At 40.1% G+C, this 121896-nt stretch overlaps 1 protein-coding gene across 9 annotated transcripts; it reads left to right on the forward strand.

Annotated features, from left to right (window-relative positions):
• Nucleotides 1-39077: 39077 nt before the first annotated feature.
• Nucleotides 39078-121092, forward strand: scel (sciellin). Of its 9 annotated transcripts, none has more exons than XM_063048492.1 (28): nucleotides 39078-39251; nucleotides 58943-59059; nucleotides 59657-59750; nucleotides 61581-61652; nucleotides 66970-67032; nucleotides 69334-69405; nucleotides 71257-71313; nucleotides 73360-73458; nucleotides 79851-79916; nucleotides 85308-85343; nucleotides 86473-86511; nucleotides 89865-89900; nucleotides 90743-90790; nucleotides 91115-91174; nucleotides 92450-92533; nucleotides 95555-95620; nucleotides 99502-99579; nucleotides 101593-101679; nucleotides 102191-102274; nucleotides 104101-104178; nucleotides 105236-105316; nucleotides 107629-107712; nucleotides 109221-109298; nucleotides 110560-110634; nucleotides 112331-112402; nucleotides 115441-115549; nucleotides 116673-116775; nucleotides 120029-121092. In XM_063048492.1, exons 2-28 carry the CDS (start codon nucleotides 59002-59004, stop codon nucleotides 120043-120045), a joined length of 1896 nt encoding a protein of 631 aa, XP_062904562.1. In that variant the 5' UTR covers nucleotides 39078-39251; nucleotides 58943-59001; the 3' UTR covers nucleotides 120046-121092. The 9 variants fall into 9 exon arrangements, with proteins under 9 accessions (XP_062904562.1, XP_062904560.1, XP_062904558.1 ...); XM_063048490.1 differs by having other exon boundaries at nucleotides 58974-59059; nucleotides 69331-69405; XM_063048488.1 differs by having other exon boundaries at nucleotides 39079-39251; nucleotides 69331-69405.
• Nucleotides 121093-121896: the final 804 nt, after the last annotated feature.

Consider the following 121896-nt stretch of genomic DNA (forward strand, 5'->3'; position numbering starts at 1 on the left):
AGCTCCATCTATTTGCCTTTTCCCCATAACTCTTAATTCCCCTACTATGTAAAAATCTATGTAACTGTATCTTAAATATATTTAGTGAAGAAGCCTCAACTGCTTGCCTGGGCAGAGAGTTCCACAGATTCACCATTCTCTGGGAAAAACAGTTTCTCCTCATCTCCATCCTAAATCTTCTCCCCTGAATCTTGAGGCAATGTCCCCTTGTTCTAGTCTCACCTACCAATGGAAACAACTTTCCTACTTCTATCTTATCTATCCCTTTCAAAACTTTCTATGTTTCTTTAAGACCCCCTCTCATTCTTCTGAATTCCAGAGACTGTAGTCCCAGGCAACTCAATCTCTCCTCATAGGTTAACACCTTCGTCTCTGGAATCAACCTTGTGAACCTCCTCTGCACTGCCTCCAAAGCCAGTATATCCTTTCTCAAGTATGGAGACCAGAACTGCACACAGTACCCCAGGTGTGGTCTCACAGGTACCCTGTATAGTTGCAGCATGACCTCCCTGCTCTTGAATTCAACCCCTCTAGCAATGAAGGCCAACATTCCATTTGCCTTTTTAATAACCTGTTGTACCTGCAAGTCAACATTTTGCGATTCGTGCACAAGCACTCCCAAGTCTCCCTGCATGTACAGACATAAAGTTTTTGTTTAGCTGCCTTTGTTCCAAATGCTTTAATATATTTTACTCAACAACTGATCTGGAACCACATCACTCCTGTTGGGGAATGAGTTGCATTCACGTTTGTATTAGCTTAGTACAGTGGCATGGTAAGTAGAGCTTCTGCTTAGCAATGCCTGAGATCTGAGTTTAATCCTGACTTCAAGTCTTCAGAGAGTCAAAGAGCTTATCGTATGAAGAGTGATTGATTGCTCTGTGCCTTTACTCACTGGAATTCAGAAGAATGAGGTGGTTTCTGATTGAACCCTCTTGAATGGTGAAAGGCCTAGATAGGGTGGATATGGAGAGGACATTTCCTTTGGTGGGAGAGTCCAGGACCAGAGGACACAGCCATTTCGAATGGAGATTAGGAGGAATTTCTTTAGCTAGGGGGTGGTGAATCTGTCCAATTTGTTGCCATGGTTGGGTGTATTTAATGTGGAGGCTGCTGCAATCTTGATTAGTCAGAACATAGAAGAGTATGGGAAGAAGGCAAGAAAATGGGGTTGAAATGGGTTGAGCATGATAAAAGTGGAGAATTGATAGGCCGAAAGGCCTAGTTCTGCTCCTATGTCTGATGGTCTTATGGTCTTGTAGAGCAGGGGTCCCCAACCTTTTCTGCACCGCGGACCGGTTTAATATTGATAATATTCTTGCAGACTAGCCGACCGGAGGGGGCGGGTGTTAATCACGACCAGAAGAGAGGTGATAAGTCAACTATAAGTCACTTATAAGTGGCTAATACACTCAATCTTGTTTCTAAAAGAGTTGGACACCAACTAGACTGTACAAAATGGGGATTGTTGATAATAATTTATGCTGGAAATGTGAAAATGAGGTGGGCACATATTTTCACAATATTTGGGAGTGTTCCATGGTTCATCCATTTTGGTGTAAAGTTCTTGATCTGTTGGGGAATTGGTTGGGTTCCACACTGCCCTTGTGCCCACGTCTTTGTTTCTTGGGTCATAGGACAATGATACCTAATGTAAACAATGACAAATTTACTATTTTAAAGGTGGGTCTCATCACAGTTGCAAGAATTATATTGCAAAGCTGGAAAATACCCAGATGTCCCACTGCGAAGGAATGAACTGAGGAAATGATTAAGATTTCATCATATGAACACATGTTGGAAAGAATTAACAGTGAGGGAAAAGTGCAAGACGCGTGGGATTAATTTTGGTTGTATGTTAATTCAAACTTAAATTAGAACTTCTTTCTGTCTCTAAGTTTTATTTGTTTTCCTGTCATGGGATGACTGTGTAAATATGCTGTACTGTAGCTGCTCTGTGATATGCTGTGCTGCTTTGTAAAATAAGAATAAATAATAATAAAAATTTGAATTTAAAAGGGTTTATCTAACGAATTTAATATTAAACACACAGTGCATATTTTCCTCGCATGAATATAGTGATAAGTCAATTATAAGTCACTTATATAAGTCAATAGCATCATAACATTTTAAGTAATGTTTGGATATTAAACACACAGCGCATATTTTCCCCGTATGAACATATAAAATAATTGCAACACACCAATATGGCTGAATCAGTGGGAGCCCTGGGCTTGTTTTCCTGCAACAAGACAGTCCCATTGAGGGGTGTTGGGAGACAGCGATACTCAATGACCTCATGTGCATTCAAGTTCCAACAATGAACGTGACAGGGAATGAGGAAATGTGCAGCTGACTCATATTGTTTCATATCGCTAAACTATATTGCTTCCTCGCGGCCTGGTAGCACATGCTTTGTGGCCCGGTACCAGTCCGCGGCCCAGTGGTTGGGGACCAATGTTGTAGAGCTCAGAAAAAGGCCCTTCAGCCCAGTGTATTTATGGCAACCATTTGGCCCACCCACACTAATCTCAGTGGCCTACCTTAGGACCATATCTTTCTATGCCATGCTTATTCCACACAATGGAAAAGTGGAGATTGTTTGGGGGGTACTTGCATGGTGTGCTGGATAGGTTTTTCCATTGGAGGCAGGGATGACAGAGTGAAGGAACCATGGCTGACAAGGGATATGGAATATCTTGTCAGGAGGAAGAAAGAAGCTTACTTAATGTTTAGGAAGCAAGGATCACACAGGGATTTTGAGGGTTACAAGGTAGTGAAGAAGATGCTTAAGAGTGATCTTAGAGAGTGGGAAAGCAACATGAGATGGCCTTGGTGACTAGGGTAAAGAAAAACCCAACAGCATTCCACATGTATGTGAAGAACAGGAGGACAACTAGGGCAAGGGTAGGACCTATTAGGGATAGAAGATGTGCCTGGAGTCAGAGGCAGAGGAGTCCTTAATGAACATTTTGTTTCAGTATTCATCATTGAGAGGAACTTCGACAATTGTAGGGACAGCGAAAAACAGGCTGATATGTGAGAATATGTCAGTGTTAAGAAAGAGAATATGCTGGAACTTGTGAAAAACAATAGGATAGATAAATGCCTGGACTGCATGGGATATATCGCAGGTTACAATGGGAAACAAGGGAAGAGATTGCTGCACCTTTGGCAGTGATCTTTGTGCCTTCACTGACTTCAGGAGTAGAACCAGATGATTGGAGAATTGCAAATGTTATTCCTTTGTTCAAAAAAGGGTAGTGGGATAATTCTGGGAATCATAGACTGGAACTGTACTTGTGGGTATAACTTCAGTTATGGGCAAATTATTGGAGAAGATTTTTAGGGACAGGATTTATGAACATTTGGAGAAGCATAATTTGATTAGAGTTAGTCAGCATGGCTTTGTGAAAGGCAGATCATGCCACATTAGCCTGACAGAATTCTTGGATGATCTGAAAACAACAGTGGATGGATTTTAGTAAGCTTCCCCATGATAGACTCCTTCAGATTAAAGAACTGCCTGGATTATAGCCATTGATCAAGAGGACAGACGGAGACTTCTTCTCTGTATTAATACTAGGGGCATAATTTTAAGTTAATTCAGGGAAGTATAGGGGGTATCAGAGGAAAGATATACTGAGCTATGTGGATGAGGTGGTGGTAGAGGCAGATACATTAAGGACACTTAAGGAGCTCTTAGATAGGCATATGGATGATAGAAAAAATGGAGTGCTATGTATGAGGGAGGGGTTTATTGATATTGTAGTAGATTAAAAGGTTGATATAACGTTGTGGGCCAGAAGGCCTGTACTGTTCTGTTCTTGGTTCCATGTTATTTAAGTGTACCTATGTTATTTAAGTAGAAATTACTTCTGTTTCTATGATGTCTTCTGGTGGGGCATTCCATTATTGACCACTTTCAGTTCAAAAATCTTTCCCCTTAGACCCCCTTCAAAACTCCGTGCTCAAACTATGTCCTCTTGTCTTTGATACTCCTACCATGGAAAAAATTGTCTGTCAGGCCTACCTATGCTTCGAATAATCTTATTGAATTTAAGAGCAGGGCAGTTATGCTGCAACTATAGAAGGGACTGGTGAGGCCACACCTGGAGTGCAGTTCTGGTCTCCTTACTTGAGGAAGGATATACTGGCTTTGGAGGCAATGCAGAGGAGGCTCACCAGGTTGATTCTCGAGATGAAGGGATTAGACTATGAGGAGAGATTGAGTTGCCTAGAACTGTACTCGCTGGAATTCAGAAGAATGAGAAGAGATCTTATAGAAACAAATAAAATTATGAAAGAGGTAGATAAGATAGAAGAAGGAAAATTGTTTCCACTGGTAGGTGAGACAAGGACTAGGGGATATTGCCTCAAAATTCGGGTAAGTTAGTTTGGATGGAGATGAGGAGGAACTGCTTTTCCAGAGAGTAGTGAATCTGTGGAATTCTCTGCCCAATGTAGCAGTGGAGGCTACCTCAGTAAATATATTAAAGACAAGGCTGGATAGATTTTTGCATAGTTGGGGAATTAAGGGTTATTGCCACCTTGGCAATTCCCTCTCTCTTGTACCTTCCAGAGATGAGCTGGACTCAGAAACAACTTCTTTCTCACTGTTTTGAGATGTCTGAACCAATCACCTTTCACACACCCTTCTCAGTAGTACTGCTGTGTTTCTTTCTTTCTTTTTCAATCTTTTTATTAGTTTCATAATAAACATAACATGGTAATGGTACAAAGTTATTGGGAATACATTGTTATAATTAGCATAAGTAATTATAAAGCCAGTTGACACTTAAATGATAAAACCATTCACATAGGATACAGATGAAGACTGCTATGTTTCGAACCCTTTTTCTATCTCTTCCGTGATTGTCACTTTAATATTAGTTTGCGCTATTATACTTCGTACCATTCAGTTGTTTGTTCAATCTCTGCTTAGTTATTGCTGTATTTACTGTGACCATATACCTACTGTTTACTCTGTGAGTTTCACAAGGAATTTCCTTTATGATAATGAACTGACCTGATTATGAATCTGTCAGGACCCTAGCTATCTTCTCCCATGTTTCGCCCTGGGTTCTGGAACAGATCTCATCCTGGCCGTGAGGCTTCTCCACCCCTATGCATTCCAACACATCTAATACCTCCACCTTCAGTCTATGTGGCAGTTTCACATTTTGGGGCAGCAGAGTAATGCAGCTAGTGGAGCTGATAAAGACAAGGTTCAGTCCTGGCCTTGGATGGAGTCTGCATGCCGTATCGAATCAAAGTCAGATATTATCACTGACATACTCTATGTTGTGAAATGTTTTGTTTTGCAGCAGCAGAATTGTGCAATACATACCAAAATATGGTACAATGGGAATAACTTTAAAAAAATGTAATGCAAAAAGGGAGCAAAATAGTGAGGTAGTGTTCATGGGTTCATAATCTGTTCAGAAATTTGGTGGCAGAGGGGAAGAAGCTGTTCCTAAAATGTTGAGTTTGCATCTTTAGGCTCCGTGCTATTTCTCAATGACTATTGCCTGGTAGCATTCAGATCTACAGTGATGAAATGCTGTGAGAGGTTGGTCATGATTAGACTGAACTCCTGCCTCAGCAAGGACCTGGACTCATTGCAATTTGCCTATCGCCACAATAGGTCAACGGCTGATGCAATCTCAATGGCTCTCCACACGGCTTTAGACCTCCTGGACAACACAAACACCTATGTCAGGATGCTGTTCATTGACTATAGTTCAGCATTTAATACCATCATTCCCACAATCCTGATTGAGAAGTTGCAGAACCTGGGCCTTTGTACCTCCCTCTGCAATTGGATCCTCGACTTCCTAACTGGAAGACCACAATCTGTGCAAATTGTTGATAACATCTCCTCCTCACTGACAATCAACAATGGTGTACCTCAGGAGTGTGTGCTTGGCCCACTGCTCTACGCTCTATATACATGACTGTGTGACTAGGCATAGCTTAAATACCAACTATAAATTTGCTGACAATACAACCAATGTTGGTAGAATCTCGGGTGGTGACGAGAGGGTGTACAGGAGTGAGATGTGCCAAATAGAGGAGTAGTGTCACAGCAACAACCTGGCACTCAACATCAGTAAGATGAAAGAGCTGATTATGGACTTCCGGAAGGGCAAGATGAAGGAACACACACCAATCCTCATAGAGGGATCAGAAGTGGAGACAGTGAACAGTTTCAAGTTCTTGGGTGTCCAGATCTCTAAGGATCTAACCTGGTCCCAACATATTGATGCAGTTATAAATAAGGGAAGACAGCAGCTATACTTTATTAGGAGTTTGAAGAGATTTGATATGTCAATAAATACACTCAAAAACTTCTATAGATGTACCGTGGAGAGCATTCTGACAGGCTGCATCACTGTCTGGTATGGAGGGGCTACTGTACTGGACCAAAAGAAGCTGCAGAGGGTTGTAAGTTTAGTCAGCTCCATCTTGGGTACTAGCCTACAAAGTACACAGGACATCTTCAAGGAGCGGTGTCTCAGAAAGGCAACGTCCATTATTAAGGACCTCCAGCATCCAAGGCATGCCCTTTTCTCACTGTTACCACCAGGTAGGAGGTACAGAAGCCAGAAGGCACACACTCAGTGATTCAGGAACAGCTTCTTCCCCTCTGCCATCTGATTCTGAAATGGATATTGAACCCTTGGACACTACCTCACTTTTTTTTTTAATATACAGTATTATATTAAAATATACAGTATGATGTTAAAGATGATGGAGCTGCAGCTTTTAAAAATTCTGTGCATTGGCTCCTTACGGTGATGCAACCAATCAGAATGCTCTCCATGGTACATCTGTAGAAAATTTCTAGTGACTCCTTAAACTCCTTATAAAGTATAACATGATTGCATCAATATGTTGCGCACAGGATAGATCCTCTACATTGTTGCCACCTAGGAACTCGAAACTGCACATCCTTTCCACTGCAGACCCCTCGACGAAGACAGGTGCACATTCTCCTAATTTCTCCTTCATGAAGTCCACAATCAATTCTGCTCCTATATCTTATGGCCTTATGGTCATGTGGTCTAATTTCTTTCTATGACTGTATGAGTTTTCTCCAGGTGCTGCAGTTTTCTCCCCTTGTGGGACAGTACGCTATTTAGTCACTGTGAATTGCCACTAGAGGGTAGGTGAGTGGTGCTGGTATGGTTGGGGTGAGAGCTGAGAATGTGGAGAAAATCAAATAATTGGGTTAACATAGGATTAGTGTGAATTGATGGTTGATGGTCAACAAGGACTTGGAGGCGGTAGGGCCTGTTCCCATGGTCAATGTCTTTATAACTCTATATTTCAAATGAAAAGAAGAATATAAAAACTAGGTTTCTGTGACCATACTTGTTTAAGAGTGAATGGCACATTGCTTGGTTTATGTCTATTCTTCAAACATCATCGACAGAGAACCTGGTAATAGTAACCTTGCCTTAAACCACCAGCTAAGTTGAAATCCCATTGAGGTCAATAGAACCTAATGCAGAGTGATGGCCAAAGTGGCAGTAGATATAGTTGCAAGCAATTAGGATTGGCCTCAACACAGACTCCTCCCTTTTCTATTTAAGTCTCTTGATCAGAATGTCATTCTTTTCCTTCCTGTGAAAAAGTGCAGAGATTTTCTCTGAACTACCTCTGCTATCAATGCCTATATTGCTCTTTTATTGTTTCACCTGCCAGCCTTTGAGACCAATTCAATTTCTTTTCCACTGAATTAGTCCTTCCCCCTTCCCCTTGATAAATGTAAAGCAATTTTATCAAACGCGATTGTCACAAATGAGCGTGAAAGAGTAATTATTCCACATATTCCTATTTCATTATTCATAATTTTCATCTGTCATAATTGTTTTGACGGAATTCTGTTCAAAAACTTCTCAAAGCTTAAATTCAAAATACAAAATATTAGCTCTATGTAGAGCCAACTAAATGGGAGAAAATGTATTGTATGGTCCATTTAGAAACTGGGTGGTTGCTTTAGTACATGAAAGAATGTAGAACACCAAGTATTCCACAGGGACCAGTGCATCTATCCTATTTGTTAACAATGACTGACATAGTAGTCACACAAAATAAGGATAGTGATTACCATTTCTGGAATGTACAATGGCATTCTGGAACAAAAACAAAACACACTTGACTACAACAACACACTTATAATAAATTTAGGTATCTGATCATCTCTTTTGAACCAGAGTAAGAACAGGTTGATGATGAATGGCAATATTAATTGAAAACCATTGATCAAGTTCAGGGGATTAAAAGATTCCAGGTCACAGGTTGCACTGTTTCTGACTGATGTGCTCGTGTCTGCTCCTTTATTTACACTAAAACTAACCACCTTTGGCCTCCTGTTGTTTCAAAGAACATTTGAATGATCACATTCATCAAAATTAAACCCATTGCCGGATTCATACTGCTGCAACCGGGAAGGAGGTACGGGAGCCTTAGGCCTCACACCACTATGTTCAGGAACAGTTCTTATCCTTCAACCATCAGGCGAGAGGGAATAATGTCACTCATCCCAACATTGAACTAATTCCACAATCTAGGGACTCACTTTCAAGGACTCTACAACTTACATTCTCAATATTTAATATTTATTTATTCTGAATATTTTGATTTTTATTTCTTTTTTTGTATTTGTACAATTGTCTTTTGCGCAATCGCTGTTTGTCTTTGTGTGCAAATTTTACATTGATTCTAAAGTTCAAAGTAAATTTATTATCAAAATACATATATGTCTCAAAATAAAACATTTTCCTGTGGGCATACTCAGCAAATCTACAGAATGGTAACTATAACAGGATCAATGAAAGATCCACCAGAGTACAGACGACAACAAACTGTGCAACTGCATATATAAATAAGTAGCAATAAATAATGAGAATATGAGATAATGAGATAAAGAGTCCTTAAAGTGAGATCACTGGTTGTGGAACACTTCAATGATTCAATGATTTCTATTGTGTTTCTTTATATTTGCTGTGAATGTCTGTAAGAAAGTGAATCTCAGAGTAGTATATGACGACATGTACCTACTATGGTATTAAATTTACTTTTAACTTTGAACATTTGAAGTCCATTAATTAAGAATATACAAACTTCTTTATGACTGTTGCCGTGTCAGAGTTACATAGAACTTACAGCAGAGAAGAAAGCTACTTGTCTCGGCGATCTATGCTTGTAGATTGTATTGTATCATATAGCCCAATATGCATTTCCTGCTATTCCTTTCTACATCTTGTATGTAGATTACTTCCTCTGCTATTCAAAACTACTTTGTGTTTTGGATACACAAGAGACTGCATATGCTGGAATCTGAGCAAACTACTGGAGGAACCCTCCATCACTCCCTTAATACGTCCCATAATCAATTTCCATATTTATCAGACTTCACCACCAATGGCCTTTGTGTACCTGCTTATCAACCTCCAGTAACTGTCTCCACTTTCACCTGAAACATTGACTGTCCATTTCCTTCCACTGATGTTGCCAGGCCTGTTGCGTATCCTCCAGCAGCTTGTGTTTGCCTCCTCCTGCCTTCCCTCCCCTCTCAGGGCTACATCATTTTTTTACTCTTTTTCCTTGTTTTCTCTCATTTGTCACCCATCTGCCTATGCCTCCCAACATCTCCCGTTGCTCTCTCCCACCTGGTCCCACTAGCCCATCATTCTTCATCCCTCCTTGGTCCGCCTATCACCTACCGACCCCCATCTCACTCCTCCATCTCTCCTCTTTATTCTGTCTTTCATCTCTCCCCACTCTCAGTCTGGATGCAGGACCTTTACTCCACCGATGTGGCTTGATCTGCTGAGACCCTCAGGTAGTTTGTGCTTTATTTTGAGTATTAGTGGATTGTCCATTCCAAGCACTCCCTAGAATAAAACAAAAACTTCTCCTTAGCTCTTTACTGAACTGTCTATGTATTATTTTTGTACTCTCCGTAATACAATGTAAATCAATAATTTAAACATGTTGGTCACATCCTTGCTTGATGTGAATTCCTATTAGTGACCTTAAGAATGTCACATTTTAAAAGTTTGCCTTTCCTTTCTTTATTCCCCCTTTTATCTTCTCTTTGAATCTTTTCTTTCAACACTTTTGTTTCTCACTGCACTTGATTTGGCTCTGCTCTTCCCTTTCCAATTCCCAGGACCATTATTTCACTATTGTTATGATTCTTTCATTAAGAAGATGCATCTCTCTCCTTACTGTTCACCATTGTCATTGTTGCTCTTCTTCGTGCCCAACCTTCCACCAAATCCAGTGCCTCACCAAGCACCTCCGCACCACTGGGATTTCCCAGTGGCTAAACATTTTAATTCCGATTCCCATTTCCATTCTGATATGTCAGTCCACGACTTTCTCTTGTGCCTAGATGAGGCCACCCTCAGGGTGGAGGAGCAACACCTTATTTTCCATTCGGGTAGAAATTGATACTCATGATGACATGAGTATCAATTTCTCCCTCCGGTAAACAAATTCCATCCCTTCCCCACTCTTTCTCTATTCCCCACTCTGACCTTTTAACCCTTCTCACCTGCCTAATATGTCCCCTCTTCCTTCCCTTTCTCCTATCAGATTTCTCCTTCTTCTCCAGCCCTTTACCTTTCCCACCCACTTGGCTTCACCTATCACCTATGAGACGTGAATTAGCTGAGATAGACTGGCAAATGATACTTAAAGGGTTGACAGTGGATATGCAGTGGCAAGCATTTAAAGATTGCATGGATGAACTACAACAATTGTTCATCCCAGTCTGGCAAAAGAATAAACCAGGGAAGGTAGTGTACCCGTGGCTGACAAGGGAAATTAGGGATAGTATCAATTCCAAAGAAGAAACATACAAATTAGCCAGAAAAAGTGGCACACCTGAGGACTGGGAGAAATTCAGAGTCCAGCAGAGGAGGACAAAGGGCTTAATTAGGAAAGGGAAAAAAGAGAATGGGAATGAGAGAAAGCTGGCAGGGAACATAAAAACTGACTGTAAAAGCTTTTATAGATATGTGAAAAGAAAAAGATTGGTTAAGACAAATGTAGGTCCCTTACAGTCAGAAACAGGTGAATTGATCATGAGGAACAAGGACATGGCAGACCAATTGAATAACTACTTTGGTTCTGTCTTCACTAAGGAGGTCATAAATAATCTTCCAGAAATAAATAATCTTCACTAGATCAAGGGTCTAGTGAGATGGAGGAACTGAGGGAAATACATGTTAGTAGGGAAGTGGTGTTAGGTAAATTGAAGGGATTAAAGGCAGATAAATCCCCAGGGCCAGGTGGCCTGCATCCCAGAGTGCTTAAGGAAGTAGCCCAAGAAATAGTGGATGCATTAGTGATAAGTTTTCAAAACTCTTTAGATTCTGGATTAGTTCCTGAGGATTGGAGGGTGGCTAATGTAACCCCACTTTTTAAAAAAGGAGGGAGAGAGAAACTGGGGAATTATAGATCGGTTAGCCTAACATCGGTGGTGGGGAAAATGCTAGAGTCAGTTATCAAAGATGTGATAACAGCACATTTGGAAAGCAGTGAAATCATTGGACAAAGTCAGCATGGATTTGTGAAAGGAAAATCATGTCTGACAAATCTCATAGAATTTTTTGAGGATGTAACTAGTAGAGTGGAGAGGGGAGAACCAGTGGATGTGGTATATTTGGATTTTCAAAAGGCTTTTGACAAGGTCCCACACAGGAGATTAGTGTGCAAACTTAAAGCACACGGTATTAGGGGTATGGTATTGATGTGGATAGAGAATTGGTTAGCAGACAGGAAGCAAAGAGTGGGAATAAACGGGACCTTTTCAGAATGGCAGGCAGTGACTAGTGGGGTATCGCAAGGCTCAGTGCTGGGACCCTTAGTTGTTTACAATATATATTAATGATTTAGACGAGGGAATTAAATGCAGCATCTCCAAGTTTGCGGATGACACGAAGCTGGGCAGCAGTGTTAGCTGTGAGGAGGATTCTAAAAGGATGCAGGGTGACTTGGATAGGTTGGGTGAGTGGGCAAATTCATGGCAGATGCAATTTAATGTGGATAAATGTGAGGTTATCCACTTTGGTGGCAAGAACAGGAAAACAGATTATTATCTGAATGGTGGCCAATTAGGAAAAGGGGAGGTGCAATGAGACCTGGGTGTCATTATACACCAGTCATTGAAAGTGGGCATGCAGGTACAGCAGGCGGTGAAAAAGGTGAATGGTATGCTGGCATTCATAGCAAGAGGATTCGAGTACAGGAGCAGTGAGGTTCTACTGCAGTTATACAAGGCCTTGGTAAGACCACACCTGGAGTACTGTGTGCAGTTTTGGTCCCCTAATCTGAGAAAAGACATTCTTGCCATAGAGGGGGTACAAAGAAGGTTCACCAGATTGATTCCTGGGATGGCAGGACTTTCATATGATGAAAGACTGGATCGACTAGGCTTATACTCTCTGGAATTTAGAAGATTGAGGGGGGATCTGATTGAAACGTATAAAATTCTAAAGAGATTGGACAGGCTAGATGCAGGAAGATTGTTCCTGATGTTGGGGAAGTCCAGAACGAGGGGTCACAGTTTCAGGATAAAGGGGTAGCCTTTTAGGACCGAGATGAGGAAAAACTTCTTCACACAGAGAGTGGTGAATCTGTGGAATTCTCTGCCACAGGAAACAGTTGAGGCCAGTTCATTGGCTATATTTAAGAGGGAGTTAGATATGGCCCTTGTGGCTAAAGGGATCGGGGGTATGGAGAGAAGGCAGGGGGTATAGGGTTCTGAGTTGGATGATCAGCCATGATCGTAATGAATGGCGGTGCAGGCTCGAAGGGCCGAATGGCCTACTCCTGCACCTATTTTCTATGTTTCTATGTTTCTAGCTCGCGTCCTTCCCCTCCCCTCCCCACACCTTTTCATTCTGGCATCTTCCCCCTTCCTTCTCAGTCCTGAAGATGGGTCTCAGCCCAAAACATCAACTATCTATTAATTTCCATACATACTGCTGGACTTGCTGAGTTTCTCCTGCAGTTTGTGTGTGCTGCTTTGGGTTTCCAGTATTCGCAGACTTTCTCGTATTTCTAATGTGAAATGAGTTTGTTTGTATGAAGCTGCCTGTTTATGTTTGAGGGTGACAACATTATAAGCTGGAGCAAGAGAAAAGCAAAACTGCAGGAGGAACTCAATGAGTCTGGCAGCATCTATGGAAGGAAGTAGAGAGTGAATGTTTCTGACCTTGATCCGAGATGTTGATTGTCTAATTCTCTCGAGAGGTGCTACCTGACTTGCTGTGTCCCCTTAGCCGTTTGTTTTTCGTTTGCTCCAGAATGCAGCACCTGTAGTTTCTGTATCTTCTCTCCAAGCTTATAAGCTGTCCTCATGTAGCAGTATTATTCAGAAAAGCTTTGAGGATGGTTATTGTGAACAGTGAAGACTATCAAACTACTCTGAGAAAATAATGCTGCTCAGTTGGGTTACTTTAATGAATTTGGATACAACATATTTTGTGCAGTTGGGTTAAAGGGGAAGTTACTGAGCAGCAAACTTGTGTAGTTTGCAATAGATAATGCAAAAGTGCTAGAAGTGTAAATGACACACAATCTTCACCTTGATAAATATAAAACTCAGTCATATTCCAGAGGTTTCCCTGTAGGCTTTCTGTATGAATATATACCAAGGTGGTTATTTATCATGTCCAGCAATGACATGAAACCTGTGTGGTAGAGTTTTTAGACAGGAAAAGCCATTGCACAGGGCAGTTCTGCTCTCTCAACCTCAGAAGTCCATGTTCAGTGGTACAAACAAGCATCACAGACTGGGGCTTTCCTTGGTTGTACTGGATGTCCATGATGTCTTCTGTGCCCTGTCATGTCCTTTGCTCTCCACGGAGCATTGCAGGTCCAGCTTCCTGGCCTTTGGATCTCACTGTAGATCTCATCTGCCCGTCTGCTGGAGCAGACTATAAATAAACCAGATATGAGACATTCTCACAATGTTCTAAAGCAACATTATCTTAGATGGGCTGGTATTTGGGCTATTATGGCTGATTTCTATGTCAGGGTTAGGAATTTAGTCAAGATATAGTTTCTTGAACTTATCTATATGCTCTCTGCTAGTAAACATGTGCGCGTACGAATACATGGATAAAATGGACTCACTAACAATGAACTCTGCAACAGAATAAGCAGATTTAGAAGAATATTTGGATGAAGAGAAGGCAAAAAATTACCAGAAATTTCTTTTGTTCTGCTCATCTATAAAATATGCAGAGCATAAAAATGTGGCCAAGCCGCATTCTAGTGATAAATACTTAAATCTTCTAAAATGCACCTCCCTGAAATTGTTGGCCCATCTGTCCACATGATATTAAGAGTGGAATACTCAATTTAATTGATGTGTTCCATTTGTACTACAGTTGTGTTTCATTGTTAAAAACAATGAGTGTTTTTGCTGAAAACATTTTGACCATATAACTAAAAACATCGCGAACAGCAAAACAAAGAAACCTCAAAGCAAGTTAGAAGTCTTTGAAACCCCAGAAGCTATTTGCAATGGCAGATGTTGGCTAGTGCTTCACATTAAGGGTGAAGGGTTAAAGTTAAAAACTTTAAGGAGAACATGAGAGGAAACTTCCTCTCTCAAAGGGGCAAGAGAGTGTGGAATGAGCTGCCAGCACAAGTAGTGCATGCGAGGTCAATTTCAGAGTTTAAGAGATGTTTGAAAAGGTACATGAATGGTATAGGTATGGAGGGCTCAGTCCTGGTGCAGGTTGATGGGAGTAGGCAGTTTAAATGGTTCAGCATGGACAAGATGGGCCAAAGGGCCTGTTTCTGTGCTGAATGAAGTAACAATGGTCCCGTTGTAAGATATTGGGATCTCCCTTCTCACCTCCTTTATAGATACGTAAAATGGAAATCCTCTCATCCCATCCTTTATATGTTTTCCACTGGCTGAAGCAAAGACGATCTTTTTTTTAATTTATAAGTCATTATTTTGTGCCTTGAGTGAGGAATGAGGAAATGAAGTTAGGCATAAGGGGGCAATGAAGTCTCAGAACTGCAGAGTTGTAGTGCGTGATAACAGGTGCTTTGGACTAACACATCCCTGTTAACCAAGGTGCTTTCCAGAGCTAGTCCCATTTGCCTAAATTTGACCATTTTCCTTCTGAAACTTCTCTATTCATGAACATAATATAGAACATAGAACGTAGAGTAGTACAGCACAGTACAGGCCCTTCAGCCCACAATGTTGTGCTGACCCTCAAACCCTGCCTCCCATATAACCCCCCCCCACCTTAAATTCCTCCATATACCTGTCTAGTAGTCTCTTAAATTTCACTAGTGTATCTGCCTCCACCACTGACTCAGGCAGTGCATTCCAGGCACCAACCACTCTCTGAGCAAAAAATCTTCCTCTAATATCCCCCTTGAACTTCCCACCCCTTACCTTAAAGCCATGTCCTCTTGTATTGAGCAGTGGTGCCCTGGGGAAGAGGCGCTGGCTATCCACTCTATCTATTCCTCTTATTATCTTGTACACCTCTATCATGTCTCCTCTCATCCTCCTTCTCTCCAAAGAGTAAAGCCCTAGCTCCCTTAATCTCTGATCATAATGCATACTCTCTAAACCAGGCAGCATCCTGGTAAATCTCCTCTGTACCCTTTCCAATGCTTCCACATCCTACCTATAGTGAGGTGACCTGAACTGGACACAGTACTCCAAGTGTATCCTAACCAGAGTTTTATAGAGCTGCATCATTACCTTGCGACTCTTAAACTCTGTCCCTCGACTTATGAAAGCCAACATCCCATAAGCTTTCTTAACTACCCTATCCACCTGTGAGGCAACTCTCAGGGATGTGTGGACATGTACCCCCAGATCCCTTTGCTCCTCCACACTACCAAGTATCCTGCCATTTACTTTGTACTCTGCCTTGGAGTTTGTCCTTCCAGAGTGTACCACCTCACAGTTCTCTGGGTTGAACTCCATCTGCCACTTCTCAGCCCACTTCTGCATCCTATTAATCTCTCTCTACAATCTTTGACAGTCCTCTACACTACCTACAACACCACCAACCTTTGTGTCATCTGCAAACTTGCCAACCCACCCTTCTACCCCCACATCCAGGTCGTTAATAAAAATCACGAAAAGTAGGGGAACCTGTACAAACTTCTTTAAAATGTCATAATAGTACTCATGTCTTCTACTTCCTCTGGCAGCTTGTTTCATATTCCTACATTATCTTCTATGTGAAATCGTTATGCTTCAGCTTCCCTTTAAATCTTTCCTCTCTCATCTTGAACTTATTCCCTCTAGTTTTAGACTCCTCTTCCCTGGGAAACGCACTGTGACTATATACTCAATCTATGTCCCTCATAATTTTATAAACCACAAGGAGCGACCTGAGGTTTAGATGATTTAAGAACGGGGCCAGATTGAAAGGTCAGGGTGTCGGGACGAGAGGCAAGAAGCAGGCTAGTTCAGATCACTGCTCCACGAGGCTTACTTGTCCCTACACCGAAATGAGGCTGTGGCCTGCAACTAACAGGCTTCTGAATCGGCTGTGGACTCTTTCATTTCAAGTGAAGGCTTAAATAATTGTGGATAATAACTGTTCTGATTGTATTAGGGATTGGGGAAGAGAAGTAAGAGGGGAAAAGACTGAAGTAACATCATGTAAGACGTGGATAAAGTAATTTTAGAAACATCTTAAAAAGGAATCAAATCCTATGCTGTTAGTGTGGGGAAGTGAAGGTTTTCTTAACAGAAGGATCTAAATGTGATAGGAATAACAGATGCCTAATGAATACAGGAAATCTAAATGCTAATAAATATTAGCAAATCAGGCAGCATCTGTTGAAAGAGGAACTGTTACCATTTTCAACTTTAGCTGAACTTTGCTGGCAATGGAGAGCATTATCACTGGTTGCAACATTGTCTGGGATGGAGGCTCCAATGCACAGGATCACAATAGGCTGTTTGTGGCTGGTGTGTTGCAAAAATCATCACCAAAAGACTTGCAAGTAATTTAAATCAAGACTGAAGTATAATAAATCAAACTTGCATTTGTCTCCTGCTCCATAGCCACACAATCCCCATTGATATTATTGCGTTTATCATCCTACGATCATGTAGATTCCTGCATTGGAGTGAATGGGTGGCTTTGCCTTTCAAATATGTCAGTATATCGAATCTGATATCCTGAGAAATTCTGGACTTAATGTTGTTTGAAAGGCTAAACAGCAGTTCTGCTATGACCTACCAAATTTGACATTTGCCTTCCTCCAATTATCTTGTTGTATTCTCAGCCAACTCCATCATGGGAACAACTCTCCCTGCCATTGAGGACATCTTCAAGAGGCAGTGCATCATGACGACAGTATCCATCGTAAGGACCCTCACCATCCGGGACATGCCCGCATGCGTTACTACCATAGGGGAAGAAGTGCAGGAGCTTAATGACCCACACTTAATGATTTAAGTCAGATTTCCTGTCAGATTTCTGAATGGTCTATGAACTCATAAACTTCATTATTCCTTTATTTTACACTACTAATTTATTTTGTCATTGATAGTTTGTTTTGTTTGGTTTGTTCTGCTGTTCCAAAACAAATTTCACAACATACAGGCCAGTGATTCTGATTTTGAGCTTATCCTGCAATTTTCTAAAATTCTAATAAATCTGGGAAAGAATGGAAAATATCAGAGTCAGGGTAATTGATCAAATATGATGGCAGAGTATAGTATTAATGGTAAGACTCTTGGCTGTGTGGAGGATCAGAGGGATCTTGGGGTCCGAGTGCATAGGATGCTCAAAGCAGCTGCGCAGGTTGACTCTGTGGTTAAGAAGGCATACAGTGTATTGGCCTTTATCAATCATGGAATTGAATTTAAGAGCTGAAGGGTAATGTTGCAGCTATATAGGACCCTGTTCAGACCCACTTGGGGTACTGTGCTCATTTCTGGTCGCCTCACTACAGGAAGGATGTGGAAACCATAGAAAGGGTGCAGAGGAGATTTACAAGCATGTTGCCTGGATTGGGGAGTGAACTCGGCCTTTTCTCCTTGGAGCGACGGAGGATGAGAGGTGACCTGATCGAGGTGTGTAAAATGATGAGAAGCATTGATTGTGTGGATAGTCAGAGGCTTTTTCCCAGGGCTGAAATGGTTGCCACAAGAGGACACAGATTTAAGGTGCTGGGGAGTAGGTACAGAGGAGATGTCAGGGGTAAGTTTTTTACTCAGAGAGTGGTGAGTGCGTGGAATGGGCTGCCGGCAATGGTAGTGGAGGCGGATATGATAGGGTCTTTTAAGAGACTTTCGGTTAGGTACAAGGAGCTTAGGAAAATAGAGGGCTATGGGTAAGCCTAGTAATTTCTAAGGTAGGGACATGTTTGGCACAACTTTGTGGGCCGAAAGGCCTGTATTGTGCTGCTAGTTTTCTATATTTCTATATTTTGGCTGGCTAATGTTAGTAGTTCAGAGCAGAACTGTTGTTTAGCCTCTCAAATAACAATGAGTCCAGAATTCCTGAGGATGTCAAACTTGGGTGCACTGGATATACTGACAGATTCAAAAGGCAAAGCCGCACATTCACTCCATTGCAGGATTCTAGAAAGATAAACACAATGATATCAATGGGGCTTGTGTGGCTATGAAGAAGGTGGCAAATGTAAGCTTGAATTATTTCACTTCAGTCTTGTTTAAAATTATTTCTAACTCTTTTGGCGATGATCTTTGCATCCACACTGGCCATAGGATTAGGCCAGATGATTGGAAGAAGGCAAATGTTAATTGTTTGATCAAAAAAGGGCGTAGGGTAAACCCTGGGAATTATTAACCGATGCATCTTACTTCAGTGGTGGGCAAATTATTGGAGAGGGTTCTTAGAGAAAGAATTTATGAGTATTTGCAGAAGCATATTCTGATTGGGGGATAGTCAGCATGACTTTTTCAGGGGCAGGACATGCCTTATGAGCCTGACTGGATTCTTTGAGGATGTGACAAAGCACATTGATGGAGGTAGAACAGTGTACCAGAATCAGAATTAGGCTTTAATATCACGGGCATATGTCGTGAAATATGCTGTTTTGTTGTACATGTGGTGTATATGGATTTTAGTAAGGCATTTGCTAAGTTTCCCCATGGCAAGCTCATTCAGAAAGTTAGGAGGCATGGGATCCAGCAAAACATGGCTGGATTCAGAATTGGTCTGCCCTTACAACGCAGAGGGTGGTGGTAGCCAGAAAATAATTGGACACCAGGAGGTCGGTGTCCAGTGGTGTTCTGCAGGGATCTGTTCTGGGACCTCCGCTCTTTGTGATTTTTATAAATGACTTGGATGAGGAAATGGAAGGATGGGTTATTAAGTTTATAGATGACACAAAGGTTGATGGAGTTGTGGATAGTGTGCAGGGTTGTTGTAGGTTTCAGTGGGTCATTGACAGGACGCAGATCTGGGCTGAGAGTGTCAGATGAAGTTCAACCCCAAAAAGTGAGAAGTGATTCACTTTGGAAGGTCGAATTTGAAAGCAGAATACAGGGTTAATAGCAGGAATCTTGGCAGTGTGGTGGAACAGAGGAATCTTGGGATCAATGTCTATAGATCCCTCAAATCTGTCGCAAAATTTGATGGGGGATTAAGAAGGTGCATGGTGAGTTGGCCTTCATTTGTCAGGAGATTGAGTTCAAGGGTCATGAGGTAATGTTGCACCTCTATAAAACCCTAATTAGACCATGTTTGGAATATTGTGTTGCAGTTCTGATCGCCTCATAGGAAGGATGTGGAAGCTTTAAAAAGGTTACGAGGAGATTTACTAGGATATTGCCCGAACTAGAGGGCATGTCTTATGAAGATAGGATGAGCAAGCTTGGGCTTTTCTCTTTGGAGTGAAGGAGGTGACTTGATAGAGGTGTACAGGATGATAAGAGACATAGACTGAATGGATAGCCAGAGACTTATTCCCAAGGTAGAAATCGTTAATACAAGGGGACTTAATTGAAAGGTAATTGGAGGAAAGCATAGTGGGGATGTCAGAGGTAAATTCTTTACACAGAGGGTAGTGAGTACTTGGAACACCCTGCCAGGTGTTGTGGTAGAGGCAGATAGATTAGGGGCATTGAAGAAACTCTTAGGGCAACAGTAGGTGTCACTTCATTGGCCCTTCACTCATTTCTGGAACACCTGAACAGTGAAGATGCATACATCAATATGCTCTTCATTGACCGCGGCTCAGCATTCAGTACTATCATCCTCTCAAAACTAATCACTAAGCTCCAACACCTAGGCCTCGATACCTCCTTGCACAACTGGATCCCTGATTTCCTCACTTGCAGGCCCCAGTCAGAAAGGATTGGCAACAACATCTCCTTCACAGTCCCCATCAGCACAGGGGCACCACAAGGCTGTGTACTTAGTGCCCTGCTCTACCTGCTTTATACCTATGACTGTGAGGCAAAGTACAGCTCCAATGCTATATTTAATTTTGCTAAAGACACCACTGTTGTTAGCCAAATCAAAGATGGTGATGAATTGGCATATAGGAGGAAAATTGAAAATCTGGTTGAATAGTGCCACGACAACAACCTCCCACTCAACATCAGCGAAACCAAAGAGCTGATTATTGCAGTGTGAGCCGATGGTCCATCAGCCAGTCCTTATCAGGGGATCGGAGGTGGAGAGGTGGCCCTTTCCACCTCTGATCCTCAAATAATTTTAAAATCCTTGACATTATCATATGAGAGGAGCTGTCCTGCAGCCAGCACATAATTGCTATTACAAAGAAGGCAAAAACAGGGCCTCTTCTTTCTCAGAGGTTTGTGCAGCTTTGGCATGTTATCTAAGATGTTGACAAACTTCAATGGATGCGCAGTGGAGAGCATCCTGACTCACTGTATTGCAGCCTGCTATAGAAACACCGTTGCCCAAGAATTGAAATGCCCACAAAAAAGGGTAGCTACAGCTCAGTCCATCACAGTCAAGGCCCTCCCTACTATTCAGCCCATCTACAAGGAGCACTGCCACAAGAAAGCAGTAGCAACCATCAAGGACGCCCACCATCCAGGCCATGAATAACTTCACTCACCTCAACTCTGAACTGATTCCACCACCTACAGACTCACTTTCAAGAACTCTACAGCTCACGTTCTCAGTATTATCTATTTACTTTTGTTTCAGTATATAAAGTTTGTCTTTCTTTTGCACATTGGTTGATTGTCAGTCATTTTTGTGTGCAGTTTTTCATTGATTTTATTGTATTACTATGTTCAATTGTGAATGCCTGCAAGAAAATTAATCTTAAGATAGTATATGGTGACATATATGTTCTTTGATAATAAGCAGTTGATAGAAAAATAGAGGATTATGTCTGAAGGAGGAACTAGATTAATCTTGAAGAGTATGTTAAAAGTTCCGCAGAACATTATGAGCCAAAAAGTCTGTACTATGCTGTTATACTTTATGTTCTTAAGTAATTCTGGATTTTTTAAAAAAAGAAAATGTTAATATTTTAAAAGTGCTTCCATTAAAAGAGTAACTTATAAAGCCCTCACAACTTTTATACTGGCTGTGCATGCTGACTGGCTAAATAGAGGTCTCAATGGTATAGAATGGAGATGTGCAGGTCATATAAAAATAGTTTTCAGACAAAGGAAGTCACCTTAGAATAGTGGGGAGCAGTGGACTGGAAACGGACAAGAGAAACAATATCATGAAACACACTTCGATTCAGTTTGGGCTTTAAATTTAAACAACAGTATTTCAAAGAGAAGCTGGCTTAATACTGTGAAAGGGCACAGCATATAAAAGGCAACAGTTGATAAGTGAAAGAAGCTCTTGGAATTCTAGGCTTAATCACAGGAGGCTTACCTACAAAGTCGTGAGATAATGATCAACTCTAGTTAGAGTATTGAGTTAAAGTGCTCATCTAAAGGGCTCTATACAAAAAGAAGAGCTTTCATGATTCACCTGTAAGCTTTCCTGTCAGTGGAAATGCAAACACAAAGCAAGACGTGAAGATTTGGGTCATTTTCATTTGTGGAGCAATATGAAAGAATTGTTTGAAAAGAATGAAAAAGTGGTGTAAAATCAGATAATTTCCACTGCCTTAAGGAGTCAAAAATGGCGTACCCATAGCAACTTGTAATTGATATAGAACAAAGACTGGGATACATTTTTTTAGAGTTTGATCCCGCCATCTCCAGCGCGATCCCTCCACCAAGAACATCTTTCTCTCCCCCCGACTTTCTGTTTTCCGCAGGGATCACTCCCTACACGACTCCCTTGTCCATTCATCCCTCCCATCTGATCTCCTTCCTGCCATTTATCTCTGCAAATGAAACAAATGCTACACCTAACCCTATACCTCCTCCCTCACTACCATTCAGCGCCTTAAACAGTCCATCCAGGTGAGGTGACACTTCTTCTGTGAGTCTTTTGGGGTCATCTATTGTATCTGGTGCTCCTGGTGTGGCCTCCTGTATATTGGGTAGACCTGATGAAGTTTGGGAGACCACTTAACTGACCACTGATGCTTCATCCACCAGCAAAAGTGGGATTTCCCAGTGGCCACCCATTTTAATTCCGTTTCCCATTCCCATTTAGACATGTCAGTACATGGCCTCCTCCACTGTTGCAGTGAGGCCACACTCAGGATGGAGGAGCATCACCTTCTATTCCATCTGGGTAGCCTCCAACCAGATGGCATGAACATTGCTTTCTTAAACTTCTGGTAATGCCCCTCCCCTCCCCATTCCCCATTCTCATTTCCCCCTCTCACTTTATCCTCTCACCTGCCTATCAACTCCCTCTGTTGCTCCTCCTCTTTTTCTTTCTTCCATGGCCTTCTGTCCTCTCCTATCAGATTCCTCCTTCTCCAGCCCTATATCTCTGTCACCAATCAACTTCCCAGCTCTTTACTTCACCCCACCCAGTTTCTCCTAACACTTCGTGTTTTTTTCTCCCCTCCCCCGACCTTCTAACTCTGACTCCTCTTCTTTTTTTCCAGTCCTGCCGAAGGGTCTTGGCCTGAATTTTCAACTGTACTCTTTTCGTAGATGCTGTCTGGCCTGCTGAGTTCCTCCAGCATTTTGTTGATCGTAGGGTAATAACAGATCCTGCCCAATGCTAGTAATGAGAAGAGAGCGTGGACTGGATGGTGGGTGTCCTTCACCATGGGTGCACTTCCTTGTGGCAACGCTCCTTGTAAATGTGCTCAACGATGGGTAGGGCTTTGCCTATGATGGACTGGGCTGAATCCATCAATTATTATAGACTTCTCTCTTCCTGGGCATCGGTGTTTCTATATCAGGCCATGATGCAAAAATGGTTCTTTAAGGTTGTTATAGCTGGGCTGGTGGTAGTGGGGATAAGCTCCCTCTACTGATTAAACGCTTCCAATGGTGTGCGTCTCACATAGCCTCTGACAACCAAGTCCAGCACTGGGCCTTCACGTGACTTGACCACTATCTCTGGCGGAACTGTTTCTACTGACCTGAGATGGGTCAAAGACAAATTACTGATGCTTTAAAACCAGTCGCTTCAGGCAGATGGTGCTCGTCAGCTATAGTTGGCAGTTCACCTAGGAGAAGGAGGACTCTGATCTCATGCCTCCACTGCCTTGTGGCTATACCCACTCATGGGGAAGGCTTCAGGAGAAAAGCCCCAGAAAAAATCCAGAGTTGGAATCTAGTGCTGAGTTCAACACTGACTGGCAACTCCTGAGACACCGCAGGTGCCAATCCGTATCAGTCTCTGCTGTTCCATTGGATTCATCAGCTGTATGGAGAAGGGTTGCATATTATGTATACAGTTGGGCTGCAGCATCCAAGGTCGACCCTGATCAAGGAGAGGCCTCAAGATGCAACCAGTCAGAATACTCTTCATTGTGCATCTGTAGAAGTTAATCCAAGTTTTAGATGACTTGAAAATTTCTAAGAAAGTAGAGATGCCTTATTTGTGATGGCACCTACATGCTGCTCTCAGGATAGATCCTCTGATATGACCATTGCCTCCTCTGATTCCCTAATCAAGACTGGCTCATGGACCTCTGGCTTCTTCCTGTCATCAATAACCAGCTCTTTGGTTTTGCTGACATTGAATGAGAGATGTTATCATGGCACCATTCAACCAGATTTTCAATATCCCTCTCATATGCTGATTTGTTGCCTGCTTTGATTTGGCCAATAAAGGTGGTGTCATCAGCAAATTTAGCTCCAAAGGTAGTCATAGCCGAAGGGTGGTAGTGGGGATGAGCTCCCACTGCTAAATAAATGCTCTTCATGGTGCGTGTCTCAAACAGCCTCTGACATCCAAGTCCAACTCCTGGCCTTCATGTGTGGCATAGTTCTTATGCCCGGCGGAGCTGTTCTCACTGACAGGGGAAGGGGCAAAGGCGGGCCACTGGTGCCTTAAAACCAGTTGCTCCGGGCAGTTGGGGCTCGTTAACCACAGATGGTAGCTCATCTAGGAGAGGGAAACTCCGATTTCAAACCTCCACTGACTTGCGGCTATACCCGCTTACGGGAAAGGCTTTGGGAGTAAACCCCCCAAAAAATCCAAATTTGGAGTCCCGAAGGCGGCTGACTGCTGTACCCAGCACCGGCACGGCAACTCCTGTGATGCTGCTAGCACCAAACCATACCAACTTTCGTCGTTCCTTTGGAACTGTCATCAGCATGGAGAAGGGGGGTCCCACTGCATGGGCAACAGATCTCCATATCAACTCTGCTCTGGCTTGCGCACTGGAGAGACCACTCCAGCTTCGCTTCCGTGACACCAGATGCGCAGTACCCATGGTCGACCATAACCAACGAAGGCCACACCATCAGCAAATTTAAACATGGCATTGGAGTTGCCCTCAGCTACACAATGATAGATATAAAGTGATTATCCACTTGCCCAAACTTTGCTCCTTGCATCCCATTGTGAGATTATCTTCACTGTTATGAACTTAAATTGAATGGATGCCTTAAATTATACAGACCCCATTTCCAGAAAAGTTGGGATATTTTCCAAAATGCAATAAAAACAAAAATCTGTGATATGTTAATTCACGTGAACCTTTATTTAACTGACAAAAGACAAAGAAAAGATTTTCAATAGTTTTACTGACCAACTTAATTGTATTTTGTAAATATACACAAATTTAGAATTTGATGGCTGCAACACACTCAACAAAAGTTGGGACAGAGTTAAAATAAGATTGAAAAGTGCACAGAATATTCAAGTAACACCGGTTTGGAAGACTCCACATTAAGCAGGCTAATTAGTAGCAGGTGAGGTATCATGACTGGGTATAAAAGTAACGTCCATCAAAGGCTCAGTCTTTGCAAGCAAGGATGGGTCGTGGCTCACCCCTTTGTGCCAAAATTCGTGACAGAATTGTTAGTCAGTTCGAAAGGAACATTTCTCAATGCAAGATTGCGGAGAATTTAGGTCTTTCAACATCTACAGTACGTAATATTGTGAAAAGATTCAGAAATTCAGAGACATCTCAGTGTGTAAAGGGCAAGGTCGGAAACCACTGTTGAATGCGCGTGATCTTCGAGCACTCAGGCAGCACTGCCTAAGAAACCGTCATGCAACTGTGACAATTATAGCCACCTGGGCTCGGGAGTACTTCAGAAAACCATTGTCACTCAAAACAGTCCATCGCTGCATCCAGAAATGTAACTTGAAACTGTATTGCGCAAGGAGGAAGCCATACATCAACTCTATGCAGAAACGCCAGCGAGTTCTCTGAGCCCGAGCTCATCTCAGATGGACCGAAAGACTGTGGAACCATGTGCTGTGGTCAGATGAGTCCACATTTCAGTTAGTTTTCGGAAAAAATGGGCGTTGAGTTCTCCGTGCCAAAGATGAAAACAACCATCCAGATTGTTATCAGCGAAAGGTGCAAAAACCAGCATCTGTGATGGTATGGGGGTGCATCAGTGCCCACGGCATGGGTTAGTTGCATGTATGTTAAGGTACCATTGACTCTGAGGCGTATATTAGGAATTTAGAGAGACATATGTTACCTTCAAGGCGACGTCTCTTCCCGGGATGTTCACGCTTATTTCAGCAGGACAATGCCAGACTGCATTCTGCACGGGCTACAACAGCGTGGCTTTGTAGACACAGAGTGCGTGTGCTTGACTGGCCTGCTGCCAGTCCAGATCTATCTCCTAATGAAAATGTATGGCGCATCATGAGGAGGAGAATCAGACAATGGAGACCACAGACTGTTGAGCAGCTGAAGTCTTATATCAAGCAAGAATGGACAAAATTTCCAATTGCAAATCTACTACAATTAGTATCCTCATTTCCAAAACAATTAAAAAGTGTTATTAAAAGGAAAGGTGATGTAACACAATGGTAAACATGCCTCTGTCCCAACTTTTGTTGAGTGTGTTGCAGCCATCAAATTCTAAATATGTGTATATTTACAAAATACAATTAAGTTGGTCAGTAAAACTATTGAAAATCTTTTCTTTGTACATTTGTCAGTTAAATAAAGGTTCACGTGAATTAACATATCACAGATTTTTGTTTTATTGCATTTTGGAAAATATCCCAACTTTTCTGGAAATGAGGTTTGTAATTATTTTCTTACTTTCCTTTTACAGTGTCCTTCAGTCCTATTTGTTGCCTTCTAATTCCTTACTGTTGCATGGCAGCCAGTTCTACACACCTCCCTCTTCCCCATCATTGGAGGCATAAACTTTAGCTGCTCTTTGACCACCCCTTTGGAACTCCTTCCATAAACACCTCCTCTCTGATTCATGATATATCAAAAGACTATGCTTGTAATTATTTTCTTTCAGAAGTGTCTTCCTTTGTACTATGGCCTCTTTGGCATAGATGCTGTGTAAAATAATGATTATATTCTTCGTAGCTATGGTTGGGCAAGTCATTATTCACAAGTGACTGTTATTGACATGTGACACAGGAGTCAAGAACTTGGCAGTGGTGTTTTAACTTTACTATTGGCCAATAATTACAGTGAAAGCATTCTCACTTTTAACATGTTGATTACGGGCACAGTGGTTTGCTCTTCCATTGCTCTAAGTATTGGTTCAAGTCCTTTCCCAGGGAATGGGAAGCAAAAATTAGAGGAAATAGGTTTAAGATGAGAGGAGAAAGATTGATAAGGGAGTTGAAGGATAATTTCTTCACATAGAAGGTGGTGTGTTTTGGGGTATTTGGAATGAAGTGGTTGAGGCAGGTACAATAATATTTGAAAGACACTTGCATAGATACATAGCTAGAAAAAGTTCAGAGGGATATGGGCCCTGGTAAATGGCACTAGCTTAGATGGAGTTAGCATGGACAAGTGTGCTGGAGGGCCTACTTCCATGGCTTTTATACAGTTGCATTCGTTTACAACTAATAAAAGTTAAAGAACTCTACATATGTCTTGAAGATGCTTGCAGATTCCAAACTTCCAGAGCAATGCACATGGCTGTAACCAATGACCAATGCAGAGAAGAATCCTGGAACCTCCCCTCCTACTTTATAAGAACAAAATGGAATGGTTCAGTAACTTAATCATCCCCTATTTTATTTCAAATTTCATTTCTTGCTTGTATTTTTGGCTAGTCAGGAGGCGATTGTGTGATAAAGGCAAGAAGAATGAACCAATACAGTGACAAGGAGCAGAAGAGAAAAAGGAAATCTCGACAGAGAGGAGAGCAGATTAGAATTATTCTCTTGTAACTTAGAGTCATAGACTCAGAGATATAGCACAGAAACAGGCCCTTCAGCCCTCAGAGCCTGTACTAACCATCATCTATCCATTTACACTAACCCCATAGTAATCTATGTTCTATTCAGGTGGGGGGTTATATGGGAGGCAAGGTTTAAGGGTGGGCACAACATTGTGGGCCGAAGGGCCTGTACTGTGCTGTACTATTCTATGTTCTATGTTCTAATCCTAATGTTTATTCTCCCCGCATTCTCATCAAATCCTCCAATATTCTACTACTTACCTACACAGTAGGGGCTGTAGTTTCTTCCCATTTCCAAAAGACATGTAGGTTAACCAATGAACCTACATGTCTTTTGGAAATGGGAAGAAACTACAGTACCTGGAAGAAACCCATGCAGTCACAGGGTGAGCATGCCAACTCCACACAGAGGATAAAATTGAACCCATCACAAACCCTGTGAAGCAGCAGTTCTACTAGATACACCTGTTTTGGCTGCTTTGGAAAATGGATATTTTTCTATAATTGCAAAAAGACTCTGTTCTCTCTTGAAAATCCACAGTGGGTCATCATGTAACCAACTGAACAGGCCTGCTTGATACCATCACAGTAACATTATTTCGCAATAACATCAGAAAATACCAAAATACTCAGCAGGAATGGCAGCTTGCATGGAAAGAGAAAAGAGTTCATATTTCGGAGACTCTCCATCAGTCAGGGGGATCTCAGTGAAACCTATTGAATATTGAAGGCCTAGTTGGAGTGGACATGGGAAGAATGTTGACTCTTGTGGGGAAGTCCAGACTCAAAGGGCACAGCCTCAGACATTGCTTTAGAATAGAGATGGTAAAGAAATTCCTTAACCAGGAGTGGTGAATCTGTGGAATTCATTGCCACAGATGGTTGTAAGGGCCAAGTCATTGGGTATCTTTAAATTGGAGGTTAATAGGCTCTTAATATGTAAGGGTGTCAAAGGTTATGAGGAGAAAGTAGGAGAATGGGGTTGCTAGGGAAAATAAATCAACTATGATTAAATGGCAGAGCAAGCTCAATGTGCTGAAAGGCATAATGCTACTCTTATGCCTTATGGACTTATGATTCTAAAGTCTCATCTTTCTTTTTCTTGCCACAGTTACTGCCTAACAGCTGAGTGTATCCAGCATTTTATGTTTTTTATTTCAAATTTCCAGCATCTGCATTTTTTTTTGAGTTTCGGCATCCTTTAGAAGTGCAATGAAATTCCTTGAAGTCATGGTTTTCAATTTAGTGTTTCATCAAATTTACTTTCATGTGAGTCTTAGATATGATACAGCCGAAATGTATTCATTGTTAATATTTCATTCTGTTGTCTTCAATTTCATGGTGATCAGTATGATATGAGGGGACTTGGTGACATTTGATACAACACTATTTCATTATGCGGCAGTTTATTAATGACTCTAAGAGGTCATTATGTTAATGTCATTAATGAGAAGAAATTATAGGGATAATTTTTCAAACCTGCACCAGTGGCTGGGATCCTCAATTATCAAGAGTGCATTTGAAACAATGCTGTGTTTGTGACTGCTAAACCAATGATTAAATGGTCACAGCATGAATTGCCATGGTGTGCAATCAGTGGGAAACTCACTGAGAGATTAAATGGAAAAATTACTACCATTAGCTCTTCTTTAAATTACATGCATTACATTCTGAAAACAAAACAAAGTCTAGAAATTGTTATGCCTTGTTAAAGGCACACTGTATGGTCACTGTATAGAGACTGAAGCATAACACTTCCGCTGCTAATGAACATTACTTTAGGGGACTCTTCAAATAGAACATAGAACATAGAATAGTACAGCACATTACAGGCCCTTCGGCCCACAATGTTGTGCTGACCCTCAAACCCTGCCTCCCATATAACCCCCCCCACCTTAAATTCCTCCATATACCTGTCTAGTAGTCTCTTATGTTTCACTAGTGTAAGTTACCAATACTGCAGATAAACAGTAGGACTTACCTGAGCTCCCATCCAGCAATGATGAATGTGTTGGCTTGAAAATGGCCAACAATATTGCTTCCAGAACAGTGTGTTGTAATTTCCATGTCGAGGTTCCCAGAGGAGTGCCGAACAGGGAAGGATGTCATGTGGCCTTGCCCTATACGAGATATTCCCTTTTTCTACACAGTCCTTCCCTAACTCAACATTGAAAGTTCAAAGTTAATTTATTATCAAAGTACATGTATGTTGCAATATACAACCCTGAGATTCATTTTCTTGCAGAGATACTTCATAAATCTGTAGAATAAAAATGATAATAATAATAGAATCAATGAAAGATAGCACCAATTTAGATGTTCAACTAATGTGTAAAAAACAACAAACTATGCAAATACAAAATTAAATAAATAATAGTAATAAATAAGTAAGCAATAAATGTTGAGAATATGAGATGAAGAGTCCTTGAAAGTGACCAATAGGCTGTGGGAATATTTCAAAGATGGGGTATGTAAGGTTGAGTGAAGTTATCCCTTTGGTTCAAGAGCCTGATGGTTGAGAGGTAGTAACTGTTTCTGAACCTGGTGGTGTGAGTCCTGGGGCTCTGTACCTTCTTCCTGATTGCAGCAGAGAGAAGAGAGCACGGCCTGGGTTTTGGGGGGGTCACTGATGATGGATGCTGCTTTCCTGTGACAGTGTTTCATGTAGATGTGCTCAATGGTGGTGAGGGCTTTATCAATGATGGACAGCATCGTGTCCACTACTTTTTATAGGATTTTCCATTAAGGAACATAGGTGTTTCCACACCAGGCTGCAGTCAGTCAATATACTTTCCACTACACATCTACAGAAGCTTGTCAAAGTTTTAAATGTCATGCCAAATCTCTGCAAACTCCTAAGGAAGTAGAATTGCTGCCGTGCGTTCTTTCTAATTGCACTTATGTGCTGGGCTCAGGACAATTCCTCCAGAATAATAACTCGGAGGAATTTAATGTTGTTGACCCTTTCCACCTCTGATCCTCCGATGAAGACAGGCTCATGGACCTCTCCTTCTCCTGAAGTTAATAATCAACTTCTTGGTGTTGCTGACATTGAATAAGAGGCTGTTGCTATGGCACCACAGCCAAATTTTCAGTCTCTCTCCTATATTGCTGATTCATCACAACCTTTGATCCGGCCCATGACTGTGGTGTCATCAGCAAACTTGAATATGGCATTGCAGCTGTGTTTAGCCGCATAGTCGTACGGTAAATTTAAAGTGAGTGGAGCACGGGGCTAAGCACACAGCCTTGTGGTGCACCTGTGCAGAAGGAGATCGTGGAGAAGATGTTGTTGCCAATCTGAACTGACTGGGGTCGGCAAGTAAGGAAACTGAGGATCCAATTGCAAAATTACTGAGGTCAAGGTCTAGGAGAATATTGGTTAGCTTTGAGAGAATGATGGTATCAGATTCTGAGCTGTGGTCAATGAAGAGCATCCTGATGCATGCATCTTTGCTTTCCAGATGGTCCAGGCTTGAGAGAAGTGCCAATGAGATGGCATCTGCTGTGGCCCTGTTACTCCTGCAGGCAAACTGGAGCAGATCTAAGTCACTTCTCAGGCAGTAGTTGATATATTTCATCACCAACCTCCTAAAACACCTCATCACTGTGGATGTAAGTGCCACTGGACTATAGTCATTGAGGCAGGTCATTAAGTTCTTCTTGGGCACCGGTATAATTGATGCCTGCTTGAAGCGGCTGGGCATTTCAGACTGTCCATAAGACCATAAGACCATAAGACACAGGAGCAGAATTAGGCCATTCAGCCCATCGAGTCTGCTCCGCCATTCCATCATGGCTGATCCTGGACCCCACTCATCCCCATACACCTGCCTTCTCGCCATATCCTTTCCGCCTTAAATATACCCATGGACGGCCTCCACCACAGTCTGTGGCAGAACATTCTACAGATTCACTACTCTCTGACTAAAAATATTCCTCCTTACCTCTTTCTAAAGGGTTGCCCCTCAATTCTGAGGCTGTGCCCTTCAGGTCTGGATGCCCCCACCATAGGAAACATGCTCTCCACATCCATGCTATCTAGTCCTTTCAACATTCGGTAGGTTTCAATAAGATCCTACTGCATTGTTCTAAATTCTAGTGAGTACAGCCCAAAGCTGCCAAACACTCCTCATATGTTAACCCCTTCATTTCCACAATCATCCTCATGAACCTCCTCTCGACTCTCTCCAGTGACAACACATCTATTCTGAGATATGAGGCCCAAAACTGTTGACAATATTCCAATTGCAGCCTGACTAGTGTCTTATAAAGGCTCAGCATTATCTCCTTGCTTTTATATTCTATTCCCCTTGAAATAAATGCCACGCCACATTGCACTTGCCTTCTTTACCACAGACTCAACCTGTGAACTAACCTTCTGGGATTCTTGCACGAGGACTCCCAAGTCCCTTTGCACCTCTGATGTTTGGATCTCTTCACTTAGATAATAGTCCACACTATTGTTCATTTTAACAAAATGCATTTTCATCCATTTCCCAACACTGTATTCCATCTGCCACTTTTTTGCCCATTCTTCCAAAGTGCTGCAGCAAATGCATTGCTTTCTCAGCACTACCTACCCCTCCATCTATCTTCGTATCATCTGCAAACTTTGTCACAAAGCATTGACGAACAATGTGAAAAGCAGTGGTCCCAATACTGACCCCTGAGGAACACCACTAGTCACTAGTAGTCAACCTGAAAAAGCCCCCTTTATTCCCGCTCGCTGCCTCCTAGCTATCAGCCATTCCACTATCCATGCCGGTATCTCTCCTGTAATGCCAGAGGATTTTATCTTGTTAAGCAGTCTCATGTGTGGCACCTTATCAAATGCCTTCTGAAAATCCAGGTAAATGACATCGACTGCCTCTCCTTTGTCCACCCTGTTTGTTACTTCCTCAAAGAGCTCTAACAGATTTGTCAGGCAGGATTTCCCTTTACAGAAACCATGCTGACTTATTTTATCATTAGTCTCTAAGTACTGCGAAACCTCAAGCTTAGTAATAGACTCCAACATTTTCCCAACCAACGAGGTTAGGCTAATTGGCCTAAAATTTCCTTTCTTTTGCCTTCCTCCCTTCTTAAAGAGTGGAGTGACAGTCACAATCTTCCAGTCCTCGGAGACCATGCCAGAATCAAGTGATTGTTGAAAGATCATGATTGCATTCATTATCTCTTGAGCAACCTCTCTCTGGACTCTGAGATATAGTTCATCAGGCCCAGGTAACTTATCCACCTGAAATAAGTTTGAGTTTGCCTAACAGTTTTACCTGTGTAATAACAATGACGCTCACTTCTGTTCCCTGATACTCATGGACATCTGGCATACTATTATTGTCTTCCACAGTGAAGACAGATGCAAAGAACCCAGAAATTCATCTGCCATTTCTTTGTCTCCCATTACTACCTCACCAGCATCATTTTCCAGTGGCGCAGTATCAACTCTTACCTCCCCTTTATCTACTTAACTGAAAAAACTTTTGGTATCGTGCTTTATATTATTGGCTAGCCTGCCCTCATATTTCATCTTTTCCCTTCTTATAGGTTTTTAAATTGCCTTTTGTTGGATTTAAAAATCTTCCCAGTCATCCAACTTCCCACTCACTTCTGCTACCTTATATGCCCTTTCCTTGGCTTTTATGCAGTCCTTAACTTCCCTAGTCAGCAATGGTTGCCCACCCTGCCATTTGAGAACTTCTTCCTCTGTGCGATATATCTATCCTATGCATTGTGAACTATCCCCAGAAACTTCAGCCATCTCTGCTCTGCTGTCATCCTGACAGTACCCCCCTCCAATACACCTGGGCAAGCTCCTCTCTCATGCCTCTGTAATTCCCTTTTTTCCATTACGATACTGATGCATGTGACTTATGCCTCTCTCTCTTAAACTGCAGTACGAGTTCAATCATATTATGATCACTGCCTCCTAAGGATTCTTTTACATTTAGCTCCCTAATAAGATCTAGGCTATTATACAGCACCCAATCTAAGATAGCCCTTCCCCGAGTAGTCTCAAAAGATATTCATCAAGTACCCTCTCTTACAATCCGACACCAACCTGATTTTCCCAATCCCCTTGCATATTGAAGTTCCCCATTACAATTGTGTCATTGCCCTTATTACATGTCTTTTCCAGCTCCCTTTGCAATCTCGACCCCACATCTTGGCTACTATTTGGAGGCCTATATATGATTCCCATAATGTTTTCTTTTATTCTCGCAATGTCTTAACTCCACCCACAAAGATTCACCATTCTCTGACCCGATGTTTCCTCTCTCTAAAGATGTAATTCCATCTCTTATCAGAGCCACACCAATACCTATGCCTTCCTGCTTGTCCTTTCGTTATAAAGTATATCCTTTGATGTTAAGCTCCCAACTATGGCCTTCTTTCAGCCATGACTCAGTGATGCCCACAACGTCATACTGACCAATATCTAATTGCGCCACGAGTTTGTCCACCTTATTCCGAATGCTGAGTGCATTTAAATACAGCACCTCCAGTCCTGCATTCTTCGCCCTTTTGAATTTTGTCTCTGTGATACAATTTAACTCTTTGCTCTGTCTGCATTTGTACCCAATCATTGGCTTGTCCTTCCTTACATTCATGTTACCCCCATCAATTACTTGTAAACCTGCTGGCTGATCCTCAACTCTATCAAACTGGTTCCCATCCTCCTGCCATATTAGTTAAGCCACTCTCAATAGCCCCCTTTTCCTGTCGAAACGAGAAGTTAAAGATCTCAATGAGTACACCAGCCAGTTGATCAGTACAGGTCCTTAGTGCTTGACTAGGTACCCCAACTGGGCTGATTGATTTCCATGGGCCCTGATGAAGGATCTTGGCATGACACAGTGACTGTTTACTCTTTTCCACTGATGCTGCCTGGCCTGCTGAGTTGCTCCAGTACTTTGTTTATATCACCCTCCTGAAGGCTGCTCGCATGTTTGCCTTAGAGACTGAAATCATAGATATAACCATATAACCATATGACAATTACAGCACAGAAACAGGCCATCTGGGCCCTTCTAGTCTGTGCCGAACTCTTACTCTCACCTAGTCCCACTGACCTGCACTCAGCCCATAACTCTCCATTCCTTTCCTGTCCATATATCTAGCCAGATCATCAGGCTCTGTGGGAGTTTGTGATGGTTCCTCTCTATTTTGATGGTCAAAGTGAGCATTGAGTGCATTCAACTCACCTGAAAGCGAAGCCCTGCTGTCGCCTATGTTGCTTGATGTAACTTTATAAAAGATGATGATATTGAAGCCCTGCTTCAATTGTCAAGCATCCTTTGTTGATTCAAGTTTAGTTTGGAATTGCCACTTCGCCTGTGAGATGACTTTCCAGAGATCAATAGACAATAGAGAATAGACAATAGGTGCAGGAGTAGGCCATTTGGCCCTTCGAGCCAGCACTGCCATTCACTGTGATCATGGCTGATCAACCATAATCAGTATCCAGTTCCTGCCTTATCCCCATAACCTTTGATTCCGCTGTCTTTAAGAGCTCTATCCATCTCTTTCTTGAAAGCATCCAGAGACTTGGCCTCCACTGCCTTCTGGGGCAGAGCATTCCACATATCCACCACTCTTTGGGTGAAAAAGTTTTTCCTCAACTCTGTTCTAAATAGCCTACCCCTTATTCTTAAACTGTGGCCTCTGGTTCTGGACTCACCCTTCAGCGGGAACATGCTTCCTGCCTCTAGCGTGTTCATTCTTGGATCATTCTTGGACTTGTTGTAACTTTCTTGGTCACCAGACATGCATGCCTCTGACATGGCCCTCAGCAGGTTGCAGATCTCATGGTTCCTCCAGGGCTTCTGATAGGGGAAGACTCTGAATGATTTCTCTGATACCGAAAATTGACTTGTTTTTCTTTCTTCCCCAGCTCTGACAAATGGTCCTTGAGCTGAAATGTTAACTCTGCTTCCGCTTCCACAGATGCTTCCTGGCTTGCTGGCACTTTCTAGCATTTTCAGGTTTTGTTTCAGATTTGCAGCTTCTGCAACATTCTGATTTTCATCACTTGGTGTATGCCTGACACGGAAACCACGGCAGACAGAATTAATTTGGAAAAGTTCCTGTTGGACTTTGTGATGGGAAGTAAGAGGACCTGCAAATGGTAGACATTGAGTTTGCATCTGAAGATATCAATTGAAACTGAATTAAAACTGAGACAGGATCAAGTTTCAATGCACCCTATCCAACAAATGGGCACGTGGCCAAGTAGTTAAGGCGTTCGTCTAGTGATTTGAAGGTCGCTAGTTCGAGCCTCAGCTGTAGCAGCGTGTTTGTGTCCTTGAGCAAGGCACTTAACCACACATTGCTCTAGTGTCTGTACGAGGAGTAGCACCCCACACAGACTTCCAATCTGCACCTTGTAAGGCATGAAAATGCCCGACGCAGGCCTCTCATGGTCTGAATCATGTTCCCTCCTCCCCCTCCCCTCCCTCCCTCCCCCCCCATCCAACAGACCATCAATCTGATCATTTATACAAGAGTAAAGGATTATATCTCTTGTGCTTAGTGAAAGAGATTTTTCAGCTATCAGATCGATTTTGAAATTGAGCTTGGTGGATGAGAATTGAGGAATTAACAAACTGACAGAAGATACTGTGAAACTGAAGGCAGTTGCAGTTGAAGGACATGAAAGGATTTGTATGTCATGATGGAGATTTAAAATTTTAATCTTTGGAGGAAAATGAGCCAGTGTGAGGTGTGAGAACAGTATTGATGACCATTGTTATAGTCATACAACTTGGAAGCAGGTCCTCTTCCATGGCAACCATCAAACATCCATTTCCACTAATCCCATTTTATTCTCCCAACTTTCTCCTTGAGTCCATCCACATACTACCTCTCATCCAAATGCTTAGGACAATTTTACTGTAGCCGATTAACGTCCCTACCTGCACATCTTTGGGATGTGAGAGGAGATCAGAGCACCCAGAGGAAGCCCACACAGTCACTTGGAAAATATCCTCAGTGCTTTCCTGGATTTTCTTCTCTGTTTGGAGAGGTCACAACGCAGGGACTCCTATGACACAGTGACAATGTTACGTTTTTTTCACAGGTCTTTGACACCTTTCCGGAAGCATCCAGCATAGTGGTTAGCAAAATGCTTTACAGTAGTTGACCTGGGTTCAATTCCTGCCACTGACTGTTGTTACGTACCCCGTAAAGGGTTAAAGAACCGGCAGAAATGAAAAACGTCTGGGAGTCTGGTATTGATATTCACTAAAGCTCATTTATTAGTAACTATGCAATACAGTAATATAAAATCAGATAAATCAGCAGGATAGCAAAGTTCATGCATATATATGTGTGGAAATATAAAAACCCAGCTTCTTCAAGCTTAGGATACAGTTTTATGATGATGGGTAAATGAAATCAGTTCAGTTCGTGCTATTGAGTTGAGTAGTGATGGAGAGAGAGAAGTGTTGTGGTTGTCCGAGTAAGCTGATGCTGTCGATTCTTCCCGTTGTCCTCGGAAACTCCCAAGTTAGACAAACTTGACCAACTTAAGAGCGCCGTCTTCAAGTGACAGTCCACCAACCCAGGCAAAGGTTTTACATGCTGGTAGACTCCACAGGGTCCCTCTTTCACGCACTGATAATCACAGATCGATTCCTCTCAATTGATCCTCAGTCCCACGCTCGTGGGCACCTGAGAAAGATAGTAGTAACTTCACCACACCTTAGTGCATCTGTGTGTCCTGTGAAACAAGCAATTACGCTGGTTTAAATACTGTTGTGCTGAACACCAGCTGTCCATCAAGTAGCTCCTCCTTGCTCTCTCTGTAGGAACTCAAAAGCTGGCTGTGTCCTTGCAGAAATCCCAAACAAACTGTAAGCAGTCTTCGCCCCTCTCTCTCTCTGTAACAAGCTGTTTGTGCTGTACAGCTGCACACGCTCTCTCTCTCTTGTTTTAAAGGCACAGTCCATAAGGGACAATTCAGGATCCCATCACACTGTAAGGAGTTTGTATGTTCTCTCTGTGACTGTGTGGGTTTCCTTTCAGTGCTCTGGTTTCCTCCCACAGTCCAAAGACATCCTAGTTAGTTGGTTAATTGGTCATTGTAAATCGATTAGGCTAGGGTTAAATCAGGGGATTGCTGAGCAGAGTGGCTTGAAGGGCTGGAAAGGCCTTTTCCTTGCTGTGTCTCAATAAATAAATAAACCTCTTCTAACAGAACTTAGAGAGGAATAATGATTCTTGGGGTCCTGTGTCAGGCATGCAGATAATATGATCCATACAGCAAAGCATGTTCTCAGCCTCAGACAAGAATGAATGACTACTCTGCAGGATGCTTCCATTCAGAAAACAAAGGTACCAATTACCTGTCACTTTGATTCTTCCTGTCACTCCAATTCCAACCACTTTGTCACAATCTCCAAGACTACTCAATGGCCACTTTATGTACCTAATAAAGTGGCTACTGAATGTATTTTTGGAGCAATGAAATGCAATTGAAGCTCAAGTAAGAGCATCTTATCCTCTAAGTAGCCTTATTAATTGTTACATTGTTCAAATTTCACAGATAATTAGGCAGAAACGCAGGTTAAAATTACCACCAATGTGAAGTTACTGAGAAACACTTCAGTGATTATAAAATCACATTCGTATCATTAGATTCCACATCAGTAACACTGGACGTAGGTTTAGGATTACTAATGGATTAAATAAGAGGCAGTTTCATATAAGAGGTCTCTAGACCATGGAATATTGTATGAAGTGGGTAGAGAATGAGAGGCTATAACAGCACTCAAAAAGGACCTGGATGGGTATCTGGAAAAGCATATGGGCAAAGGGAGATCAACATTGATAACTCCATAACCTGGAGATGCCAAAGACAAAGGTAGAAGCAGACATGCTCTGGCCCTCTCCCTGCTGTGTTGGTCTCCATACATCCTCTGTCCTTGCTTCCTTTAATGACAGTGATATATATTTTTATTAAAATAAACTCTAAACAAAATCAATACTCTGCAAATAGATATGGAGTGTTTTGGTGCCTCTTAAGGGCATGCTCTTTTGGTCTCTGATATGTAATCGACCCTCCAGAGCTATTATTCAATGCATTCGAGAGCGAAGTGGTTTTCTCATGGAGAGGGTGATCCCCATACGCCTCACAGACAGATGTGTGGAATACTTGTGTTGCAAATATGCATGGGTGGTGGCATCTGCTCAGGTTGAATTACCCTGATATGGAAAGAATGTAGTTTAGTTGATCTGAGAGGGAGTGGTGGAATGTGGAAACTCTGGTATCAATCCAATTCTGCCTTTTAACTGCTTGTCACAAATAGCAAATTATTCTCCCTTTTCTCCACCCAGAGGGAGTGAGAGTGTGAGTCAGTCCCATTGGGGTGGAAACATATTGGCATAGGTCAAATAAGCTGGGAGTTAGTTCTTGCTGCATTAACTTCACCAATGCACATGTGAGGAGGTTGGAACACAAGAAGCAAAGCATACACACTATTTCACACTGTAGCCAGCAACAAAACTGCAAAGGAATTTCTTTCAGAACAATTTGAGATAGGTGAGTAACAGAGATTTCTCTTTTTTGCTTCTTTAAACCAATCTGACACACTGGCAGCTTTGATACGATTAGGTCAAAGCTCATCCCAGCATGCTAATTAAACCAGAATGTTGTACACACTGATCGTAATTGCATTCTATGTGGTTTGTGTTAGAAATAATACAGGAGTGGCAAATTTTGCCAATGATCTTGTTGAGTCTCACTTTTAATAGTAGTGCTTGTGAAATATGTATACTCTCTAAGCAATTATATACTGTATGAGTTTATATCTGCTTTATAGAATGTGTTTGGAAGTGAAGATATGTCTTTTCCCCCAATTATTAAATAATAGGTTCTCAGGAAGAGATGATTTTGGGAGGTAGGTTTTCAAAATGTAATGACATCTACTTGGTACCTGCCCTTATAATAACATTGGAGGAAGCCAATCGACCTATCGTGTCCCTCCCTTGATCCTGTTAGTCTCCTTGTTTCCTTGTACTTCTGTATTATATTCTACCTCACACATGTCTATCAATTCCCTTGAGGGTCTCTCTGCCTTTATTCACAATAAGGAGTAATTTACAGTAGCCAATTAACCTACAAATAAATCCCGAAACAACCTGCAAAGAAGATATGGTTTGTCTGAGTTTTAGGGTGTGAACGCCCTTCCTTTTGAAGGCGTATCTTTTCTAAATATATGGGCATACCTGGCAAGAGCAAAGTTTAAGAAACCTCAAGCATGCATCACAATCACAAGAATTTAACCATTTAAAATCACACAGATTGGTGCTGCCAAATCCTTGGGCCAAACCAAAAGGGAGAGAGCACCAATCCCAATAGAAACTTTACCTCCTGGGTCTTCCTGTCTAATTAAGGTTTTAGGTAATCCGAAACTCCGTATCAAGTTGGAGGCAATGTTCTTGTTTGTGTGGGTCATAGAGAAGGCAACACAGTAACACAAACTATGGTAAGATCTCATTTCTCAGTTGGCTGCCTGATGTGCCCAGGAAGAAGCAACGTGATGGTTCAAAGTTAATCAGCCAGCAGTCTCTGGCTACATTAATATGTATTTGCACATTATTTCCTAAGAATTCCTGAGTGCAGCTCAATCCCAAGACTTAGAGTTTTCTTATTTGAATATATGTTGAAGTAGACCCTTCAGCGGTGTGGGAGGCCTTATGTGACATGATGTTTTGGATGTCCACATTTAAAGGCATGAATTGGGTTTACTCATCAGCTGATTAGTAAGGTCCCCTTATTTGAGGTTGTGACAAGTAATCATTTCACTCCTGAGAATGACCCTCCTTTAAGAGGACAGAGTGACAGAGCATTTCCTTGTTATTATTTCCATTTCAGTCATACGTTCACTCAGAAACTTGTTCACATATGATGAAAGAGTAAATCATAGTTTAGAAAATAAAAGACCAGTTACTTTAAAAGTGATAAACACTGTTTTATTAAAAATTGTAGTGCCAATTAACCTCAGACGCCCCTTAACATTTTGAAATGTTGTTCTTGTAGTCAACTGATGAAGTTACACAGTACTCTCTTTTTATCGTCTTTGATGGAACTAAATTTGAAGTATATGTTAAACAAAACATGGACTTAAATTCTGCAGAAATACAGGCTTTGGACTTTAGAAGGGTGGAGTTATTTAATGCCACCATGTAATGACAAAATAAAATGAGCCACTAGGGGGCAGTGTGGTTGTGGAGTAAGTCCAATCTTGTTGCCAGTAAATCTATAGCAACAATATCAAAGTTTGTCAGAGATGGGGCACCATCATGCCAGACGTAGTGTCTGGCCCGGCACGAGTTACACACTATTCTGCAGTAAATACTCCAAATTGATTCTATATAAATTGGTATACAGAGAAGAATTAATTTCAGCCACTCATAGTAGTGTAGGCTTCAATGTGATTGTCAGGTCTTCTTGATTTTTATCCCAGATTACCAGTGGTAATATGTACAGCTCAGAAGCTCTCGGAGATACAGTAAGGTTGCCTAGATTGACAAATAGCAAGCAGGCCCTCATCCCAGCGGATCATGGGTTTGTGCCTCTGGTGGACTGTGTCCTCTCCAGGGCGCAGGCCTGGGTGGGAAGGTTTGTAGAACCAGCTGTTACCCATGCAATAGGTTCCCCCTCTCCACGTCACTGATGTAGTCCAAGGGAAGGGCAAGTGCTGATACAGCTTGGAACCAGTGTTTTTGTAAATTGGCATGATCTGGTACAATGGTAAAGTGATTTTTGATATCTCAGTGAGGTTCTGATCCCAATCGTATTTCCAAGTGGGTGTGAAGTAACACCAGGCAACTTCTCACCTTCCTGAGTGAACTCTGGTGATTACAAATACAATTGAAGGAGACCTATAAGGGTTCTTTCTTTTCCTCATGGACTAAAATATTGTACAGCCACTGATTATCACCTGTGAAAGATGTATCTTCAAACTGGAAAGACACAATAAATGAATTACGATTATAGGCCCAGGACATAAGTATAATTAAGCCACATTGATGGATGGAATGATGCTTCGTTCTTCATACTAGTGCATTGTGATATGAAATTGGCCATTTTTTTTCTGTTGGTAAGGCACTTGGAGTCCTGCTGAACGGTTGCAGCCAGAAACATCGACTGTACTTTTTTTCATAGATGCTGCCTGGCCTGCTGATTTCCTCCATTTGTAATTTGCACTAATTTGTAGCCTTACCTGGAGACAAAATAAAATTGGTGTTGATGTCAAAGTGGAAGACAGCAGCAAATTTTATTTTTTCATGTAGAACTGCTATGCATGTGTGAATAATACATGTACTGAGAGTCTAAAGTCGAAATTTTTTATTAATCTTACCCAGGCACCCCTTAAAGAGTAATTTAGTACTTCAAGATGTCCAAAGCTGTTTTCGGCCAATGGAATACATTTTGATTTCAAGTCATTATTGTAATGCAGTGAACTCGCCAACTAATTAATAGGCAAATTTTCAATCTTAGGTGATGGTTTTGATGGCAGTTTGCAATTGTTATTCAGAGTATGACAAAGGTGCACCACGTGTGCATTAGTGCCATTCCAAACTGAATGCAGCCCCACCCAAAACTTGTACAACCAGTTTAGAAATATTGAAAGCACACACCCATCCATGCACTCTCACGAAGTTCTTAGTTAGGATATAACTTTAAAGAAGCAATTTTTCTCCACCCAGGTAATTTAACTGCACAGTTACTCAGATCGACTGAATGTGTAAGTAGAGCCTCTGAATTTTGTTGTCATTGTCTGGAAACAAACTTAAATGAAATTTGAAGGAATTTAGGATAGGTGAGCATTGCAATGAGTCGAGTTTTGCTTGTAGGTGTCTGCATATTAGTGTTTGCTGTTGCATGTCACTTGAGAGAGTGACAGTCCTGTAGAGATCCATAACTGCTCTATTGACTACAGTTTATATTTAGTGCTCTTGTCTGCCTTCTATCCTCATTTTCAGTATCAAAGGAATGTTTTCTAGGTTTCTGATTCCACTTTGATGACTTATGAAAAATACTGGGCTGTATTCTTGTAAAATCTTACTTTTTTAAAAAAGTAAAGTTGTTCTTAAAGTGCAAGCCATAGTCCCATTTCTTTTCTCAGTTTTATTGTTAACTAGAGGAGACAATGCTGCCCTTAATCGCTCATATTCAACAAATGAGAAAGAATGAAATAATAAAATATTTCTTTCCTGCCTTTTGAGATGTCGATGTGAAACACCTCTCAAATTATGAATCAGTATCACTGCTGAAATTCCAACTGCTGCTTCAAACTAGGTCAAAAAATAGAAAAGACAATCCTGACTGGATTTTACCTTACAAATTACAAAATAAGCTTCGAGTGGATGGGAGGAAATGGATCTGGAGAAGGAACAGGCTTATCAAAGTTTCGTGTATGTAATTTGCTGAAGTCACTTCTGCTCCGGTGTTGTTCCCTGCTTGTGTTACTTGCAGAGTACACCTCTATAGTGAACTCTCAATTTTTTGGCTTATCTTGTTTCTGGAGAACTAAGACTGCAGCCTTGTTGAACACTTGAGACGTAACATTTAATTTAATAAATTGTAGACACGTTCAGCAAACTGATACCAAAAGGATTAAATAAGTTTCACAGAATGTTGTATAAGAATCGTGGCATTGTGGCAATCAGGTGGCTATTGAGTGACCGTGATAGACAAATGTTTAACAGCGCAATGTGGGGCGAGTTTTATAACCAAGTAGAATTGCTGTATGGAGTGGCCCAGAGTTGGGGATGCCATTCTGTGAGCTGACAAGGAAGTGATTCCAGTGGCCATGGTATCTTTAATGATCATGCCTCATTTCAGTTTTCAAGCTATTTTTTCCAACCAAAGCTGGTGGGAGTTTTGGTTGGGGTTGGCATTTGGTAATTGTGGTGATAGGACTGGTGTTGGATTTTTGGCATTTGGTTTGCGTACACTGTGGTGTAAATGTGTGTGTGTTTGTATAAGACGATGTGTAATACCCTGCTTGCTGTAGAAAGAGGAGATGTAAGTTGCAGCAAGAAAATTTCAAGGATTCCCTGGGGAAGTCCAAGGAACAATTGCTGCCAGTGGTTGAGCTAGTAACTTACGCTGGGGCAATGGGATGATTATGAGAGTAAACCTTACCCTAGGGCAGGGCTTCCCAACATTTTTTATGCCATAACCAATACCATTAAGCAAGGGTTCCATAGACCCCAGGTTGGGAGCCTCTGCTCTAGGAGATCACTCTTTCAATAACAGTTCTGTAGCTTACTTGACTTTGTGCTGTTGCAAGGCCTTTGGCAACTGCACCATCTGCTATCTACCCACCTTACCAACCACCAACTCCATTTCTCCTGTAATTCCTGCTCACTCTGGCTGATAGACATTGAAAAGGCTGAAGTTTCCATGGCTATTGTAACCAGTCAGGACTCCCACTGGCCTACCCAGGCAGGTTTGCCACTGGATGAGTCTCCCGATGTTTTCAACCCCTCCACAGCCCACACTCTCCCCTTATTCCACTCTTACCACATGCTTCAGTAGAAAGAGCATCACGGCAGCAAAGCCACCAAGTCACGAAGCCTGAAGTAGAGGTGGTGGCATCCTTCCTCAAGACAGCAGGGAGGGCAAAGCTGAAATCAGAGACAGAAGAAGCCGATGTCTCATTACTACCATCAGGGAGGAGGTACAGGAGCCTAAAGGTGCACACTCAATATTTTAGGAATAGCTTTTCCCCCTCCACCATCAGATTTCTGAATGGTCCATGAAGCCATGTACATTACTTAACTCTTCCTCTTTAGCAAAAACTAATTAATCAATTTATCCAGTTGCCTATTTACTTGTTTATTTATCATTATAACTTTTTATGTCTTGTACTGTCCTCCTGCCAAATAAAGACAAATTTCATGACATATGTCAGTGATAATGGACCTGATTATGATTCTGACGATTAAGCACCTGCAGCTCCACTCGTTCATCTTTAGGGATGGGTGCATTTAACCTGAAGTATGTGAGCTATGACTCATGCCCTGTTCCTTGGTGGAGACTTGGTGGGTAGACTCTCATTCCATTTCCATTATGATACTTGCTGCATGTTATCCTTTGCTGTGTTTTGTGCATTTCCTGTTGCTTAATAAGCCTCTACTGATAATGCAAATACCTAAAGTTTGCCTCCACCCACACTGGTTGTTACACCCAGTTGTGCTCGCAATGTCGCCAGTAAGAAACAGGAACCTAGTACGGTTGTCAGTAGTTTTTATGGCACAGGGTTCAGCACAACAAAAACTGGAGGAGCTTGGAGCTTCAAACCAGAATCAGAACCAGATCTACTATCACCGATATGTGCCATGAAATTTGTGCAGTACAAGACATAAAAATTATTGTAAGTTACAAAAATACATAATGCAAAAGATGAACATGAGAAGAATGAGAAGAATAATGTTCACGGACTGTTCAGAAATCTGATGGCATGGGGGAGAAAGCTGTTCCTGGAACACTGAGTGTAGATCTTCTGGCTTCTGCACCTCCTTTCTGATGGTAGTAATGAGAAGTGTCTCAGATGCTGAGATTGCTTAATGATGGATGCCATCTCCTTGAGGCACCGCCTCTTGAAGGTATCCTCGAGGGTGTGGAGGGTTGTGCTCGTGAGGGAGCCAGGTAGGTCAACAGCCCTCTGCAGCCTTTTGGGATTTTATGCTTTGGAGCCTCCATACTGACAGAGAAGCAACCGGCCAGAGTGGTTTCCACTGAATGGTCCTGACACACCACACTTCATGCATTGGGAGGGGAGAGGCTCAGATTTTGATGAGTCATGTTTGGAATGGGATCTGATCAGAGATACGAATGGTCAGGGTCTTGTTTGGGATGCAAGGAGTCAGAATGAGGAGACATGGCCAAAGACAGGAACCCGTTTGAAGACTGCGAGCAGAATTGGAGTGATGCTGGGTGATTGGAACCAGATTGAGGATTGAGGATCATGACTTGGGGAGCAGTGATCAGAGATAGTGAGCTTGAGAATGATGGATGGTGGAATCTTTCAGCTTGCTGAGTTTTCAACAGGATTCACAATGGGCCTGCTTTGCTGAGAAATCATTGACCTGAAATCTGTGAGTTTCTTTCTCACAGATGCTATCTGATGTGCTGAATATTTCCATTACTTCTAGTTAAAAAAAATTATACGTCCAGCTTCAGCAGATTTTTTTTTATTTTTAAAGGTGTTGTATATCTTGTACCAAGCCAGGAAAACTAATTAGACACTTCTTAGAGCAAGAGAACATAAGAAATAGGAGCATGAGTGGGCCATCTGGCCTGTCGAGCCTGTTCCATCATTCAATAGGACCATGGTTATTCAGACTTTTGTCATAATTAAATCACTAACATGCAGTGGATTTAATATTCTCTATGGTAATTCCCTCAAGGAGTCCATGAGAAGGGCTAGAGAGTAGGGTATCCAACTAAAAGATTAGAAATGTATGCTTATATTAAGCTATACCATTTCTCACAACTCTTTCAGAGCATCTCAAAACCGATTGCTGCCATTTCAAGTACAGTCACTTTCTCCGTAAACACAGCAGCTGTGTTAAGCACAAAGTCCCACAATTATCAACTTGATAATGACAAGGTGACCACACTAATATCAGAAGAAATTTATAATGATGTTGTAGATGAGGGATCATAGCTCTGTATTCATGATATTTGGTATCGATCTGCAATGCCAAATATCTAATGCCCGTGTAATCCTTCTATATAAATCATTGATTCACAGAAATAAACTTTTGGTTTATTGATTTATTTTCCTTCTCAAACCCATTCTCCAACCTTCTCCCTCTAACTTATGATGCCCTTACTAATCAAGAAACTATTAACCTCTACTTTAAAAATACCCAATGACTTAGCCTCCACAGCTGTCTTTAGCAATTAATTCCACAGATTTACCACCCTCTGGCTCAAGAAATGGCTCCTCATCTCTATTCTGAAGGACTGTCCTATTCTGAGGCTGTGCCCTTGGTCCTAGACTCTCCCACGTTTGGAACCATCCTTTCCGCATCTACTCTATTTAGGTCTTTGATTAGGCAGTCTCAAGATAATCATGGAGCACGGCCTACTCCATGGCAGGGATCTTCATTCAGGTAGATTTATTCACTTTTCAAATTAAGTCGAGTTTGTTGGCATTGTGAGGTACCTATACAATGTCAAACTTGCTTGCAGCAGCATTACAGGCCCATAGATTCAGACACAGACTATGTTATACATAAATTATACAAGACTGAAGAAAATAAATAGACTGGTAAAATACGACATTGATGCAAAAAAAAAAACCAGATTCAGAACACGTTTTCTCCTTTTCAACATTCTCTTTACCCCTTTAATCAAAATACGGACAGTTGGCATGCAAGGGAGCAAATGGCTCCATGGGACAATTTCTAGGAAGATCTTCCTGGCTTCACCTATTGCTACATAAGAACAAAGAAAAGAGAAATATTCAACTCTTCGTCCGCTGGCCAATAATATTGTGACTGATTCTCAGTATCAATACCACTCTCTTGCTCTAAACCCATATCCCTTGATTCCATTTAGAAAAAACAGTTAAATAAAGTCATATGTCCAAATGCAATAAGCTTACCTTTCTTTTTCCCAGTTGATACGGCATCAGAAAATGCCAATAATCTGTCCTATCAATCCTCAATATCGTGGAGTCATTGAGTAAAACAGCATGGAAATAGGCCCAATTTGGCCATACTGACCAAGATGACCATGATTAGCCTATATTCCATTTGTATTTGTCACTCATCAATAAATTTCTCAATGCATCATGTAAACTTTGTTTTGCACTGGTGTTAGTTTATTGTGATCCAGAAGGGGAAGTAGAGAGATGTTTATAAGAGTGGTTGTTATTACTAAATTGTTTTATTCAGATATCAACCATTTTGGTGAGGTCACTTCTGCTGAAGTGGACTTCTCATGGCTTATCCTATTAGTCTGATGGCTGAGATCAAATATTATTTGGTAGGTAAGTGAGCTGATGACTGTGTGGTGAATGTAACAAGGTGCTCTGGGCTTTTTATGGATAGAAAATAACATAAATTGTCCCCTTGAGGAGATTTAAGAAACTGCTAACTAACAAAGAGTCGAGCTAGAAGAGTCACCTATGCCACGTGAGCCTTAGCATGCATCATTCTTCATAACTTCCACCATCTTCAATGGGATTCGACTGTCAAACACATATTTACTCCCTTCCCCATCCTGCCCTACATTCAGCTTTCCGCAGGAATTGCTCCCTCCGTGATTCCCTTGTCCTTTTGTCCCTCCCCATTAATCTACCTCCTGGCACATATCCCTGCACCTGCCCACTCATCTTCTCCCTCACCTCACATTCAGGGCCCAAAACAGTCCTTCTAGGTGAGGCAGCACTTCATCTGCAGATCTGCTGGGGTCATCTATTGTGCCTGATGCTCCTGATGAGGCCTCTTCTACATTGGTGAGACCCGACATAAATTGGGGGACCGATCCATCTGCCAAAAGCAGAATTTCCTGATGCCAACCATTTTAATCCCCATCCCCTTTCCTGTCAGACCATGGCCTCCTCTTTTGCCATGATGAGGCCACTCTCAGAGGGAGAGGCAACACCTCATCTGTCAACGTAGTCTCCAACCTGATGGCACGAACATCAATTTCTCCTTTCAGTATTTTTATTCTCCCTCCTCCTTCCCTTTTCTTTTATTCCCACTCCGGCCTCTCACCTCTTCTCCTCACCTGGCTATCACCTCACGCGGTGTCTTTCCTGCTTTACTTTTTCCCATAGTCCGTTCTCCTCTCCTATCAGATTCTCCACCCTTTACTTTTCCCACCCACCTGGCTTCACAATTTCACCTACAGCATGTCCTCCTTTCTCCTACCTTCTTACTCTGGCATCTTCCCCTTTCCTTTCTAGTCATGAAGAAGGGTTGCGGTCCAAAACATCAACTGTTTACTCACCCATAGATGCTGCCTGACTTGCTGAGTTCCTCCAGCAATTTGCGGGTGTTGTTCTGGAAATCTAGCATCTGCAGAATCTCTTGTGCTTAAGATTTTTCAAATTTATTAATTATGCCATTGTTCTCTTTCCTTTCAGTTTTTTTTTGGCTGTTTCCCTCATTAATAATGATGTATTATTTCGTTAAATGGTAACTCTAAGATCTACAGCTTGTCCAAGTCCGAGCCAATAAATAGGGAGTGTATGTGTGTCACCGAGCTGATCGGTTGATTAGCTGTCAATTTTGCTGAGTAGTGAAATGTAATTGTGAAAGAGTTCATGTGTGAAGGAGTCAATTTATACGTAATCATTCCCACCCAGAAACTCCTTCTTCAAGCAACCAGCCATAGCAAAATAGAATCTAAATCACTGCACCAGCTGACGTAAACACCTTCAACCAATAACATAGGTCAGATCATTTTATTCTGTTTAAAAAGTTTAATAAAATACCGCCAGCAGAACAATTCAGGGTGAATTTAATCTTGAGTGGTCATGCAAAATGAGCAGTAATGGCTTGATAGTCTTCACACTCAAAAGTCGTCTTCGATTTCCTTGAAAACCTCAGGTGAATATGAAATGAGTTGCCCAATCACTGTAAGCTCTATTTAAATCCATGCCTCTTATTGTCATCAATGTGTCAAAGAATGAATTGGAGTTTGGGCGGGGAGTATGACTCAGAGTAAACAATCAAAGCAAAGTCAATTTGCTCAGTAAATTTTCAAGAGCTGAGAAATCCAAATTCTAGCAATAAAAGCAACCAGAATAAATGCATGGAGGAAGCTGGTGACAAATAATATGCATGCAATTAGAGTTGGGTACTTAATGCAGTGTAGTCTTAAGAAAAGTTCCCGATCAGCCTTATTCTGTAAAGTTAAACATACATTAAACCCAAATCTTATTTCTCTCCCACAAAGTGAAAACTTCCTTAACCACTATAACACTTAAGCATTCAATTTTACTGTCAACAATTTTTGATTAGCATATTGTTAAACATAGAAACAGAAAACCTACAGCACAATACAGGCCCTTGGGCCCACAGAGTTGTGCTGAACATGTCCCTACTTTAGAAATTACTAGACTTACCTATAGCACTCTATTTTACTAAGCTCCATGTACCCATCTAAAAGTCTCTTAAAGGACCCTATCATATCCGCCTCCACCACCGTTTCTGGCAGCCCATTCCACGCACTCACCACTCTCTGAGTAAAAAACATACCCCTGACATCTCCTCTGTACCTACTCCCCAGCACTTTAAACCTGTGTCCTCTTGTGGCAACTATTTCAGCCTTGGGAAAAAGCCTCTGACTACCCACATGATCGATGCCTCTCATGATCTTATACACCTGTCAGGTCACCTCTCATCCTCCGTTGCTCCAAGGAGGAAAGGCCGAGTTCACTCAACCTATTCTTATAAGGCATACTCCCCAATCCAGGCAACATCCTTGTAAATCTCCTCTGCACCCTTTCAATAGCTTCCACATCCTCCTGTAGTGAGGTGACCAGAATTGAGCACAGTGCTCAAAATCTTATTACTATGGAAAGGAGTTGCATCTTTGAAAAAGATGGGTAAATCTCCAAAGATAATGAGAAATAGGCATTAGTGGGTTGGCCACATGGTGTGCTACTTTTCCTGACTGATGGACAAATAATTGGACATCTAAAATTTTAAAATATTCAAAGCCAATTTCACTGGCAAGCTAACCCATTTTTATATTGTTTCCTCTGTTTTCAATAACACTATTTTGTACACAATATTGTACAGACCATGGCATGAAGCAAGTATGCACTATAATGAGAAACTGATCAGTTTTAGTGAGATGTAGTTAAATAATTACATAGAGCTATAAAGCCCGATAACAGGCCTTTCAGCTCATCTTGTCTGTGCTGACCCAGCTGTCTAACTGAGCTAGTTCTACATTTGGATCATATCCTTTCACCCTTTGAGAATCAGAATCAGAATCAGGTTTATTATCAGGGACATATGTCATTAAATGTGTTGTTTTGCGGCAGCAGTACAGTGCAAGACAAAAAAAAATTACCATAAGTTACAAAAATAAGCAGCATGGTGGTGTCATAGTTGTCGTTGTGCTTTACAGCACCAGTGATCATGATTTCTGCTGCTGTCCGTACAGTGTTTGCATGTTCTTCCTGTGACTGCATGGATTTCCTCCAGGTGCTCTGGTTTCCTCCCACATTCAAGAGACATACGGGTTAGGGTTAATGAATTGCGGGTATTCTTTGGTGCTGCCCCCTACACTATCCTTGGACTGTGTTGCTCGTTAATGCAAATGATGTATTGTACTGTATGCTTTAATGTTTTGAAGTACATGTGACAAATAAAGATGATTTTTAGTGATTAATAAACATTGAAAAGACAAAAATGAGGTAATTTTGGGGCTCACGGACCATTCGGAAATTTCTTTTTGATCACCTGGACAGAGTGTGACATAACATTTAGTATTGCTGCCCCAAAGCTCAATGATAAACCTCAAAAAAAACCCTGCAGATTTCGGAAATCTGAGACAAAAGCAGAAAGTGTTGGCCAGGCAGCATGGCAGAGAGTAACAGAATTGAAAAGTTGACTGGTTCTCTTTCCATTGATGTTGCTTGACCTGCTGAGTTGTTTTTTTTCCTGCAGTTTCTGCTTTTGCTTCATGACTCCAGAAACCTAGGTTTGATCCTGACTATGTGGAGTTTGCATATTTCCCTAGTCACTAATGGGAGTTTACCTGCTGCTGCTGCTGTGGTTTCCTCCCACATCTCTTAGATGTGTTGGCAGATTATTTGGCTGCTGTCAATTACCTGAGGTGGAGGTAGGTGGCATGAAAATGAGGGGGTGTTGATGAGCATATTTGTGAGAATAGGTACAGTGTAGATAAGAGGACAATTGGAACTGATGGAAGTGCTCCACTGGGTGCTGGTCATAAACTCGATGGGCTGAATGGCTTCTTTATAGTAGAACCATAGTAATCTGGCATTCAGTTACTCAATGCAGGATATGGCTCATTCATTAGTCCAGAATACGAGCCAGTGGTTCGGAGTGCAAGGGAATATGTAATCAGAGCAAGAGGTCCAATGTGCAGCCAATGCTGGGTTCTGATTTGTGTGCCAGAGGTGTGGCCATAACTACAGTTAAGATCTAGAACACCTGTCATCAAGAGGGAAGGTAGGTTTACAACCAAAGCTGTGGTCACAGAGTCATTGAAAAGTACAGCACAGAATCATGCCCTTTGGCCCATCTAGTCCATGCTGTCCATTTAAACTACCCACTCCCATCGACCTGCACCGGAACCAACCAGAACCATAGATCTCCACAGCCCTACCATCCACATACCTATCAAACTTCTCTTAAACGTTGAAATCAAGCGTGCATGCACCACTTAGGCTGGAAGCTTGTTCACCTTCTTACGACCCTCTGAGTGAAGAAGTTTCCCCTTGTGTTTCACTTAAACTTTTCACCTTTCACTCTTCTCACTATCAATACTCTGAAATTACCATTGACTAGAAACTGAAATGGAGTAGCCATGTACAGTACATATGGGCCTACTTAACCAATAACCTCTGGTTGTAGTCCTACCCAACCTCAGTGGAAAAAGCCTGTTTGCATTTACCCTATCTATACCCCTAACAATTTTGTATAATTCTATCAATCTCCCCTCAATCTTTCATATTCCAAGGAATAAAGTCCTAACCTATTCAATCTTTCTTTATAACTCAGATCCTCCAGACCCGTCAACATCATTGTAAATATTCTCTGGACTATTTCTCTGGAATGATTGTATCTTTCTTTGCCTCCTTTATGGGGTTCACTGTAAAACCTAATACACTACTGTGTAGAATATTAAAAAGAAAGTGAAATAAATATGTGTTATGAGAGGAGTTTACATCCACCAATGGTGCTAGAATAACAGGATTTTACTGTAGATAAGTTCTAAATAAAGTTCAAAATTTGATATGGAAACAACAGTTTTTAAAAATTAACTCTTAGGGTTTAGACATTGCTAGGAAGATTATTAATTGTAACCTATTTCTACTCACCTTGGAGTAGGTGTGATAATTTTGGTTTCAACTCTTGAGGTTCATGAGGTGAAATAATTCCCACAATCTTACAACTTGTTTGGTATAACTACATCATTCATAAGATCATAAGACAAAGGAGCAGAAGTAGGCCATTCGGCCCATCGAGTCTGCTCTGCCACTCCACCATGAGCTAAAATATTCTCCATCTAGTTCCAATTTCCGGCTTTTTCCCCATATCCCTTGATACCCTGACTAATTAGATACCTATCAATCTCCTCCTTAAACACCTTCAATGATCGGCCTCCACAGCTGTATGTGGCAATGAATTCCATAAGTCCATGATCCTCTGGCTAAAAAAATTTCTCCTCATCTCTGTTTTAAATGGGTACCCTCTAATTCTAAGACTGTGGCCTCTTGTCCTGGACTCACCCACCAAGGGAAACAGCCTTTCCATATCTACTCTGTCCAACCCTTTCAACATTCGAAATGTTTCTGTGAGATCCCCTCTCATTCTCCTATACTCTAATGAATACAGTCCAAGAACTGACAAACGCTCCTCATATGTTAGCCCCTGCATTCCAGGAATCATCCTCGTAAGTCTTCTCTGAACTCTCTCCAACATCAGTACATCCCTTCTAAGATAGGGGGCCCAAAACTGCACACAATATTCCAAATGAGGTCTTACCAGTACCCTGTAGAGCCTCATCAACACCTCCTTACTCTTTTACACTATTCCTCTTGAAATGAATGCCAACATAGCATTCGCTTTCCTTACCGCCGATCCAACCTGGTGGTTAACCTTTAGGGTATCCTGCACGAGGACCCCCAAGTCCCTTTTCACTTCTGATTTTTGAATTTTCTCCCCATCTAAATAATAATCTGCCCAATTATTTCTTTTTCCAAAATGTACAACTGTACATTTCTCAACATTGTATCTCATCTGCCATTTCTTTGCCTACTCTCCTAAACTGACCAAGTCTCTCTGCAACCTTTCCGTTTCTTCAACACTTACTGCTCCTCCACCTATCTTGGTGCCATCCGCAAACTTAGCCACAAAACCATTTAATCCATAATCTAAATCGTCGATATACATTGTAAAAAGAAGCGGCCCCAACACCGACCCCTGTGGAACACCACTAGTAACTGGCAACCAATCAGAATAGGATCCCTTTATTCCCACCCTTTGCTTTCTGCCTATCAGTCAATGCTCCATCTATTTCAATATCTTCCCTGTAATTCCATGGGCTCTCATCTTATTAAGCAGCCTCTTATGTGGCACCTTATCAAAGGCCTTTTGAAAATCCAAATACACAACATCCACAGCCTCTCCCTTGTCAATCTTATTTAAGATTACCTCAAAAAATTCCAATAGGTTGGTGAGGCAGGATCTTCCCTTCATAAAACCATGCTGGCTTGGGCCTATCTTGTCATGCACCTTGAGGTATTTCATAACCTCGTCCTTGAGGATCGACTCTAATATCTTTCCAACTACCGATGTCAGACATATAGGTCTGAAATTTTCTTTTTGCTGCTTCCCTCCTTTCTTAAACAGCAGAACTACATTTGCAACCTTCCAGTCCTCCGGAACCATGTCAGAGTCTATTGATTCCTGGAAGATCATTTCCAATGCCTCCACAATCTCCAAAGCCACCTCCTTGAGAACCCGTGGGTGCACCTCATCCGGTCCGGGAGACTTATTTATTCTTATTCTTCCCAAGCACTTTCTCTCTAGTAATCTTGACTGTACCTAATTCTGTTCCCTGAGACCTCTGGCTATCAGGTATGTTGCTAATGTCTTCCACTGTGAAGACTTATGCAAAATACTCATTTAGTTCCTCTGCCAACTCTTTGTTAGCCATTATAATTTCTTCAGCATCATTTTCAATCAGTCCTATATCTACCCGTGTCACTCTTTTACTCTTCATATATTTAAAAAAACTCTTAGTATCTTTTTTATGTTAATTGCCAACTTCCTTTCATAATTCATCTTTTCTTTCCTAATGACTTTCTTAGTCTCCTTCTGTAAGTTTTTACAAGTCGTCCAGTCCTCAGTTTTCCCACTTATTTTTGCTTCCTTGTACGCCATCTCTTTTGCTTTTATTTTAGCCTTAACCTCTCCCGTTAGTCACATTTGTGCCATTTTTCCATTCATGATTTTCTTTTCTTTTTGGAATATATTTTTCCTGCACTTTCCTTATTTCTTGTAGAAATTTCATCCAATTCTGCTCTACCGTCCCTATGTTAGCTTACTTTTCCAATTGTCTTGGGCCAGTTCCTCTCTCATACCACCGTAATTTCCTTTGTTACACTGAAATATTGATACACCTGATACCAGCTTCTCCTTTTCAAAATTGAAACTGAACTCAATCATATTATGATTGCTACTTCCAAGAGGTTCCATTACCTCCAGTTCCCTAATCGCCTCAGGTTCATTACACAGCACCCAATCCAAAACAGCCGGTCCCCTGGTGGGCTTCTGGACAAGCTGCTCCAAAAAGCCATCCCGTAGGCATTCTACAAACTCCCTCTCCTGAGATCCAGTACCTTCCTGACTTTTCCCATCCACTTTCATATTAAAATCCCCCATAATTATCTTGACATTTTCCTTCTGACACACTTTTTCTATTTTCAGCTGTAACTTGTAGTCCACATCCCGGCTGCTGTTTGGAGGCCTGTATATAATTGCTATTAGTGTCTTTTTACCCTTGCCATTTCTTAACTCGACCCATAAGGATTCTACCTCTTCTGATCCTATGTCTCTTCTTTCTAGTGATTTGATGTCGTTGCTTACCATCAGGGCCACGCCACCCCCTTTGCCCACCTTCCTATCTTTCCTATACACTTGGACATTCAGCTCCCAATCACATCCATCATTTAGCCATGACTCTGTAATGGCTGCAATGTCATACTTTTTAACCTGTAGCTATACAACAAGGTCATCCACTTTGTTTCTAATGCTGCGTGCATTTAAGTACAGTACATTTAGACCAGTATCTGTAACCGATTTTGCTATATTTCTATCGCACAGCAAAGTATCCTGTCTACTCACCTGCCTGTCCTTCTTACCATCTTTGCTGCACAGCATCTTCGACTTATTCCTATTTTCCTCTTCCTCGACCCTAACACCCTGGTTTCCTTCTCCCTGCCAACTTAGTTTAAACCATCCCTAACAGCTATATTAGTACCCTTTGAGTTCAGGTGTAACCCATCATTTTTGTATAAGTCATACCTCCCCCAAAATAGATCCCAATGATCCAAGAATTTTAAGCCCTGCCCCCTGCACCAGTTACTTAGCCACACATTAATCTGCTTAATTCTGCTATTTTTACCCTCATTAACATGTGGTTTAGGCAGTAATCCTGAGATTATTACTCTGGAAGTCTGGCTTTTCAATTTTCTTCCTAGCTCCCAGTAATCTTCCTTCAGGACCTCCTCTCTTTTTCTGTCCATGTCATTGGTACCAACATGTACCAAGACTTCTGGCTGCTCGTCCTCTCTCCTCAGAATACTCTGGACCTGATCTGAGACATTCCGTACCCTGGCACCAGCGAGGCAACACACCATCCGGGTATCCTAGTCCAGCTCGCAGAATCTCTTGTCTGTTCCCCAATCTCTTGTCTGTCTGATCAGTTCATTTCAGAGACACTTTGGTGTGGGTTTACAGTCATGTAGATTCTCAACTGAAAAACAATGACATGTTTCCATATGTGCACAATAAAGACGAACTCTTGCTTTCACAATCCACCTCATAATGACCTTTGAACTTTATTTGTCTATTTGCACTGAACCTTCCCTGTAACTGTACCTTTACATTCTGCATTGTTTTCTGTTTCTTTTCAGATTGCCTTGATGTGAGTCTGTATGAAATGATCTTTCTGGATGGCATGAAAAGCAAAAGTTTATCTCTGTGACAATACTAAATCAGTTACGAATAGAAAGGGTTTAGTAGCAACAAGATCTATAAAGAACTCCTGTTCCAAGTTTGATTTAACATAAACTAGATTTTGAAGTGCAGCACTGTTGCTAGTACAGCCTCAGCTTCAGAAAGGGTTTTGCAGAGTCAAAGACAGCATTGGCAGCTTTAGTGGTTTTGAACCCACCCCAAAAGTTTGCAAACTTACATTGGATGCCATTTTCACTAAGGTCTAGTTCTGACCACTATTCCTCTAGCCTGCCAATGGAGTAACTTTTCCTCTGATACTGAAGAACATCCTGGTCAAAATATTAAATCTACAAATATGTCCTCTAAACACTCACAGGTCAGGCAGCATCATTGGAAATGAATAAACAGTCGATATTTCAAGCCAAGACCCTTTATCAGGAACTCAGCCTGAAACATCGACTGTTTATTCATTTCCATTGATGCTGCCTGACCTGATGAGTTTCTCTAGCATTTTGTGTGTGTTGCTCTGGATTTCCAGCATCTGTAGAATCTCTTGTGTCCTCTAAACAGTTGTGCATGCCTACACATGCTGATCTTTGTTGTCTGCCTCTTGCCACCAATATTCTGAAACTCATCCTATAAGGTGGAGGGCACATTTGTGGTTTATTGCAAGGTAAAATTTTGGTATAGGTGAATCGAATGGATTCCTCCTTCTGGTAAAATAGGTGGAACATGCACTTTTGATTTCTGATGGCAAATTTTTGCTTTGGTTTCTTGGTCTGGTTAGTCAAAAACAGCTGGTTTCTTTGTTAAAGATAGTGAAGATCACATGGCATCCTATTTCCTGGGATATCACCCTTTTGGGTTGATTAGATTCAGATTCAAATTCACTCATCACATGTACGTTGAAACTTCCAGTGAAATGTGTTGTTTACATGTGTTGGGATCATGCTCAACTGAGGTTGAAAGTGCAGTTGGTCATTTTTTAGAAGGTAGGAAATGGACACCTCAGGAATGAAGCTGTACTGAGGGCCTGCAAACACAGAAAAATCAGTTAAAAAAAAAGAAAAGATGTGAAACAATGACAAGTAGAAAAAAGTCGTAAATTTACATTTGAAGTCAGAATTAGAATCAAGTTTACTTTCACTGACTTATATGGTGTGAAATCTGTTTTGCAGCAGCAGTACAGTGCAAAGACAAAAATTGCAATAAATTATGAAATAAATAAATTGTGCAAAATAATGGAATAATGAGGAAGCGTTCATGGGTTCATTGTCCGTTCAGAAATCTGATAGTGGAGAGGAAGATGCTATTCCTGAATCACTGAGCGTGGGTCTTGAGGCTCCTATACATCCTCCCCAATGTATGGGGCATGTCCAGATGGTGAGGGCCTTTAGTGATACATGCCGCTTTCTTGAAGCACCACCTCTTGTACAAGTCCATGATGGTAAAGAGGATTCAAATTAAATTTATTTTCAATGTATATATATGTTACCACATATACATTTAGATTCATTTTCATTTAGTCACTTACAGGGAAAAAATACAACAGAATTTTCTGATGAACTATTTATAAACAGACAAAGACTGACAAATAGCCAATGTACAAAAGAAAAAAAACTGTACCTAAAAATAATACTGAGAACATGAGCTGTAAAGAGTCTTTGAAAGTGAATCTGTAGGTTGTAGTCAGTTCAGAGTAGTGGTGAATGAAATGTCGCAACAAAAGTTGACCAACAACTTCTGAGATCATTTTGCCCTGTTGCAGATATACACGAGAAATTTTTGTTAAGACTTACATTCTTACTGTGTACTTTTAAAGTCATTTGGAAAGTCAACCAACAAACAGATTGAAGGTTTCTCTGGAACTCGGACATGGAATTGCAGTTTCATTGATCTAATGTTTGTAACACCACTTAACTTAAGTTTGATATGCAAGGTTTCCAGAAAAGTAACTTTTTCTCTGTGCTTTCATAATTTGTTGATGTCCTTTGTCACTTCCATTTCCTTTACTGCCATTGTCAAATTTCCTTCTCTGTCCCCCTTACAAGTCCTGCATGCACTAGACAATTTTTGGCACATTCACAGGTAGAAAGCAGAGACAAAACTCGTTTGGTTTTCCTAGTTTCACTACAAATTTCCCAAGTCTATGTCTATTGTATCCTTCTATGTTTTGCACCACTTCGTTGATACTTGTTATTATTGCTTATTTCATTTTACAGAAAACTGTTCCGAATTTCTTAAATAAACAAAGAAACAACGGGCTATGAACTGGAAATTTTCATTAAACTTTTCTCCATTTATTTATAGGTAATCCCTATTGTTGTATTTTTCTTTGAAGGATCAACAGCAAGAACAAATTATTCAACATGTCATTTTTTGATAAATTATCAAAGGCATTCACAGATGACAAATCCTCCAACTCAGGTTGGTAATTTTGATATTCCTTATCAGGTGTTATATATTTGAAAACTCTATTGCTTATGTAGTGTTCAATGTTCAACAGATAAGTGACTTAGAATCATTGGTAAGAGCCTGGACTATGAATGCAGGGACGTCTATTCAGATTATGCTGGAATAATTAGTAAATACAAAGTAATACAATAAATCTTGAACTTGAAAGAAAAGCTAGTGAGGGTAGCAATGTCCTTTGTAAAGGGAAATTAAAAATAATTGAGAATCAGAAAATGCTGGAAAAAATGTAAAAAGTCAGGTTAGTGAAAGACAATGTTTCAGCTTATAGAAGACAATCTGGTTTGTCGATATCATCCAGTAGAATGCAATCTGTCATCCTGGCCTGGTCAGGCTTGGAAAGCTATTTGGTTAAGGGATAATAAATGTCATGCCAGTCAAGCTACTTTTGAACATTGGAACAAATAATATTTGAGATCATTGTATTTATGCAAACATATTTATATACAGTTTAGTTATTTTCTTTGAGTAGTTACTTTCCAATGATAGAGCTTTATCATTCATATTTCCTTCACTATAACTATTTGATGAAGTATTAAACTTCACTTTTAGATGGAAGAGACCAGGTCATCCGTGAAACTAAGAAGAAAACTCGATTATTGAATGATGGTGATTGGATTAAAAATAACCAATCAGACAGTTCTGAGTAAGTATCAAACAACACCTTGTATAACAGCTTTTATTTTATCTTCCTTGAACTGACCATCAATAAATTGCTTTTATTGATTGATTCCTAGAATAATGGAAAACAAGAATTCATATGTTTTGTTTTCAACTTCTTTGTGATTCCTTCAGATTATCTTTAATCCTGAACAACTTCAGGGCAAGAGGGCTGAGGGGCTGGAGTGAGGCGGAGGGGAAATGCTGGAAGTTTGAGTCATTCTCTACCTTGGACAATCTTTCTTTTGCCACCTGCCATTGGGCAGAAGATACAAAAGCTTGAAAGCACTTACCACTAGGTTCAAGGACAGCTTCTATCCTGCTGTTACAAGACTATTGAACAATCCCCATGTGCAATAAAATGGAGTCTTTGGCACACAATTTATCTCATTACGGCTTTGCACATTATCGTTTGCTTGCACTATACTTCCTCTGTAATTGTAACACCTCATTCTGTACTCTGTTATTGGTTTTCCCTTGTACTATCTCAATATACTAATGTGATGAAATGATCTGTTTTGATGGCATGCAAAACAAAGTTTTTCATTACCTTAGTACATGTGACAATAATAACTCAATATATCAAATTACCAATGGCATCGTTGTGTCATCTACTGTCAAGCAACTTGAGTAACATCTGGCTCAGTTTTCTCCCTCTTATCTTCCTAAGGTGTTTACTTAGCAAAACTCCATCAAAATCTCAATTTGGGAATACAACTTGCATATGCAAACAAACTCAACAGTTCAGGCCGTGTCTCAACTAATAATCGTTCTTTGTCCCCCCTGCCTGCTAAGAGAAATGTGTCCCTACTGTTAGCTCTGTATTTATACACCTCAAGTAAGTCTCCCTCTACTCTCCTTTGCTCCAAAAGAAATAATCCTGGCAGAGAGAGTGTCTCCCCATAATTATAATTCTCCAATCCTTGTAAATCTTTTCCACATCCCTCTTGATTCTATCATATCTTAATAATCCACTGCTTTTGCTGAAGTTGTCAGTGAGCCAATAATCGTCTCGGATTTCAGAATCAGAATCAGGTTTAATATCACTGGCATATGTTGTGCAATTAGTTGTTTTGTGGCAGCAGTACAATGCAATACTTAATAATGAAAAACTGTGAATTACAATAAATTACAGTAAATAGAGTGCATTTTTTGATAATTGGTTATTAATATAATGCAGTTATTATAGTAAATATGCAGTGCAAAAAGTAGTGAGGTAGTCTTCATGCATTCAATGTCCATTCAGAAATCTGATGACAGAGAGAAGAAGCTGTTCCTGAATAATTAAGTGTGTGCCTTCAGGCTCCCATCAATCCTTCCTGATGGTAGCAGTGATAATAGGACATGTCCTGGGTGATGTGGTCCTTAATGATGGATGCTACCTTTTTGAGGCATCACTCCATGAAGATGTCCAGGGTACTGTGGAGGCTAATGCCCATGATAGAGCTGACTGAGTTCACAACTTTCTGCAGCTTCTTTTGATCCAGTGCAGTAGTCCCCGTACCAGACAGTGATGCAACCAGTTAGAATGCTCTCCAAGGTACCTCTGGAAAAATTTGCGAGTGTATTTGGTGGTGTGCTGAATTGCCTCAAACCCCTAATGAAATAATGGCGCCATTGTGCGTTCTTTGTAGCTGCATCAGATGGAAAGGTCATTCACAATCTGTTGCGGTCATGATAAAAGTAATCCATCATTTCCGTATTGCAGCACCACCCCCCATCCCAACAAATTGTTCTGTGAAAGTGAGGAGTTGCACCAAGTTTGAAATCTGTATGAATATTAAAACCCAAAAAAAACCACTTTCTACATTCACAGGAATGCCGCAGCTGATGTCAACTATGGAAGATCAGCATTAAACCGAGTAAAGTCAGAAGAAAGTCTGAACAGGTGAAAATATTCTGTTGTGTTCTAACTGTTGCATCGGAATTTAGCACTGAATTTACCTCATCTTTTCCTGAGAACCTACAACTAGTTCTACAGTTGCAACCCATTCATGTTTGTGAAACCTTATTTTCTATCACTTTTTTATTGCTTCATCAATTTCTTTTACACTTGTTGGGTTTTGCCTTGTTGTGGGATCTAATGAGAAAATGTCTCACAAATCTTTAAATTTAACGGTGATGTCTTCAAATAACATTACACAAGGCTGCTCCATTAATCCTTTAATCTGCACCATATAAATCTGGTAGAAAAGGCTTAGTCTGCTTTTGTTGCCTGGATAAAGCAGCTTTACCATGGAAAACAACATTGATCATTAACAAGCATTATGAACTATTATGCTATCTGAGACTATATAAGTACAGCTCTAATATCTTGTGGGTCACTTAGGAGGGATTCTCCGATACTCTTAAAGTGTGATAGAATACTACAGCACAGAAACAGGCCCTTCAGCCCTTCTAGTCTGAGCTGAACCATTAATCTGCCTTGTCCCATTGATCACCACTCTCTGTGTGAAGAAGTTTTTCCTAATCTCGGTCCTAAAAGGCTTCCCCTCTATCCTCAAACTGTGACCCCTCGTTCTGGACTTCCCCAACATCGGGAACAATCTTCCTGCATCTAGCCTGTCCAATCCCTTTAGGATCTTATACGTTTCAATCAGATCGCCCCTCAATCGTCTAAATTCCAACGAGTACAAGCCCAGTTCATCCAGTCTTTCTTCATATGAAAGTCCTGCCATCCCATACCCTCCATACCCTCCCATCCATGAACCTATCCAAATTTCTCTTCAATGTTGAAACTGACCCTGCATCCACACTTGCACTGGTAGCTCGTTCCACACTCTCACCACCTTCTCAGTGGAAGATTTCCCCCTTATGTTCCCCTTAAACATTTCACTTTTCACCGTTACCCATGACCTAGTTCTAGTCTCACACAACCTCAGTGAAAAAAGCTTGCTTGCATTTACCCTCTCTATACCACTCATAATTTTGTATACCTCCACCAACTCTCCCTTCAACCTTCTACATTCTAGGGAACAAAGTCTGAACCTCTTCAACCTATAAATCATGTCCTCACGTCCCGGCAACATCCTTATAAAATTTCTCTGCACTCTTTTAATTTTACTTACATTTTTCCTGTGGGTAGGTAACCAAAATGGACAAAATACTCCAAATTAGGCCTCACCAATTTCTGATAAAATTTTGACTTAGCATCCCAACTCCAGTACTCAATACATTGATTTATGAAGTCTAATGTGCTGAAACCTTTCTTTCCAAAACCAGCCTATCTACTTGTGTCGCGACTTGCAAGGAAATATGGATCTGTATTCCCAGATCCCTCTGTTCCACCACAGTCCTCAGTGCCCTAGTGCTTACCATGTAGGACCTACCCTGATTTGTCCTCCCAAAGTGCAACACCTCACACATATGTGCATTAAATTCCATCTGCCATTTATCAGTTCATTTCGCCAGCTGGTCCAAATCCAATTGCAAGCATTGGTAGTCTCCATTGTTGTCCACTACACCCCCAATTTTGGTGCCATCCGCAAATTTGCTGATCCAGTTTACAACATTATCATCCAGGTCATTGATATAGGTGGCAAACAACAATGGAGCCAGCACTGATCCCTGTGGCACACTACTTGTCACAGGCCTCCTGTTAGAGACGCAACCATCTACTACCACTCTCTGGCTTCTTCTGTGAAATCAGTGTCTAATCCAATATATATCTCATCTTGAATATACTGGGCCTCCTTGAGCAACCACCCACGTGGGACCTTGTCAAAGGCCTTGCTAAAGTCCATGTAGACAACATCCATTGCCTTGCCTTTATTAACTTTCCTGGTAACTCCCTCAAAAAATTCCATGAGATTGGTTAGACATGATTTACCATACACAAAGCCATGTTAACTATCCCTAATCTGTCCCCATCTATCCAAATACTTATATATTCATTCCTTAGAATATTTTTCCAATAACTTTCCCACAACTGATGCCAGGCTCACCTATAATTTCTTGACTTATTCTTAGAGCCCTTCTTAAACAACAGAACAACTTTAGCCACCCTCAAATCCTCCAACACCTCACCTGTGGTTAAGGATGTTTTAAATATCTCTGCAAGTCCTCTGCAGTTTCTGTCTAGCCTCCTGCAGGGTCCAAGGGAACTTATTGTCTGGCCCAGGGGATTTATCCTCCCTACTTTGTCTTAAGACAGCAAGTACCTCCTTCTCTGTGACCTCTATAGGGTCCATGACCTCATGGCTGCATTGTCTCACATCTATAGACTCTTGTGTCCATCTCCGAAGTGAATACTGATGCAAGCAATCTATTTATGACCTCCCCCATCTCTTTCAGCTCCATGCATAGATTACCACTCTGATCTGCCAGAGGACCAATTTTGTCCCTTGCTAACCTTTTGCTCTTACTATATCTGTAGAAGCCCTTAGGATTCTCCTTCCTCTTGTCTGCTAGAGCAATCTCATGCCTTCCTTTAGCCCTCCTGATTTCCTTCTAAAGTGTTCTCTTGTATTTCTTATACTCCTCAAGTACCTCCCTTCTTCCTGCCTGCCTACACCTGCTACACACCTCCTTTCACTTAACTCATGAAAACTAAGGGTTCCTAAACCTGTTATCCTCGCCTTTTTTTCCTGACAGGAGCATACAAACTCTATACTTACAAAATTCCACTTTTGAGGGCTTCCCACTTACCAAGTACGCCTTTGCCAGAAAACAACCTGTCCCGATCCACACTTCCCAGATCCTTTCTGATACCAGCAAGTTTGGCCGTTCTCCAATTTAGAATCTCAACCCAAGGGCCAGACCTATCCTTTCTCATAATTACTTTGGAACTAAAGGCAATATGATCATTAGATACAAAGTGATTCCCTGCACAAATACATCTGCCTTAGCTCAATCTGTAATGGGAGATCTAGTATCACACTCTCTCTAGAAGGGACTTCCATGTACTGATTTAGAAAACTTCTTCAACATATTTCACTAACTTTTTCCCATCCAGCCCTTTTATAGTGTGGAAGTCCCAGTCGATATGTTGAAAGTTAAAATCACCTGTTGTCACATATGTTTCTTGCAACAGTTTGCGATTCCTCTACAAATTTGCCCCTCTCTAAATCCTAGATGATCTATAATATAATCTCATTAACGTGCTCATACCTTTTTTGTTCCTCAGTTCTGCACATAGATCCTCATTAGATGAGCTCTCCAGTCTGCATGCTTAAGCACTACTGTGACATTTTCCCTGACTAGTATTGCCACCCCTCCCACTCTATCATGTCTAGAACAATGGAACCCTGGAATACTGAGCTGCTGCTCCTGACCCTCGTGCAACGAAGACTCACTAATGGTTACAATGTCACCATTCCATGTGCTGATTCATGCCCTAAGCTCATGCACCTTTCCTATGATACTTACATTGGAATATACGCAGTTCAGGACATTAGTCCTGCCTTGCTCGACCTTCTAATTCCTGACCATGTATGTAGGTTTAACATCTTTCTCCACAACCACTCTGTTCTGGCACTCTTGTTCCCATCCCCTGCAACTCTATTTTAAATACCCCGTGCAACACTAGCAAACCTTCCCACTAGGATATTAGTCCCCCTCCAGTTCAAGTACAATCCATCCTTTACGTGCACGTTCCACCTTTCCTGGAAGAGAGTCCAATGGTCCACCTGCACCGATTCCTTAGCCACATGTTAAACTGTATGATCCCACTATTTCTGGCCTCACTAGTATGTGGCATGGGGAGCAATCCTGAGATCACAACCTTGGATGTCCTGTCCTTTAAATTAGCACCTAACTCCCTGAACTCACTTTGCAGTACCTTGTCACCCCTCCTAACACTGGTACCGACATGGTCCATGACCTCTGACTGCTCACCCTCACACTTAAGAATACTGTGGTGTCAATCCGAGATGACCCTGACCCTCGCACCTGGGAGGGAACAAACCATCCGGATATTTCGTTCTCATCCACAGAACTTCCTTTCTGTTCTCCTATCACTGTAGCTGATCTCTTCTTCCGCCTTCCTTTCTGAGCCACAGAGCCAGACTCAGAGCCAGAGATCTGACAGCTGTGGCTTTTCCCTGCTAGGTCATTCCCCCCAACAGTATCGAAAGTGACATACCTATTGTCGAGGGGAACGCCACATGATTGGCTGCCTATCCCTTCCCCACCACCACCCCCCAGACGGTCACCTAGTTACCAGTGTCCTGCAACTTGGGTGTAACTACTTCCTTCTATGTCCTGTCTATCAAACCCTCAGATTTGGAGTTCATTCACTTCCAGCTACACCTCCTTAACCCAGTCTGTTAGAAACTGCAGCTGGATGCACTTCTTGCAAGTGTAGTCATCGGGAACACTGCAAGTCTCCCTACGCTCACACATCTTGCAAGAGGAGCATGCCAGTATCTTGTCTGGCATCCCCCACTGCTCTAAATGTGCAATAAGAAATAAAGAAAGAATAAATAACCAACAAAAAATGTACTTACAGCCTAGCCTCTCCTTGCCAATGCCTCAATGAAACAAAGCCTCAACTCCCACTGCAGTACTGGCTCACTCACACAATGGCCTCTCTCACAAAGGCCACTCCATTTAAAGGTAGCTTTTTTTTATTGGACCTTGCCAAGTGCCTAATTGTGCACAATCCAATGGCTCCTCAGGAATGGTGGTCCACAAAATGTGTTGACTGACCTGCTTATTTCTTTAAAACCCCCCCTCCCTCTGAGCAATCTGGTGTCAACTTGGGGCTGTGGTGTGCAAAATATGCCAACTGCCCTTGCTCGATTATTTTAAACTCTTTCTCCCTCCAAGCAAGCTGGTGTCTTCTTAGGACTGTAGCATATAAGGTACATTTTGCATGTCACAGTCTTATATATTGAATCCTTAAAATAAATAATTTTGCAGGCTAATACTAAAAATTGTAATGCAGTAACATTAACACTAACTGTCAATGGCAAAAGTATCTATTTTGCTGTATACTGTCATTAGTTTGGATGCATCCAGTACAAAGCCAACCTGTGAATTATTTTTAAGAATTGATTATTTGTTTGACGCTGTTATTTATGTGCATCACTAAATTAATCCTGTTGTGAAATTGAAGTGAAGAGCTTTCTCTTTAATCATTCTGCTTTCGTATTTTATAAAATGAAGTGTTATTGAACTTTTATTTTCCGGAAGGAAAGCAAATTGATTGAATTACGTAATTCGTGACATTTTCTGATGATACTTTTTTTATTTCATTGATATAGGGATTCAAGTGGGCTAAATAAGGTGACCACGACAAAATCTAACACGATAGATGGAAGGAAACGGTAAGATTTCCTGAAGTTCTATGTGGTATCATTGAATATGAAATTAAAAAGGCACATTGTATGCTAGGATGGCTGATCAGTGCAGGATCAGAATCAGGTTTATTAGCACCAACATGTCATGAAATGTGTTGTTTTCTAGCAGCAGTACAGAATAATACATAAAAAATTATTATAAGTTACAATAAGAAATATAACAAGAAGTAAATGTGAAAAGACAGCAAAATAATGAAGTCATGTAGTGCAGACTTTAGCTTACAAGCCACGGCCTCCCTCCTGTGAAGTCACTTGTTCAAATTGAAAATGTATTTAAATGGAATTCTGCATTACAACCTCAAAATTTGTTCTTCCCATGACAAACAGAGTGAATCCAACTATCTTAGAAATATCCATGGAGGAAAATGGACAATTAATACTTGGGATCAAGACCCTTCATCTGGATCTGGAGTGCCAACTGTCCATTTCCCTCCGTTGAGCTGCTTGGCCCGTTGATTCCCTCCAGTGTTTTGGGTATTTTGCTCCTGATTCCAGCATCTCCAGTCTTTCGTGACTTTGTCTTTGAAATGTGACTCTTGCTGGTCAAAGGTTGAACAACATTAATAAAAACCAAATGCTGTCGAGGGAATTAAAATATGCAACTAGTGATAGAATTTATACATTTTTCAATAATATAAAATCAACTCCTAAATGAGAAACAGTACTGAAGTCCATTCTTTTCAGAGTATCGTGCACAGACTTTGATAGCCAGCAAAACCAATTAACAAAGTCATCAATCTGAATTTTGTGGTTTCAATGATGACATTCACAATCATTTCAATATGGAACTGACACTAGTTTTTGGAATGCTCAAATGCACAACCTGCTCTTCTTAATTCTTGCTCCTTTATGAGATGCACTGTTGTCTCTTCCTCTGGTATAAGCAATGAAAACCAGGTTAAACTGGTCTTGCAGCAGAAAAACATCCCATTTATAATAAAAAGATAATAGAAATGGAAGTTTCAATTCTATTCATGTTTATTTTCATATTTGTGATGGCTGATATTAAACCTTATATTTGGGAAATTGTTATAAATATGCAAGGCTTTGGCTCATATACAATGACTTTGAATGCTAAGTGTATTTGTACCCACTTGTACCAAAGGTGCTTGTTTTAAATGCAGTCATTGTGGGCAGGAATGAAACTTCTCAATCCTGAACGATTTAGGTCATCTCCATATTCATTCATTAATACCAGCACCAGAGAAGTGTATTTCTAGTATATGAATATAATGAATTGATTGTGTTACGTACCCCGTAACTGGGTTGCCAAACCAGCAGAAATGGATCACTCAGTTGGAGTCTGGAGTACTAGAACTAAGAAAGTTTTATTTAAGAAACAAGCAACACAGTAATCGAAAGGATAATAAATGCAACAGTTCAGCGATGATAAACACACATGTGCACAGAATTAAGATAACAGCATCAACCAAGCTCTATCGTTGTCTAGGGGTAAATGACCAAATTTCAAAGTGACTCAAAGTTCAGTCCAGTTTAGTAGTTCAGTTCGCAGTAATCGTTGCCATGGCGATGGACAACATGGGGGAAGAGAGAGATAGAACAGGAACAACTGATCATTCAGACATGGCTTCACTCACAGACCGGCGAGATGGCTCACAAGCAACTTTTGGGCGGGTCCTTGGTGATGTCACCTGAGGTCACCGACTGTGACCCCTCCTCCAGATGCACTCGATCCTCTGCAGTGAACCCGGCGCCCAGGCAAGGGCGGACACACACCGGGTTCCCGCTGATCGTACCTTTCCACCCTGGCCGTTGTCTGGTACTTCTCACCGACTCGTGAGAAGCGTACCGCTTCCAGGGTCTCGTTACCTCGGGTGGCGTGTGTGTTGCCTTAGCGAACCGGTCCCCTTTTTATCCCCCTGCTGGGGTATCGCCTGTCCATCACTTCAAACAGTTCAAGGTTCAAAGGGGGGAGCCGCTCCAGACAGCTCTCTCTCCCCCGTCCCTTCATTACACATCTCCAGACGCTGCTCCATTGTTCCTTATCTCTCCTTCCCCTGAGGGCAGGTGGCAGACCACTTGCTGATTGTCACTGATGCTAACCTAGGCCAGCAAACATCTTAATTTTATGTGTATTCTCGTCACAATTGTTATATAACCAATCTTGAGTCTTTTGTTTTCTTTATTTAGGTTTTAGCAACACTACAATTGGCGAAAAAGAGCTCACAAATTGATGCTTTTTATCGGTTTTGTTAAAACTTACAGCCAGACGTAACTATTTAGATAGAATGTTCTTTTTATCAGCAGCACTTGGCTAATTAATAGTAGCCGTAAGAAAGATGCAATCACCCGATTCCGGTCTGAAGAATTCCTGAACAGGTACTGGGGCTGAGTGGTGCCTCTCAAAGCCTCTGACTTTGATACCACACAACTCTGCTCAAAGTGGCAGTGATACAAATTAATTCCTGATACGATCCTGGCTACTTTTATTATTGTCTAATCATCTCAATCAGCTTAATTTTGTCTGATGTTTTCTTGCACATCAGAATTTACATCATTATAGACAAATCAGAAACCACCTATTTCTTGTGATACTTTAAAATGATTTGTGCTTCTTGATTCATTACTGCTTGGATAATTTCCTTATATTTGAAATGAATTTAATGAGAGCAATTAATGGCAATCAAATGAAGAGTACATCCTATAAATTTTGTCAGATGAACCTCATTGGACACCTTATCACTTCCTTATTGCAATCATTGCATCTACCTGCTGTCATTCTAGTTAGAAAAGGCCTCTGATAACAAGTGTGTTTGGAGGTTTACTCTCAATTGGAATATTTGTAGATGGCTGTACCTGAAGTCACAGAATTATTATTTGCTTGTTCAATTTAAGAACATTTTATAAATGCCATCATATCACAAGAACAAATAGTCATCAAATTTGGAAAGATTTTGTTACTGATATACTAATCAATGAAACTGTGTTTTCTAAAGGTGTCTAAGTAATTTTTTTAGTTATTTTATTGAGATACAATGTAGAGTAGGCCCTTCCGGCCTTCCAACCCACGCCTCCCAACAATCCCCCAATTTAATCTTAGCCGAATCACGGGGAAATTTATAATAACCAATTAACCTACCACTGGTACATCCTTGGACTGTGGGAAGAAACCGGAGAGCCTGGAGTAAATCCACGTGGTCACGGGGAGAATATACCAACTCCTTGCAGGCAGCAGCAGGAGCTGAACCCAGGTTGCCTGTAATATAAAGCGTCGTGCTAACCACTAGCACTGACATGTCACCCTGGTTAATTTAGCTTAAAAACAAACCAAGGGGCTGAGGTTCTGCGGCTGTTCTGGTGATTACATGTATGCAAAGCAGAAATGTGCCAGAAATGAGCCGAATGCAGAAATTGGGACTAGATGGGTAGATTACATGGTCAGTATGGCCAAGGAGCCTTTATCCATACCGTATTGCTCTATGTCTCCATAACTCTAAATAAGTTCTAAGCATATAAAAAGTTGAATTCCCTACCTTTTGTAGGCTGATGGACTGGGCCATGTGCCCCTCCCAAGTAGTCTCCTTTATGAAAAGGGACATGGGGGTATAGAGCAGGATATCTTATTCCAAAATAATTTTGCCATTTAGGTAAATAAGCAAAACTAGGACTAACTTTACATTCCCCACATGGAAAAAGTTTTTTTTAAATGACTGAGCAAAAGAGATCAGTGAGCTAGATTTAGGATGTTCCTGGGATGTTCTCTTACCATTACTCCTCCCTGAGTCTCTCACTCTCCTTTAGAACTGCTGACCTTTCTTGATTTGCTTTCTTGATATGTTCGAGTTGTGCAGCTTATGTTGACTGCTTCAATTTTTTTTTCCTGACATCGCCTATTTTTATAGCGTTAGTGCAGAAAATCAACAGTGCATACAGCATAGGTGCATGCACTAGAAATATATGCTTTTGAAATGTACAATATATTAGAAAAGCTTTTCAAAGATATAAGGATTAATGTTTTCAACAAAACAATAATAGCATTGGTCCACTTTAACTCCCGAGGTAAAGGTTAAGATTGTATAAAACAGCAGGGAATTTGCAATGGAATTAGCAAATTCTTGTAATTTACAGTAAGACACTTGACACGTGGTAGACAATGGCATCTTTGATAATAATATGACAATCAAATCACCGTTTAAATGTTGATAGTTTTTATTCCTCTTTTTACTCAAGTGATACTGCTGATTTCAACAAGACAAAACGGACTTCAGCTTTGGATAAACCTTCAAGGTGACGTCACAACAGCAATTGTAACAATAGGAAAAGAGTGCAGGGAGCTTACGTTACAAAGTGCTGAGGGCTATATCAACAACCAATATGCCCCTGAGTCCATTAAAAAAGGTTGCAGGCAGATTTTCAAAGAGGTGCATGTGGATTATTAGATGGAAAAATCTTTCTTTGTGTATTATGGAGAATAGTATTGAGGGAAAAAATACATGGTAACTACTTGGAGTTCATCATCAGGACTACACTGAGTCCAGATTCAGGACTTGACCCAAACTATCAACAGTTTCTTTCCCCTTTATGGATGCTGCTTGACCTACTGAGCTCTTCCAGATCAATGTTTGTTGATATAGATTCCAGCATCGGCAGACTCTTGTGTCTCTGTATATCTTGTATGTTTGCTTCTAAGGCATTCTAACCAGTGTAACATTATAAACACAAGAAGGTCTACAGATGCTGGAAATCCAAAGCAAAACGTACAACATGCTGGAGGAGCTCAACAGGTCAGGCAGTATCCATGGAAATGAACAAGAGGTTGATGTTTTTCGTCAAGGCCCTTCTTCAGGACTGGAAAGGAAGGAGGAAGATGACAGAATATAAAGGTGGTAGAAGGGGAAGAAGGATAGCTGGGGTGATTGGTGAAGACAGGCATGTGGAAAGGAAAGGGCTGGAGAAGGAGGAATCTGGTAGGAGAGGAGTAGACCATCGGAGAAAGGGAAGAAGGACGGACACCAGGGGGAGGTGATAGGCAGGTGAGAAGAGGTAAAAGGCCAATGTGGGGAAGAGGGGAGGGAGAGGGAAAAAAACTATCGGCAGGAGAACTCGATATTCATGCCATCAGGTTAGAGGCTACCCAGACGGAATATAAAGTGTTGCTTGTTCACCCTGAGGGTGACCTCATCATGGCATAAGATCAGACCATGGACTGATGTGTATGCATGGGAATAGGAATTGAAATTAAAATATTTGGCCTAAGGGAAGTTCTACTTTTGACTGATGGAGCAGAGGAGTTCGATGAAGCAGTCCCCTGATTTATGACAGGTCTGACCAACAGCTGAACAAGGCAGATTTGCAGGTGAAATGATCCCTCACATGGAAGGTTGGGACCCTGATTGAAGGTGAGGGAAGAGGTGAAAGGGCAGGTGTAGCACTTTGGCCACTTACAGCGATACGTGCTGAGAGTGAGATTAGTGGAGAGGGATGAATGGACAAGAGAATCATGGAGGGAATAATCATTGTGGAAAATAGAGGGGGGGAAGTGAAGGTAAAGATATGTTTAGTGGTGCACTCCCTTTGGATACAGGGGAAGCTGTGGAGAATGATGTGTTGTATGCAGAGGCTCATGGGGTGGTAAGTGAGGGCAAAAGGAAATCTATCACTTAAAGGTGGCAGGAGATGGGGAGAGTGTGGATGGCAAGGAAATGGAGGAGATGCAGGTGAGGGAAGGATCAGTGGTGGAGGAAATGGAAACCCTGTTCTTTGAAGGAAGAGAATGACATCTTATTCTCCTGGAAAGGAAAGCCTCATCCTGCGAATAGATGCAGCAAAGATAAAAGAAATGAGAAAGGAATGGCATTTTTACAGGGAGCAGGGTGGAAGAGGAATAGCCAAGATATGGGAATCAGTAGGTTTATAAAAGATGTCGGGCGACAGTTTGTCTCCATTGACGGAGCCAGAGAGATCGAGAAAGGGGAAGGAGGGGTCAGAAATGAAACAAATGGATTTAAGAACAAGATAGAGGTTGGAGGCAAAGTTGATGAAATTGATGAGCATGAGCATAGGTGCATGAAACAGCACCAATGCAGTCATTAATGTAACAGAGGAATAGTTGGGGAGCATTACCGGGAAGGCTTGGAACATGGAGTGTAATATTATTGTTTGTGAGGGAAGTTTTGCAGATGTCTAGTTTTGATATCTGTTAATGTGGTTATGCATTTTGCAAAACGAAAATAGGAACAATGGAAAGCTTATATCCTTTTAACCACTGTGATATTGTTGTTCCACTTGACATCAAAATCACTAAGTAAAATTGCTGAGCTTTGTATATTTCAGGTATAGAACTATGTTTACTGTTTACACTTCTGAGCCATTTGAAAGGCTTCCTAATAAAGTTACGCTCAGTCGATACAGATCTGAAGAAATCCTGAACAGGTAGAAATAACATCAGTTGCGCTGGATATTGGCTCTGCTCAATAGTGGGGCTCCTGCTGAAGAATGAAAGCAAAAATAATTGTCCTGAAAGTCTGAATCATTTCCAAATAGATGTTGCTTGCTGGGAATGGTGGAAGCATGCTGTTCCTCACATGAGTGATATGACCCAAATAGTGTAAAATTTAACCATTGCAAATGAACCTGCTATTCCAGTGTCAATGGATAATTTGTGACAAAAATAATTTATACAACTGGTGCTATGTAATGGGCTTATTAGAATGTTTTCTTGAAATTGAAGTCATTTTGAATTTTGACATGCTGTTTCGATGCATTCCTGAATCATTTTCATGCCCGTATAACAATTCAGTAGCACGATAGGTGGTCCTTTTCTCTCTGTTAAGATAATAAGGGAGTTAGAAGTGTCACTGCTAATGACTACATTGGAAATTAAGTTACCTGTTTTCTTCTTCTGAATTTTCTGCCCTTCAAATAGTGTTGCTCAAATGTATAAACTGAACACAGTTTTAAATAATGGCAGTCTTTCGTTTTGAAATGCCATTTTTTATATCAGCTTCTTAAAAATGGGATACTAACCAAATGCCCAAGAGTGAAAATGGGTCAAACATGGGCAAATGGAACTGGCTTGGGTGAGCACTTTGGTCACCATAGACAAGTTGGCTGAAGAGCCTGTTTATGGCACTATGACAGCGCTGGTCCTATAGATAAGGAATTGGAATGTGAGGGAACAGGGACTGGCCACCACATCGAGGTGTCAAAGTAAAAAGAAACACTTCCATTTCTTACAATGACTGGTGACTATCATCTTTTCAAATTTGCACTTTCACAAGGTATTGGCAAATCCATGGAGCAGAAAATGATTCAACAACAACCTTTACCTTTGCCACACCATTAATGCAAGTAGTCATCAGTTGATGGGACAATTACCAGATTTGATTTCATGTTGGGCTGGATGATCACATTACTTAGACAGATTTGTGAAATAATACAGAGGCTGCCTCACTGTATCAAAGTCCTGGTTTCAGTCCTGACATCAAGTATTATCTGTGTGGAGTTTGCACCATCTCCCTGTGACTATGTGTGTTTCCCTGGGTGTTACGGTATCTCCCCACATCACAAACAGAAGTGAGCTGGTAGGATAATTGACCACTGTAGTGAATAAGTGAGTGATCAAAATCAGGTATAGCCAGGGGGTGGGGTGAGTTGATGAAAATGTAGGCCAATAAGAAAGGGGGGGGAGTTAATGTACGATCAGTGTAAATGTAATATTGATAGTAGGCATGAGCTGAAGGACTTGTTTCTTATTTGTACTTCTCTGTGATTCTATGACAATTGACAGGAGGGTTTGTAAATGCAGGGAGCCAGAGAGGTTTTCAAAAGAATTTCTAGTGTTTAGGGTCCCAGCAGCAGAAGCCATGACCACTAATTACACCTCCACTGTCTCCCATTTGGCACAGAAAATTAAATCAGGAAAGCATCCAGCTCAGATGGGGTACCTGGGCAAATACTAAAGTCCTGTTCTGATCAACTGGCTGCAGTATTCACTAAGACCTTTGACCTCACACTTCGGTAGTCTGAGGTACCTACTTGCTTCAGGCAGGCTTCAATTATACCAGTGCCTAAGAAGAGCATGGTAACCTCTTCAATGAATATCGTCCAGTAGCACTTACATTACAGTGATGAAGTGTTTTGAGAGGTTTTTAATAAAACACATCAACTCCTGTCTGAGACATGTCTTGGATCACATCAATTTGCCTACTGACTCAACAGGTCCACAGCAGATTCCAGCTCATTGGCTCTTCACTCAATCCTGGAACACTTGGACAACAAAGATGCATATGTCAGGATGCTCTTTATTGACTACAGCTCAGCATTCAATACTAATTCAATTCCCTCAAAAATAATCAATAAGCTTCTAAACCTTGGCCTTGTACCCCCTTGTGTAATTGTATCCTCAATTTCCTCACTTGCAGACCTGTCAGTTCTGATTGGCAACAACATGTCCTCCACAATCTCTATCACACAAGTGTACCACAAGGCTGTGTGCTTGTCCCCCTCCTCTAATCGCTTTATACTTACGACTGTGTGGCTAAGCACAGCTCCAAAGGCATGTTTAAGTTTGCTGACAGCACCTCTGTTGTAGGCCGAATCGAAGGTAGAGAAGGGAGATTGAAAATCTGTCTGAGTGGTTCTACAGCATTAACCTCTCTCTCAATGTCAGTAATTATTGACTTCAGGAGGAGGAAACCAGAGGTCCATAAGCCAGTCCTCACTGGAGGATCAGAGGTAGAGAGAGTCAGCAACTTTATATTCCTCAGTGTTATCATTTTAGAGGACCTGACCTGGGCCCAGCACAAAATGCAATTATGCAGAAAGCACAGCAGTGCCTCTACTACTTTGGGAGTTTGGCATGACAACTAAAACTTTGACCAACTTCTTTAGTGGGCAAACTTCTTTTGCACACTGGTTGTATGCCCAGTTGGTGCGGTCTTTCATTGATTCTATTACGGTTATTGGATTTATTGAGTATGTGTGCAAGAAAATGAATCTTCAGGTTGTATATACTGACATATATGTACTTTGATAATAAATTTACTTCAAACTTTGACTTTTGAAACTTGTTCTGTTTTTCCCAAGTTCTCCCAAGTTCTGCTGTTTATTCCATATTCATTAATATTCTTACTTCCCATCATTAGTTGACTTGGCATCTGTGGTTTTATTAGTGACTACCTTTATCCTTGTTTTATTTTCCAAGAGAACCAATGATCTATCTCCATTGCTTCCTGTCTCGGTGTACCTGAGGAACAATATTATTGAAATGTGTGACTGTTTATTTTCTGTCTTGTTGTCATTGCTTGGTTGCTCCCTGTGTCAGCCAGTTACCTGATGTTCTGACTTAAAATTGTCACAAGGACATACATGAAACATACAACCAAGTCACCTAATGGTTGATTCTCCAAATCTTGTCTCGCTTTTCTCTCATTTTCCTAGCTCCACTGCAAGCAAGAGCTCTTTTTAATTTTTGCAGTCTGTATTCTTAACTTCCAGCTACCCTATGTACTACTTCCCAACCATGCAGATATTGTGCTACTGGATTGCAAACAGGTCAATGAATGATTTTAGCATGTGACTAAAATCAGGATCAGTGTGGTTCAGTATTTAAGGCAGAAACTCCATGCTCTGGTTGTTCCAAAGTAAATGATCCTATAAAATTCTGAAATTTTTGCTCAGATTAAAATAATTACTGAAATCTTTGAAATGCATCTGAAGTAAAAGAATTTTCAAACACAATCATCAGTTGTATGAATCAAAATAATTGGGGTCATTGATTGATTGTAAATCAGAATTGAATGTAATTCCGAATTACTTTATTTGCTAAAAAATGTTTATTTGAAATTTGAGATAATGTTTTCAATTAATTTGTTGATTTAACTAAAATTATACTTGCAGTGCTAATGCCAAATTATTTTCCTTCTAGGAGGGATTTTGAAAATATTGACTGATATTTTGTCAATGTCTTTGTTGAAATATATAGATTTTATGGGGGAAAGGCCATTGAGCTTATCAATATAATTGTCCTTTGGCTAAGGAAGTTTTCTATTTTAATCCCATGTCTTGCTATTTATTCCATATTCATTAACACTCTTATATTTCTTCTAATCTCTTCAATTGTCTTGTCATCTGGGGGTCAGATTTATAACCATCTTATTTGTTACTGGTAGCAATATATTTTGATAAATGCTGAAAGACTAAGCAGAACTATCGATGTATTTAGTTCATTAAAACAATTCTATATTAAAAGTCTGATGTTATTGCCCAACATATCTGCCATAGGGTATGATATTGAAAAGATCAATGATTTCATAATAAAAAAAACTTGATAAACTGTGGCTACACATTAAGAAACTTTAAACAAGATTATGCAAATACCCTTAGCTAGAAAACTTGTCAGCAATTGTTCCAAGCTCTCCTTTCACATTTAGAATCAAGATAATCTAACATTTCCGAATATTAACATAGAATTGAAAAATTATCCAAACACCTGTAGCTAATTTAAATTTAATATACCTAAGTAATTAAAATAATTACTAGTTAGAATATTGCACCTTGACAATTCTAATTGTGAATAATGTAGTGTAAAGTGCTGTATAACTCAATCTCCTTTTACGGAAACAGGTAAAAAGGTTCTTCACATACGATTATCTGTTTGCTCTCACTTTTGTTACCACATTTTAAAATTGTTTTAAAAGCAATGTGTTACAGTGTGGTGATCTTTTCTGCCATCATTAAAAAGCAACTTTTAGTCCCATGCAGCAACAAAACCAAACCAAAAACAAAAACAAAACATTTGCTGCTAGCCTGCGACTGCTCTGGATTTGTTATACTTTGATGATGCACCCCCAGCTCCAAAAGTTGAATCCTTTATTTGATCCTTTATTAGCAATTAGCAAGCATACAATCTCAAAGCAATGAACTAAAGTGTAAGCAAAGCATTATTCAGCTTTATCTCAGCAGTCAACAAAAGATAAAATCTCTGCCAGTTGCAAGCTACAAACTGCCATGAAATAATCAAGAATACATAATTTATTCTCTTCACTTTTTACCATGCTCCCACTCATATGACTAGTTACCATGATAAACTTAATAAACGCGCAATACAGAATACAAAGCCGACAAAGCCGATATTTTAGCATGGAATATGTGGCTTGTTCACATTTAGGACAATTTTAAACTGCACCATTGGATACCAGAGTTATTTAGAAGAAAGCTGTGATGAATCCCAATATCTAGAATCTGGTCTAAACCATCCAATAGCACTAATGATTGAGATTAGGGAGTGAATTATCTGCAGTGTGAGCTGTAATGCCTACATCTCCCTGGTCATATTATCGTATCTACCAATGTTTTACTTCATCCCGAAACTTCCACTTAATATTCACTTAACTATTTCTGTTCTGAGAGTAATCAGCTTAACTTCTGTAAGAAGAATTAAGGTGTTTATCCATTGATCACCTGGCTAATAATCAGTGATTATTAGATAGACTGCATGTAACTGGCATTCGACTAATGATAAGGTACATGGATCCGTCGCCAGTAATCTCCTAACAATAGAATGGCACTTCATGTACCATATTTCCTCTGGTTAGAGGTGCAAGGCTTTAGAAATATTTCTTATTTTCTACAACTCAGTCTTCTTAGGAACATAATCCCAATCCTTTAGGACGTATTCCAATGCTTCTCCACCAGGTAATTCTTTCCACGGTGCTCTATATAACTCCATCCACAAAAGATTAACTTCTTCCAAAACATTTAGTATTATGGTTAGGTTGAGTTGTTCTCTGATCTTGGCAATTTCCTTGCAAACGTTTCATCATCATCCGAGGAGACAGCGTCAGTGTACTGTTGATTGTGGTGTGTCCACTGAATGGCTGGTACTACAACCATCAGCCATCTAAGTTACACATCTTCTGAACTTCGGATTGTACTTGAGAAATTTATAGGATAAAAAGAAAGATCCTAAAAAATAATTTGACATTTGTAGATATTTAGTTATATTTGAAGAACAGAATTTCTCTTATTTATAGCTCTTCAAAGTGAAGTATTGGATTTAATAGCACTAAGTACTCTGAATTGTAACAGATTCTAGATCTTAGAATGTCAGGAGTAACAATTTGCACGGCTTCACTTTTGGGAAGGAGTTTTTAGAAAACGAGGTGCCAAATTTACTTTCCCCAGTTTGTGATTATCAGACTGAAAGATTGGGAAATCAGAGCGGCATGAATTATAGTCAATGATCGCGGCCCATTTCTCTGATCTATGTTCTTAGCGATCATAGCTCCATGGAAGTACAATATCACTGTACCTGCAACACTCCACACCATTTATAACAAGGCCGGTTGACTGATGAATTAGACTGGCCCATGTAACTCTGGGATCAGTTGACTTGCTTATTGCATTCATCAGAATGCCTCTAAAGTTCTCACTCTGTGGTACTCAGATCATGGATAACCAATTTCACTCCATATGGAAATCCATTCCTTGTATTCATCACCCTTTTCCTCAAAGGAACTTCAGTTTACCATCAGAACTGTACTCTTTACCATGTGTGAACTGTTAGGTGGCTCTGTCGTACCATCTCTCATATGCCTTCTTTCAATTCCACAGAATCCAAGTCTTCCAACCTCCAAAATGGAAAAATTGAGTTAATCAATGTGGCTAGCTTTCTAATCAAGACCCTTCTAAATTTTATGCTTTAGTATTTGCTTTGTGATTTAATTTTTAACTTCATTGAAAAAAGTTGTGTTCTGAAAGAATGCTGCTATACTCCCATTAAAAATAAACCCCTGCATAACTTTTTTTCCCCATGTCCACAGAGACAGCGATACCACTGATTTCAACAGCCCTCCAAAGAAGAATTCAAGTGTGGACAGATACAGCAGGTACAACTGTGACACAGAATGAATTTTCCTGAAAATGGAAAATTATTATATCATATCAATTAGATTTTGCAATAATGACATTACGGTACATAATAGTCAACATAGACAGGTAAGCCTTAGGTCTATGACGATGACTCAGTGGCCATTTAACACATTTTTCATGAAGCCAGCACAAAAACTGTAGACTTGTTCTGATAAAATTGACTTATTGGCTTAAGATTAGGTAACGTCCAATGATACAGCATTGATTTATTTTCTATTTCCTTTCTGACAGACCATAAGACCATAAGACAAAGGAGCAGAAGTCAGCCATTTCGTCCATCGAGTCTGCTCAGCTGTTTTATCATGAGCTGATCCATTCTCCCATTTAGTCCCACTCCCCACCTTCTCACCATAACCTTTGATGCCCTGGCTACTCAGATACCTATCAATCTCTGCCTTAAATACACCCAATGATTTGGCCTCCACTGCTGCCCGTGGCAACAAATTCCATAGATTCACCACCCTCTGGCTAAAAAAATTTCTTCACATTTCTGTTCTGAATGGGCGCCCTTCAATCCTTAAGTCATGCCCTCTCGTACTAGACTCCCCCATCATGGGAAACAACTTTGCCACATCCACTCTGTTCTTGCCTTTCAACATTCGAAATGTTTCTATGAGGTCCCCCCTCATTCTTCTAAACTCCAAGGAATACAGTCCAAGAGCGGACAAACGTTCCTCATTTGTTAACCCTCTCATTCCCGGAATCATTCTAGTGAATCTTCTCTGAACCCTCTCCAACGTCAGCACATCCTTTCTTAAATAAGGAGACCAAAACTGCAAGTGAGATCTTACCAGTGCCTTATAGAGCCTCAACATCACATCCCTGCTCCTATACTCTATTCCTCTAGAAATGAATGCCAACATTGCATTCACCTTCTTCACCATCAACTCAACCTGGAGCTTAACCTTAAGGGTATCCTGCACGAGGATTCCCAAGTCCTGTTGCATCTCAGAACTTTGAATTCTCTCCCTATTTAAATAATAGTCTGCCCATTTACTTCTTCTGCCAAAGTGCGTAACCATACACTTTCCAACATTGTATTTCATTTGCCACTTCTTTGCCCATTCTCCCAATCTATCCAAGTCTCTCTGCAGACTCTCCGTTTCCTCAGCACTACCGGCCCCTCCACCTATCTTCGTATCATCAGCAAACTTAGCCACAAAGCCATCTATTCCATAATCCAAATCGTACAACGTAAAAAGAAGCAGCCCCAACACCACTGGTAACCGGCAGCCAACCAAAATGGGATCCCTTTATTCCCACTCTCTGTTTCCTGCCAATCAGCCAAGGCTCTATCCACGTATGTAATTTTCCCGTAAGTCCGTGGGCTCTTATCTTGTTTAGCAGCCTCATGTGCGGCACCTTGTCAAAGGCATGGCATGGGAGTGTCAGGATCAGGGAATATGTTCCAAAATCTTATAAAGTATTAAAGCACTTCACAACTTATAAATTATGTATCTGAAGTTCAGTCTTATGGTCATGTTTTATAGGCAAACCTGGCAGCCAATTCATAAGATGCAAGGCCATCTAACTACAGAGAGATAAATGATCAGGAGAGCTACCTGTAATATTTATAGATCAAAACGTGCCAAAGGAACTTTTACAACAATTTGTGTAGAGAGCAGGATCTTGGTTGAAAACATATCTGGAAGTCAGAATTTTTCAGTGATGCCGAAGTCTTTCAGAACTAAATGATGGGCCAGAAACAAATGCTTAAACACAGCAATGAAATTCAATCATACTTCTCTGATTCATATAGAAATGCCTGTAAATAAAGCAAAATAGTACATCTAACCAAAATTTAACATGGCTTTGAGATTCATATTTTAACCCCAAAGAGATAACAAATGCAAAACATCCATGTGATTTGCATATTTCGATAGTGATCATGAGCAGTGGTGATCACATGACCATGCTTTAAATAGCGCCATAGAAACAATTTTGGAGGGGCTTGGGATAGAGGTGATTCACCAGGATGCAACCTGGGATGGAATGTTTCAGTTATGTGGGAAGATAGGAGGGATTAGATTTGTTCTTCCTAGAGTAGAGGTGGTTAAAGGGTGCCATGAAACGGTATATAAAATAATGAGGGGTATAGATTGGGTGGACTTCAGGAAATGTATTTCCAATACAAGGTAGACAAAACTGGAGGGCATAGACTTAGTGTATGAGTTAAGGGCCAATCTGAGGGGAACATTCTACTCAAAGAGTGGTGCATACCTGGAATACACTGCCTGATTTAAGGAGTATTATGAAGAGCCCTTGAGTTGTACAGGCTAGGAAAGCAACAGACCAAGTTCTGGAAGATGGGATTTATATGGAGATATGCCCACTCGTCAGTCAGCATGGTGATGGTGGACCATGGCCTGCTTCCTTGATGTATGACACTATGATATATGTAGTCACTTTTCAGTAAATATTTATAAGATTGGACAATGTCTGCTGATAATGCATTGACTTATTTTCCATTTCTCTGCTGACAGATACTTGATATAACTCTGCTTGGCACACGTTAGATGGGAAAAACTAAACTAAAAACTAAAAACTAAACTCATCAAAATTTTTGGTTTTAAATTCACAGGGACGTTAAGATAGAAGTAATTAGGGAAAGGTCAGGTACAAATGTTACATAGGAATAAACTTTAGGTGAAGTTTCATTGTAGCTTTGCTTGAAATAGTATATAGGCATCTGAGCATTCTCAGAATGGACAGGATAGGTAAAAAGGATGGTGGAGTAATATCATTGTGCAAATGGATTTGACAAGGTTTTGACTAGCAGAGTCATTTAAGATTGCCCCACCCCAAGTTACATAGATAAGTAAGTGAAGAATAGCTAACACAAGAGAAAGCTACTTTGGAGCTGGAAATCCGAATTAACAACAGAAAATGCTGGATATAGTCAGCAAATCAAGAAGCGTCTGTGGAGGAAAATAAAGTGGTAACATTTCATAAGAACATTTTTATTTCTGTGAGAATAACTTAAGCAAAGTAGGAGCAAAAAAAAAGAGAAAATGAGATTGAAGTGTTTCAGCCACCTAAATTGGGTCCCATCATGAGAGATTACAGGGCATGAAAAACAATAAGCAGGAGATACTGGAAATCTGCAATAAAAACAGAAAATGCCAGAAACAATGAGCAGGCTGGGCAGTCCAAAGCCCCTTCATCTTCCGAGATTATGGGCTTGATAATTTTATAGGAACTTTGCCTGGTATGTAAATGTATGCAATGTAAATGAAACACCCTGTATGGAATGAAACTAAGAATGGAAGAGCATTCACCTGAATAAATGTGGCTTGTTTGACATCTATGTGGAATGATAAACAAGCATTGTCAGGTGTTCACTGAAGACTTGATACCCCGATAGAATGATTATAAAACCTGTGGCATTGATACTAAGGTGAAATGAGTAAGGCAACATTGTAGTTCCCCTCCCCCTACCTTCTTATTCTGGCTTATTTCCCTTTCCTTTCCAAAGTTGATGAAGGGTCTCTACCCAAAACATTGAGTACTTATTCCTCTCCAAAGATGCTGTCTGACCTGTTGATGCCCTCCAGCATATTGTGTGTGTTGTACTTGTGGTTAAGTTACTGGGTTGCATGTCCAAAGGCCTACAATGAGCTAGCAACAAATTCAAATCTCTAAAACTGGAATGAAAAAATATGGCATCAGTAATGGTGTCAAGGACATCACTGGATTGTTAAAACAAGGAAGCTAGTTCACTAATGTTCTTTAGGAAAGGAATTTTATCCAGCCACCAATAAGCAGACCACTTAAACTTCAGCAGTAGTCTGTGGTAAGAGCTGGGACTGTCGTATGATCTACGATAGGAAATCTCAGTGTTAGCAGTGGGCTTTTATTTTACAATTAATTATAGAGATGACAAGACTGATTTTCCTTTGCTTCCATCACAACTCTGTTAAGTTAGCATGGGTTCCATCCTTTCACTTGTCTATTAAACTCTTTGCTCATGTGCCATCTTGTATGACTTAACACAAGCAGAAGAAAGTTGAATCCATTTTCAAAAGGTTCAGTTTAAAATCTACACTGAAATAGGTACTGAATTGAGTACTTATTTATTGGTTTTTGGGTAAGCCTGCACTTATTGTCCATCCCAAAATTTCTGTGACTGAGAAGCTAGCTAGCCCCTTTATTCAGAGCCAATTCGTCACTGGCTGACTGTGAGTCTGGAGTTTCATAAAAGTTAGGCCAGGTAAAGCCAGCAGATCAACAGTGCTGGATTAGTTGTGTTTCTAAGTGCCAGTCTGGTTCTTCATTGATTATTAGTTTTTATTTATTAATTACTGTAGTTCAAGTTCTCCAGTTGCATTGTTGGGGTAATTGTAACTGATATCATCAGATTTGCAGTGCAGGTCTCAAACTTGTAATCAAGCATCTGAACCACTCCATTGCTACAGCATATGCCCAGTGGGTTGTTACTCTTAATGTTGTGTAGGAGAACCTGAATGTGTAACAATTTAAGAAGTTAGACCGTTTTCAAATCAAAGTTTTTTCCCATTGCCAAATACCACAGATCATGGATCTAGTTTTTAATAAACTGCATGACAGGTACTTTCTCATACATGTTTTATATTATGTATGTTCTTTAAGATTAATATGAATTTAAGTAACATGAGCAGGTGAGTTTATATAATTTTTGTCATAGATTGACAAAGGTAATTCCTCCAAGCTGCCCTCTTTCCAACTGTATAATAATTTTTATTTAATAATAATATAGTTAGTATTAGAAATATTTTTTGGTTCCTTAAGGTTATCATAGCCAGGGGAGACAGTGGAGATAAGCTCCCACTACCTATTAAATGCTCCCAATGCCGTGCTTCACAAATTACCTGATCTCAAACCTCAGATGCCTCGCGGTTATACCCACTCATGAGGAAGGCTTTGGAAGTAAAATCCAAAGAAAATTCCAGAGTTCAGGCCCCTAAAGCAGTCCTACATTGAGTTCAACACTGACTGCCAACTCCTGTGACACTGCTGGTGCCAAGCTGTATTGGTCTCAGCTGTTCCTTTGGTGAGGGGGAACCTGCTGCATGGACAGCAGCTTACCCTCCATATCATACTGCCCTGGTTTGCATAATGGCTTGTGTACCACGTAGGCAGCTAGGATGCAACATCTGTGGCTGACCTTGACCAATAGAGTCCTCAAGTAGTATTCTGTGAGAGCCTCTCTGTGTCAATAAATAAAATATCAATCACTTTCTCGGTAATGGAAAAGCTGCAAGTCTAAGGAAAACCCCAGCCAATATTTTGGTGATGATGCATAACTTAATATTGAAAAGTAGAGCATGAATTGATCTTTAATATAATATTTGTTTTCAAATCGATTCTAGGAGTAATTCATACAAAACGGAAGAAACTTCAACAACGTGAGTGCTTGGATAAACAAAAACATTACTTTCTGGGTATTACTTGGGGCAACCACATCACAATTTCTTGCCAAGCCAATGAAGTTGGTAGCCTGGGGATAGGAGAAGATTGGCATGATGATTGTGGTGGTGGACATGGTGGGAGGGGAAGAGAAGATTGTTATGTTGAGATGGTGTGGCTTGGATGCAGTTCATGAACAAAAACAAGAAAGAAAGCATTTTAAGGAGGATTTTGAAAGGAGGGAAAGAATTAAGTGGAAAATAGCATTGGATAGTTTTTAAAAATGACATCAATTATAACAGTGTTAATAATTCCCTTTGCAAAAAGAACAAGTTAGAGGAAAGGGAGTTGTGGGCCCAATTATGTGACTGACATAGGGTTGAAAGACTTGAACACCATTACCAAGGATCTTAAATTTCAAATGCTAAAGGATAAGGAACTAATAAAGCTTTCCAAAGTCTTGGAGGATGAGAGAAAGATTATGCAACAGAATTCCAAATTAGCTGTAACTTGTATTAATTTGAAGAATGACAAGTTACCATAGAGAATGTTTGCAACAGTAAAATTGTGGTGTGAGCTTTGGTGACAAAGAGAAGTACAAGGACAAGCAGCTAATGTTTCAGAGGTGGAAAGGTTTAAGCTTTGCTGACTAGCTGTGAGATGAGAAAATAAGATCAGACTGTTCAGGTGGCATATAAGCTGATGCAGAATGAACAGTTAGTCAGGAAGACCAATAGATCTGATACCAAAAGCAAATGAATGGTAGTAAAGTCCAAAGAGGTTTCTCAGATACTGAACAAAGAAGAATTTGGTTACATTGATGTTGAAACAAAAGATAGTTAGCATGACACCAGTTTTGATAAATGTTGTTATGCCTTTTATATCTGTGTGCAGATTTTGTGTTTGCATATTTTGGAATGCATGTCTTGTTTAATTATATTGATGAGAAGAAGATTAAGAATTGCTGTACATACTATACCATGGATGACAATATCTATGTTAAAAGTAGAATAGATGCAAACTATTCAATTTGTTTATCATTATCTACTTCCATTCAATTCATTACTAACATGTAAGCAATGTAAAAAGACACCATAAGTTGAATCATTTCTTTCTCTGTTGTCCTAGGACAAAACCAACATCTGAGAGTAAAACTACCACTCAGAGGTAAAACAGTGTTCAAGTTTTAAATTATTAAGTGAATTTTGGATTATAGCAATAATACATCAGTTGCAAATTATCGATTAAATCTGATTATTAGTAATATTGACTTTACCCAAGCCTGCAGGAAACAAAGTTGGGATTTTAGAAGATCGTAAGAACAAAAGAAAATTGGAGCAGGAGAAGGTCACTTGGTCCCTCAATATGCTCATGGCTTCTTTGGCCCAGACCACATTTCCTGCTCTTTGTCAGTCTCCTCCCTCTTTCTCTAATAGTCTCAGGAACACATTAGGAATCACTTGTACTTTCCAATTGGCATGAAACATCTTTTTAGAAACCACATTTTTATTAAAAAGCATATACTTTATTCTGGTTATAATGAGGCATGTTGCAAATGTGCTCAATATTAAGTTTGCTTATAAACATCTCATTGAAATGTTAAGTCTTGTGAGGAGTAGATATGGTAGATACAGAGTGGTTGTTTACTCTGGCTGGAGAGTCCAGGAATAGAGTTCCAGGTCTAAGGATAAAACTTCAGTAATTGTGAACTGAGACAAGGAGTAACTTGTTCTTGAGAAGTTGCAAATCTATGGATTTCTCCATCCTAATCACTCCCTTGAGGCTGAGATAGATAAGTTTTTGGACTCTAGATAAATACATGGATGGGAAGGAATGTGGAGTTTAGGTAGCAGTATAAGATTCATCTTCCTGGCTGTCAAAGCAGGGAAGTTTGGACTGGCCCTCCCAGATGATGTGTTCTGACTGTGTCATATTAAATGATCTTCAAATCATTTTCCTTAAATGAGTCTCCTTAAATGGTTCTTAGCACAAAGGGCTGATCTAAAAAGAACAGATGGACATTGGAGCTGGAGTAGGCTACCTGGCTGTTCAAGCCTGATGATCTACATTGGCCCCAACTCCTCTTCTTCACCAGTTCTTATTACCCTCAGTTCCCTAATCCTTAAACAGTCAGAGTTCCTTTCCAAAGGTAGAAATGTCAGATAATGGATGGCATAGTTTGATGGTGAACCAGTGAGTGTTTAAGGGAGATATGCAGATGAGTCTTATACACAGTGGTGGTAGATGCTTCGAATGCATTGTCAGGAGCGCTGGAGAAAGCAGGCATGAATAGTAGTGTTTAAGAGGCACTTAGAAAGACATGAAAAAAATCACCCAAGTGGTAGTGAATTTCTGTTCTCTATTCAAGAGCCCTGTAGAACTTCAGCAGGTAACTGACAGAGTTTTAGATATTTCTTGAATCTAAGATATATGCAGAGAAGCAATCTGAGGTGTGAGGTAAGTCATGATCTTATTGAATAATTGAGTAGATACATGGGGTTGAATCACCCACTCCTGCTCCAGTTTCTTATGTCATCGAGTTGAGTTTATTGTAATATGCACAAGCATGGTGAAGTATAGGCACAATGGAAAACTTGCTTCAAGCTGCATACTAGGCACATGGGTTCATGCAACACAGAATATTCACTCTGTGCCACGTTATTAGGTACGCCTGTATACCCGTTCGTTAACGCAAATATCTAATCAGTCAATCATGAGACAGTAACTCAGTGCATAAAAGCATGCAGGCATGGTCAAGAGCTTCAGTTGTTGTTCAGAGCAAACATCAGAATGGGGGAAGAAATGTGATCCAAGTGACTGACCGAGGAATGACTGTTGGTGCCAGTCACAGTAGTTTAAGTATCTCAGAAATTGCTGATTTCCTGGGATTTGCACACACAACAGTCTCTAGAGTTTACAGAGAATGAAGCAAGAAACAAAAAAACAACCAGCGGCAGTTCTGTGAGCAAAAATGCCATAATAATGAAAGAGGTCAGAGGAGAATGATAAGCTGACTGGAAGGTGTCAGTATCTCAAATAACTATACTTTACAACAGCAGTGTGCAGAAGAGTATCTCTGAACACACAGCATGTCGAACCATGAACTGGATGGAGGCCACGTTGTTAGGTGCAGGAGGTACCTAATAAAATGGCTACTGAGCTTCAATTAAATATATATTATAGATAAAATTATACAGGGTAGTAAGGGGGCGGGACTGCACAATAGAAGACAATGTGATAAAGCGAAACTATCAGAGTCAAATTCATGGAAGTGCAAGAGTCCATCCATAGCGTTCCATTGCTGAGGAAGGGACAGAGTTGTGCAGGTTGGTTAGAGAACCTGATGGTTTTAGGAATATGGCTTCTGTACCTCCTCCCCAAGATGGTGGAGATCCTTGAAGATATATGCCACCCTCATAGGCACTGCCTCTTGTAGATGCTGTCAATGTTGGGGGAGGTTATGCCCATAATAGTATTCACTATTTTCTGTGCATTGGGATAGCCCTACAGGCCATGATGCCTTTGTTAGACAACATAAATTTCTGATGTGCTTACTGCCTATATAGTCTGCATTTGGTATTTGAACATAATATTTAATATTTTGCTATTGAGAGTCCCAGTCCTTATAAACCGTGGAAGTTTGTTGCTGTGTGATTTAGTAAAGAAGATTTATTTTCCACTAGGGGGTGCTGCTTTCTATACTATCAGGAGCTATGTATTTTAGTGATTTTAGCTTCAGAGACTGGTACATTTTCAAGAAGCTTTCTTATACATTGCACCAGTGGAATTAATGGATCATATTGTGCTCTTTTCGTGGCTTAAATGAATCCTCAGCTTTTGCTGTAATAGCTGAATTGTGGTATTTTTAAAATCAAATTTTAACCCCAGCCGTGTAAAACTATGTGATAAATCGTTAATTTTCAGATTTTTCAAATATAAGAACTACTCATATAAATAAAATACTCTAATTGTATATCATTCTCACTTTAAGAATAAAATAAAGCACTCAGGTTATTTAATTCAATTCAGTTCAATTCAAGTTTAATTGTCATGTCTGTAATTGTCATTCCAGACATGAATACCCATGAATAGAGCCAAATGAGGCAATGTTACTCCAGGGTCAAGGTGCTAAACGCAGTACAGAAAGTTACACACAGCACAAAGTACACATAGCACATATAAGATAGAAAGGTACTGATTTACTGATTTACAACTATCACCATCAATTCAAAACCATTCAATATCTTTGAACAATAGAATATTTTGGTAACATGATCTAATATGAGCTAAGATGGACTGTATATTGTTTCTAATAATAGATATGTTTATTCTCTGGAGTACATATTAATTGTTGTAACAGAACATGTTGAACTCTGCCTCTGAAATAGAGTTGGTTTGAAGCCTTTCCGACTAAAAGTTAAGACTCATTATTTACAAGTTATTTTTACCATGATTCAAAGCATTGATGTTTTAGTGTATGCACTACCTGAAAGCTTGTATCTTTTTTGTTCCAAACTTAGGTCATATCAATTCAAAACCGATGAATTGCCAAAGATGTAAGCTTTTGTTTTAGTTTATCTCATTTAATGTAAACTGCGAGAAACTTCTTGGAGAACAGAAAATTGTAATACAGTACAATATTAGCAGTCATTACAGCTTAACTCAAATAATTTGTAATTCTACTGACCATTAGCACAGCAGTAAAATAATATGACTTGACTGATCATGTTGATGAGTCACAACAATCACTTGAACTTATGAGCTTATACTTAAAGCCATGAATAACCACTTAATATTCTGCATGAATTCTAAACTACAGCTGCCATCTATTGGTGTTACTAAACATTCCATTGCTTTAAACCTATTTGCACTCTCCTTTATCATGTGCTTTGTTTGTGCTTCAATCTTAGCAAACTTGCAAATTTAACACATCGTATACCCATCATGTTAACTTGTTTATTAAAATAGTCTATCATATAGTATACTTCTCTGCAATGCTACAAGCACTCTTTGGAGGATCAGGGGGTCACTCATTCCTTGAAATGTACTCTGTTATTCTATTAGATCATTGCTGATCTGTAGCTATCTTATCTTTGCTCAATATCTGTTCATGTTCTCACCTGAGAAAAGAAAATCTATTGACATCACTGACTCAATTATCCAGCTGTGTCAACAGCTGTTTGGGAAGGAGTGTTCAGATTTCCATTTCACTTTATTTGAGGGCATGCTTCTCAGTTTTATTTCAGATTAGCCTCTTACATTGTTTCTCTTTTCTTTTGGATGAAGAAATAACATTTAATAAATCGTTTTCTTAACAGTTATTTACGGAATTTGAGCTGAACCACTATGACCTTTATATTGAATTATTTCAACTTAGCAATTGCTCCCTTCCCTACAGGACAATAGTTACATCTGAAACGAAAACTGAAAGTCCAACCAATAAGAGGTAAGGCCCAACTGTATGATTATACACCAAATTTCAGTTAGCCATTGTTGAATATAGTTTTTCATATTTAATTCTGTTACTGAATTCTATCTCCCAAATCTAAATTTCATCAACAATACTTCTAGTGCCACGGATTTATGTGAATTTTTACTTGGCTTATATTCCATGAAACGTCATTTCCTTGAACCAGTGACTATGATATGCTGTTAACGATTTTCCACACACCTCAAGATTATTTCTGTAATTAACATTTTTCTAAGAAAATTTCTTGGCAACTAACGAATAAACTAGAAACTCATTGTGTCCACTTTTCTGTCATTTTAGTTCACAGAGCCGGTCCTCTCCTGATGGTCAAGTGACAACACCAGAAAAGACATCCTCAAAGTAAGTATTAGCCTCTGGGTATTTTGCATTTTGTTTCACAAAAACTTTGTGCTTAAATTTCTTGTACTAGTATAAGTTAAGCTTTAAGATATTAGAACATAGAACAATACAACACAGGAACAGGGCCTTCAGCTCATGATATCATGCTGAATTAATTAAACTAATATTTAAATAGCAAACTAACTAATCCCTTCTGCCCACATGACACACATATCCCTCTATTCTCTTCATATTCATGTGCCTATCTAAGAGCCTTATAAATGTATCTATCATATTTTCCTCCACTGTTGTCCCTGGCAGTGCATTCCAGGCACCCACAACTCTTGCACGGCACATAGGGCAGTGTGGATGAAGGGTGACGCAGTAGTGTAACACTATTACAGTGCCAGCAACCCAGGTTCACTTCCCGTCACTGTCTGTAAAGAGTTTGTACGTTCTCCCCGTGACTGTGTAGATTTCCTCCACCTGCTCCAGTTTCCTCCATCAGTCCAGAGATGTATAGTTTCATAGATTAATTGATCACATGGTTGTAACTGGGCGTGCACGAGCTCATTGGGCCAGAGGGGCCTGTTACCATGCTGTATCTCTAAATAAAATTAAAATATCGCCTTTGAAATACTATGTCCGTGTTTCTACTTAAATACTTTTGCAATATTATAAATATTATACTCTATCATTGAATAAAGCTGACAAAGAATGCTAATATCTGTCAATGAGATTCATAAACATTTCAAAAAAACAATAAAAATTAAGTGTAATATTGATAATAGTTCAAATACAAAAGTTAAGAAAAGGGACATTAACACACTTGAAGCCTTGGGAAAACACAACACTTAAATTAAGAAGTATAAATTATATGTACTACTCCCTTCCATTGAACATTATGCACCAATTTCAACTGATTGTAAGCACAAAAGGCAGATTTCCCCACTGTAAAAGCTGTGCACCGTGTTCAGTCTTTGCATTTTATGAGAATTCCATGATTCAGCAGGCTTGACTGATTAACTGCTGAATGGCAAGTCTTCCACCTTTGACAAAGTTTGAGTGAGTGCACAAACTTCCACACAATTATGAAGCTAAAATGAAGTGAAACCTTGAAAATTTAAATTTTAAGACACATTCCCTTTGGGACAAACTGCAGCAAACAGTGAAGCTGGTGTTAACTTGATGCTTTAAACTTATAATGACTGAACTTATTTTTGGGATTTTTACTGTATAATTCTACACAGGATACATCACATTAAGAATTAACATTTAAGCATTTCCATTTGATAGGACAAATCTGAAATGGGATAGCAAGAAAGATGAAACACCAGGGAGTACCTCAAAGACATCCACTCTGGAGCAAGACACTGTTAAGTAAGGATGCTGAAATCTACAATATTCCCACCTTTTAGAAGTTAATTGTTATACAGTGCATGAAGAGTATTATTTTCTTATTTCATGGTTATTAAAATAGGGTGGAAATGTTTTAATGACAGGAAGGAAAGGTGTACTTTATTCCTTGTGATTTTCTTGAATGAGGTGAGAAAATCAGGAAAATTAAACTGAATTGAGGCAATGGCAACTCAATGCTGACCACCCTCATTTCTATGCTGCAAACTGGTGGGGTCAAGTTCAGTTCCAGAGAATTTAGATCACGAATTTGAGATGATAATCGGTGTTGTGTTTCTTTTGGATGAGATGCAAACCTGAGGTTTTCTCAGTTAGGTGTAAAAGTTCCCATAGTGATAACTGGAAGAAGTTGTGGGTAATATTAATCCATCTATTTACGTTACTCTGCCTATCGGTGGCATAGTGGCATCCGCACCGGACTTCAAAGAGAATGGTCCCGGGTTGAATCTGGCAGCTCCTTACATGCTTTCCATCTATGCTGGGCTGAGCGTCAAGCTAGCAACTTGGCCTCATAAAAAACAGAGAAAAATGCTAAAGAAGCAGCGAAGTTGCTGCCCGATGCGCCACAAGGCGCGGAAAGGAACAACACAACTTCTACATCTCTAGTTATTACTGTACTTTTTACGGGGATCTACCTTATGCAAACTGACCATGGGAAGTCCTACTTAGCAGTGCTGTTATGTGTATTCAAAAGTAGACACACTAATTGTAAAGTGCTTTGAGACATCCTGAAATGATGTTGAGGAAATATGTAGAAGAAATAGTATTCTTCTTTCTAAAATGCTATAATATTTTCACTATGTGAAAAGAATATACAGTACTGTGCAGAAGTCTTAGGCGCATGTATATAGCCAAGATACCTAAGACTTTTGCACAGTACTGTAGTAATTTTATGTACTGCACTGTACTGCTGCTGCAATAATTTCATGACATGCATGAGTGATGATAAACCTGATTCTGATATGGGTCTCTGTTGTGGACTGAGAGTGGGAAGGGGGCAGGGAGAGGGATGTCATAGTTTGGAAAAGGGGAAGGGAGAGGGAAGAGCTCTGACATTCTGTAGTGATCAATGAGCCGATTATTTGGAATCAAATGACCTTGCCTGGTGTCTCAGAGCTGGGCGTGTCTGCACCCACACCACCCCCTGCCCTGGTGCTACTTTTCTGCCACCTGTCCCACTCCCCCACAGTGCTCCACCATCACCATTCCCAACACCCTTTGCTCCTGCCAGGTTTAGAAGCTCCCTCCCTTCTCCACAGTGAGAAATACAGTACTGTGTAAAAGTCTCAGGGACCCATATGTGCCGAAAATCTTTGCACACTGCAGTAAAAAACTGCTCTGTGACAGTTTGTGTGCACAACTGTTTGTCTTAATTCTCTTTCTGAGACATAAGCTTAGCAAAACATGTTCACAACATCACAAAATAATTTTGGATGAGGAAGACCATTTAAGATGCTTTAGCTCATCCACTCAATTACAAGCTCAAGTGTCTCTGATGCACTTTCTGATCAGTCAGTAAATGCACCAAGAGGTTTTGCATCTGTCTTTCCCCAAGGACCTCATTACATGTGTTAGTAGCGCTCTGCTTAAGGAAGCAATCAGCACTTCATTTAGGGGTCATCTGTTGTTGGTTAGTATTTCTCTTCCTTTTAATTTTTCTTGCTGTTATTTGGGCTAAAATAAAATTCATCTTACATTTTCCCACTGTATTTATGATCTATAATTTTTCTTTCTAATCCTATACCACCCATCCCTCGTGCTAACAAATTCCCCTCCCAATCCACGACAGAAATGCTCTGCAAATGGAATAGAATGGGTTGCAATCATTTCTGCCCTGGCGTAGATGTCTTCCCCATAGACTACCTGTCAGATTCATTTGCTATAGTTCAGATCACCCTCCAGTACTTGAATATCTTCCTCAGTCTCAATAAGCCCAAGACCTGCTTCAGTGCTCTATGTTCAGAGTACTGTGCAGTTCAATCATGGCTTCCTTTCACTTATATCCAATATCATTGGCTACAAATTCCAATATAGGCTTTATTAATGTTTTATTGTTCACACATTCCAAGTTAAATAGCTATTGTAAGACGCATTTTCTATGATAGTTAATGGAATGCAAATTCATCCTTTGTTGAAGGCAATGTAGAGTGCATGTTGTGCTCCATTGCTGAAAGAGAGTTCCTATGCAGTCAGAAACAGAGTGCATAGTTTAAAATGCTACAACCTTACATATTTAGTCTTTGTGAATAAGGATAATTTTCCATCCAACATCTGTTTATTCACAGCAATATAATTTTAACATATTGCTAAAGTTATATTGATTGATTGTTCTTTCTTTCTTGGTTTCATGGCTATCTGGAGAAGAAAAAAAATTAGATAATAAATGAACCTTTGAATGTAATGCCAAGCGGAAGTGACTTGATCAGTTACACAAGTAATTTCTGCCTCTCACAGTACTTGGTTATGAACTAAAGCCAAATGAGTTAATGTTTGGGTAAATGCTTCAGTCATCACACAGGTATAGATTGTTGATCCCTGCATTCGTATTATGGAAACTTAAGCCAATCTTTCAAAAGAAGATTATTTGGACACATTTTACAGGTTCATTCACTGTAAACTGGACCTCCTGCTAATATAAGCTCCCAACCCACCTGCCTATGCACAAATTAAATGGAATCTGTACCTTGCCCCACCCACATTGATTATTTGACACCTCTTCTAATTTGTTATTCTCCCTTCACCCGTGACCTCTCAGACTCTGCCGACCTTTACTTGTTTCGGACAGTTTAGCAGTACATGTGACCTTGAACCTCAGACACTATTGACATGCCTTTAACCAATGTGTCTGTTGGTCCACTGCACAACAAACAATTAATGCCTCCTCACAGGCACTGAGAAAAGCCTAATCTCTCAACAGAACCAGCAAAAGCCTAGCACTGAGTGTACAAATTGTTGCTATAGCTCAAATTTCTCTTTTGCTCACAGAAAAAATAAAAGTGAAGCAGCACCTTTGATTGATCTGGCACCAAGCACAGAAAGATCAAATAAGGGGTAAGTTTGCATTTTACATTCTATAGCTATTGTTTGTGTGGTGTGCCACTATGATATTAACACCAAACAGTAATATTGCCTTTCCCATGCTAGGGGTCTCCCGCTTTACTCCACATTATTTTATAGATTTCCAAACATCCATTGACATATTCTGACTGTTCATTTGGATGACAATGTGTGGAAGAGATTCACCCTTGGTCACTGCTGCTAAACTGATGTGAGGTGTCAGCCAGCTATCAGCCATTCTCAAATTCAAGTTTAATTGCCATTCAACCATGTACACGAATACCACCAAACGAAACAGTGTTCCTCTGGGCCCGAGGTGCAAAATACAGGACCAACAGTCACACACAACACATATAGCACGTATAATTATGATAGCAGAAAAATATAGCTGCAAACAATATTTTAAAAATTAATAATCTAGCCCAGGTCCCTACGTGTCCTGGCCTGTAGATTGATGGTGCATGGATGTTTTTCTAGAGCCATGTTTCTGCAAGAACAAGCCTACAGTAGTTGCTCATGTCATGCAGTACAGCTGTAGATGAATGCAATCCTCTTTGTCTGCCACTGAGCGAGCTCTGACATGAGGGCCAGCCTCCAACCTGGTGTGGAATCCAGCGGCAAACAGCCAACACTGGTATCTCCTTCCTCAGCAGCTGCAACAGGTGACCCTGGGGCATGAATGAGGGCCTGGCTTGCACTACAAATGAGGCCAGGCCACTCCCCCACCATCGGTCAAGCCAATGAACCAGTAAATCGACTTGCAGTATTGTATGTTACCGATGTTCAACAGGGTCTTGTAATTATAACAAAAACGTTCTGCACCCTCCATTTGATAGCCCTCTGCCTCTGACACCTTCTTCCCTAGGTGGCTGAAGCAGGCTGCAACACGGCAGGTGTGCAATAAGTCCAGCTCCTCTGCTATCCATTAACTCGCACGTGGTGTAGACCTGCAGTCCTGGGTGTTCTTGGTATCCAGCAGTGTCTTGTGATCATGAAAACGGCATAAAGCATGAACAATTTCACCTTTGGTTGGACCCAGAGAGTTTGCAGCCTGCCACCATTCTACTGAATTAAGATGAGGGATCACATTATCAGATTAAACAAATACCTGTGTGCACCTTTGTCACTGATGACCACAGAGGGACTCCTGAGGTTCATCTTTTACTCTCAAGTTTAACTCTTCACCTTAAAATTCTTATAGAAGAGCATTCCTGTGCTGTGGTAAATTCCCTGACTATCAGTCCTTCATATGTGAACACTTTGCATTGGCATCCAATTAATACTTCCCTCAGACAGAGAAGGAGACAAGTTGCTCCATGTCATTGGCCCCATTCTCCCATTTATTTCCCTGTGACCTGTCTTACTTACATATTTGTCAACTCCCTGGTTTTGTTTTACAAACTCTCCATGCTGGGGATAATGTACAAAAGCCAGTTTATTACTGTCATGCTTTTAGGATGTGGCATTATGAAGCCAAGGTAACTGGGAAGCAATCCCACATAGTCCCAGAGAGAACATGCAAGCTGTAAACATGTAGCACCGGAGGTTAGGATAGAAAATGGGTCAGAAGAACAGTGTAGCAGCAGCACTACCTGCTGCACCACCGCACTACCCATTCAGCACGTGAGCTCCAAGCCCAAGAGCAGGAAAACCTGTGAGAACTGGTCCCATGATAGTGTTCATCTGAACAGAAGACTGCATTGTTGTCTTCATTTTTGAGAGGATTATAATATAAAGGCAAGGATACAATGCTGAGACTTCAGGGTGACTTGGATAGGTTGGGTGAGTGGGCAAACTCATGGCAGATGCAATTTAATGTGGATAAATGTGAAGTTATCCACTTTGGTGGCAAAAATAGGAAAACAGATTATTATCTGAATGGTGGCCGATTAGGAAAAGGGGAGGTGCAATGAGACCTGGGTGTCATTATACACCAGTCATTAAAAGTGGGCATGCAGGTACAGCAGGCGGTGAAAAAGGCGAATGGTATGCTGGCATTTATAGCGAGAGGATTCGAGTACAGGAGCAGGGAGGTACTACCGCAGTTGTACAAGGCCTTGGTGAGACCACACCTGGAGTATTGTGTGCAGTTTTGGTCCCCTAATCTGAGGAAAGATATCTTTGCCATAGAGGGAGTACAAAGAAGGTTCACCAGATTGATTCCTGGGATGGCAGGACTTTCATATGAAGAAAGACTGGATGAACTGGGCTTGTACTCGTTGGAATTTAGAAGATTGAGGGGGGATCTGATTGAAACGTATAAGATCCTAAAGGGATTGGACAGGCTAGATGCAGGAAGATTGTTCCCGATGTTGGGGAAGTCCAGAACGAGGGGTCACAGTTTGAGGATAAAGGGGAAGCCTTTTAGGACCGAGATTAGGAAAAACTTCTTCACACAGAGAGTGGTGAATCTGTGGAATTCTCTGCCACAGGAAACTGTTGAGACCAGTTCATTGGCTGTATTTAAGAGGGAGTTAGATATGGCCCTTGTGGCTACAGGGATCAGGGGGTATGGAGGGAAGGCTGGGGCGGGGTTCTGAGTTGGATGATCAGCCATGATCATAATAAATGGCGGTGCAGGCTCGAAGGGCCAAATGGCCTGCTCCTGCACCTATTTTCTATGTTTCTAGGTTTCTATAAGGCATTGGTCAGACCACCTTTCAAGTGTTGTGAGCACAAGTGGTTCTGCAGATGCTGGAAAACTTGAGCAAAGTGCACAAAATGCTGGAAAAGCTCAGCAAGTCAGGCAGCATCTATGGAGAGAAACGAACAGTGGAAATTTCAGGCCGAGAGCCTTCAAATCTGGGCAGGAAATGAAGGAAACAGAAGTTAGAATAAGAAAGTGGGGGCAGTGGTAGGATTATGGCAAGTGATAGGTGAAATCAACTGAGGGGCGAGGTAGCTGTCATGATGCGGCCACACTTAGGTTGCATGTTGAGAGGGAAAATAAATCACCCATGATCAAATGACAGACAAGATGCAATGATCCGAATGACCCAATCCTGTTCCTATGTCTTAGGGTCTTAAGGTCTATAACCTCTGTTCTGATATATCACCGCCCTGGCATCCTCCAGCATGTTGTATGTGTTGCTGAAGTATTGTGAACAGTTTAGGAGCCCCATATTCATGAATGGACAGGCTGGTATAGGAGAAGGTCCTGAGAAGATTTAAAAGAATTATTCCACAAATGAAAAGGTTAATGTATGAGGAACATTTGATATCTCTGGGCCTGTATTTGCTGACATTTAGAAGAATGAGAGGGGATCGCATAAAAACCTACAAAACATTGAATGACCTCGAGAGAATATGGATGGAGAGGATGATTCCATTAGAGGGAGAGTCTAGGACCAAAGAGCATGAGCTCAGAATAGAAAGATGTCCATTTAGAATAGAAATGAGGAATTTCTTTAGCCAGAGGGTGGTGAATCTGTGGAATTCATTGTGGAGGCCAAACCATTGTACATATTTAAGGCTGAGGTTGATAGGTAATTTATTAGTAAGGGCGTCAAAGCTTACGGGAAGAAAGCAGGAGAATTGGATTGAGAAGGAAAATAAATCTGCTGTGAACGAATGGCAGAGCAGACTTGATGGGCTGAATGGCCTAATTCTGCTCCTATGTAATACGGTCTATAGCCTCTGCTCTGGAATAGAACAGTTCAGGCATCTGGAGGCATGCACTTGTTGTTCTCTGTAGATTAACCCTTGTACTGCTGCTAAGAAAGATGCACTACTTAAGTAAATCATTGGCTGTCTTTTAGATCTGTCAGCAAAACAGTCAAGAGGTTTTGATAACAATTAAATTCAAGTGATTACAATAGATTATAATCTGAGTTTTACCATGTTGCTATAATAAAATGTCTTTTTTTTGTTTAAAGATCGTCAGATTTTACATCTAAGTATGGAAGTAAAAGTCTAATAGATCTGTCAGATCCTCCAGAAAAAACAAATGCGAGGTAAGGATTAAAATGTGGGTAATGGTCCAGGATGTCCCATTGACCATTCTGCTGTTGATAAAACATTACATTTTAAAAACTTATTCGTAAAATTGATGACCAAACTCTTGTGCATCTTCTAAATATGGTCGCAATGTCTGGTGCACAATTGTTGTATTACAGAATGATTAAATACTTTTGCTAAGACTGATAATGCACAAATATCAGTTCAAATCGCACCATGGTACTTGGAGAATTTAAATTGTTTCTGAAATATGATTACCATGCACCTATCTGTTTGCTATAAAAATGTCCTTCAAGAAGGGGCTTACACTCATAGTCTACACATAACTCTGTAGAAAGTTAGTGTGTTCTTCCAATGACTGTGTTGCCTCCAGTGGACTCTTCATTCCCTCTCAAATCCCAAAATGTGCTGGAAGGTTAACTGGCCTCCGTAAATTACTCCATTATTGAAAAGTGGCAAAAGAGCCAAAGGGAAGTAGATAAACATGTAAGAGAGAATAAACTGCAGAGAATAAGGGAAAGGAAACGGGGCTTATGTGTTTGCTCTGGTTGGAGTCCGCATGGACTCAGTTGCCTCCCTCTGCATTGTATGTGTGAGTAAAGTGCATTGTAGTTGCATGTGCCTGAACTGCTGTCTGAAATGACGCAGCAACTCACTCAATTCAAAAACCGAGTGACCTGGGATTGATTAAAAATGAGGACACAACGTGGAAGACACTGGAGGAACTCAAAGGTCAGACAGCATGTGGATTGTCGTAAAAATTCAACAGGTTTACTAATGTAATTCAGAGATGAAAACCTTCCCTCCTTACCCAATCTGGCCTTTTGGTAACTGCAGACTCACATCATTCCTGACTTTTACCAACCATCTGAAAAGGCCAAGCAAGCTACTCTTTAAAAAAAAATAAATATTGGCCTTGGTGATACCACCCACATCCTATGAATGAATAAAAAAGAAATTAGAAGAATTTTACTTGTGTTCTGGCCAACATTCCTTAGCCAACCAACATGGTCAGAAACAAATAAACTGATCACATAAGCCAAAAACAAAACCTTGAATTGAGGTCTTCATATGGTGTATACTTGAAACACAGAGAGAAACAGCTTTAAAGAATGGGTCTATTGAAATGTTTGGATTCTTTATGTATGGAGTAAGATATATTCAATAGTAGCTATGGAGTAGGAGCTGATCAGAATTTATTGGGTAGAACATATAATAAATAACAATTAATTTAAAAATTTGATGCAATGATATAATGTATAGTTATAAATCATTGATTAGACATGTGTGCATGTCATATTTTAGAAAGGCAAGGTTTTGGAGAGAGTCCAGAGATGATTTAGGAGAGTGGATTTACGAACGAGGTGTTGCTGTTATCTGGAGAGAAATGGAATGCTGGGATTGCTTTTCCTGGCACAAAGAAGTGAATGGGAGATTTAAAGAAATAGTTCAAACTTCAGAGGTGTCTTGATAAATGGAAATAGTTTCTCAAAGATCCAGATTTAAGGTTATTAACAAAGAAGCAAAGAGTTGGGGAGGGGGATTTTTGTTCAAAAGGCTATTATGATCTGAAGCAACACACATGAAATTCCTGAGGAGCTCAGCAGGTCAGGCAGCATCTACAGAAATCAATAAACAGTCAGCATTTTGGGCCGATACCCTCCTTCAGGATTGAGATGAAAGAGGGAAGACTCCAGAAGAAAAAGGTGTCAGGAGGGAAAGAGACTAGCTGGAAGGTGATAGGTGAAGCCAGGTGGGCAGGAAAGGCCAAAGGTTGGAGAAGGCATTTAAAATATTTACAGAGGTACAAGGATAGGAAAGGGGCAAAAGAATATGGGCCAAATGCAGGAAAACGGGATTTACCTGAATGGGTATCATGGTCAACATGGATAATTTGGGCTGAAGGGCCAGTTTCCATACTATATGACACCATGACTCCATCAATATTTGAAATCTGTGGTGAAGTTGGAACTGTGACTTTTACTAGTTCTCCTGTGCTCTTGTTTCAGAACTCCAAGTACACCTCCACCTAGTCCAGAAAGGAAATCAAGCCTGATTGATCTGACACCACCGACCATTCCAGATAAACCGAAGAGGTAATTCTGATGTGCATTACACTTACTCACCACTTGTTTCTAGTCAGCACGATCACGTGCCATTTTTAATTAGGGATCAGTAGCATTTTGGTTAATGTACTGAATCAGCAGTCCAAATTTCTAACACCACCATGACAACTGAAGTATTTAAATCCAATTAATTAAATAGCCCTGGAATTTAATGGAAAAATCTTGCATTGATTGTTGCTGTGACCGCAAATTATGCTGTAAGAAAACCCATCTGATTTACTGATGTATTTTGGGGACAGATCTCTGCCACCTTCACCCATTCTGGCCGATATGTAACCCCATGGGTATCAATGCAGGTAATATCCATATGCACTAATCAATGTCCCCAGTAATTTGTAATGACCTGTACACTCAAAAACCTTATGCTGTGCAAATTTTTGCCCAGTGGCAACAACATGTCTGCACTGAATAATTTCTTCAATAAAAACTCAAAATAAGTTGTAGAGCAGCATTTAAAAGATTTATGAATTTCATCCTACAGGAGTAGTGGCGATTGGGACACCATCACCTCTTCTACCACTACAAGCTCAAAAACAACCTTTGAACCGTCCTCCAGGAAGTCAAGGTATCATGTTTTGTGATTGTGTTTTGTCATGCAATCAGCACTTCTGAAATATTTTAGTCATTTAAAAAAGAACGATATTAAGGCATTTCTCTATTACTTTCTGTGGTATGCTGATTTTTGTTCGGGAACACTTCTATACAAGGGAGATGCAGCATCTGTGGGGGTACAGGAATTGTCATCATTTTCAGATGAAACCCTACTTCTCCTCCAACCCTAGTTCATTCAACTGTTCCTCTTTAGTAATATCCTGTAGGCCAGACAATATTTCCAATGAGGAATACTTTGAGAACCTTTTCCCAGGTAAGCAGAGACTAAAACTAGGAGGCATGGGTTTAGGATGTGATTTAAAAGGAGCTTTGGGGGCAAATGGTGTGTACATAGAGCTGTTAGAAGTGTTTGAGACAAGTACTCACAATCATTTAAGAAGCACTTGGATAGGTGCATGGAAGGGTGTGACTTAGAACAGCTGTCCCCACCACCGGGCCGCGAGGAAACGATATGATTTGGCGATATGAGTCAGCTGCACCTTTCCTCATTCCCGGTCACGCACTGTTGAGCCATTACGCATGTGAGGTCATTACCCGCGTGTCATGCGTGTCAGCGCGTGAAGGAGATCAACTCCTTGAGCTTGCAAATGACAGCGGGCTGAAAAGTATGTTTCACAGAACATCTCTGCTGGTATTCTGGATCAAAGTCAAGGGTGAATATCCTGAGATAGCCACGAAAGCACTGAAAACGTTGCTTCCATTTCCAACATATCTCTGCAATGAATGCAACGAAAACTAAATTGCGGAATAGACTGGACATAAGGAACCCCCTTCGAGTATCGCTGTCTCCCATCACCCCTCGATAGGACCGTCTTGTTGCAGGAAAACAAGCCCAGGGCTCCTACTGATTCAGCGATATTGGTGTGTTGCAATGATTATATATGTTCATACGGGGAAAATATGTGCTGTGTGTTTAATATCCAAACGTTACTTAAAATGTTATGATGCTATTGACTTACTTATATAACCGTATAACAATTACAGCACGGGAACAGGCCATCTCTGCCCCTCTAGTCCGTGCCGAACACTACTCTCACCTAGTCCCACTGACCTGCACTCAGCCCATAACCCTCCATTCCTTTCCTGTCCATATACCTATCCAACTTTTCTTTAAATGATAATGTCGAACCTGCTTCTGCCACTTCTACTGGAAGTTCATTCAACACTTACTCCAAGCTCCCCTGTCCTCCCCTGATAATTGACTTATCACTATATTCATGCGAGGAAAATATGCGCTGTGTGTTTAATATTAAATTCGTTAGATAAACCCTTTTAGAAATGAAATTGAGTGTATTAGCCACTTATTGCCTATTTTCCGGTCGTGATTAACAACCCCCCCCACCCCCGAACAGAATCGCCAAAAAGGAGTTGCCGAGGGAAAAAAAATCGGCAGGTCATGGTGCGCATGCGCACTGGTGCCCGTGCAAGACTTCATGGTCATTGTAGTCTTTCTCTGGGTAAACACAACGTATTTATGCTACTCTTGTCCGTTGGCAATCCTACCGCCCACCACACCCCCCCCCCACCCCCGGATCGGCCGGTCCGCAAGATTGGGGACCCTGACCCCCTGACTTAGAAGGATATGGTCCGAACATGGGAAATTGGGACTAGCTGGGTGGGCACCATCAACAGCATAGACTCATTGGGCCAAAAGGTCTGTATCTGTGCTGTATTACTCTATGGTTCTAGGACTAAGAGGAAAAGAAGGAAAGTTAAATCATTTTTCAAAAATCACTACACTTTGCAGAGTGGATTTTGAAGCAAGCTTTTTTTTAACAGGAGCAGTGGAGACAGAGATACTACCTACTCTAGCACTACTACAAGCACTAAATCAACTTTTGACCCAACCTCTTCAAGGTATTGTGCTGGCTGATAATGTTTGAAAATACAGTCTATTCTGACCAAATTAATTTCATTTTTGCAAGAAGACTAGCATTAGCTTGTCAAAGTTGTATACATAATTAGAGAATTATTTTCCACTTTCTATGAAACCTCTGAGTATTTTAGGTTTTATTTCACCTCCTGACTTTTCCTCTGCATTCCAGAGTGTGCAGAACATTGTTGGGTATGATTCAACTGCGGAGGAGGATTAGGCATGGAGTTTTGTCCAAGAGAAAGTGGGAATACTAGTCCAAGCCTCAGTTTGCTTTATTTAATGAATTGCAGTCTAAAGTAGGATGCCTGACTGATTTCCTCCTCTCATCACAAAGTCAAACCTTATCTGCTTTTCTTTTGCTGAATTGTGTATACATTTCTCATTTGTTCTTCTGCATGAACCATGTGAATAAAATCATGTTTTGCTTTTCGTGCAAGAGATTTTCACTATGCATGTTGTATAGCCAGCCTAAGACCATCTTTTTTTTCAGAAATAACAATACTTTTTGTATCGTTGTTGTCTTTAATGACTTCAAAGAACCTTTCACATGTCTGGTATCCCAAGAATCATCTTTGAGATGCTGGTGTCCTTTATAATTGCAAATGCTTCTCTCATTTAACAGACTGTAATGTATTCCAGGAAGGACATTTATTAGAAGCCTGAAAAGCACTTATCTTGTGTAGGAAGGATTCCAAAAACTTCCCCACAAAGTAATTTAGTACAACTTACATCTTTTTTGGAATTGCAGAACTGTAAATATATTGCCAGCTTTTGGAAACAATACTGAAGATAGACACAGATTACCAATGAGCTGAGATCTAGCCTTGGTTTTAAAATGAGGCTAAAGACGAGAGGCAAATGTTCAGACCATCAGACTGGCTTGATGTGCAGTATCCAAGCATAGGGAGTATCATAAATTCAGGTGCACAGCAACAAGTAATTGCAGGAATGGCAATGAGTAAAACACTTTGTCACTATAATATAGAGAGTTGTATTTGAAAGAACAACCTTTTCAATCTTACTTTCAATTTATAACAGCAACAATGACTGGAACACCATTACTTCAACCACCACAACAAGTACAAAGGCAACCTATGAACCAGACGCAAAACCCACCAGGTATTTTGCTTTTTAAATATAATCAATTACTAATATTTGAAACAAATTTTAATTCAAGAATTGAGCAAACATACTGAAGTAACAGTAAACTACTTCTGCTTTATAAATTTCTGCAGGATTTGGCTTCAATGAAAATAAGGTTGATATGTATTATTACCTTTTCTGCAGTATCATGTATGGCCAAAATTTTCATTTTGTCTTGTTCCAAGTCTTTTACCCCTCTTTTGAAAGTGCTAACAATTATTCCCTAAATGTTAACAATTTTTCATTTCTATGTGAGGGAGCATGTTCTTCCTGCTTGAGAGTCTACAGTAAAATTATTTTCTAAAAGCACAATGTAGAAGTTGACTTTGCACTCTCTGCCACTTAACAAATAAAGTTTCTTTCAAGAAGATGGGATAGAATTCTAGAATGTTAGTACAATAGACCGCGACCACCATATTGTTCATTTAGAGCTTTGTGATTGACCTAATTTGAAATTTTATCCTTGAAAAGCCTTGATAGAGTGTATATGGAAAGGGTGTTTCCAATAGTGGGAGTGTCTCGGACCAGAGGGCATGGGCTCAGAATACCAGAATGTCCCTTTAGAACAGAGATGAGGAGGAGTTTCTTTAACCGGAGGATGGTGAATCTGTGAAATTTATTGGAGACTACCCAGATGGAATATGAGGTGTTGCTCCTGAACCCCAAGAGTGGCCTCATCAAATCCTATCAAAGTTTTTCTTCTCCAGCCCTTTACCTTTGCCACCCACCTGGCTTCACCTATCACCTTCCATCTAGTCTTCCTTCCCTTCCCCCCACTTTTTATTCAGGTGTTTTCTACCTTCCTTTCATGTCATGAAGAAGGGGATTGGTCTGAAACATCAACTATTTATTAATTTCCGTATATGCTTCCGTAGATGTTCCTCCAGCATTTTGTGTGTGTCGCTCAGGATTTTCAGCATCCGTAGAATTTCTTGTGTTTGTGTCTGTTACTTGAGTACAAACCGATAGATGGTGCCCTCCCTAGCTGGAAAACATCAGGCAGTTTTAGATCTGATCAGCTCCCCTGCTTTAGCTTTCAGGCATCCTGAAATAAATCTTAAGGCTTACGTGGACCTAGTGCTCTGACCCATCTAATAAATACTTGTCACTTAACAAGCAAGTTTAAGTTTTGGTTATTTGTCTCCTGGGCTGTAGCCAGAAGGCATCCCAGAATTGCCACAAGCCCTAGCCCCATCAGATTATGAAAATTAGAGCATGAGAACAGAATGTTTGAATTTCTTTCCTTGACAAATCTTTTATTCTGTCATCTGGGAGACTAATGTACTTTTTTCCTCCAGAAAGTTAGCTTGCCTCAGCTCCTTTGGGATATTTACCCGTAGAGATAAACTGGATGCTAATTGATAAAGGCTAGAGATACTGAACGTTAGCTTGTTCACTTCAGAGAATATTTCAAGCATTTTGAATTCCAGCATTAAGTAATATAACATTGCCTAGTTAGTGTATATTCATACTAGTGATGTATCAAGACCGGAGACAGTACACTGCTGGGGTTTGAAAAACATATAAAAAAACTCTAGATGTTGCCACTGTCTGTAAGATGATAGCTTGAAGCCATCAAACTATCTTTTCAGCCTCTATGGAATGTTTTAATTGTTTAAATAAATCCAATGCACTGAAAAGTTATAAACACAGATAGAAGCAAATATATTTACAATATACTACACTGTGTATATAACCTTCAGCTATAATGTGATGAAGTTTATGTGTCATCATTGTTCAACATGCACATTCTCGTGCATTGGCACCAGTGTGGTTATCCTGAAGTTGGAAGAAGTGTCACAGAATTAATAAAGTTGACTGAAAGTAACATAAAATAATTATTTTGCTTTTTGTAGACAAACGTTGATATTGGTCCTGATTTATTATTTTCACATATACCAAGGTCATACAGATCAAATCTTTACACAGTGCATTGAGGTAAACAAGGTAAACCAACAACAATGCATAATAAAGTCTAAAAGCTACAGAAAAGTGCAGTGCAAGTAAGCGATAAAGTGCTAGATCATAACGAAATAGATTGTAAGGTCAGAGTCCACCTTATCATAAAAGAGGACCATTTAAGAGTCTGATAACATCATGATAGAAGCTGCCATTAAGCCTGGTGGCACATACTTTATGCCCTGAATCTCATTATAATTCATAAAAAGATTCAATAAAGTAAAATTAAGCTTTATTGCAATGTGGTTGAAGAAAAGTAATAGAAAATTCTAAATAAATTTCATCAAACAAAATGATTTACCAAAGTTATACTTTTGCTTCTATCTTAGATCTACAAGTGAACAAGATCTTCACAATGATGAATCAAGCTACAAGCCACTGAGCTCTTATACCAAGACAAGTAGGACCTTCAGGTAGTTTGTTTAGCTATTTAGTGACCAGCTACATCAAACTTTCTTTAATTGATGGGCTAACATTTTCAATTAATTTGTGCTTTCATGAACACCAAGCTAAAGCTTGACACCAAGTATAAGATTTGCATAGATAGGTGCAGCTTAATTTGATTTTTGTTAAGATATACATCCCCTTTACAATCAAATATTTCTCTCTTTCAAAAATGCACTGATGCATGGAAGTTGGCTGTAATGTTTCAGAGTTATTTTGTGAACGAGTACACATCTATTAAACCTATTAAACTAATTGGCATGTATTACAGAAAGAGGTCATATGACTCACCTTATCTCTTCCCATTTCACTTCCTCATCCTCCTTTGTATGTTGACAAAGGGTCTTTGACCTGAAACATTAGCTCTTTTTTTCCACAGTTGCTCCCTAATCTGCTGAATGTTTAGATTATGAAAACACTCAGTCCTCGTTTATTGTCATTTAGAAATGCATGCATGTATTAAGAAATGATACAATGTTCCTCCAGAGTGATATCACAGAAAAACAGGACAAGCCAAAGACTAACACTGACAGAACTACATAATTATAACATATAGTTACAGCAGTGCAAAGCAATACCATAATTTGATAAAGAACAGGCCATGGGCACGGTAAAAAAAAGTCTCAAAGTCCTGAGTCGATCGACTCCCGAGTCCCCGATAGCAGGCAGCAAAGGGAGAAACTCCCCGCCATAAACCTCCAGGCACCGGCAACTGCCGATGCATTGGAAGCACCGAACCACAGCCAACACTGAGTCCGTCCATTGGAAAACTTCGAGCCTCCGACCAGCCCCTCCAATACAGCCTCCTGAGTGCCATCCTCTGCCAAGCGCCTTCGACCATGTCCCGGCCGCTGAAACAAGCAAAGCTGGGGATTCGGGGCCTTCTCCTCTGGAGATTCCGGACCACATAGTAACAGCGGCGGCTAAGTGGGCATTTCAGAGGTTTCTTCAGATGTTCCTCCGTACTCTCACATCTGTCTCCATCAAATCAGAGTTGTGCACGGTTCCCTACTTGACAAATTTCCAGAATTTTCTATTTTTTTTATTTCTGATTTCCAGCATCTACAGGTTTAGATTTCTAGTCTCTTATGTTTTGAGATGAATTCTATGAACTGTGAACTTGCAATCCAATATGATAGAAAATTATAAAATATTGGGGATGGAGTGCAGTCACGCAAAGACAAGTTCTTAATTGTGTAAACATGTCTGAATTGCAGTGATCTAGTTAATCACTGATAGGGATTGATTTTAAACATGGCAATGGTGAAAATGAGTCATATTAAATTAGTTTCCCAATATATGCCTTGATTTATTGATGCAGTAAATTCTGGAGTGGTAAGTAAACTGTAGTGTAGTTTGATATTGCACATTATATGCAAACCTTTAAAGGTAAATTACTTTGCTGAGATAAATCCACATGACAATTTAAGATGGTGCAGTTGTATTTATACAACTAATGGCTGTCTGTCTGTTCCAGCTCTAAGTCAGATGGTGGTAGAAGCCCATCCAATGATGAGTATCAGTATAATTCTCGATCATCCTACAAGGAAAATAGGTAATTTACTCAATCTCTTTCTTCATCAACTTGGTGTTCTCCGTTCCAAAGACCTGTGACTATGCATATAGTACTAACGGTCAGTATTGCTGGAGATGTGGTGCACCAGCTCTACTTACGGCACCAGTGTGTTTCTCAAATATTAATATTAGCTATAGATTAAAGACGTATCAACTGAACTTGAACTATTATGATAGACACAAAAATATGGTGATAGAATAATAATGGATCATAAAGTCTTAAGCAAAAATCTATGTATTCCGCTTACAGAAGAAATTTATCCTCTGCTGCATGGACATTGTGGCAATGCTTGCTTATTGAAGTTCACTTTTGAATTTCAGTTCTGTTGAGCCAAATGAAACTGAAGTTCAGAAGTGAAATTTAACACGTACATTACTACATCACATATTTAGCTCATATACCAGAGGACAAATTTCTACCCAAATCCTTCTATGGGTTCCTCTGGCAGTGCAAGGGATGTTCTCCGTACCTTGAGTAGAGACTATTCTCCTGTGGGCAGGTACAACCAATTGCTTACAATATACAAACGTTTGTATATTCATGACTTAGTGGAGGGAAGCAAATGTAAGTGACAGAGAAGTGGGACAAAGTCAAGTCATGAGGACTTTACAAATAATTTATCGAGAGTATCAATGACTGAGTGATAAGTTAACAAATGGAGTATAAGGTGGAAAAATGTAAAGCTGTTCTCTATTCCCCATTCGTGTTTCCCTCTCACACCTTCTCTTTTTCCCTGCCCATCATTCCCTCTGGTGCTCCTCCTCCTTCCCTTTCTTCCATGGTCTTCTCTCCTCACCTATCAGATTTCCCCTTCTCCAGCCCTTTAACTCTTTCACCAATCAACTTCCCAGCTCTTTACTTCAGCCCTTCCACCTCTCCAGGTTTCACCTATCACCTGCCACCTTGTATTTCTGCCTCCCCTCCCCCAATCTTTTCATTCTGACTTTTCCTCTTCCTTTCCAGGCCTGATGAAGGGCTGAAACATTGAATGCTTTCCGCAATTGCTGCCTGGCGTGTTGAGTACCTCCAGAATGTTGAGTGTGTCGCTTTGTGTTTCTAGCAACTGCAGATTTTTCCCATGTTTGTATATTGGAAGGAAGATCTGATATATAAAAAAAGGATTATTAAACATATCATGCATTTGATATGTAAAGAAAAATGATCAGAATTAACAAAAGGGAGTGCTGAACACAATGTTGTCTTGAAGAGCAACAAATTACAATTTGTGTTTTTCTCCTAGCCTTTCTCCTGATGATGATGAATCTTCAGGCTATCGATCCCCAAGCTATTCCCCGCGGAGAAACTGGAGCTCCAGGTCTGGCATTCGGTCTTTTCTGTAAATTCTCTATCTGTTAAACACTTTTAAAATCTATTAATTTCTTATTATAGACAAATGTGTTTAAGGTGCTTGTAAGATCAAGGGAGTATAGTCTGTACAGAATGGGGATTGTGATGTAGTACAATGAAATTCCGTCAGATTAAAAACTCTGTATTGATACTTACAATTTGATAAATATGTATGTCTTGCTGCACTTTATTGTGAATTACTTCTTCCAAAATTTAGCTCATATTTTATTTTCTTAAAAGATCTTGTTCCCTTTCGTTATTGCCATAAATAGTTCTTGCAACCTGCAATCCTATGCTCGAAAATGAACAAAACAAGGAATGAGCTGGATAGTAGGCCAGGGATACTTCTGAAAAGGCACCTGGAAAACTGAGCCATTTTTAGCTCCATGGTGTGGATTATTGAGTGATTGTGGGTCACTTTTAGGGGTGGGATTTCAGGTTTCAATAACTGTTCTTGCCAGGAAAGCAAAGGGGATAAATGTGAGCTAATATCACTGGACAACAAATTTCTTCAAAAGTGTGCTTCCTCAGAATTGTTTTTATTTATGATAGACCACTTGAAGCCGAACATAAATATAATTTCAGACTACTTGTATCACGTAGGAATTTGGAGAAACAAGAAATGAACTTTTATTGAATATAATACATTTGATTTAACAGTTCTGATGCTTTACAATAGTTCAACTAAACTAAAAATGTTTTGTTGATGATTTTCATTTGTACTCAGTGCTTGTGGCTTCTTGCTTAAGTGTCCAACAATATTAATGGATTCCTGTTGCCCTGATACCGTTTCTACTTGATCGCAATATCTTGGTGAAATGTCCTCGTCACTGATAGCACCAAGATTTACAGGGAAGAAGTCTAAATGGGAATGCAGAAAATGAATCTTTAGTGACATGTTGCACCTCTTGGTTTTGTATGCTTGAAGCCTGTTGTCAACCAGCTGCATGTAGTTTGCAGCTCTGTAGTTGCCAAGAAAAATTTCAACAACATCCTTGAATGCGTTCCAAGTGATTTTCTCTTGTCCCAGTAGAAGTTTTCAAATTGTCTGTCATTGATAATCTGTAGAATTGTAGACCAACAAAAATGCCTTCCTTAATCTTGGCATAAGTTATTCTGAATTGAATTCTGAATGAAATAACAAATATAGGTGATTTCAAAAAATGGCATGTGATAGGGAAATTTCAAGGTGATTTTCATGATCAGCAGCCCAAGATCCATAAAATACTCCCAAAAGTATTCAGGAAGCAAAATCTGTGTTGTCCTGTGTACTTTGGGGAAAAAAGACAATTCACAATAAAATGCAAGAGGACAAGTATGTTTAAAGTAGATGAAAATTAAACATTTTTTGTGGCTCTGTTGCAGTTTCATAGTTGAGAGTTCCTTAAATTAAGAGGGGCAGAAGAATTTTTTTCTTATTTATTACAGTACCAAAAGAGTGCTTTCAGCCCTCTGAGCCAATGTGGATGTTAGCAGAACACTTCCATCTCTCCCATTCCCCTTTCCCATGTGATTCCATCTCACATGCCCATCACCTCCCCTTTAAGTTATTTTCTTCTTACTTACCTGCACCAAGAAATAATTTATATTAGACAACCAACAGAGAATGAATATAAAACCATGGGACCAAAATGATCACATGATCTGTCTTTTTGTTTCCTCAGCTCGTCTCTCTCAGATGGCAAGAATCCTGCAAAAGTGATAACTTTAACCACAAACTACACCAGCGCTGGACAGTAAGAAAACACATCCTTATTTTTGATTGAATTAGTTTTGTGGTAAAAATTTCTTTGATGGGATGAAGACTTACTTAAATGTCCTGAGTAACACACACAAAATGCCAGAGGAACTCAGCAGGTCAGGCAGCATCTATAGAGGGGAATGGCAAAGGGTTTTGATGAAGGGTCTTGGCTTGAAACGCCAATGGTTTGTTCCTCTCTATAGGTGGTGGGGTGGGGGGGGGGGGAGAGAAGAACAACAATGCGTGTGAGTTACAGTAAAAACAAAAGCTTCTTCTGGACACTTTTGTCAGTTCACTTTTGAAGTGAAGAATGTTCTGTAGAATGCTTATCCACTTTCTAACACCAAGCTGTCTTTAAGTTAATGATTTAATTAAACTGACGAAACTAAAGCTGATGTCACAGAGATTGCCCTCTTGATGTTTGGATTCAGATATATTGTGGAACTAATGCAAAAAGAATCTTGACCCTGTCTTTGGCCTGGAAGCTGCTTATTATTAATACCTTGGGGTTAAAGTTCAATGATGAATGACATCATATCAACTGACCACTTGACTCTGGATGATTCCATAGACTATCCTGAATGCCCCAATTGGGAGCCGGATCTTTTCCACTAATAAAGTCAAAAATGGTCAGTGATTTTCAAAATGATAACTGAACAACAAAGGGGAAGTACTTCAGTCATGCAAGGACAAAAATCAAAAACACAGCTTTTCAAACTGAGCAAGTAGTCTTCTCTGTTGGAATCAAAATCAGGTTTATTATCGTTAACATATGTCGGGAAATTTGGTATTTTGTGGCAGCAGTACAGTGCAAAGACAAGAAAATTGCAATAGGTGACGATAACTAAACAATGCAATAGAGGAATAATGAGATGGTGCTCATGGGCCATACAGGAATCTGATGGCGGAGGGGAAGAAGCTGTTCCTCAAACATTGAGTATGGGTCTTCAACTTCCTGTACCTCCTCGCCAATGGTAGTAACAAGAAGAAACCATGTCCCAGATTGTGAGAGTTCCTAGTAATCCACAAAGTTCTGGATAGACTCAACATTCCAAAGCTTTTCACGGGAGGTCTTTCAGTGACAAGTGAAGTGCGTTCCGAACTTGGCCAATGACAATGGGATAGAGACATTGCCATGTAGTCTTTTATCTGTACCATTTAAAATACAAACCTAACTCACATCCATGCTAGAGATATTGAGTGAGGCATGCGATACTCACATATGCTTTCTTGCCTTCATTATGTATTGGTGAATGGAAAGCTGAAATTGCAATAGTTCTACTTCAATCCATTAATATCACTATGGATGGATAGCAAATACAAGATACTCAGATCTGAATAAACATAATTATTAAGTGCAGGAAGAAAGGAACAGGATTACAATCTAAGTCCCCTAACCAACTGATTGGTTGCATCATGGTCTGGTAAGGAAACACCAATGCCCTTGAAAGGAAAATCTACAAAAAGTAGTGGATACAGCCCAGTCAATCACGGGTAGAACCCTCCCCACCTTTGAGCCCACCCACAAGGAGAGCTGTTGCAGGAAACCATCATCAAACACCCCAACCATCCAGACCATGCTCTCTTATCACTGCTGCCATCAGGAAGAAGGTACAGGAGCCTCAGGACCCACACAAACAGATTCAGGAACAGTTATTACCCCTCAACCATTAGGGGTAACAGAAAACCAGAGAGGATAGCTACACTCACCACATCACTGAACTGATTCCACACACTATGGACTCACTTTCAAGGACTCCACAGCTCATGTTCTCATTATCTATTTATTTATTTGTTTGTTTATTTCATTTTTGTATTTGTACAGTTTGTTATTTTTACACATCAGTTGTTAGTCCATCTTTGTTGTATGCAGTTTTTCATTGACTCTTATTGTGTTTCTTTGTACTTACTGTAAGTGCCTGCAAGAAAATGAATCTCAAGATAATATATGGTGACATATATATAGATAGATAATAAATTTAATTTGAACTTTGATACCTTGATGCTGCAAACAATGAATTTTTGAGAGATGTTTGTTCTGTTTATGTCTTTAGATAATACCCAGAACAAGAACTGTAATCAAATGAAATTATTTTTATTAAGGAGCCATTGAACAAATACTGTTTAAATGTACTGCAAGCTTTCATTAGAGTAACACTTCAACAGTCTAGCACACTTGGGATTTAGTGGTGTCAGACTTACAGATTTTCGGGCCTTTTGAATGTGATTCCTATTAATGGGCCAAGACACATTTAATTTGCCTTTTTTCTGATTTTACACAATAGATTGTCCAGTTATTATTAAAGTGAGTATGGGAATGTAGTCCCAATATGATTAATAGGGGGGCAGGAACACTAAATGCAAAACCCATCAGGATCTCCGAACAACAGGATCACCCATTATTGGTGTTTTAATGTGAATGCTGAAATGTATAACTTACATGCAGGAAAGTGTTAAGCTACATCTATTCTATTTTTGGGTGAATTCTGTTCTTTGATATGTAAAGATATTTGCAAGTAACAATTGGCCCATGAACTTGTGATCAGAACTGATAAGGATTGCCCAAGCATGGTTGAAGTCACTTCTAGCCCAGCCTCCTCTCCTTCCCATGACTTCTTCTTCCTTTATAAATGCCAAAAGGACTGTGCTTGGCATCTCCTCGCCGCACAGACAGGAAACCGTGTGTGGGTTTAAATCCAAATCTAAGCCTAACCGATGGCAAAGCCAAGTATACCATCTGTTGTTACTTTTAGGATTTTTTTCTTCATAACATTTTGGTCTGTTCTTTTATCCAATTTTAAACATGTCCCTGCACACATTTTGTAATTGGAAATAAGGGCGAATTATTGCTTTGTTCTTCCGCCCCACCCAACCGCATTCTTTTTCTGTCCTCATTCTAACATCACATGCTTCATGTTAATGATATTGACAAAAGATATTGATGATCTTCCAGAACGTTATTTTGAATCTGAGTAAGCATGTAGTAACACTGTTTAATTCTCCTCAAATTAAGCTACAATGTTTGGCTTGCAGGACTACGAAAGATAAAAATGTGTGCAGCCAGTGCTACAAACCATTTAACAACAGTCCAAAAATGATCTTGGAGGATCTGAACATTAACTGTCACGCATCATGCTTTAAGGTATAATGATTTGAATGGCAATGAAGCCATCTCTTACAGGTTGGTGATGTCATAGAGTCATGAGCAGTTATGTCATAACAAGAGGTGATACAGCCAGTCAGCTTTGATGGGAATCTTGGTCAGTATGGATCAGTCAGCCAAAGAGCCTGTTTCCTTGCTGTATGACTCCATGACTCAATTGTACGCTGGCTGGGGAAGTACTATTGAGCCTTATCCCAATCTTCAGCTCTTGGTCAGTAGCATTGTAAATCATAGAAATTCACGCACATATTCTAAACAGGATACTCATTCCTAAACCTAACATAAAGGTGGCAATGTGCAAAATCTCCAACAAAAGTAGCAAAACTATGTCCCATCCGCCATGATCACGAGAAAAAGCCCTGTTTAGTCCTCTTCCTAAATAGCATCAGTTAAACATTATCACAGCCTAATGTTTAACAGTAGGTTGTTTCCACCTTTTTGGTATCACTCTGTAGTGAAACAAGAAATGCTTATTCGGTACTAGAACCATCAGAAGTTTCACCAACATTATATGGATTCAAAGGCATACACTCACAGTCTATTGGCCATGTTATTTTCCTTTGAAAGATAATTAATGATGCCTGTTGTTTATTTCCATCAAAAATTCAATAGTACCTCCTGTCTGTCAGTGTTATTTGTCAAATTGGGTCACAAGTTGTCCATACATCTATCATCCCTCACTCATTAAATCTATGAACTTATGAAAATAATCCTCAAAAATGCATTTCCTATCCATATTTTTGCCTTGAACATCCATGGTCTTGGAGTTTTCAGTGGATACCAATTCATGGAAACTCTTCACAAACATTAAATACAAAATTACTTCAGGCTATGTCTAGACATCAGCCTATTAGGCATCATCCCAACTCCCCTAGACTTCAGACCAAACATACTGAAGGAACACTTTAAAGACATTGAGAAATAATATACCCATTACCACTCTCCAACCCACCTCTCAAAACTAATGCACAGGAGATCAGTAAGTCTCTGCAAGTGAAAGAAAAGTGTTGCTATTTAACTTGGCTTTGTTGGTAGGATTTGGTTAAGTGTATGTCTTAGTTCATTTCAACAGATTATATAATTACATTTTATTTTGCTGCAGTGTCAAATTTGCCACCGATCACTTGAGAACCTGAATGCTGGAGACAGTCTTTGGGTTCACCATCGCACTGTGCATTGCGAGTCATGCTATGATAACGCAAAAGGTGAGTGACAGCATTTATAGTGACTAATTAAAATATTGGCCTGGGTTTTGTTGACCATATAGTGCAGAGCACGCAGAATTTTCTTTCATAGGTATTGTTACATTCAGGGGTTTCCAAACAAACAGAAAGTCCCCAAATATATCACACCATTGAATATGAAATCATGGTAAGAGTTTGTGTGTTTCTCAAGCAGCAAAATTGAGGAATCTTCTCTTGGATGCTTAGTCCAAGATTTCCAAACACCAAAATTAAAGTTTGCTAAATTGGTCCTTGATTGGTTGCAATAAATTCTTTGAGTAATTTATCATTGCCTCATCTGAAATAGCAAGATATGGAATGAAAGAGGCCATGTTTAATTTGAGAAACTGACAGAATTTTTGAAATTTCAAGGTGGCAGACTTGAAGCTAATGTATTATTTTTAAAAAGTAGATATGCAATATCTTTGGAGATAACTATATATGTAGCTTAAATATATAATTAGGCTATGCAAGTTAAATTGCAATCCTACCTATGCCTCTATAGCATTAATAGGGAATTCCATGGCCATATTTTTGAGCAAATAGTCTGCAAATTGCAGCACTGTTTAGAAACATGAGTTCAGATGGAAGTTACTATCCATATTCTAACTCTCACCCTGCCATACATGCTAAGCAGCCATCCTTACACGCTACACTGGTTCAGTTTTAGCAACATGTTGATTTTAGAATTCAAAACCCTCCATGTTTTTGCCTTTCCCTGTGTCTGTGAATACCTTAAGAAATCCTCATTCTATACTTCAGAATATGCTGAGACACACCAAATATATCAAATAGTGTTAGAGGGTTATTCACAAGATAACCTACTGTTGACATGTCTTAAAGTTCTTGTTGAAAACAGAATGACTCTGAAACTGCTACATTGCTTAAAAAGTCGGCATATCTCATGACTCTGTTTCCAATAGAATGGCACTATTTAACATGCATCAGCAATGACAGATGTTCCCGGCATAGAGATAAATTACAGGGGATATCTGCACATCTCTCATGTTGTTCCTTTTCCATTTAAATTGTTCTTCCTCTGGTGTTGTCTTCAGTTGCCAAGGCAATAATCTATAGATTATTGAACAGCATGTTGGTTAGCTCTTTTAAGTTGCAACGAAAAACCATCTTCTTTAACCTTCGGCCTTTAATGTATCCTATTGTCATCAAATGTTTGATGGAATTCTGGTAATAATTTTTGCAAGGTTAAAGGCACTATATAAATGTAAGTTGTCATTGTTTTGGTAATGCCAAGTTTATATTGATACTCTCTGTATCAGTCCATCATCCTAACTTGGAACAGAACGTCTGAAGAAATTCACTACTTTCCTTTTTAGGCTGCCCTATTCAAACTTTTAGTATCAATGCATTGCAACACGTGAACATTTTGTTATGATAGTTCTTTAAATTCACAATGGGTTTCAGGATTAGAGATACAGTTCAAGTTGAAGCTTAATTGTCATTCAACCATATATAAATGCCCATGAATACAGCCAAAAAAGACAGCATTACTTTGGGGCCAAGGTGCAAAACAGTACCAACAGTCATACACAGTACAAGGCACATACTGTATAGCTCATATAAGATAGCAAGCATGTATAAGATAGCAGTAATATACAGAATCGCAAAAAGTATAGTCCAAATCTCTGAGTCCGTGAATATTGTATAAGTCTGCAGTCGAATACAAGTCAACTTGTCTTCTCTCGAGTGAACACTGGAGGCAGCACCAACTCCAGCATGGACGCAAACCACACTGCCTCTGGCACTCCAGTACAGCACCCAACTTTGATGCCTCTCCTTGGGCTACTGCAAACAGGCAACAGCGCACTTGAAGCCTAATCCTCACTATGACTGAGGATACACAGCTCCCCCGCCATCTGCCCCTGCCATGTGCCAATAAATCAATGAATTGGACTTGTAGCATTTCACACCACTAGTGTCCAACAGGGCCTTACAAGAAAAGCGACTAAGATGATCATTTGCTGTTAGACTGCACACCTCCTTTGCGCACCAACACCTCTGTTACAGGCAGTATCATGGTCCACACCAAGTCCAGCTCCTTTGGTTTCTCTGCCAACAAGCAATCCGCTGATGGGGTAGGCCTACAGTACCCTAAGTTCTTAATGACCAGCAGGGTCTTGCGATGATAAAAAAAAATACGTTAATAAAAGAAAATAACATCTTTGGCTGACCCTGTAGAAGCCGCTGTGTCCGAACGTGCCGCCATCTTACTGGAAGGCAAGATAGAGAGCATCCTGCAACATTTTAGAGAACATTTTACTATTTGTTGGACAGGAATTCTATAACATGTTGGCAGCAGTTACACTCAGAAATGCTGTTTGCTTCCCATAACAAATTCATTTCTATTCATCCAACAACTTTGCAATATAACTTAACAACAGATAGTAAAAGAATAGGTACAAACAGAAAGATATTCTTTCCGGATTTTCTTGCACACTTAATCTTAACAAACCAATTTTCTTTGCATCTACTTCGATTCTATGTGTTTGGGGGAGGCTTTGAACGGACAAAGAAGTATAAAACAGGCAATAATAAAACTATTACCCATGTCACCTCTCTCTGAGATGTTATCTCGCTCCAGTCAGCGATACTATTAACTGGAATGAATGGAAAACAGCTTGTTAATTTACTAATGCTTATTTTACACTAAGGTGCAAGCTCAACAATTTCCCAGCACTCTGATTGATGGATCTTTTGCCACTCAGTTATTCTTTCTGCCTTCATATGATAATGTTTTAAACTTTGCAACTTAGGAATTTATATTTGTAGGTTTATATTAAATAACTACTCTTTATTAACTACCTGTTACGATATTCATTTCCACTGGAGTTAATGGAACCAAATTTCAATAGAGGAATACAGTTAGTGTCTAGTAGTATTATATCCACTTAATTATTGTTTCTATGTAACGCCAGTGAACTGAGATAAATTTCTATCTTTCATTGTAGTATCATTGAATAATAATCTGATTTTCCATATCTTCTCTTCTTCATGATGGTTATTATGAATCTTGGCTTATCCAGAATATATATTTTAAAAAATTATTCAATAGCTTTGGTGTAAACTAGACTGGCTTGCAGTGATACGTTTCAGTTAATGAACAGTGTATTGTTAATGGAACATCATTCTATTTGACTCTGAATACAAAATGTGATAAGATATAGAACTTTTATTTTGGTTTCTAAACCTGAAGAACCTTTCTGCTTTTTTATAGCTCAACTTGGATACTAAATGGAACCTCAATGGAACCTTTCTATGGCTTGGGATCTACTGGGGATTAAAGAACATATTTACATGACATTTTGGACTTCAGAAGCTATTTCATACAAATTATATTGCCTTTCTATAATTGTAATTTCTGGATTCCATTTTAAAATAACAGAGAACTGTATCTCTAAATCCTCCTCATATTATGTACTATAGACCAATTTGATGAAAAGAACCGGTGTATGTGAGGTGAAAGCATTGCTTCTGGTGAAGGTGAATAGCTGCCATAAAGTAATTTTTTTTACTTGCTTAATGTATATTTAAAGAGGAATACTAACATCTAATCAGCTCTCTTTCTTAAGACAATATTTACCAGTTTATGCTATGTAAACCATTAATTACTGTGTTAATTTTGCTTTATCTAAAGAAGCATGTGCCCCAAATTATAAAATGTTAGACAACTAATTAAAATACATAAATTGAACAAAAAGCCTTCATTTAATGCAAACTTGCAATGCAAACATTCTTCCAGCTTTCTAATATATAATTACAGGACTAATAAAAAAAGGCTCATACATTAAAGATTTTTTTGATGTACAGTAAGAGTTCTGAACTTGAAGAGGCATCTTTAACTACCATGGTGCAGAAATCTTATATCTGTATGTCTTAATTTAGCAAAACGTTTAAAATTTGTTCAATAAAAATGGTGTTCATTGACTATTTGTGTTACAAAATTTCGTTGGAGCATTGGTAATTGTGTCATGCACCGTCCTATTTAGTATGACAATATTCTTTCTTTAAATGCTGGCATTGTTGTTGAGGATAATTTTCTAAATTTTATATTTCTATATGGTACAGATCGTGTGTAAATGTGATTACCTTTCTATTTCAATTACTGTTGTTATCTTTGTAACTAATGAGTGGCCAGATTTTTCTATTGGTTTGGAGTAATAGCTGATCATAACAACAGAAGCATTGACAAGATCCTTCTAACATATGTACAACACTAATGTGTCCAAGTTGTAGATTTTTCTACTAGTAGAGAAGAATAATCAGGCTTTTTTTTTCAAATCTATCAATCAGCTGGGTAGCAGTTATGAAAGTGATTTCAGCTGAATTCAGTTTCAGTTTATATTTGCAACATTTGGTGGCTGTAATGATTAAAATAAAAGAACAAAATGTCATTGTTCTGCTGCCAGTAGAACTACTTCTGAATGTTGCCTATAGAAAATTGTGGCCCACTTGGTCATAATATGCTGAAAGATGGTAGAGATATTTTAATGTACAAAAATATGGTTTAAGCTGGTTGTGATTCAAATAGAAATCGGAACTGGTCAGATTTAATTGCAAACCTTGCATACCATATATGTTTCATCATCTTTAAAAGTGCCTTCTTCTTTATTTACAAGAGTGCTGCTCCATTATGTCCAATTAACTTGTTGGTAATCTAGGATTCAAAATCAGATCTCAAAGAAAAGAAATGAGAACATGTAATTTTACAAAACTTTGAAAACTGAACATCTTTCACGTTCTCACTTTCTCTAATAATTGACCATAAATTTAGATGATATATACACTTGTAATGAGAATAACATAATTTGGTCTAATGGATCTAAACAATCAACTTGTCAGCAATTTGATTGCCAACATGCAATACTATTTTGTAACTGAGGAATATTGTAACTTCTCTGGTATGCATTCTCTCGGGTATGAACATACAGTAGATACTGCTGGCATAGAGGCGTTTTGTTGATAATATTGTGCTAATAAAAGAACTAAGCAAAATAATAAGCTTTACTCTTAATTATGTATGTATTGACTTTGTAATTTGAAAACCATTGCTTTTTATTTCACATTAAAATGTTAACTCAGATT

The sequence above is a fragment of the Mobula hypostoma genome, chromosome 5 (assembly GCF_963921235.1).
Source record: "Mobula hypostoma chromosome 5, sMobHyp1.1, whole genome shotgun sequence".
In the NCBI taxonomy this organism is placed as follows: Eukaryota; Metazoa; Chordata; class Chondrichthyes; order Myliobatiformes; family Myliobatidae; genus Mobula; species Mobula hypostoma.

Bases quoted from the DNA above. Each gene is read 5' to 3' on its own strand.
- scel (XM_063048490.1), top strand. From the start codon at position 59,002: ATGTCATTTTTTGATAAATTATCAAAGGCATTCACAGATGACAAATCC. The intron at 105,317-107,628 runs GTATTTTGCTTT...CTTCTATCTTAG, and splicing joins CCAGACGCAAAACCCACCAG to ATCTACAAGTGAACAAGATC. The intron at 110,635-112,330 runs GTCTGGCATTCG...TTGTTTCCTCAG, and splicing joins CGGAGAAACTGGAGCTCCAG to CTCGTCTCTCTCAGATGGCA.